This window comes from Oncorhynchus clarkii, chromosome 20 (genome assembly GCF_045791955.1).
Source record: "Oncorhynchus clarkii lewisi isolate Uvic-CL-2024 chromosome 20, UVic_Ocla_1.0, whole genome shotgun sequence".
NCBI classification, from domain to species: Eukaryota; Metazoa; Chordata; class Actinopteri; order Salmoniformes; family Salmonidae; genus Oncorhynchus; species Oncorhynchus clarkii.
In genome coordinates, this window is record NC_092166.1 from 34556056 (window position 1) to 34677830 (window position 121775).

At 42.4% G+C, this 121775-nt stretch overlaps 3 protein-coding genes across 9 annotated transcripts; 1 reads left to right on the forward strand and 2 right to left on the reverse strand.

The window, feature by feature from the left end:
• The first annotated feature begins 11374 nt into the window (after positions 1-11374).
• On the forward strand, positions 11375-25135 carry LOC139376286 (serine/threonine-protein kinase tousled-like 1-B). 4 transcript variants are annotated; one of them, XM_071118652.1, is made up of 22 exons: positions 11375-11483; positions 12972-13093; positions 13242-13310; positions 13627-13665; positions 13771-13846; positions 15246-15289; positions 15515-15616; positions 15706-15792; positions 16041-16133; positions 16222-16332; positions 16411-16547; positions 18900-19091; positions 19797-19863; positions 19960-20057; positions 20304-20385; positions 20476-20567; positions 20690-20779; positions 20956-21125; positions 21204-21339; positions 21422-21533; positions 21650-21757; positions 23013-25135. In XM_071118652.1, the coding sequence occupies exons 2-22, from the start codon at positions 12977-12979 to the stop codon at positions 23157-23159; spliced, it is 2169 nt and encodes a 722-aa protein (XP_070974753.1). In that variant the 5' UTR covers positions 11375-11483; positions 12972-12976; the 3' UTR covers positions 23160-25135. The 4 variants fall into 4 exon arrangements, with proteins under 4 accessions (XP_070974753.1, XP_070974751.1, XP_070974754.1 ...); XM_071118650.1 differs by having other exon boundaries at positions 11407-11788; XM_071118653.1 differs by lacking the exon at positions 13627-13665 and having other exon boundaries at positions 11413-11483.
• A 10602-nt stretch (positions 25136-35737) lies between these two features.
• On the reverse strand, positions 35738-41799 carry LOC139376288 (Golgi reassembly-stacking protein 2-like). Its single transcript, XM_071118659.1, has 10 exons — positions 41624-41799; positions 40772-40852; positions 40089-40292; positions 39918-40004; positions 39649-39779; positions 39430-39565; positions 38862-38985; positions 38386-38484; positions 38179-38274; positions 35738-38009 (listed from the first exon to the last, which is right to left on the reverse strand). The coding sequence occupies exons 1-10, from the start codon at positions 41684-41686 to the stop codon at positions 37735-37737; spliced, it is 1296 nt and encodes a 431-aa protein (XP_070974760.1). The 5' UTR covers positions 41687-41799; the 3' UTR covers positions 35738-37734.
• A 7015-nt stretch (positions 41800-48814) lies between these two features.
• LOC139376287 (glutamate decarboxylase 1-like) lies at positions 48815-73199 on the reverse strand. 4 transcript variants are annotated; one of them, XM_071118657.1, is made up of 17 exons: positions 73126-73199; positions 71141-71285; positions 69233-69286; positions 62982-63134; positions 62531-62773; positions 60135-60225; positions 53193-53305; positions 52748-52863; positions 52542-52621; positions 52394-52448; positions 52065-52181; positions 51920-51984; positions 51678-51756; positions 51436-51585; positions 51160-51267; positions 50914-51006; positions 48815-50821 (listed from the first exon to the last, which is right to left on the reverse strand). In XM_071118657.1, exons 2-17 carry the CDS (start codon positions 71214-71216, stop codon positions 50648-50650), a joined length of 1767 nt encoding a protein of 588 aa, XP_070974758.1. In that variant the 5' UTR covers positions 71217-71285; positions 73126-73199; the 3' UTR covers positions 48815-50647. The 4 variants fall into 4 exon arrangements, with proteins under 4 accessions (XP_070974758.1, XP_070974757.1, XP_070974756.1 ...); XM_071118656.1 differs by lacking the exon at positions 73126-73199 and adding an exon at positions 72822-72984; XM_071118655.1 differs by lacking the exon at positions 73126-73199 and adding an exon at positions 72560-72751.
• Between the last annotated feature and the right edge of the window lie 48576 nt (positions 73200-121775).

Sequence of the window (121775 nt, forward strand, 5' to 3'; positions counted from 1 at the left end):
GTGCACAGTGTAACCCAGGTTAGAATGTAGTGGAAATTCTAATCAAGAAAGGGAGATGAGACTTTCAATTTCTTCAAACAATCATACTTTAATATCGATTAATTATTGCAATAATGGAGCTGGTCAACGACCACCCGTAGATTGTCATTGAGAGCCCAACAATACAGAAAAAGCAAGGTGGTTATATAGAAATCCCAAAACTGCTTAGTCATGGTTGGTTCCACCCCTCCCCGGCAGATCAGGGCATCATAAGCTACTTTGTTTTCTTCTTGTGGCTATATGCATTGGGTGTGTGAGGTCATACCGCACAAACAAGTGATAACGTCAGTTCCGTTACTCCTATCTCTACCAAGCTTGCCTCTATTCTCTTCATATCTCCACACAGCTGTGCCCGTGGAAGATAGTAAAAGAAAAGGATGGCCTGAAGAACTGTGGTCACTCAGAGGCTCTGTCTTATGTCGTGTGACCAAGTTACTCGGAAGCAAAGATGATTGGAAACAATACAGGTCTATTCTGTTCCTCAAGTTTATCTCTATCCCATGTACTTGACTACACGCCTAGACCAGCTGCTTTCTCAGAAGCACAACATTGGTAGAATTGAAATGTCTTACTATTGTTAAGCATATAATTGTTAACTATTAATATGAAACAAATCTGGTAAATTTGCCATTTTGCTTCCGGGTGTAAGAGTACCTACCAGAACCCAGTAGACATATTAATGACAGAGAACACAGAGTGAGCAGGTGATGAGGAAAAAATGGTTGGAGTTAGTGTTGTGGTAATTTCCTGTATTACTAAACATTGAGAGAGCAAACCACACAGAAGTCAGAGTTATATTATAAAGTCCATCTTTAATTATATGAGCTTCACCATAGCCCTTTTTGACTCTCAGATCAATTCAGTGTCTATAAATGAATTCTCTGAGAGTGTTTACAAAATGGCAACAGATCTTTTATAGCAAAGATCCACCCCCTAGTCGACATGACAAACCACAGATAATAGGAACTTCACAAAGTGCCTTTTACTTGAAAGAGGAGTACCCCATAGCCAGATAGCATTAGCTACAATTTATCGTTCAGTTTGGTCTCCTAAACGAAGTTCTTATCTCGTTCTTGGTACAACATAGTACCAAAACATTACCTCATCCAATGGCATATATCAATTGTCAATTCTAGATACTCCCATCTCAAATACACCCTCTCCTGGACAAGATCAGAAAAGACAGTGAGCCTCTTAGGTCTTATACTAAATCAAGATAAGGGCAACCTCAGAGGGGACATACAATAGTTACAGACACATTCCCATAAGAAGACAAGCCTCCATTCTGTCCTCCTCCCCTTCTGATATTATTCATAGCATCACATGGTTTAACAGATACATTGACATATGAAGACAAGCCTGACCTCTCCCCCCTCTGGGCCCCTAGTGACTGAGCCCTAGCAGAGAAGGGATAACTGCAAACTGCCAACAGTATTGTCCAAAAGAAAACATTCTAATGACATATCTCACATCAGCATTATTATGTAAATAAAACATCTTATTTATCAATGTTACCTAACTAATTCTGATTCTGCTACCACAGTTAGTCACCAGTGGAGTGAGCTTGGAGATGGCTTCATTTGCATTCCTGTAGTCCACTGTCACCTGCCAGTCACAATTTGATTTCCTTGCGGGCCATACTTGACTGTTAGAGGCAGAGTGTGTCTTTTCAACAATACCCATTTCACATAGATCTCTAATCACTACTTTAGTAGCGGCCATAGCTTTCTTGCTGATGGAAAATTGTGTTGTGCAAGGTGGAGCAACACCTGCGCACTGGTTCCATGTCCAAAGTTCCACACTTATTGTTCTTTGTAGTGTAAATAGGATGGTTCTGAACTGTAGAGCCCTGCGGTTGTCTTAATTTGCCACGTCACCTTTCCTTCAGAGATGTTCAGTGAAGTCAAGTTGCATTATAACATCAAGGCCTAAAATAGGTTGTTCAAAGAAGCCTATCCACACCCCTGCATCAATCTTCATTGGACTAATAGAAATTGATAATGGTTTGGTCTGTTTCATATCCGCCCACACTCCTGTTGCTCATCTTCTTGCCTGTGTACTGAGGACATAGGTTTTGCATAAGATATGGGAAATACAGTGACTTTAGCACCCGCATCTACTAAAAAAATCTACTGCAAAGTTGTTAACTCATGTTCACATATATTCCATCAGATTTCATATGTACACCAGTTGAGATGGGCTGTAAAGAGGGAGTCTTTTAGTTCATCTCCACGGCATCCACATCCAGCAAACTCTGCTGCTGAGCCAGAGAGTGCTTCTTAGATTTCTGCATCAGCATTGTGTCGTTGGGCCTGTTGTCCTGTTTACTTTTTCCCTTAGACGGCCTCTGCTTCTTCTGGCCACTTCTCATTAGGACATTTTACCCGACATTCTCGTTGCCAGCGTCCAGAAATCCCTCAATAAAGACACACTCCAGGTTTCTCTTCTGCTGAATGAGTAATGTTGGTTTCCCTCGGAACCTGCATAGCTCTGACAGCCGGTTTATTATGTTGATGTCTCTGTCCAGTCGTGACAGCCTGTCGATGTCACCGTAGTTTTGACTCTCCCAATCAGTAGTGGAAACAAAAGTTTTACGCAAATCATTGTGTATGGATTGCATCAACCGATGTGTGAGCGCCCCATTTTTGGAGGAGTTGACGAAAACATGGAAGATGAAAATGCACTCAAGTACACCATGTTCACGGTTGTTCAAAAGAAATGCTAAAAAATGTAACCCATCATAAGGATGTAGATTGTAGAGGTTTTTGTTATCGCTTTAAATGGTCCCACGTCCTCTTACCCACATCTCATGGACGCTTCGTAGTCTTTGACCATTTATCCAACTCTTTTGGAGATTCTGATTTATGTGTAATTACTTTCACTGGGGGTTTATCTTTACTTCCTTTTAAATGGCCTGTGTTCTGGTCAGCCTAAGACATCGTTCGTCACCGCTGTCAGAATCGGTTGACTCAAAGCCAGGAAGTGCTGACCAGATGTTTGAAACCCGAGCTGCCTTGTGCAACTCGGCATGAGGGTAGATTGAGGGAACAGAGAGCCCACAGGTGGGGGCCAAGTCTGCCTTATCCACCCTTGCATCCTGCAATTGTTCAATTTAGCCTTTTAATGTTTTTATCTGTTCACCAAGAGCCCTCAAACTATCTTTATGCAATGTCCTATGATTATCTTGAAGGAATTTTTTTGTTTTCTCACTTTGGCTAAATAAGGTTAAAGACCATTGGGTCTGTCGGTGAGTCGGACATTCTCTGTATTTTTCTCCAAGCTTTTTGTATATCAGATTCCATCTTCTGTCCTTGTCAACAATGACAGAATATTTATTTATCTCCTGCCTACGCTCCTCTACTTTGAAATGGTTCTTCATATCACTAGACAGTGAATTTAATATATTTCTCATGTTCACATGCGGAGCACCTGTCCCGTCCATTTCAAGAGTGTTTTCCTCACTTGAAAATGCCATTACATTAACTTAAAGTTGTATAATATTTATATACCTATTTAACCATACACCCTATTTTTAACCCCTTGAGGACTAACCTATCTATAGATCACAAATTCTTTCTGCAGGGCCTGGTCACCCCTAAAACTTGTGTTTACTTAAAAAGCTTGTACAAGCCTTACATAACCTTCACGTGTAAAAATTGCTACTCAACTAGCAACTTCTGTTTCACACCCGTAATCAATTATGGCTTATTTTAACTGAGGGCTTTAACAGAGAACCCCTATATGTCCCAGACACGTAACTCATTGCATGCACTTAAATTAACCTGATTTAGTTATTTGAAATGATATAGGTCTAGACTCACCCAGCAATGTGTTAGCAGTTGATGTTATTCTTCAATAGCACAGACCCCAAAGCAAATTAGGGAGGGAAAAATATATGGTTGACCAATTAAAATTATTTGCAGTAAAATTGGGCTAAATGCCAAGTATCCCATTCCAGGCTCAATGTATAGACAATTTGGACGAATGAGAATTTGCCACATGTAGCTATGAGTCCTGGACTGGAACCTCTACCCAGATTCTAAATAGGTTTTGAACTGAAAAACTAGTTCCATTGATCTTTAGTTCTCTGTGTTGTGTATTTATCTTTAAATATTCTTACTAAAGGTTGGGGATAGGTTCTCGATGTCTAGGGCCCGACGAAAGAAAAATAAAATAATTGTCTCTGTGGCGATATCCAGATCCGCACAGCTCCCTCTCCTGGAACGAGCCCAGTCTGAGACTCTGCTTGGCGACGTCACCGATGGCCCTGCCTCCGGTGTTAAACGAGAGGAATACAGACAGCAGGAAAACCTGCCAACAATAGTGGCTTTCAGTGGCGTGGCAAAACAGCCCAGAGAGCGAGAGAAAGAGTAATGTAAGGGGAACACAGGAAGAATCACGTCCCTTACTTGGCGGTGCTAAAGCTCCTGGATGTGTGTTGTACCAATGCCTCTCTCGGTCCTCTGCTTTCAGATCACCACTCAACTCCACAGTCCCAATTCCTTGTTAGCACAGCCACCCACTTCCTCACTCAAATTCACCAGTAAGACTTCTGGTCCCGCGCAATCACCCAAAATAGACCAGACATGAACACCCACGGAGAGACATTCTCCCCTCAACGCCCAGGCCCAAACACCAGGCTTTTAAAAATTACAGCCAATCCCCAGCTACCTGTCTGATTAGCCAACTCGCTGTAGGTGCGTCTGATCACACCAGCCCCGCCACCCACTTATCCATCTCGTGACATCAACATTCTACAAGGAAAGAGCATTAACCAGATTACCCCAGATACCAGACTTAGATGAGTGATAACTCTGTTCTAGAATGTTGTCATTGATGAGAATTAATGTAAAAATCTATTGAATTGACTTTTAGACATCCAGCCTGTATTGTAGTTTCATGACCAAAGGCACAGTATGTATTTATTCGGAGTGGTACATGCATTCACACAGTCTTGATTTATAGGATCCTTCCCACTATATGATTTATACTGTATATCAAGTGATAAAATCCCAAGTGATCATTAGACGTTCATGGAAAAACTGCACTTGTACTCATTTGAAAGTACAGTTTATTAAATATTCTACGGCTGTTATGTCATCAATCAAATCAAACTGTATTTATATAGCACGTTTCTTACAACAAATGTATTTGAAGGTGTTCAAAGTCATGCATTGAAAGGCATGTGGCACTTAACATCCTTCCTGTAGCCTATTTTGTAGTTTCATAATATCGGCCGCAAGGATGTGAAATGCGAGTGGAGGAAGCCACCTGTGCCCAACCAAGTGCAGTAATGAATAATGTAAATCATGCAAATATGACTTGTCTGTGTAAGCAGTATATAAGAGAACTAACGGGACTGCCCCGGAGGAGCTCCCAACTGACGTTTACTATGGTGCATTAAGTTTGTTGGAACCTCTCCAGCTTGCTGATAATAAAGAATTATTCATTTTAATATTGACTTCAGGTGTCCCTGGTGGTAATTTCTAATACAATTTTTATTTCAGGGAGGGTCTTACCAACTCTTTGAAAACCATCCTTACTGGCACCATCCAGTGTGATGACCTCTGACAAACTCCTATTGGTCATTCTGTCAGTGCCTGTTTTCAGGGGAGTCAAAGGTCCAAAAATATTCCACATACTGTAGGTCGTACAAGTTTTGCTCAAAAGCAGCCAACTAAATAAATGTAGTTAACTTCATCATGGGCACAGTGGGATTTTTTTATATCTGATGTTCAAATGATTTCTCTACCCCTTTGTCTTACTTGCTAAAAGCCCCAGTCATCCCTACCTGGACCTGACATTGTTGAAAAACAAGTGAACAATGAATAAAGATCATACGCAAACAATAGGTTATGTTACGTTCAAGTTTTGGTCAAAGCAGCCAACTTAAGTAATCTAGTTAACGTAAGTTCAATCAAAAAGGCTGGTCTGAGTGCATCTCCTCACAGTTTCATTCAGTTGTACAACACAATTTACATTGCATTTTTATCATGGGCACAGTGAGAATTTATATCTGTTCTGTTTAAGTTATGAGAGAGAGAGAGAGAGGTACATTACTTCCAGCAGTAGGGTGGCGTTGGACATGCACGGCTTCTTGTGGGGTGAGCCTGATGTTCCGCATGTCACGCCTTAGGTCTAAAACATGGGGAAAGGGGACAAAGCCAGAAATGACCAGGACAGTCTAGGGTACAATTTGCATGAAGAGGTGAAGTATTGTGACGAGTTATATGACTGTACTTCTGATTCTAATTCTCTAAAGGAAAGCCTCAGCTGTGAGGTCACTGAGAAAGACCAACAATGATATGGGGGATCATCTGAAAGGGACTGACATGCAGGGATGGAACATAAGGATTTTGGGCACTTGCCAGCAGATCACAATTTCTACTAGCCTGGGTAACATTCAAGTTCTAAATCTTTGGCGTGCAATGTTTGTAAAGGCAAAATTTCACTGCTGTCAGGCTAGTTTGGCACATTGTCTACTAGCTCTATCTAAAAAGTACTAGCCTCTGGTTAGCTTAATTTCCAACCCCGCTGACATGTATAACTGACTTCACAGGTCATTTGTTTAGTCATGTACAACAGATGCACTTGTGTAACAAAACCGTTTGTGTTTTGTATGGGAAAACATTGAGCCCACAAGTCCTTTATTAGCTAGCTAGCTAGCTAGCTAGTTAATATTAGCTCACCGTTCGTGTAGTCAAACTTTTCCATGTGGTGACATGCTATCTAATTTTAGCCCACTAGGGCAGGGATATTTATCTAACGTTTAGTTAGCTAGATAAGTTAGCTCATCGTTAGTGTATTCAACCTTTTCCCCAGACCCCACTGTTGGTGACATGCTAACTAGTCCACCAGGGCATGGATATTTAACGTTAGATAGTTAGCACTAATCACTAACGTGAGTCACATTCACGTCTGACTACATCAAATCAAATCAAAGTTTATTTGTCACGTGCGCCGAATACAACAGGTGTATATATACAAAAGCCTATATACAGACACCTTACAGTGAAATGCTAACTTACAAGCTCTAACCAATGGTGTGAAAAAAAGTGTGTGTGTAAAGAAACAAAACCACAGTAAAAATACATTTGAAAAAGGAGTAGCATGGTTATATACAGACACCTGTTAGTCAGGCTTATTGAGGTAGTATGTACATGTAGGTATTGTTAAAGTGACTATGCATATAAGATAAACAGAGTAGCAGCAGCGTAAAAGAGGGGTTGGGGGTGGCACACAATGCAAATAGTCCGGGTAACCATTTGGTTACCTGTTCAGGAGTCTTATGGCTTGGGGGTAAAAACTGTTGAGAAGCCTTTTTGTCCTAGACTTGGCACTCTGGTACCGCTTGCCATGCGGTAGTAGAGAGAACAGTCTATGACTGGGGTGGTTTCTTGGGCACAGGAACTATGGTGGTCTGCTTGAAACATGTAGGTATTACAGACTCGTGCAGGGAGAGGTTGAAATGTCAGTGAAGACACTTGCCAGTTGAGTACACATCCTGGTAATCCGTCTGGCCCTGCGGCCTTGTGAATGTTGACCTGTTTAAAGGTCTTGCTCATATCGGCTTTGGAGAGCGTGATCACACAGTCGTGTGGAACAGCTGGTGCTCTCATGTATGATTCAGTGTTGCTTGCCTCGAAGCGAGCATAAAAGGCATTTAGCTCGTCTGGTAAGTTCACGTCACTGGGCAGCTTGCGGCTGAGTTTCCCTTTGTAGTCCGCCCTGTAGCACTCACTTCTGTCATCATGAAGTGCTTTGAGAGACTAGTCAAGGATCATATCACCTCCACCCCCACCTGATACCCTAGACCCACTCCAATTTGCTTACCACCCCAATAGGTCCGCAGATAACGCAATCGCCATTACGCTGCCCAATCCCATCTGGACAAGAGGAATACCTATGTAAGAACGCTGTTCATTGACTACAGCTCAGCATTTAACACCACAGTACCCTCCAAACTCGTCATTAAGCTCGAGACCCTGGGTCCTGGACTTTCTGACGGGCCGCCCCCAGGTGGTGAGGATAGAAAACAACATAATCCACACCGCTGATCCTCAACACTGGGGCCCCAAAAGGGTGCATTCTCAACCCTCTCCCGTACTCCCTGTTCACCCATGACTGTGTGGCTCGCCTCCAACTCAATCATCATGTTTGCAGACACTACAGTGGTAGGCTTGATTACCAACAACAATGAGACTGCCTACAGGGAGGAGGTGAGGGCCCTCGGAGTGTGGTGTCAGGAAAATAACTTCTCACTCAACGTCAACAAAACAAAGGAGATGATCGTGGACTTCAGGAAACAGCAGAGGGAGCATCCCCCCATCCACATTGACGGGAGAGTAGTGGAGAAGGTGAAAAGTTTTAAGTTCCTCTGCGTACACATCATGGACAAACTGAAATGGTCCACCCACACAGACAGCGTGGTGAAGGCGCAGCAGCACCTCTTTAACCTCAGGAGGCTGAAGAAATTTGGCTTGTCACCTACAACACTCACAAACTTTTACAGATGCACAATCGAGAGCATCCTGTCAGGCTGTATCACCGCCTGGTACGGCAACTGCTCTGGCCCACAACTGCAAGGCTCTCCAGAGGGTAGTGCGGTCTGCACAATGCATCACCGGGGGCAAACTACCTGCCCTCCAGGACACCTACAGCACCCGATGTCACAGGAAGGCCAAAAAGATCATCAGGGACAACAACCACCTGAGCCACTGCCTTTTCACCCCGTTATCATCCAGAAGGCGAGGTCAGTACAGGTGCATCAAAGCAGGGACCGAGAGACTGAAAAACAGCTTCTATCTCAAGGCCATCAGACTGTTAAACAGCCATCACTAACATATATAGTGGCTGCTGCAAACATACAGACTCAAATCTCTTGCCACTTTAATAAATTAATGAATGGATTTAATAAAGGTATCACTAGTCACTTTAAATTACGCCACTTTAATAATGTCTACATATCCTACATTACTCATCTCATATGTATATACTGTATTCTATACCATCTACTGCATCTTGACTATGCCGCCCTGCCATCGCTCATCCATATATTTATACAGTGCCTTACGAAAGTATTCGGCCCTCTTGAACTTTGCGACCTTTTGCCACATTTCAGGCTTCAAACATAAAGATATAAAACTGTATTTTTTTGTGAAGAATCAACAAGTGGGACACAATCATGAAGTGGAACGACATTTATTGGATATTTCAAACTTTTTTAACAAATCAAAAACTGAAAAATTGTGCGTGCAAAATTATTCAGCCCCTTTACTTTCAGTGCAGCAAACTCTCTCCAGAAGTTCAGTGAGGATCTCTGAATGATCCAATGTTGACCTAAATGACTAATGATGATAAATACAATCCACCTGTGTGTAATCAAGTCTCCGTATAAATGCACCTGCACTGTGATAGTCAGAGGTCCGTTAAAAGCGCAGAGCACATCATGAAGAACAAGGAACACACCAGGCAGGTCCGAGATACTGTTGTGAAGAAGTTTAAAGCCGGATTTGAATACAAAAAGATTTCCCAAGCTTTAAACATCCCAAGGAGCACTGTGCAAGCGATAATATTGAAATGGAAGGAGTTTCAGACCACTGCAAATCTACCAAGACCTGGCCGTCCCTCTAAACGTTCAGCCCATACAAGGAGAAGACTGATCAGAGATGCAGCCAAGAGGCCCATGATCACTCTGGATGAACTGCAGAGATCTACAGCTGAGGTGGGAGACTCTGTCCATAGGACAACAATCAGTCGTATATTGCATAAATCTGGCCTTTATGAAAGAGTGGCAAGAAGAAAGCCATTTCTTAAAGATATCCATAAAAAGTGTTGTTTAAAGTTTGCCACAAGCCACCTGGGAGACACACCAAACATGTGGAAGAAGGTGCTCTGGTCAGATTAAACCAAAATTGAACTTTTTGGCAACAATGCAAAACGTTATGTTTGGTGTAAAAGCAACACAGCTGAACACACCATCCCCACTGTCAAACATGGTGGTGGCAGCATCATGGTTTGGGCCTGCTTTTCTTCAGCAGGGACAGGGAAGATGGTTAAAATTGATGGGAAGATGGATGGAGCCAAATACAGGACCATTCTGGAAGAAAACCTGATGGAGTCTGCAAAAGACCTGAGACTGGGACGGAGATTTGTCTTCCAACAAGACAATGATCCAAAACATAAAGCAAAATCTACAATGGAATGGTTCAAAAATAAACATATCCAGGTGTTAGAATGGCCAAGTCAAAGTCCAGACCTGAATCCAATCGAATCTGTGGAAAGAACTGAAAACTGCTGTTCACAAATGCTCTCCATCCAACCTCACTGAGCTCGAGCTGTTTTGCAAGGAGGAATGGGAAAAAATTTCAGTCTCTCGATGTGCAAAACTGATAGAGACATACCCCAAGCGACTTACAGCTGTAATCGCAGCTGATTTGAATAGTTTATATGCACTGCCACATCCGACGAGCGTCAGAGCCAGTGTAGTAGGATTCGATCTTAGTCCTGTATTGACGCTTTGCCTGTTTGATGGTTCATCTAAGGGCATAGCGGGATTTCTTATAAGTGTCCCACTCCTTGAAAGTGGCAGCTCTAGCCTTTAGCTCGGTGCGGATGTTGCCTGTATTCCATGGCTTCTGGTTGGGATATGTACGTACAGTCACTTTGGAGATAACGTTGTCGATACACTTATTGATATGGGTGGTATACTTCTCAATGCCATTGGATAAATCCCGGAACATATTCTAGTCTGTGCTAGCAAAACAAGGTAAGAAAAAAAAGTGATAAAGTATTTTGTCTTTACAACTGATATTCAACACAACAACATTACATTTATGTATTGTTTTGGAATGAATATAATGTGCAGCACTAAATGCATATGTATTTAACACAGTGCCCCTCCAAAATGACATTTGGTTAGTAGAGACCCTACTGAGCATTTCCCACCCCACATTAGCTGAGACAGGTAGAAAAGCTATCTCTACAAGCCAATATGTATCCCACGTACAGTCTATTACAGTGTATTGCATTGGGGGCTATGGAGGAGTCGGTATCAAAAGCCAGCAGACCCTACTGAGTATTTTCCACCAGGTAGAAAAGTTGCTCTCTACAGCTCAATATTCTCAACATACCAGTGTCAACATTGTATTTTTTCATTATTGGTAAACACATTTTTAAACCATATTTTAAAAAAGAAATTCATAGATGACTCGTATTTTCTTGTTATCACAATAGAAACGCCCATTGATTAAAATGATATATCTTTTGAATGATTTATCCACATTCCCACAATGTGAAATGCGGGGTTTTATTTTGAAGACTTCCTCATTACCATACGAAAGTGACGTCATTGTCTGTGCTGCTGGCAGAATACTCGTGGGTACTAGTGACTGTTGAAGCCCTGTTCGGGAACTGATGCTGACAGCCGCGCGATCGATGCAAAGGTTACATTTTATCCTAGCATGTTACTACCCTGCTGAAAAATATGTTTACAAAATGTGCAACATTAGATTGACTGCTGTGGCTATGTAGCAGGTGGCTGCTGGTGTATGCAAGTTTGGGTTTTCGGATTTACACGGACGCCCGTGTGCCTGCTTGATCTCTAGCTTGTAAAGTGGCTTAATGAGTGTCCAAAGTAACAGTGGAAGTGGTGGTGGAAGTTTGGAGGCGACGCCATCTTGGTCGCAGCAGCTATCCTCGTCCCCAACGATTTCTCAACAACACATAACGGCGACCGCCAAGAAGGAAGGTAATTCATCAACAATGGCATTCATCGAAGTCTGTTCGATGGGAAATGCGCACTGTTTCCACTTATATCGCCCCAATTCGACGGATTTATGGATGTCAATTGATGGCCGAACAGTTACAGTCAGTACAGTAGCTAGCCAGCGTCAGCTACTAGCTAGCTTCAATAGGTGTCAGCGCTCAGTTACAGTAGAGCAATGGAGAGCATTAGCAATGGAATATTCAGACAGGAGCAGACCGGTTGAGTGGAAAATAAGTAGGAACAGGCTAGACCATAACGTTAGATGACCAAGGAGTTGTCATTTATGTAACTACTTATAGTAGCTAGGTTAGCAATGTTGCAGAGACTAGTCATCACTTGTAGCGAAACAGCTGTGGGTAGTTGAATGCCTTTGGCCTTCTGTCAAACAGCAGGGCTACTACAAGTCTAAACGAATCCAGTGAGTTATGATGCATTCAAACGACTTCTAATAATCAACTAGGAACAACACTTTCCGTTGTCAAAGTTTCTATTCTGATCACTTCAACATCTGAACAAGAACAGACTGTTGTCGGCATCAGAACTAAAGCCCGTGACTCTGTCATCCCGAGAACGGAAGTTTGTCACACAAAGGCTACTTAGCGTGTCACATTTCTTAGTGTTGCTAACTATTCCAATTTGGGATGGAAATAACCATGTAGCTAATTATGCTTTGGACCGGGATCAAGATCAGGCCTGGATGTGGTATTCCCGTGGCCATATTTACAGTGCTTGTCAATGTTTTATTACTGCTGTCTGGTTTCTCTTTACTTGAACCTCATAAGGCTGGGGTTGTGTGTCAGACATTCCATGTTTTGGTGATTGATGGGGACAAAGTTCACACCCGCAGCTCAGCTGTTGAATCAGAAACTCTTGCTTGTCCAGTAGTGGTCTTACAGCCTAACATTCAGTTTTGACACCTGATACATGCATGCGAAAGCTTGGTGCTGTCCATAAGGTGTTCACTAAATACATATTATAGAGCATGCAGATACACAGACTAAGTAACTGTGTTGTTGATGTGGGAGTGGTGAAATGCACTGCACTCACACAGTTTGCACTTATCCAATGTGCTCTTATCAGAAGTGGGCGGTAGTGTGATGTATCTGATGCAGTTTGCTGTATCCTTACATAGCCATATATAGCTTTATCTTATGTTGTTGTGTAGGCCCCATGGAGGAGCTGCACAGCCTGGACCCTCGCAGGCAGGAGCTTCTGGAGGCCAGGTTCATGGGCGGGGTCAGCGGCAACACAGTAGGGAGCACCGGCAGCACCAGCGGGGGGGCTAAGGTGAAACGCACAACGCAAAACTATCTCAATCATCAATAGACATGCATGGTTTTACTCATACCAGACACACTTAAACGTTTTTGAAAGGCACACACAAAAAGAACACAGCACACTATAACAACTGTGCTTGATTTCTCTGTATATCTAGGGTCTGGCCAACGAGTGCTCCAACAACAGCTATGGCAGTTTGGGCTCCTCCAGTGACAAGGAGTCAGAGGTGAGAGACACACGCTATGCAGAGGCGCTGGCAGTGAGGGAGGCCGCTGTCCTAGTTTCAATGATTAGATGTCACACCATATTACGGACATAGGTGGCTAATTTTCTGGTTTAAGAAAATACACCATTTTGTTTGTGTGGGGACAGAGGGCAGGCATTTTATCTATGTATCCATTTTTATTTTTGGAACAATGGACCGTTAATCAGGAGAATTAGATTATCTTTGTTTGTACTTGCATGACCCGCCTCAATCTCTCGCTTTCCTCCCTTTCTCACCCCCTCCTGACTCTCTTTCTATGGTATCTTTCTCTCCCTAGAACTCTGATATGAAGAGAGGGAGTTCTCCTGCATACTCTGTACGTACTCTTCCTACTGTTCTGTCCCTACCCCCACAGAAACGCACTCTTTCTTATTGGACACGCAAGTGTCAGAAAAGTGATTTAGTGTTTGTTTATTATCAGACCCCTGAGAAGAAGCCCTCTGAGTCGTCCAGAGGAAGGAAAAGGAAAGCTGACACCCATTCTGAGAGCAGCCAAGGTATGACGCATACCCAACATAATAACACTCATGAACTGGAGAGGAAGGATCTGGTCAGGTTTTGAAAGGATTTTTGATTCTGCTTGATTTCACTCCCTCGTATCCTCCCTATTCCCCCCCCCCCCCCCCGTGTTCTTAATGTCACGGGTTATCACTCTCTGTTCAAGAAGGTGACAGTGCCGTTATTTCATTTTGTTGTGAGGTCCCTGATGGGAATGTGACAAATGTATAATATTTTTTCTTCGTGTTTAAATGACCATGTTTTTATCGTTTTTCCGTTAAAAGGTTTATAATATTTATAAAATGCCACCTGAATTCACAATGCCGCTGCCAGCAACGGTTTGGGTCTCACAGTGCGTTCCCCTTCAGATGGTTAAGCACCTTTACTACCATTACTGTATCTGAATTCCACCTCAAAGTTCCTTCATACTGGACACAGACATAAAAATGGTATCCACGAGTTCATCTGACTCTGGGGAAGTAGATAAATTGCCTTTGCCAAAATCCCGAAGTAACCCTTCTCAAACTATTGCCATGCAGAGCTTTGGTGCTACCGCTTGCCTTTCTCTGCCATTTTTCCAACTGTTAACGATGACGTGGTGGTGGAGAGTCGACTCCAAAGCAATTGATTCCTCGACTTTCATGTCGACTCCCGGTGCCAACTCCTATTTCTGAGTGTCAAGAGTCGATTTCAATTGGAAGATTCAGTAATTTTGGAACGGAGGGGACTGATTAGTTGCCGTACTTCCGAGAACACAAACACTCATCTTTATTACCGAGCTAGTGGGGGACAGAAAGAGTGAGGCGGGGGACAGTATAGGCAGGTCGGCCAGCAGACCGCCAGAACCGTGCACTAGGCCCATCTATCGGCAATCGAAAGCTGTATCCTGCAATATTTTTGGAATGTCTCGCAACTTCAGTAAAGCACGGCCTATCATCAATGAATAGGCTAGGATATTGAGCGAGATGCAACACTTCGCTCTCACACGGTCACAAACAGTATCTGCGCATGTGCCCGTGTTCGCTTCACGCTGTTCACAGCATGGTAGACAGGGCACCAAACAATACGGTGGAGAAGTTGAGCATCGCGCTTCATCGCTCTTAGTTTTTGAGGAAATTGATCCACTATGCTGTTTACTTTCTGCATCTACTTCATATTGCTGAGTCTACCTTTTAAATGACACAACTTTCCCCAGACCTTTATGGCCTATCTTCTTGTTCGGTTATAACACGGAAAATAACATGTTGTAATAACTGCCCTGTCATTTTAATTTTGTGGGGGGCGGGGAAAACATTTGTTTTGGTTTTCACACCCCTAGTCCCTGAGTTGTTCTAACCTCTATCTGCTATGCTGTGTTATGCATTGCTAACCCAGGCTATCGGCTCTCCTCTCCTACAGGGAAGACTTCCACACGGGGGCCCAAGATCAGTGACTACTTTGATGTGAGTGTCCTATAATGTAATTGTTTCAGTCTCCTTGTTCAAATGTAACTCTGAGTTCTCCATGGCGGTGATAACCTGATTGGGTTGGGGGGGTTTAATGATTGATTAAGCAGATTGTGATTGACTGACAGTCTGAATTTCCCTTGTTGAGGCACTCTGCTATTGCTGGGCTATATGTAGATGATGTCACTTCCCTTTCCTCACCCTGCTATTTCCTGTGTGTAGTTCCATGGGGGGAATGGCTCCAGTCCAGTGAGGGCTCTACCACAGGTCCTCCGCTCACCACAGAACTCACACCACGGAGCTCACTCTGCACCAGGCTCTATCGTATGTATACACCCACGCTGTAGAAGAATTGTAGGCTTCGGCGTTCTATCACATTGTTTAGAACAATGTTGTATGTGTGTTGTCTATAGATCCGACAGAACAGTTCCTCTCCCACCGGTCTGTGTTTTGGCGATCCCCTAATGAACTACAAAGCTTGCGCCAGCAAGTGTGTGCAGGTAAGAAAGGGAAAGGGGGTATACCTAGTCAGTTGTACAACTGAATGCATTCAACTGAAATGTGTCTTCGGTATTTAACCCAATACCTCTGAATCAGAGAGGTGGGAGGGGGGGGGGCTGCCACCATAATCAACATCCATGTCTTCCTCGACCAGGGAACAAGACTCTTTCTTTCCTCATACTCTTCTCACATCTACTTCTCTTGCTCCTCACATGTCAAACACCTTCCTCTTACTTTCTCTACCCAGACGGAGTTGACAGGTCTGAAGCTTGCTGCTCTGGAGAGCAACAAGAGTCTGGACCTGGAGAAGAAGGAGGGACGCATCGATGACCTGCTCAGGGTGAGTTTACGTGCTAGTTAGGGTACTACAGGGGATACTTATAGGTTGTGTATTGATCATCTATTGTCGCTGACCGTTTTTCTTGTAGGCTAACTGTGACCTGAGGCGACAGATTGATGAACAGCAGAAACTACTGGAGAAATACAAGGAGAGACTGAACAAATGCATCACTATGAGCAAGAAGCTGCTCATCGAGAAGGTACACAGTTAGTTTGTGTTTGCTCTTGTTTCTGACGTGTCGGGATGAACTTGCATGTTAACCCGTGTGTTTTTGTAGAGCACCCAGGAGAAACAGTCGTGCAGAGAGAAGAGCATGCAGGACCGTCTGAGGCTGGGTCACTTCACCACTGTAAGACATGGAGCCTCCTACACTGAACAGTGGACCGACGGATACGCATTCCAGAACCTTGTCAAGTGAGAACACGCACACTTCACGAAGCAACATATAACATTAGGGGTGCACATTTAGGTGAATTTTGCTGCCGTCTATCCAACCCTCTTTTAACCGGTTAACAGGCGGTTAAATTTGTTCCAAATAGTATGAGGTGACCAACAAAAAATGCTTTGTGTGCATACAAGGAACAGACATTTTTAATTTACAGCTTCATTGAAACATGCAACAGTAGCAAGCCAATCGACTCCCATTCAAACGGCTATGTCATTGAACATACAACTGCTGTAATGAAGCAGCCAATGTAAAACACTTCAGACATTCGCCAAAATGCAATTATCATGAAAACACTGTTCTAAACAGTGCACCTTATGCGAGCGGTTCCAAATCTGGCAGCGATGAACATCTGTTCTTGGCTCCGTACTGTGACCAATACAGTCGCATTTGAGACCGTTTGACTTGGCAGTGTGACAAGTGTTTTATTGGTTGTAAAGGTCGTAAAAAAATATATATTTTGGGAAAATGTTCTCTCCGCCAATAAGAGGGGTGTGAACAGTTTTGGAATCGCATGTGTTGCAAGGTGGGAGTTTGTTACTACGTCGATAAATGACCATATCCACTTCGACCTTTGCCACCTAGGTGACTGGACCTGTGTGACTGGGACCTTCACAAATAGTCCGATGAGTACCGATGGTGTAGTAGAATTGTATGAAATGTGTAAGGCCAAGGAACGTATCTGAGGTAGCCTTGGCCAATTCTACGCCACTACACACTCAGCCATGCATTGAACTGTATTTTCTTGCGAACAGTCATTGAGTTATATTATTTGCGTAAATGATGACAATCAATCTACTCGTCACGTTAGGAATAGTAGGCCATCTTAAATAAACCTACACATGCGATGATGCATGGAATGCAAAAAAAATGTCATTAGCTTCCCCATACTTGAAACGCGCCGCCTATGGCTACAGAAACGCTGCTAGTCGAGCACAACAGTCTGGCTGGTGCGCACCTAAATGAAAGGGTAAATGCACAAAAATGGTCCCCTGATTAAGCGAGCAGTGTGTCAAGAAGCAGTTTGGCTTGGCAGGGTCGTGTTTCGGAGGACGCATGGCTCTCGACCTTCCTCTCCCGAGTCCGTAAGGGAGTTGCAGCGATGGGAGAAGACTTAACTACCAATTGGATATGACGAAATTGAGTGGGGGGGGGGAGAACTGGGAGAAATAACTGTTCTCCCCACTTTGTTTTTGCCGTGGTATCGTTTCACTATGAAGTATATATTTTTTTCTAATTCTACCCTCTAGAGCAGGTGTGTTCATCACTTACCCTACGACAGGGATCATCAACAGGATTCAGCTGCGGGACAATTGTTTTATTTATTGAGCAAATGGTCGGGGGACTGAAAACAAAAGTACAGAAAATTTGTAGACTGCAAGAAGCCCCAAAAGATTTAATATTTAACTAAAACATTTCAGACACACATCACTCTATGCGTGGGAATACTTTGGAACAGATTTCTGAAATTAAAATCACTTGGAGATTTACTGGTGTTTTTACGGTCTTTAATTTATTATTTTCCTCAACTTTGGGGGCCAAATAAAATCACTTGCTCGTTGGGAGCCTGTTGGATTGCTGTTCTACCTGATTAATTAATTGCACCCACCTGGTGTCCCAGGTCTAAGTCAGTCTGTGATTAGAGTGGAACGATGAAAACAAGCAGTGGAACTGGCTTCGAGGTCCAGAGTTGAGTTTGGGGGATCAATAAATACATTTTGCACTTTTATTTGAAGTATCTTTTCTTTGCTGTTAGAGTAAATCTATCCAAATCAATTTAAGAACACGGCATGCTAATTTAAAAGATGGCTAGTCATTATTAGCCTGGTTCTGTATGGAATGCAGGCAGGCACCTTATGGGCCAGGCTATGATCAATTATACATATTTTTTTAGAAACAAATTGGTGCGACCAAATCGACTGGAAAAAGTTAGCACCAGTGTCACCATTGGAAAAGGTTAGTGTAGAACACTGTCTGTTTAGAAACTTTGAAAGAGGGAATCTCGGGTTAGGATTGTGCATTTGGCTTTGACAGCGAAACAATGTTGATATGCAAACAAATAGAACAGTGGAGGAATGCTGTTTTCAATGTCTTTTATCAAATAATTGTATGGTGTGTACGTGTGATAAGATACATATTTAATTACGTTATTTCAAATGTATTTTCAGCGGCTAACCAATTAACGGTAAAAATTCCCCAAAATATTTGTGGGGGGGGGGGGGGGTGGTGCTCTCCAGAGCATAATGAAACGATCCACGCTTTTATATGTGGATTGACCTTATTACCTTCTAAAAAGCTTAATAACCCTCTTCTCCGTATAGGCAGCAGGAGGGTATCAACCAACAGAGAGAGGAGATAGAGCGTCAGAGGAAGCTGCTGGCCAAGAGGAAGCCCCCCAATCCCTCCTCCCCCTCCCTCTCCCTAGCAACCACCTCTGAACCCAAACAACGCAAGACCAAGGTCGTCAACGGCAATGACCCCGACCCCTTCCTCAAACCCTCCCTGCCACAGATGTAAGTGTACACACACTAGTACATACATGTGTATGGACAGATGCATACACACCAGTGGTGTTATGTACTTAGGTAAAAATACTTAAGTACTACTTAAGTCAGGTTTTTTTTTGGTATCTGTACTTCACTTTCCTATTTTATATTTTTGACAACTTTTACCCCACTACATTCCTAAAGAAAATAATGTACTTTCTACTCCATACATTTTCCCTGACACCCAAAAGTACTAGTTACATTTTGAATGCTTAGCAGGACAGGAAAATGGTTCCATTCACACACTTCTCAAGAGAACATCCCTGGTCATCCCTACTGCCTCTGATCTGGCGGACTCACTAAACGCGTTTCATTTGTAAATGTCAGTGTTGGGGCATGCCCCTGGCTATCTAACTTTTTATTTTTAAAGAAAGATTGTGCCGTCTGGTTTGCTTAATATAAGGAATTTGAAATTATTTATACTTTTAATACTTAAGTATATTTTAGCAATTGCATTTACTTTTGATACTTAAGTATATTTAAAACCAAATACTTTTAGACTTTTACTCAAGTAGGATTTCACTGGGTGACTTCTACTTGAGTCATTTTCTATTTCTAAGGTACCTTTTATACTTTTACTCAAGTATGACAATTGGCTACTTTTTCCACCACTGATACACACTCACACTGTTGCGATGTTGGTGCAGTGACTTTAAATCAACCATTTGTTAGGTTGACTCTGGCTGAGTATCACGAGCAGGAGGAGATCTTCAAGCTTCGCCTGGGACACCTGAAGAAGGTCCGAGTCAATATGAACACAAACACGTTTATAAAAAAAAAACACTATGGTCCGAATCCCAAAATGAATACGATTGACTGAGTGACTGTCTCTCAGGAGGAGGCTGAGATCCAGGCAGAGCTGGAACGGTTAGAGCGGGTGAGGAACCTCCACATCAGAGAGCTGAAGAGGATCAACAACGAGGACAGCTCATCGTAAGTACAGGACAGGAAGAGATACAATCGTATAGGAACACTTAACCGCTCCACTGTGCCCCGGTGCAAAATCCACCCTGGGACCTACATACCCGTGGGCCAGTAGCTATAGTGTTGCTAACTGGCCAGTTCATAGACCACTTTCTAGGCATTTGTAAGATGACGTTCTTGTAGAGGTCATTTGGCTAAATAAACCCTATATGTTGTAGGAAGGAAATGGTTCAGCTTGTGCTGTATGTCTGTCAGGTTTAAAGACCACCCCACTCTGAACGAGAGGTACCTGCTGCTGTATCTGCTGGGCAGAGGAGGCTTCAGTGAGGTCTATAAGGTATGGATTGACTACTAGTATGTGCTTGGGAATGATTATTAACAGATTCTAGATCCATACGGTACCTGTGCTTCTGATGTCTCTCTTCAGGCCTTTGACCTGTTTGAGCAGCGCTACGCAGCCGTTAAAATCCACCAGCTCAACAAGAACTGGAGAGAGGAGAAGAAGGAGAACTACCACAAGTATGTCCCATCTGCTCTGACGAGGCACTGTTATGAGACGCAGGATTCACAACCCACATTGTACCATTTTGGTAAACATTTATTTGACCAGACTTAGAAACACACATTGTTTCCTGTCCCAGACATGCCTGTAGAGAGTATCGGATACACAAACAGCTGGACCATCCCAGAATAGTCAAACTCTACGACTACTTCTCCCTGGATACAGACACGTAAGTTTCTTTTTACCCCAAAACTAGTTCAGTTCTTTCACATCAGTGCAGATAAAGGAGAGGAGATGTGGAGTGGAAGGAATTTTTGTCCATTGAGATGCCTTTTTAGTTTATTGTTAATGGAGTCTTGTCTTCTTTTTCTCTCTTTCTTTCTCTCCTCTTTCTTTCCCCCCCAGGTTCTGTACGGTTTTAGAGTTCTGTGAGGGGAACGACCTGGACTTCTATCTGAAACAGAACAAGCTGATGTCCGAGAAGGAGGCGCGGTCCATCGTCATGCAGATAGTCAACGCCCTGCGATACCTCAACGAGATCAAACCCCCCATCATACACTATGACCTCAAACCAGGTACACACACACACACAGACTCATGTTTGTGTATGTAACACAGACACACGCTCAACTCACGCACTGCCGTTTGTGCAGGTAACATCTTGCTGGTGGATGGGACCGCGTGTGGCGAGATAAAGATCACAGACTTTGGGCTGTCTAAGATCATGGATGATGACAACTATGGAGTGGACGGCATGGACCTCACCTCACAGGGAGCTGGCACATACTGGTGAGACTCATCACACAAACCGTTATATTAAGTGTTTTCTTGGGTATATTGCCTTCCATGTTTTCCCATTCCTCTTGTCCAGGTACCTTCCCCCAGAGTGTTTTGTGGTGGGCAAGGAGCCTCCTAAGATCTCTAACAAGGTGGACGTCTGGTCGGTCGGGGTCATCTTCTTCCAGTGCCTCTATGGACGGAAGGTAAGCCCACTCATTATAGCCCCTTTTGAAGTGACACTTCTGAAGGTGCGAACATCTGACCCTATTAGACTATGGTGTGTTTTTTGTCTAACATTGGTTTGTGTGTGTTCCTGCAGCCGTTTGGCCACAACCAGTCTCAGCAGGATATTCTTCAGGAGAACACCATCCTCAAAGCCACTGAGGTTCAGTTCCCTGCCAAGCCCCAGGCCAGCACAGAGGCCAAGGTGAGACTAGGGCTGTTGCGGTGACCGTATTACCGCCACACCGGCGGTCACGAGTCATGAATGCAGTCAAACTCCACGTGACCGTTTTAGTCACGGTAATTAGGCTTCTCCAAAGCTCTGATGCTGCTGATGGTCATTAGTAGCCTCCCAAACTGGCTAACTGCCTGGTACTCGGCACTCTGTTGTCCCTCTAATCACTCTGATATCAATACAAATGTAAGCAGCGTGTGAGTTTCAAGTTTGGGGAAGATCATTTTCACCATAAAAATTAACCTTAATAATAAAAGCATTACATGCATAATCGCATTTGCGTTCACTTTTGATGTTTTCCGCTAATGGAACATTTGCGCTTATAGCCTTCTACCATGTGCGCATTGCTGCACTTATAATGTGAAGAAATATTCTAATAGTTTATCAACATTTGAAGCTAAACGTTCTGATCTGTTGCGTCAGCCACATTGCATTAAAAAAAAAATTGATGCTAGTGGTTGTACTGTCCCAGTCAGTTTGGAATATTTATTTCTCGTACCGAATAGAATACGTCGACTTTTGTACTATGGGGGAAAACATATAAACATATAGCCCAACGTTTGTAGAACAACTAAAGTTACATTAACCGCCCAACACAGAATAACCGCATGTGTGCACTCAAGGCGTTTAGAGAAAATATCCTTTCTATTTTATTCAGCTGTTTTCAATTGCGTTCTTCATTCTGTAAAATAATGCCACGGAATTCTAAGCGAATCTTGACTGCTAAATGAGCTAGTGTATCCCACAGCCATAGCCAGATCAGGGCCTAACATGGGGACAACTGTTCTTCTGTAATAGACTACATTTTCTTCATCGTGCTTCTTTTGACCTGTCTAAAATAAATACTGGATTTATTGTGAAGGTGTAGGCTATATTACATAGATTTATTAGACTTTTTAAAATGGTTTGTAGTCTGTGGAAGCCAGGAGATGCTAAATTTGTTTTATGTTAATTAACGGTCAATTACCGTGAGACTGACCAGTTATGTGCTTGACAATCACCGGCTGATGAAATTTCGTGACCGCCACAGCCCTAGGTGAGACAGGCTAGCAAGCCAAGGAGAATAATACTCAGTGTTCCTCTGAATTGTACACATATTGGTTGACTTTGAAATGTACAATCGTCAGGACATGTCAATGTGACTAGTACAGACAAAGCTTGATAAGCAGATCCTAATTCTATAAACTAACATCCCTCTCTCTCTCTCCCTCTGTGTGTGTGTCAGGCGTTTATCCGACGCTGTCTGGCCTACCGTAAGGAGGATCGATTTGACGTTCACCAGCTGGGCACTGACACGTACCTTCTCCCTCACATGAGACGCTCCAACTCCTCTGGCTCTCTTCAGCCCGCCTCCTCAATCTCCTCCTACTGACGGGCTGATGAACATGACTGACAGGCCCGCTGGCCAATCCTGGAGCAGAATTGATCCGAATATGGGAAATGGAGTGGCATTGGGTATTCTAAATCGCCCGACCACTGTGAAAGGATCAGGAACGTGAATTTGTTTGGCTGAATAGAATGAAATGGATTGCACGTTGTGAGACATGGAAAGAGATAGGAAGGGGGGGGGGGGGTGGAAGTGGATACACTTTCCACGTTGCCAAGTAGCTTTGCAGAAACGTTACTGTGTTGTGAACCTAGTTTTGAGTGAGAGATGGGGAGAGAGGTGAGAAAGTTCTACCCATTGTGCATGCCATTGGACAGGCTGTGCCTGTTGCCCTGAATAGAGTGGGGCTAGACCACATCCCTTGCTTGTGCTGGACTGGGCTTTTATTGGTAGAGCTGTTGTTAATTGGAATCCCCTCCAGCAACATTTTTAAACAGCCTCTCTGCAAGGGACAGAATCCCATTCCCAAATAGACCCCTAGTCTCTTCTATAGAAGGTAGAGGTACATTTGGGATGTGGCTTAAGTCGCCAAAGCAGATCAGTTGGTTTCACTGACCCACGTTAAACCCTACCATTGGACTAAGTTGCACTCGAGATGATTTGGTTTCATGGCCATAGCTTCTTGAAATTGTCCTGGACTTAACTAAGCTTCAGTCTCAGACTGTTGGCCAGAAGTATGCCTTCTATGTTCATCAAGTCACATTTTTAGATCTTGAATCAATAATTAAACCTACTCCTGGATGAATATAATCTGGCTGTGTGAAAGAGGTTGGTTTTGGCGTGTTCCGATCCTCCATGGATCCATCCCTCAAGGCGCTGAGTGTTAGGCTTGTTCAGGCATGGAAGTCTTGTTTTGTCAGAACAAAATGTAACCATATGAGGATCAACTGTATCGTAAAGATTGATGTTTCCATACAGGAATCATCTGGGGAAACTCAATGTACATTTCATGTGTAGGAGTGACATATCTGCAGTCTCTGTACAGAGGGTCAACACACAGGATTTACTGAACTCTCACCAGTGCCCGTTTGCACCTGTTGTTTTCACAAAGAAATAAAAGACAAATGCCTAGAAACATGAAATTATTGAACCTCATTTTTTTGTAATATTATCGTTCTCGTATTCTTTGTTTTACCTTCTGTTCACCCTTAATGTTTTATATTATCTGTGGGAAATAACAGGTGCAAACTTTGAGCACATGCAATGGTCTAGTACGTTCGACCGTTGGTTTCCTCACGTCTCCTTGTTTGTGCTCCGAAAAGGCTTTTTTTTTTGCTGCTATGTAGATGTCGCTTGTAGTTAAAATCTGTATGATCTGCCTCAGGTACAGATAGTGCAGACCTGCGTGAAGAGGAACACTCTAGGGCCCCTGAAGTGGATAGCCTACTCTTCAGGGGTCCTACGAAGTGCTTCTGTATGCCAGGTGAACCAATAACTTTGAACTGTTTTACGACCGCAATGTTTATAGTCTGGAAACCATGTGTCATAAATGTAAAGTTGTATGAAACTGTTCATTTGTGAAGGAAAAGCCCAGGTTGATCAGGCTCTGTTCTGTTCAGTAACACTTTGCTTGAACCTCAGTCATAAGGCCTGCGTAACACTGTCATAACACTGACATATGAGGTGTCATAATGAGTTATTGCAGCTGGTTTTAGTCTATGGTATGGCACAGTCATATTGGTCATCTACCGAATGTAAAGTGCTTTAAGTAGAGTGTTACCTAGTATTCTTTATATTGGAAGACTGTGAGAAGCTTTCAACGGACAACACGTATGCTACAAAAGGGGTTTATATTGAACATCATGGCAGACTAACAGAGGAGCCCCGCAGATCAACGCCATGTACTGTAAACTGGTTTTATCACTGTCTAATACACACAGCACAGATACATGTCAAAATTGAAGGGAGGCAATGTCAGGTCCTGTCATTCATATGCAATAAAGATTGCCTTACAAGTCCAACCAAGGCCACCTTTGGTTTGTGCATATATCTCTCACTCAACACACACGTTTATGTATAACTAGTGCCAGGAGTTCTTCCGGACCCAAGGTCAGATAGTTATACCCGAGGAGAGAATGGCAGACAGATGCCATTTGTCAAAAGGCTGAGAGACTGAAAAGGGCTTCACCATGTTGCATACGACCCTCTATCCCACTGCTGGCTTGCTTCTGAAGGTAAGCAGGGTTGTTCCCTGGATGGGAGACCAGGTGCTGCTGGAAGTGGTGTTGGGAGGGCCAGTAGGAGGCACCCTTTCCTCTGCTCTAAAAACAAATATTCCAATGCCCCAGGGCAGTGATTGGGAACATTGCCCTGTGTAGGGTGCCGTCTTTCGGATGGGATGTTAAACCGGTGTCCTGACTAAATTCCCAATCTGGCCCCCATACCATCACGGTCATCCCCAGCTTACAATTGGCTCATTCATCCCCCCTCCTCTCCCCTGTAACTATTCCCCGGGGTATTACTGTAAATTATGTGTTCTCAGTCAACTTACCTCGTAAAATAAAGATACCCTCGTCAAATCTAAATCAAAGTTTGTCACGTGCCGGATACAACAGGTGTTGACTTTTTATTTATTTGACCTTTATTTTATCAGGGAAGACATTGAGATCTAGGTCTCTTTCAAGTGTGTCCTGCACAATACAACACAAATATACACTTTGTACACAAAATATACATATGTATACTTCGTGCATTCGGAAAGTATTCAGACCTTTTCTAAATTTTGTTAGGTTCCAACCTTATTCAACAACAAAAAATTCCCTCATCAATCTACACACAATACCCCATAATGACAAAGCAAAAAAGTTTTTTTAGAAATTGTAGCTAATTTATTAAAAATAAAGAACTGAAGTATCACATTTACATAAATATTCAGACCCTTTACTCAGTACTTTTGTTGAAACACCTTTGGCAGCGATCACAGCCTTGTCTTCTTGGGTATGATGCTACAAGCTTGGCACACCTGTATTTGGGGAGTTTCTCCCATTCTCTTCAGATCCTCTCAAGCTCTGTCAAGTTGGATGGGGAACAACACTGAACCGCTATTTTCAGGTTCCTCCAGAGATGTTCGATTGGGTTCAAGTCCGGGCTCTGGCTGTGCCGCTCAAGGACATTCCGAGACTTGTCCCAAAGCCACTTCGGCGTTGTCTTGGCTGTGTGCTCAGGGTCGTTGTCCTATTGGAAGGTTTGCCCCAGTCAGTTTTTGAGCACTCTGAAGCAGGTTTTCATCGAGGATCTCTACTTTGTTCCGTTCATCTTTCCCTCGATCCTGACTAGTCTCCCAGTACATGCCCCTGAAAAACATTCTCACAGCATGATGCTGCCACCACCATGCTTCACCATAGGGATGGTGCCAGGTTTCCTCCAGACGTGATGCTTGACATTCAGGCCAAAGAGTTCAATCTTGGTTCCATCAGACCAGAGAATCTTGTTTCTCATGGTCTGAGAGTCTTTAGGTGCCTTTTGGCAAACGCCAAGCGGGCTGTCATGTGACTTTTACTGAGTAGTGGCTTCCGTCTGGCCATTCTACCATAAAAACCTGATTGATGTAGCGCTGCAGAGATGGTTGTCCTTCTGGAAGGTTCTCCCATCTCCACAGAGGAACTCTAGAGCTCTGTCAGAGTGACCATCCCGATTGCTTAGTTTGGCCGGGCGGCCAGCTTTAGGAAGAGTCTTGGTGGTTCCAAACTTATTTAATTTAAGAATGATGAAGGCTACTGTGTTCTTGGGGACCTTCAATGCTAGAGGACATTTTTTTGGTACCCTTCCCCAGATCTGTGCCTCGACACAATCCTGTCTCGGAGCTCTACGGATTTTTCGTTCGACCTCATGGTTTGGTTTTAGCTCTGACATGCAGTGTCAACTGTGGGACCTTGTATAGACAGGTGTGTGCCTTTTCCAAATCATGTCCAGGTGGACTGCAATCAAGTTGTCGAAACGTCTCAAGAATGATCAATGGAAACAAGATGCAGCTAAGCTCAATTTTGAGTATCATGCCAAAGGGTCTGAATACTTATGTAAATAAGGTATTTCTGTTTTTATCTGTAATAAATGTGAGTTATTTTTATTTGACTGTTTTTGCTTTGTCATTATGGGATATTGTGTGTAGATTGCTGAGGATTTGTATTTTATTAAATCCATTTTAGAATTAGGCTGTAATGTAACAAAATGTGGGAGAAGTCAATGGGTTTGAATACTTTCGAACACACTGTATGTATACACATTAAATACAGAAACACAGTCATGAGAAGCACAAGTAAAGCATCAGAAATCACCCCCCGTCCCACCCTCCATAAACAAGTCCCCAATCAATACTTTACCATGAAATGCTTGCTTAAGAACCCTTCCCAATGATGCAGAGTTAAAAGGATTGTTCACCCAAATTACAAAATGACACATGGACTGCTTACAGGGAAAGGAAATCAATGTCCAACGTATGACAGCAATGCATGCTTTAGTTTAGTTTCCCTGGCAGTGGCTGGCACTGTTTCCAAATGCAAAAAATGTTCCATGTTCAAATCGTCTGTATGTGACTTTGGTGAGCTACAAAAAAAATGTGGATTCTTTCGGAATGCTTATATCGTTACCATGACTTGATAAGGATAAAACATTAGCATTTGGAAACAATGCCAGGGAAACTAAACCAAAGCATGGATTGCTGTCATACCGTGTCCATAGACTTCTTCCAGCAGGGGTGTCAAACTCATTCCAAGGAGGGCTAAGTGTCTGTGGGTTTTTTGTTTTTCCTTTCAATTAAGACAACCAGGCGAGGAGACTTCCTTACTAATCAGTGACCTTAATTCATCAATCAACTGCAAGGGAGGAGCGAAAACCTGCAAACACTTGGCCCTCCGTGGAATGACTTTGACGTGGCTTACAGGGTAAGGAAACCAATATGTAATTTGGGAGAACTATCCCTTTAAGAATAAGACAAATGTAATAGAAACATGAGGAATAAAATACACAAGAATGAAGCTACATACAGGGAGTACCAGGACCAAATCACTTCAGGGGTAAAAGGTATTTAAGGTACAGTGCCTTCAGAAGGTATCGTATTCACATGCCTTGACTTTTTCCACATTTTGTTGTGATACAAAGTGTGATCATTTTTTGTTGTCAATGATCTACACAAAATACACTGTAATGTAAATGTTTATTTAATTAATGGAAAATAAAACTAATACTCTATATATACAAAAGTATGGGAACACCCTTTCAAATGAGTGGATTTGGCTATTTCAGCCACACCCGTGGCTGACGGGTGTATAAAACCGAGCACACTGCCATGCAATCTCCAAAGACAAACATTGGCAGTAGAATGGCCTTACTGAAGAGCTCAGTGACTTTCAATGTGGCACTATCCTAGGATGCCACCTTTCCAAAAGTCAGTTCATCAAATTTCTGCCCTGCTAGAGCTGCCCTGTCATTGTGAAGTGGAAATGTCAAAGAGCAACAACGGCTCATCTGCGAAGTGGTAGGCCATACAAGTTCACAGAATGGAACTGCAGAGTGCTGAAGCTTGTAGGACGTAAAACTTGTCTGTCCTCGGTTGCAACACTCACTACCGAGTTCCAAATTGCCACCGGTAACAACTTCAGCACAATAACTGTTTGTTGGGAGCTATATGAAATGGGTTTCCATGGCAGAGCAGCCACACACAAGCCTAAGATCACCATGCACAATGTCAAATGTCAGAGTGGTGTAAAACTAGCCACCATTGGACTCAGGAGCAGTGGAAACGCGTATTTTTGGAGTGGCAGTCCGACGGACGAATCTCGGTTTTCCGGATGCCAGGAGAATGCTACCTGCCCCATTTTTTGGTAACCCTTCCCCAGATCTGTGACTCTAATCAATTCTGTTTCGGAGCTCTACGGACAATTCCTTCAAAACTCATGGCTTGCTTTTTGCTCTGGCATGCACTGACAGGTGTGTGCCTATCCAAATCATGTCCAACCAATTAAATTTACCACAGGTGAACTCCAATCAAGTTGTAGAAGCATCTCAAAGATGATCAATGGATGATCAATGGAAACAGGATGCAGCTGAGCTCCTTTTCGAGCCTCATATCAAAGGGTCTAAATTAATCGATTTTAGAATAAGGTTGTAACGTAACAAAACAGTCAAGGGGTCTGAATACTTTACGAATGCACTGTACTCCTGAGAAGCTGACCTGTTGCACCTTCTATAACCACTGCTATTATTATTTGACCACGCTGGTTTGAACATGTTGACGAACGATCTGGCCTCAATGGCCATGTACTATTGTAATCTCCACCTGGCGCAGTCAGAAGAGGACTGGCCACCCTCTAGGTTTCTTCTTAGGTTCCCGCCACTGTGCTTCTTCATCTGTATTACTTGCTCTTTGGGGTTTTAGGCTGGGTTTCTGTATAAGCACTTTGTGACAAATGCTGATGTAAAATACAGTTGACTGATTGAGTAAGACATAAATACATTGAGTTTGCTGACTAAATATTTGAAACAGTCCTTTAATTGAGTCTCCAATATGGGATAAATGCCATTATTACGTGTGTGTATTTTCAAAATGGTAGGCTACATATTTGAAACAGCATGTTAAACTTTCATTGAGTCTCCAATATGGGATATATATTATAGAATATGAGATGAAACTAACCCAGTAATTACTTGCATTGGCAACTGTTTGAATGATCTTTTAACTTAAAGTCATATCCATTTAAATATTATACATGATCATATTTGACAATAGGTTCTAATCATTATAAAAATCCAACCACGACTTTATTTTAACATAATATGATTTTAATCAGATCTGTGCCTTTATAAAGTGCTGAGATGTTTCTTTGCTGCAAGACTGCATTTCTGCCCTATTTCATGACATCCATATGCATTCCTGGTTATGTGGAATCTCAATCATTGAAGAGGTTCTAACCGAACCACCGCCTGGGAGGCATGTGCTTCCCCCGTATGATGCGTGTTGCTAGCGAACCGACACAAACCAAGTGTGAATAAAGTCAATACAATTAGCTTTTTTCCCGAAGCTACTGGGTATAAACATATCACATAATCAGAACACAGTTCACTGGCGACAGTATATTTGTTTTAGAAGAGGTTCAGAGATCAGAGCTTCTCTCCATATGGCGAATAGAACAGCCTGCGAGGCAACAACCGTGTCCTCCTCGAGAACCCCTGCCGAACTGCCCTCTTTGTCCAAGAAGATGGCTAAAATAATATAGTAGAAGAAATAACTTTACTACATGTATTCACTTGTGGCAGTTGTTACAACAAATGTGTAGGCCAACACTACAGGTGAGGTGTTTAACAATCAAATCAAATCAATACTAATGTGGGTTACTTAACCAGTTGGACATGGTTTAGTGGTTTATTCAACGAAAAGCATAACCTCCACAGCAGTAGCCTAGATTAAATTAGGTCAAGCATTTAACGTAGCTTTAAAAAAATATTTTTTAAATGTAATCCTTATTTTACCAGGTAAGTCAACAGGACACATCCTAAAATTACAGCAACTACCTGGGGAATAGTTACAGGGGAGATGAATGAGCCAATTTCAAACTGGGGATGTTAAGGTGACCAGATTGGGAATTTAGCCAGGACACCAGGGTTAACACCCCTACTCTTACAATAAGTGTCATGGGATCTTTAGTGACCACAGAGAATCAGTACACCCATTTAACATCCCATCTGAAAGACAGCACCCTACACAGGGCAATATCCCCAATCACTGCCCTGGGATATTATTGGGTGCCTCCTACTGGCCCTCCAACACCACCTCCAGCAGCATCTGGTCACCCATCCAGGGCCCAACCCTGCTTACCTTCAGAAACAAGCCAGCAGTGGGATGCAGGGTGGTATGCTGCTGGGTAGCTGATGTTTTTGTGGTGTTGGAGGTGTAACAGTGAGCTGTCAAATCTGATGTTTTTGTGGTGTTGGAGGTGTAACAGTGAGATGTCAAATCTGACGTTTTTGTGGTGTTGGAGGTGTAACAGTGAGATGTCAAATCTGATGTTTTTGTGGTGTTGGTGTAACAGTGAGATGTCAAATCTGATGTTTTTGTGGTGTTGGAGGTGTAACAGTGAGATGTCAAATCTGATGCTTTTGTGGTGTTGGAGGTGTAACAGTGAGATGTCAAATCTGATGTTTTTGTGGTGTTGGAGGTGTAACAGTGAGATGTCAAATCTGACGTTTTTGTGGTGTTGGAGGTGTAACAGTGAGATGTCAAATCTGACGTTTTTGTGGTGTTGGAGGTGTAACAATGAGATGTCAAATCTGACGTTTTTGTGGTGTTGGAGGTGTAACAGTGAGATGTCAAATCTGACGTTTTTGTGGTGTTGGAGGTGTAACAATGAGCTGTCAAATCTGATGTCTTTGTGGTGTTGGAGGTGTAACAGTGAGATGTCAAATCTGATGTTTTTGTGGTGTTGGAGGTGTACCAGTGAGATGTCAAATCTGACGTTTTTGTGGTGTTGGAGGTGTAACAGTGAGATGTCAAATCTGATGTTTTTGTGGTGTTGGAGGTGTAACAGTGAGATGTCAAATCTGATGTTTTTGTGGTAGGGCCCAGGGGTCTCAAACCCTGTTCCTGGAGAGCTACTATCCTGCTCCAACCCCAGTTTTAACTAACCTGGTTCAGTTTATCAACCAGCTAATTAGGATAGGTTATTAGAATCATGTGTGCTAGACTAGAGTTGGAGGGAAAACCTACAGGATGATAGCTCATTGGGAACAGGATTTGAGAGCCCAGGTTTAGGCTGTATAGAAATAATGATGTGCAAATTCATTGGCGACGTGTCATTCAGGGTAGGTGGGCAGCCACACCTGTTTTGAGTCCCACCTGTTTAGCCCACATTTTGTTTTTGTTTTTTGGGGGGCCTGTTTTGCATGTTATTTTGGCATTAGTGACATATCAGTTTGCAAACTATGTAAAACAAATATAGAATTATAAAGCTGCATACAAATGTGGTCTCTTTTTTGCTTTCTTGAGTAAGGCAGCTCCAAAATGCAGGTGTTTCAGCCTAGCTTAGTGCTTTCTGTGGTGTTGGGGCAGCCAGCTGAAAATACAGAGCGTAGGGGTTGGTAATGTTCTCTAGTTGCTCTGTGATTGGCTCAGAGTTCTGTCACTCATGGGGACACTACATCACTGCAAAATCTATGGGTAGAGCTCGAACATTCAAGCCCCTTGGGTGCTGCCATCGACTTACATTATAAGTGCCCGTTCAAGAAGGCTCAAGGTCATTGGCCACAGATAAAATGACATCAGATCACATTATATTTACCGTAGCTTTGATTGTAATGATCATGTCAACATTATACTTTCAAAATCGTAGCTAGCAAGCTAGACAAGTACTCGTCATCATGAATCAAGTCGTCAATCTATTGGTAAATCCTTTTCAATCCTTGTCATATGAAGATAAGTTATAGATAAAACGTGTCTGTGCTCATCGGCCTTTGGACATAAACATGACACAACAAGTTGGAAATCTCAAATTCAACAATGAGTGCGGAGGTGCGACTGCAGCCTCTGGTTCCATCCTAGGCTGTGTCACAGCCGGCCGTGACCTGAAGACCCATGGGTCAGCGCACAATTGGCCCAGCGTCGTCCGGGATAGGGTGGGGGGGGGGTTTGGCCGGCCGGGATTTCCTTGTCTTGTCATGCTCTAGTTACTCCTTGTGGTGAGCCGGGTGCCTGTAAGCTGACTTCAGTTGTCAGTTAGACTGTGTTTCCTCTGACACATTGGTGCGTCAGGCTTCCGGGTTAAGCGAGCAGCGTGTCAAAAAGCAGTGTGGCTTGGTTCTCGACCTTTGCCGAGTCCATAGGGGAGTTGCAGTGATGAGACAAGATCGTAACTTCTGGCCCATACACGTCACATGTGAATGTTTATCCTGTTTTTTTTTAACACCTTTCTCCCGAATTTCGTGATATCCAATTGGTAAAGTGCTTTCAATCCAGCATGACTTCTGCTGCATTCAAAACAACTGGGAACTCTGAACTAGGAAATCTCAGACTTCAGTGAGTTCAAGACAAATCGTAACTCTGGAAAAAAAACTAGTTCAGACGGGGAAATTTTGAACGGTCATCCAACTCGGGTCTCTTTCTAGAGCCCACAAGAAGGACCGCCACGCCACCTTCCTGTTCAAGTGAGCAGAGTACAACAAGATGGGTCCAAAAATGTATTGTATGGTTCTGCATAAATTATGTAATATGCAAGGGAGATATGTATACTGTAGCCAAGAAAGTAATACTAAGTGTATGTTGTGTAGTAAGCTGTTAGTAGCCCATGTGCCTCACCCAAATAATTCGGTCCCTTTCCCCCCTCATAATTTAGCCTACTGTTCTGAGTTGGTGGTGCACATGTAGCCTATAGCCTGTTTTAGAGTAATGTAATCATCAAATATTGTAAGAGCTTTCATTGTCTACTTTTACGCCCCCTTTATTTATTGGTGTACAGGGAGAACACTGTGAGAACAGCTCAAACTTTAAAAGGAAGGAAATGAGTCTGAATTAACTGTTTCCCTGCCAGACAAGGCTCTGCTGATAGCCAGGTGTAGCATGGTGCTGAAAAGAAAGCTTCGCTGTTGGGAGCGCTTTCTGCAGGCCATGACAGTTTGTGGGCACCGTTTGTCACTGTTATAGTTCAATGAATGTATTGTTTAGTATTGTGTTGTGTAGTGGCTTTGCTGGCATGCAAAGCCACTACACAACCAGATCCGGGTGAAGGCTGCATTGGATTTCTCTTCATGCAACTCCGTGCATCCAATGGAAATGTTCGCTTTAGGGCAATAATGCCTGGACCTGCTTGTGGACTTGAGAGCTAACGGAGTTCCACCTCTGGCACAATCAAAACATCTGCAATGCGGATGTCGGCTAAAGCGTATCTGATTGAATCGGCCCCTGGGTGTGAGTCCCACACCCATCCAATGAGGTATACCATCACAGCTGAGTGAGTTCCAAGTCAGTGTCTTCATACCTGTCTGGGTCGCATGCGAGTCAAGGTTCGAATCCAAGGACTTGAGCCCAGTTTCACAAAAGTATCTTAAGGCTAAGTTTAAGGTTCTAACTTCTAACAATGAACGTATCCTTACGATGCCTTTGGGAAAACCGGCCCTCGCTCGGTGTCTGCTCTGGCGACCACTTATCTACCAACAACAGCTGTCTATTGATGTTATTTTACTACTCTACCATAAGCCATGTTGTCTTGTCTTGACCTAAATCCACTTGCTGTGCATAACGTCCAATGGAACACAGACAGGGGAGTACACTCGGTTCATGCGTCAATATCTTGCAATAATACAGATAAAGTTGTGGTTTCTTCATGAGTTGTTAGGCTATACTTATTCAAATGCAATGGCTCTTGTCTAGTTGTTCTTGTGTAGCTACACCGAACAAAAAATATAAACGCAACATGCAACAATTTTAAAGATTTTACTGAGTTACAGTTCATATAAAGAAATCAGTCAATTGAAATAAATTCATTAATCTATGAATTTCACATGACTGGGAATACAGATATGCATCTGTTGGTCACAGATACCTTTTAAAAAAGGTAGGGGCATGGATCAGCAAACCAGTCAGTATCTGGTATGACCACCATTTGCCTCATGCAGCGCAACATCTCCTTCACATAGTGTTGATCAGGCTGTTGATTGTGGAATGTTGTCCCGCTCCTCTTCAATGGCTGTGCAAAGTTGCTGGATATTGATAGGAACTGGAACACTGTTGTACACGTCAATCCGGAGCATCGCAAACATGCTCAACATGCTTTGCGACATGGGGCCGTGCATTATCATGCTGAAACATGAAGTGATGGCGGTGGATGAATGGCACGACAATGGGCCTCAGGATCTCGTCACTGTATATCTGTGCATTCAAATTGCCATTGATAAAAAATAATTGTGTTTGTTGTCCATAGCTTATGCTTGCCCATACCATAATCCCACATCTACCATGGGGCACTGTGTTTCATAACATTGAGACCAGCAAAATGCTCGCACGCACGACGCCAAACAAGCTGTCTGCAAACTGTCTGGTACAGTTCAAAACGGGATTCATCAATGAAGAGCACACTTCTCCAGAGTGGCAGTGGCCATCAAAAGGGAGCATTTGCCCACTGAAGTCCGTTACGACGCCGAACTGCAGTCAGGTCAAGACCTTGAATGAGCATCCCTGAGATGGTTTCTGACCGTTTGTGCAGAAATTCTTCAGTTGTGCAATTCTTCGGTTGTGAGGCCAGTTGAACGTACTGACAAAATCTCTAAAACGACGTTGGAAGCAGCTTATGGTAGAGAACATTCAATTCTCGGGCAACAGCTCTGGTGGACGTTCCTGCAGTCTGCATGCCAATTGCACTCTCCCACAAAACGTAAGACATCTATGGCATTGTGTTGTGACAAAACTGCACATTTTAGTAGCCTTTTGTCCCCAGCACAAGGTGCACCTGTGTAATGATCATGCTTTTTATTGAGCATCTTGATATGCCACACCTGTCAGGTGGATTGATTATCTTGGCAAAGACAAAATGCTCACAAACAGGGATATAAATCCTTTTGTACACAAAATTTGAGAAATAAGCTTTTTTTCATCTATGGAACATTACTGGGTTGTTTTATTTCAGCTCATGAAACATGCAACCAACACTTTACATGTTGCGTTCATATTTTTCTTTAGGGTACATTTTAAGCAGACAATGGAACATGCAAGGCCACAAACTTAACAAGTAGGCTATTCTATAAAATGTTCAACATTTTTAAAGTCAACAAAAGTGCATGTTTTTTAAAACAATATAAAAAACACACAAATAAAATGTGTAAAATTCCATTGGCTTTATTGCTGGAGTGTGTATGCACAGGACGTTAACATAAAGTTGGTACACAGTGCCCTCATTTGGTTGAACAGCCCCACTGCGCCTTCCATTTCCAACCATCTGGCCATGCCAGAGGACAGTACCAAATACTTTATAAACTGGGTGGTTTGAGCCCTGAATGCTGATTGGATGAAAGCCGTGGTATATCAGACCATATACCATGGGTATGACAAAACATTATGTTGGTAATCAGTTCATAACAGCAATAAGGCAACTTGGGGATTTGTGGTATAAGGCCAATATACCAGGGCTAAGGGCTGTATCCAGGCACTCCGCGTTGCATCGTACTTAAGAACAGCCCTTAGCCGTGGTATATTGTCAAAATATACCACACTCCCTCATGCCTAATTGCTTGAATAACTAACCCAATATAGACCACAGCCTGTCATTTCCAATGGGAGCAAATTAATCATAGTGGGCAGAGCCAAGCAAGAGCTAGCAAGATCCTATTGGCGTGTTCTAGCATGTTTTTGCATATTACCATTAAGGAACGTCTACTCTGAAGTGTGTGTGTGCAATAACTCAATTCGTCCTTGCACTCCTGAACAACTCCTATTTTTAAAAACTTTTGCAAAGGGTAGTTAGTTCACTCTGTTTGTAACATATTCAAGTTTTGGGAACAGAACTGTAGTGAGATCAAATGTTTAAAAATCGCTGAGAAAATGTGCATAATGTCAGCCAGAATCCATCTCGGGCCATCTTCTCCCACTGCTGGACACTGGGCTTCCTCTCATCACCATATTTGGAGGTGAGAGGAAATGCCAACTGGATGCTTCCGATTTATACATACCGTGAAACATTTGGCTCATTGTTCTATCCCGGATGGTACTACAGCGCGTAACAGATATTATTTTAACCAGATACCCTACCCCAGCCACAAATGGTTCATGTTCATAGTTCTGACGATATCTCAATTTTGGTCACGTCTGGTATAGACATCTAGTGATTAGCACCCTCAAGGGTTTAGAGTTTTGTTTAAACTAACAATGCATAGAAATGTATTACATAGGTACAAGCATGCATGCATACCTGATGATTTCAACACACAAATGTGGCATAAAATAATGCAGATTTCATTCTTTAAAGCAGCAATCAGCAGTTGAAACAAACCATACTCCCTGCCCCGGTTTCGGTAAAAAGGACTGAACATTCATGATATCAAAATTAAAGTTAGTTTTAGGCATGTTTTGTGTTTGTTTACATCTACTTTGTTTACCAACATTGGCGTAAAACAAGCTTATATTTTGGGGTAGAATGGGACGCAAGAATTAATTGGTACACATAATTAATTTATAAGAACTGCAGATTTCCCTTTTAACAGAAACAATCTAAGCAATTTAACAGAAATGAATATATGAAGGAATATCTAACTAAGACATTTCTGGGTTTACTAAAGGGTTGGGAGGTTGTAAAAAAAAAAGCTGATGTACAGAAGAGAATTCAAATTTTGTATGAAACTGAGGCCGGGTGGGACAGACAGGCTGGTAGGGCTACTCTGCTTCTAGCCACTGCCACTCCTTCATCCCATCTGTCCATCATTCATTCCTCTGCTCCACGTTTCCAACTGACTGCCTTCTGAGTGCGCCAGCCTCACTGCTGGAAATATGCTTCTCTCCCTCCTGGCTAAATAAATAGAGGGCGAAAGAGAGAGAGAAGGAGACAGAGAAACTGGTAGGTTTGGTTCTGGGTCTGAGACTCTTCCTGTGTTACGACGACGTTGTCTCCGTGGAAGCCTGTGATTCCGTGGGGGCGGTTTCCGAGGCGACAGCTGACTCGGTGGCAATAGAGGGAACTGTGGCATCAGGGAGGGTCTGCTTCTCTGGGGCGACTGTTGGAAGGGTGAGGGAAGAGAGGTCGACCGGGGGAAAAGATGTTACCCCTGGGGGCAGGAGTGGTAGCTGGGACAGCATGGCGGGCATGGGGGGGAGGGGGGCGAGACCGGGCAGGTTCAGAGGAGGGAGGGGGGCGAGTGGAGGGAAACCTGCAATGGGGCGGGGAGAAGAGAGAGATATGTTAGTGAACACAGGAACATGTACACTAATACATAATGTTAACATTGGGTTACCGCACCCAGGGGTTAACAATAGCTGCTAACATTAGCTGCTGGTAGTACAAACCCGCTGTCCCAGGTGGCGGTAGCCCATTAATACCTGCTAACGACACAGCGCTGAGCTCTGGTAGTGCGCCGAGGTTGAGGTTGGTGAGGTTTGGAAGTAGGGAGAAGTTTCCCGGGAGAGGCATCAGACCTACAATAGTACACAAATAAACATATATATTTAGTCAGTGTCGAAAAGTGCATGATTTGATCGTTTCAATTTGATCATAAAACAAAATTCTGAGGAGAAACGTGTGCTGACCTGGTAGCGTGGTGGCGGGGTTGAAGGTCGTGGAGGCAGGGTTTAGGGGGCTCAGGGAAGGGCTGATAGAGGTGGGCAGCAGGGGAACAGTGGGGAGACCTGGGAGAGAAAGACGAGCCGTCAGCAGGGTTGGGGTCAATTCCATTTCAATTCCAGTGAATTCCAAACACTGAAACTCCAATTCTCTTCAATGCTTTCAATTAGGAAAGTAGGATTGGGTTTACTTTCTGAATTTAAATGGAATTGACCTCAACCCTAGCCATCAGAACAAAAATGCATTGGAGAGAGAGGATATTTTTTGACCATCCATAGCATTGACTGAGATCATTGATTTCCAATGGGAGTTTGATAGGAACAGGGAGGCCATCTGGAGCAAAGTGAAAAATTATAAGTTTAACCCTGGTGTCACATTCCATTTCATAACACTTTACCATATTATGTTGCGAGACAGCGAAAGAGTAAGAGAGATGAGGTACCTGTCTGAAACTCGCTTGGGATAGTGGGCGGGGCTGAGCTGATTGACAGGCCGGACAGCGAATCCTCGAGCCCCGTGGGGACAGAAGGCATGGCAGGCGGAGGGGTTACAGCTGATAGCTGAACCTGAGCGGGGGAGAGAAATAAGACAAGAAAAAAAAAAAGAGATGAGAGGGGGGAAGGGAGGAATAGAGAAATATGAGAGAGGGGCGGTTGATGAACAGGTAAGGTCAAGTGCATTTAAACAAGTAATTACTCATTTGAATGAACATCTTTCCTCTCTGACGTGCCTGTCTGCATTGGGAGGGACATTCTGACATAATGAGCCTCTCATAGCCTTCCCTGATGAGGGGGTGGAGGGGAAGCATGCAAATAAGTAAAGGACACTTCAAATCGATGGGATACTATTATGAGGCTGAGACTAAAGCTAGTGTGGGTACTGTAGACTTGGTCTGGTCATTTCAGCCCTCTAGTTCCAAAAAAAAAGCATAAAGTGACTGATTTTCTACTGACTGTCCAGGCAGTTCTAGTTGTTCTGATTCTTGGGTCAAGTTCTGGGTTGATACTAACCTGAGTAAATCCATCCTTGAGCGGGCTGATGGGCTCACCACTGGGAATAGGACCTGGAAAACAGATCTTCTTCCCCTCTTCAAATGGTCGGGTGGGAATTCTGTGCAGGTATCCGTATCCTATCCCACATCCCAGACTGGAACAAGAGAACAGTAGATGATGTCACTTGTCAGACTGAGGTGTGTGTGTGTGTGTGTGTGTGTACTGTATGTTTGTTACCTGCCCTCCCCTCCCCAGGCGCTGTTCGGGGTGATGACCACCTCTCTGCAGTTGTCTGTGTCTGTGTTATAGACATACAGCTTCAGCCCCTTCCCTTCATGGGTCTCTATCAGAGAAAACAAGTCCTCCGACTGAGAGAGAGAGAGGTGGAAGGGAGGAAGAGGTAAACTTCAATGAATTATATACAAATGCTTATTGGCTAGTTTGTGAAGCTCACAGTCTTAACTCCTAGAGTAGAACGCATGGTGTAGTTTTGTCACTATACGCACCTCGTTCATAACGGTGTCGGCTCCTATGATGTAATCAGTGTGGGGCCGCAAGCCAGCCAGGGCTGCTGGAGAGTTAGGCTCCACCTCCTGAGAAAGAGAGCGATACCAAGAATTACACCTGCCTGGTATGACATAAATTGGGCACACCTTTTTTGGCTACTGGCTACTCACCAGCACATGCCAGATGTTCTCATTGGCTCCCTCGAAGCTGCAGAAGCGTATGGAGACTCCCAGCAGGCCCTGGCCACCCCAGAGGTTGCTAGGGATGACGGTGGACTCCCTGAGCTCCAGAGTCTTAGAGGAGTAGACCAGCATCCTGACCGGCTTCTCCACACTGGCCTTCAATAGGTCCTTCAGGGTGTCATTGTCCTTGTTCTGAAACAGAGACAGGATAAATTATAGAATTAGAATGAGTAGAACGGACATCCATTAGAGCCAGGATGGACAATTGGCGGCACTCTCCTTTTGTAGGCCCGCGGACCAATTAAAACTTACTGTTGAGAGCTAGAATAATACAATACACAAGATGCAACTTAGAAATGTGGTTGTGCATCAGCACATTGGTAAATTAATCTACCGGGGTGGGGCCAATCGATCATAATTTTTTTAATATGATAATAACTGAAGACATTTACATCCACCCTATGGCAAAATGTGGTGTTATGGATGTGGGTACAGACCCACCTCATGATGAGTTCTGTTTTGTTTTTTTGAAGCACACAACCCAATCGAAGTTTCCCCATCCCTGCATTTGAGCTATATATTATACACCAGCATCCTCACCATCAGTGGGGGTTTGTGCCTACAGTTAGTGTGTGTTGAACATGCTTATTCAACAGCATGTCTACGCATACCAGTCTTTCATTGTTGATGGAGACGATGAAGTCAAAGAAAGGCTCCAGTCCTGCCCGGTGTCCCGGAGAGTTCTCCTGAACCTTGGGAGAAGACAGAGACATCATGACTTGTAACAACTGTATTTTGAGATTGAAAGGGAGCAGCTGGAGCAAGGCTTGAACAAGGAGCAGTTACCGGGTATTCACACTACTGCCTGTGCCATGAGGTCCAGTCTTCTCAGCAGAGGTTATAGGGAGCTTCACATCACCTTTGAACATTTAGCAGTAGCTTTAGAATTAAACAGGTATTTATTACGAGCTTCACCTGTAATACCCGAAGGTTGTCTATCTCAAGACCAAATAGATGCTTGTCACATCAACATATTGATGTGAACGTCTGAACATGGAGGTCTATCTATACATGCAGGTGTTTAGACAAATGTGTAGAAAGAGTCATGATACTGTGATGCTGAGGATTCTGTCAGCAACGTGGCTGCCCCTATAAAAGCTATTTTTTGACAACTAGCTAGCGTTGAGCTGGCTAGTTCATTCAAACCCCATTCGTGTCTGTCTGGTTGTTTTTACAGCTAACCTTGTTTGCTAAACAATATATGCAACCAATAAAAAAAATACCTTTCAAATGTTTGACTTGCACAATTCCAAAATGCCCCTGTAGCAAATGCTGGGGAAAATAGCGTTGACACTGCTTATTAGTATTTGCTACATGTAGGCCAGAATGTGATCCCCGGCCTCTATTTGACCGTGAGGCAACAATTGCAGTAGGTCCTGCAGAGGGACCACTACTGCGGATTCTTGCTAGCGAGCTAACATTCTTTGCAGACAAAAAAAAAACTTTAAAAAACACATAGCTACCCGAAGAACATGGTAGCCTTCGGATCCTCCTCCCGGTATCTCGACACTCTGCAATCCCCCCATGACACCCCTAGTATATATTGTATTTAGTATTTATTGTGAGATATTTTCCTGCTTCGGTAATATTGCTACACGTCACCCACTCTGCCAGCTGAGCGCTTGTGTTGTTACGTGGCAGACCACCAGGAAACAAGGCTGATGGGAGTTTTCCCTAGCCACAGATCTGGAATCAGTTTATCCACCCCAAATTCGAACTTGTTCACTAGTGGGGGGAAAATGCAAAACTGACATAAGATCAGAGTGTTGGGGCAAGTGTATGCTAGTGACGTGCGCAGGTGTAGTTCTTCAGGTGCTGCTTTTTAATTGTGATATATGATATTGGTATAAATATACTGATATTATTATATTGATATATTACATTATATTGATATGAATCATAGAAAATAACAAGTATATATGCTGTGAAATGTTGATTGATTGATAGTGAATTGATAGATTGATAGTGAATCTAAACTGTCACCGATAAAATACACTACAACAGTGTAATATTATAAACCTTTAATCATAAAACAAAGTTATTTTATATATTTTCATGGTTCTACAACTAGACTATGCTACCAGTGTAATCATTCACTTAGTCACTTTCTGGTGTGTTAACATGTAATTGTTGGAAAGACTCTCACAGTCGTTCCACCTTAAAAAGCACAAGAAAGAAGATTTCGACACCTACCATCTTAGATTGTTCTGAAATCAATTCTGTAGTTATCTGTAGTAACATTTGATTCGCATTCCTAAAACATTACTTTGTTGAAATCTAATGTTATATGTGAGAAATTAAGCTAATTAATTGCACCCAAATTGGTATTTTTATTTTATAGGATTCAGATAATATTGAATAAATATAGAACCCAACATGAGGAATCCCCCAAAAATATCAAAAGCTACCCTCGGACTCCCCACCCCAACAATCAGTATACCATATTAGTTCTCTATGTCGGACAAGAAGTATGAAGCTGCGGTTTGGAGTATTGCTTCTTCACACTATGTAATGTATTCCCTGTGAATCTGGTGATGTTTTTCCCCCCAGTTCAGAGAAATTAGTCATTGAAGTCACTTGCATTATTTACCATGAATCAGTGCAAGATGACACTGTTCCTGATATAGTGTCACTCTCTTTTATCCATTGTCCTGGTATTTTCTGTTTATTAAATGGTAAAGTATTGGTAATGGTATTGGGTTTGGGTTGGTTGGGTTTAATGGTAACTGTCACTAATCACACTATATATAGAGCTGTTTTCAAAAAATATTGTTGAAAAACACAAGTCTGCAATGCAAAGGTTTATAATTGTATTATTTTATTAGGGTTGTCACCACATTTGAATCCCTAGCCCATCTCTCCATCAAATGTTTTCATATGAGAATTGTACCATAGGGATAGTCCTCTCAGAGAGCTGACACTTTTTGGACTATTCAAGGAGAGTTGGGTTGAAGCAGTTGGTTGCTAAGAGAAGTACAAACTCCATTTCTTTTTAAATGGAGTACTGGGTCAAATTGTGAGGATCTATTGGTTTCCTACACAATGTTGCAAAGGAAATGTTGTAATCTATACTGAACAAAAATATAAACACCAAATATAAAGTGTTGGTCCCAAGTTTCATGAGCTGAAAAAAAATATCCTAAACATTTTTATGAGCACAAAAATCTTATTTTTCTCAGATATTGTGCACAAATTTGTTTACATCTCTATTAGTGAGCATTTATCCTTTGCCTAGATAATCCATCCACCTGACAGGTATGGCATATCAAGAAGCTGATTAAACAGCATGACCATTACACAGGTGCACCTTGTGCTGGGGACAATAAAAAGGTCACTCTAAAATGTGCAGTTTTATCACACAACACAATGCCACAGATGTCTCAAGTTTAGAGGGAGCAATTAGCATGCCGACTGCAGGAATGTCCACCAGAGCTGTTGCCAGATAATTTAATGTTAATTTCTCTACTATAAGCCACCTCCAATGTTGTTTGAGAGAATTTGGCAGTACGTCCAACCCACAGGGGTTGGTGGCACCTTAATTGGGGAGGACAGGTTTGTGGTAATGGCTGGAGTGGAATAGGTGGAATGGTATGAAATACATCAAACACATGGTTTCCACAAGTTTGGTGCCATTCCATTAACTCTGTTCCAGCCATTATTATGAGCCGTTCTCCCCTCAGCAGCCCCCACTGGACCAACAGGCCTCCACGTGTTGGCAGTACGTCCAACCACAGACCACGTGTATGGCGTCCGTGATGAGATCCTGAGGCCCATTGTCGTGCCATTCATCCACCGCCATCACCTCATGTTTCAGTATGATAATTCATGGCCCCATGTCGCAAGGATCTGTACACAATTCCTGAAAGCTGAAAATGTCCCAGTTCCTCCATGGCCTGCATACTCACCAGACATGTAACCCATTGAGCACGTCTGGAATGTTCTGGATCGACATGCACAACAGCGGATTCCAGTTCCCATCAATATCCAACAACTTCGCACAGCCATTGAAGAGGAGTGGGACAACATTCCACAGGCCACAATCAACAGCCTGATCAACTCTATGGGAAGGAAATATGTCTACATTAGGCAAATGGTGGTCACACCAGATACTGACTGATTTTCTGACCCACACCCCTTTTTATTAAGGTATCTGTGACCAGTATATTCATATCTGTATTCCCAGTCATGTGAAATCCATAGATTAGGGCATAATTTATTTATTTGATTTGACTGATTTCCTTATATGAACTGTAACTCAGTAGTCTTTGAAATTGTTGCATGTTGCGTTTATATTTTTTGTTCAGTATATTTAACATACACAAGAGACCAGCTAAATGGATAAAAGAGTGTGACAGTATAGCAGGAAAAGCGGCATCTAGAGGTTAAAACCAGGTACTTTCACATTAATTTATGGTAAGTTATGCAAGCGACTTCAATGATTTCTCTGAAGTATGAAGAAGTAATACTCCAAACAAACCGCATATTCAAAAATAGAGAACTGATATTGTATACTGGTTGTTGGGGTGAGATTGGTGTGGTGTGGTGTGGTGTGTGTGTGTGTGTGTGTGTGTGGGGGGGGGGGGGGGGGGGGGACTTGAAAGAATGTCAGTCTCTCGATGTGCAAAACTGATAGAGACATTCCCCAAGCGACTTACAGCTGTAATCACAGCAAAAGGTGGCGCTACAAAGTATTAACTTAAGGGGGCTGAATAATTTTGCACGCCCAATTTTTCAGTTTTTGATTTGTTAAAAAAGTTTGAAATATCCAATAAATGTCGTTCCACTTCATGATTGTGTCCCACTTGTTGTTGATTCTTCACAAAAAAATACAGTTTTATATCTTTATGTTTGAAGCCTGAAATGTGGCAAAAGGTCGCAAAGTTCAAGGGGGCCGAATACTTTCGCAAGGCACTGTAATTCAACAAAATAATGTTTCAGGAATGTTTCTAACTACACAAACGATTTCGGAACAATCTGAGATGGTGGGTGTCATGGCTTGCTGAAATGACCTGGAAGGTGTGCGTGAATGTGTTAAGTGTTATTATCGGAGTCAGAGAATGACAGCTTACCACAGGAGGTTGGTGGCACCTTAATTGTGGAGGACGGGCTCGTGGTAATGGCTGTAGCAGAATCTGTGGAATGGTATCAAATACATCAAACACATGGTTTCCATGTGTTTGATGCCATTCCATTCTCTCCATTCCGGCCATTGCTATGAGCCATTTACCCCTAAGCAGCCTCTGCTGCAGCTTATATACCCATTTCAGACAGAAGTATGTTACCTGTCAAAATTGTAACTTTCAAACAGCCTATTATTTACCACTTTCTTGCAGGCAGGTACCCTTCCTGTTTGGCCCTGTCCGGAGGTATCATCGGACGAAGCCTCAGTGTCTCCCGACCCCTCCTGTCTCAGCCTCCAGTATTTATGCTGCAATAGTTTATGTGTCATGGGGCTAGGGTCAGTCTGTTATATCTGTAGTATTTCTCCTGTCTTATCTGGTGTCCTGTGTGAATTTAAGTATGCTCTCTCTAATTCTCTCTCTCTCTTTCTTTCTTTTTCTCGGAGGACCTGAGCCCTAGGGCCATGCCTCAGGACTACCTGGCCTGATGACTCCTTGCTGTCCCCAGTCCACCTGGTCGTGCTGCTGCTCCAGTTTCAACTGTTCTGCTGCGGCTATGGAACCCTGACCTGTTCACCGGATGTGCTACCTTGTCCCAGACCTGCTGTTTTCAACTCTCTAGAGACAACAAGAGCGGTAGAGATACTCTGAATGATCGGCTATAAAAAGCCAACTGACATTTACTCCTGAGGTGCTGACCTGTTGCACCCTCTACAACCACTGTGACTATTATTATTTGACTCTGCTGGTCATCTATGAACATTTGAACATCTTGGCCATGTTCTGTTATAATCTCCATCCGGCAAAGCCAGAAGAGGACTGGCCACCCCTCATAGCCTGGTTCCTCTCTAGGTTTCTTCCTAGGTTCCGGCCTTTCTAGGGAGTTTTTCCCAGCCACCGTGATTCTACACCTGCATTTCTTGCTGTTTGAGGTTTTAGGCTGGGTTTCTGTACAGCACTTTGTGACATCAGCTGATGTAAGAAGGGCTTTATAAATACATTTGATTGATATACCCTTTTCATACATATCAGAGGGTAACTGGCAAATTGGGAAGGGTGGGGGTGTTGTTAAACCACATAAATATACCACATCCATGTTCTCCTTTTGGTAGGTAATTTTATTATTAAACATGCAATGAACTACATGGAGGGTAAAGTACACTGTGCATTCAGTACCACGGACAGAACTCTTGTTATGCATTGACCCATTTTGCATCAACCTTTTTGGCTCATCAAATACGCTGCTGCTACTGTCTATTATCTATCCTGTTGCCTAGTCACTTTATTCTAAGTTATACAGTGTATTCTGAAAGTATTCAGACCCCTTGACTTTTCCCACGTTATGTTACGTTACAACCTTGTTCTAAAATGGATTCAATCGTTTTGTTCCCCCTCATCAATCTACACACAATACCCCATAATGGAACACAAGCAAAACATTTTTAGAAATGTATTCAGACCCTTTTTTTGTATTTCACCCCCTTTTTCGAACTTGTCTCATCGCTGCAACTCCCCAACAGGCTTGGGAAAGGCGACCCTCCAAACCGCGCTTCTTAACACCCACCCACACCAATGTGTTGGAGGAAACACAGTTCAACTGATGATCAAAGTCAGCCTGCAATTGCCCGGCCCGCCACAAGAGCACAATGAGCCAAGTAAAGCCCCCCAAGCCAAACCCTCCCCTAATCCAGACAATTGTGCACCGCCCTGTGGGACTCCTGATCACTGCCGGTTGTGACACAGCCTGGGGTCTGTAGTGACGCCTCAAGCACTGCAATGCAGTGGCTTAGACCGCTGCGCCACTCAGGAGACTGTATTCAGACCCTTTACTCTACATCTGCACCGTTTATTCGAAAAAGCACCTTTGGCAGCGATTACAGCCTCAAGTCTTCTTGGGTACGACGCTACAAGCTTGGCACACCTGTATTCGGGGAGTTTCTCCCGTTCTTCTCTGCAGATCCTCTCAAGCTCTGTCAGGTTGGATGGGGAGTGTCGCTGCACAGCTATTTTCAGATCTCTCTAGAGATGTAGCCAAGTTATCATTACTCATTGTGTATTTATTATAACTGTTATTATTACGTGTTATTACTTTTATATTATTTCACTGTTAGTCTACACCTGTTGTTTACGAAGCATGTGACTAACACAATTTGATTTGGCAGGTACATTCATTAACACTTCCATTGTTTAACACCTCCTTCATTTGAACTGCAAACCGCACCCATGGTGGTAAATAAGGGGCTCTTTGAAAGGGGGTCATATAAACATTGCCGTATATATATTTTTTTACAGGTAACATACCCATTTCAGACAGAAAATGTGCTATCTGTCTGCTCTCTCTCTCTCTGTATCTCTGTCTCCGTCTCTCTCTCTCTCTCTCTCTCTCTCTACTGTATGGCTGCCTCCTCCATATTCATGAGTTATTATTGTTATTGCAGGCTTGGAACACCTGCTTCCAAATTACTGCTGTAATGACCAATTACAGTCCCGACTATATTAACACTTTCTACTGTGTGTGAGCTGCTGATAGGCTTTTTGGTTACCCTCAACCTAGGACATTCAATGGAATTCCAAATCAACAATTGAAAAGTGGAATTGATTGTCAATGACAATGTTTCTGTTCTTGAATAGGAATCTCAATTCACTCGACATCTATATCTTCATTACTCTGAGGTAGACATGTCAGAACTACACAGGGTTCCTTATTTGGCAATCGGCACACTTGATTACCTCTGATTGACGCACGGTCTAGAGCCACCACCAGGGGGAGTCATACCGCATCACGCCACTCAGATGGGTGGCTGACAGCCATAGGGAGTGGAGAGGAATAAAGGTGGAGGAGAGTAGGCTGATTAAAAGGAGAGGAGAGGAAGAGAGGTGAGGAGGTTGAGAGAAGATGGGGAGCTGTCAACAGCTCATCAGGCAGCGGTAGACAGCTGGGGCCAACCAAATAATTTCCCTGGGTGATTAGGTGTGTGTGTGATAGCATAAGGGCAATTGGGGTGATTACCACTGAGATTTTGGAGCTGGAGAGAACACTGTGGGTAGGACATTGAGGAGGGAAGTTTCCTTCAGAGGTACAGAGAGAAAGAGAAGTGACAAGGATGAGAGGAGAGAGAACTGGCTTCTGACTGTAAAGGAGAAACATGGTGTTGTCTTCTTTCTTCTAGATGAAGTTCATTTTGCAATGTGCTGTCATGCGTCACTCTGGATTGAGGTGTGAGTCTATTTTGTGTGTGTATGTGTGTATTTATCAACATGTACAGCGGGGGTTTCAAACTTATTCCATGGAGGTCCTAGCTTCTGCTGTTTTTTTCCCTTTCAATTAAGACCTAGACAACCAGACGAGGGGAGTTCCTTACTCATCAGTGACCTTAATTCATCAATCAGGTACAAGGCAGGAGCGAAAACCCGTGGAATGGTGCAAATGTCTACACACTCCTATGAGAGAGGTACTGTCTTCACACTCCTATCCAACAGGTACTGTCTTCACACTCCTATCCTACCAGAAACAGTTGAAACAATAAGACCCACTCTGTTTCTTAATATACTTTATTGTAGCTGCACATTGCATGATTGTGAGTTAAAGTGCCTACGGTACCTTCCTAAAGACAGTTCTCCCACTACGGCTTCATACACATTAAGATTGGTCACATGGTTTAGGTCACTGTGCAGTTTACTTAGCTGGTCCCTACATACCATCAATAAATTAATTATATTTCTATAATCACATCATTCTTAAAATACTGGAATACACATCCATTTAAAATGGAAGAAATAAAGAAGGATATTACTGTGCAAAGACACTAACTGAAACTCTTAGATTTTCCAATGAGTTCCCAAAACACTGAGGGTATGTATGTAACATAATACAATAATACATACATAAGCAAGTATATTACATTTTTCTAATAATATTTCTGTCAGACAGGAACAATCCTCTTTCTCTCATCCGTCTTTGAAGAGTACATTCCCCTCTCGATAGCCTTGTGCTTCTTGCTAGACGAAGGACTGACAAGTTAACGCCAGAGTTGACACCAAAAAGCCGGTAAGGCTGCTTCTCAAATGACGGTACCATATATATATATATGGCTCTTGGCAAATGAATAGATGTATAATCTCCTTATAATCTTATAATAATTAAGTATCATACAGTCAATCGGATCACTGCACAACATTCAGTCAGAGCGACACAATCACAGATACACACTATGCCGATTGCACTGGGGATCAGGGCAATTAAGTAACATATTTTAGGATATCTTACATGTGATTTAGTGTATTTCTGCTATCTAAAGGGCTGTGGATTGCTGTATGTTCCCGATTCACTTTCTTTGGCTCACATATTCACTATAATATATTAATATATCATTGACTAATAGCATTATTCATCAAAACATACAGATTACATAGAGGCTATAGAATATACAACAAAATATACATTTACAAATGGAGGAAAATACTTGACTTTTGAAACACTGGTAATGTCATAAATAATTCATATTTTAACTTTATATATATTTATAGTTATCATATTAGTATTTAAACATCTTCAAAAATGACATACTGTTTGCTTGTTCCACACAGGCCAGGAGCCAGTGTTTTACACTCTGCAAGGAGAATTTGCCTTTAGACACAGATCTAGGTTCAGCTTACCCTCCCCAATACCTAAAATTAATAATATTAACCATTAGGGAGAAAAACATATTACTGACACTTGATCAGTAACTAGGGGCATTTTCAGCCAATAGTCAACACTAAGGTCATAGTTCAAAGGTCAATACAGCATTAGGTTACAGCATGGGGTACATACACTGTTACACACACACACCTCCACGAAACACACACTGGAGGTCAAGGTTTAACGCTAGGAGAAAGGGTTGGTGCATCTGTCTCTAGAATTATATATATGCTGAGTGCAAGTGACGCATCGTGTATATCATAATATTCATATATCATAGTATATTGTATTCTATGTGTGCTCTCAGGCATTTCTTTGTTTTCACACACACACGCATACACACACACACCAATGTAGAGGGTTTCCCTGTGTTACCTTACCTTACATCATTTAATATACCTAATCTACTGTGCAACACAGACACATAACTGCTTTACGGACTTGAACACACACACAACAGAGTACTCTACTACAAACACACACATACAAATATTAGTCAAACTTTAGTATTGGAGTGTGTACCCATCATGCCATAAAAGCTGTGGTTTACACATCCTACCTTCAGAGAGAATTGTTTAGGACAAATCAAGAACAGCTCCAAAATTCTCTCAGAGCCCGATTAGTGTGGTCACAGGTAAAATATTGAAAACTGCAGTTCCGGCCTCCGGCTACTGTGTTGGTGCTATCTACAGGTCACGCCCCAGCCTCTCGATCTCGTCAATAAGGAAGTCGATGTCTGACTGGAGGGCTGCAGGGTTGGAGATGACCATGCGGAAGAAGTTGACCTTCTGGCCCTGAGGCTGGTAGCCCACCATGGTCGTACCAGACTCCATCATCATTGCTTTGATATTGGGCGCCACCTGGAGGATGGGAGGGGAATATAACATATTTTAGAATACTGGAATAACGTGTCTGGAACATTTGAAAAGATAGAAGACGGTACAACAATTACCTTGTGAAGTTTCTCTCGATACTCTTTGCTGTTGTGTTCCATGCCTCTCAGGCTGGGTGGAATGTACCAGAAACATACATTGGTGTGCTGGGGCTACGGAGAGAAGACACACATTTAGAATATTTTGACCTTAATTAAGGATTTGTTTTATTACTATAATTTTTTCAGCACCCCTACTTCCTGCGGCTGTGGAAGGAAGGGGGGGATGACTGAGGGATGAAAGGAAAAACTAGGACAGTTGCTTACCACTCCATCGAACACCATCTCGTATCCCTCTCTGTTTCTGATCTTGTCGTAGAGGTACTGAGACAGGTCCAGACACTTGTCAATGTGCTGCTCAAATCCTATGGTGCCCTGCGGAAAAAAATATAAATATTACAATGATTAATAAGAGCTGAAAATACAGAGGTGCTGGCTGGGGACAGCAGGGCATTCCTATAAGTGTTGAAACCCCATTGGGGTCTATATGTAATTAGAAGCCTGGATATGACCAAATACTAGATTCATGTAACATTGACTCACCTTGGCCTTCCACATGAGCCAGAACTTAAAGATGTCAACGTGGCGCCCACACTGGATGGCTTTGTCTCCCGTGTCATAGCTGACATCATACTGTTTATCAGGCTGGAACAGGTACCCTGCGCACATCGAGTTACAGCCCGCCAGAATACCCTACAGAGAGAAAGAACAGGGTTATATAGAGAGCGAGAGTGTCTCTCTGTGTGTGTGTGTATGTGTGTGTGCGCGTGTGTGTTTGTCCTCACCTTCTCTCTGACCAGGATGGCGGAGCACTGTAAAGGCACTCCCATCATCTTGTGAGGATTCCACGTGACAGAGTTAGCCCTAAAAGAGGAACAGCAGTCGTTACCGTGTTTGTAGTGTGAATTAAGGTGTGTGTGTGTGTGTGTGTGTGTGTGTGTGTGTGTGTGTGTGTGTGTGTGTGTGTGTGTGTGTGTGTGTGTGTGTGTGTGTGTGTGTGTGTGTTTGTGTGTGTGTGTGTCAGTACCTCTCAACACCGCTGAACTTATGGCGATGCTTCCTGGACATCAGGAGACCACCTCCCCATGCACCCTGGAGAAAGAACACACGCACCAATAGAACAATAGGAAAAAACTATATTGTCCCCAAACACACAAACACACTGTACTCACGTCTACGTGCAACCACATGTTGTATTTCTCGCAGATGTCAGCAATCTCATTGATGGGGTCAAATGCTCCGTAAACAGTGGAACCAGCTGTAGCGTTCACAAACAGTGGATGATAACCCTGGAGGAACACAATGTCACAGGAGTCACAAAGTGACATAACCCTTCATGTAAGAAACAGAGAGAGAAAGAGAGAGAGAGAGAGAGAGAGAGAGAGAGACGGACATACAGACAGAGACAAAAAGAGATAGAGAGACAGAGGAAATGACAGAGAGAGAGACAGACAGGGAGAGATAGATATACAGAGACAGAGGGAAGGAGAGAGAGAATCACCTTCTGCTTGACATCGAGGATCTTAGCTTCTAGATCAGCAGGAATAACTCTCCCCCTGAGAAAGAACAGGAACAGAGAACCAGCTGATCTATCTTAATGTATATCTACAGTGGGTCAGGTGCGACCTTTGTGTGTAGCTGTAGCGTACCTCTCATCTGTGCTCAGCAGGACCACGTTCTCTGAGCCAAAGCCCAGAGCTGCCCCTGCCTTCTTGATAGAGTAGTGGCTCTGTGGGATTTCAGGAAAATACAGGAACTTAAACAATTTAAAACGGACACTATTGAGGATTTCTTCAGAGTGTGTTTTTGCTTGTGAGTGTGCATGTGTGTGTGCGTGTGTGTGCGTGTGACATACATGTTCTGATGTGAAAAGCACCAGACGGGGAGCGGCAGACATGCCCTTGGTCTTGACCTCAGGGAAGTACTTGTAGCGAGCGATCATCACACTGTACATGTTAGAGATGGCACCCCCTGTGGACAGAGAGAGAATGACCGGTCAGAACAGGACCATGGACAGCAGCTAGTCCAATTCAGGCAGACATGACCACCTGATTTTGGCACAATCCAATGATACATTTCCACATGACAGGACAATAAAAGGTATCCAGTCCTGTTGTACATGATCACTTCTATATTCTATACAGTATTGGACATGTAGTAACACACATAAGGTACTCACATACTGTATGCCTGCACACACACACACACACACACACACACACACACACACACACACACACACACACACACACACACACACACACACACACACACACACACACACTCCATATTCTACATACCTGGTGAGAATATTCCGTCCCCCTCTCCTGAGGGCCAGCCAATAATCTCTCTCATCTTCTTCAGCGTCAGCTGCTCCATCAGGACAAACACTGGAGCGATCTCATAGGTGAACCTGGCGGTCAATATAATAATACATGAATCAATCAATTCATACAACTATCGATTCACTCAAAACAATATTTATTGCAACATTTCACTTAAAATATTTAGGTCACATAGACCTTTGACCCTTTTCCTACGTTCCAGCTAAGACTACTTCCGGTGAACAAAAGTTAAACATATTCAAGGATGTTATTTTTGCACGGCTAAACTGAGCTGAGGACCCAGAGCTACTGCTAGAACTGCAAGACAACCCTATGGACTTAAAGTTCCATTAAATTAGCCACACACACACATTTACGCACACAAGCAAATTTTGCTGACAGAGTTGAACTAATTAAAATTCGCCTGATATGAGACAGGGAGCAGACATTCATATTCAAATCCTTTTAAAGTATCAGTCAGCGTTTAATTAAAGCACACAAAGCTCTGATGGTTATCTGTCAATTCTGTCAATCACAACAGAGGCTTTTGATGCGACTGGCTGAAGGGTGTGTGTGTGTGTGTGTGTGTGTGTGTGTGTGTGTGTGTGTGTGTGTGTGTGTGTGTGTGTGTGTGTGTGTGTGTGTGTGGGAGGGGGGGGGGGCTTGTGTTGGGGAGAGATAAGAAGGCTTTAGCCCCAAATCTATTTCCTGCTTCAGAGTGGAGGAAGAGAAAAAGAGAATGAATGAGAGAGTGAAGGAGAGAGAAGGGGAGCACAGGTGTGGAACCAATGGAATGGAGAGAAACGGGAAGACAAGATGCAGATGTAGAGACAGAGACAGAGGGAGAGAGGAGACGAGGCTTTTGTTTCAATCTCTATTGAATATTGAGATCAGGGTTTGGCTCATTTCATAATTGAATTGAGAATGCCTCATAAATTCCAATTCAATTCTTGAATTTGAATTACATTTGAATTGAAGTAGTAAACAGGATTCAGAATCACAATTCAAATTTGAATCAATGGAAAAAATAATTGAATTCAGTGAAACTCAATGAAATTAAAATGCCTCTTCTATTCCACATTAGGTGTAGTCTATACAAATATACATCTTGTACATAAAACATCCAACAGGTCGTTATATACATGCATATAGAATATTGTTGAAAAAAATTGAAATGAATCTTGAAATGGATGGTCAAGGAAGACAAAACTTGTATGCGAATCAGTGGAGGCTGCTGAGGGGAGGACGGCTCATAATAATGTCTGGAACGGAGCTAATGGAATGGCATCAAACACATGGAAACCATGTATTGGATGTATTTGATACCATTCCACCAATTCCGCTCCAGCGATAATCACAAGTCTGCCCTCCCCAATTAAGGTGCCACCAACCTCCTGTGATAACGAATACACTAAGTTATTATATTTAATTCATCACTTACATTTTTCAATATGGGGAAAATACAACATTTCCCAGAATGCATTCGTTTAACCCTCAAGTTGACCCTGAAGCCTTCAAAAAGAAGAAAACAAATGAAATGGTTGGTGGAAAAAGAATAGTCTATTCTAACCACTAAGGTTAAAAGGTATATGAGCATTGTTTCCAGAGGAAAGTGATATATTCTTTGGTATCTGGAAGTGTGACCTTTAAGATTCAATGAAACTCTCATGTTCTATGACTGAGTGGAATTGATTTGAAATGCACTGAATTGAATTATACTTCCTGTTATTCAAATTCGAATTCTACATCCTGTCGAAATTCTAATTTCAATGAGTTTAATGGGAGTCAATTCAAACATTCTAAATTGAGCCCCACCCTGGCTGAGATGTTGTGATTTGATCATTTCAGAAAGAGAGGGCAACATCTCTGGTTGACTGAAATGATCTATGACATTTGTAAGCGACTCTGGGTTGGGTTGTGTGAATTTTGTGGCCCTAAGGCTATGTACTTCTGATGCCTGACCTCCCCACATCCTTCCCCTTCCTTCCCCGCCTCCCTCACTCCTCCACCTATGGAGCATTTCCAATTACAATTTACCCCAGAATTCTACCCAAAAGGCTCAGACTTTTCTGTTTCCACTTACGAGTGCCGGCACACGTGTTTCACTCTGCCATAGCTCTGGCAGACTAAATTGGAGCCAAGGCAAGGCCCGGGGTATATTTCAGCTAGCATTTACATAACAATGGCTAACTGTGAACTTTGACACCTTCTCACAAAAGCAAAAGTCTCGAATGATGCAAAGGCTGTTGATTCTGCTCGTCACAAGTCTTTAGTGTCACACTCCTGATGGAAACACGATAACATTAGCTGCACACTAGTTTTGGGGGTAAATCTCATTGGGAAAGCACCACTACTGTGTAACAAGGCCAGATACACAACACACACACAACCCCCCTTCTACCCTTCCCAGACCTCCCCTCATCATCTGGGGACAGGGGAGCCGCACTGACAGACACACAAATACACACAGAAGAGGGGAGGAAGAGAGAGGGGAAGGGGAATAAGACATGACCACGAGGGGAATGGGAGACATTTGTGGCAAAGAGGATAGTAGGGGGAAGATAGCTTTTTTTAAAAGAAAACCTTTATTTTACTAGGCAAGCCAGTTAAGAACAAATTCTTATTTACAATGACGGCCTAGGAACAATAGGTTAACTGCCTTGTTCAGGGGCAGAACGACAGATTTTTACCCTGTCAGCTCAGGGATGCAATCTAGCAACCTTTCAGTTACTGGCCCAACGCTCTAACCACTAGGCTACCTGCCGCCCCAAGAAGAAGGAGGAAGGAGGGTGAGAAAAGTAAAGGGAGAGGAAATTAGAAGGAGAGCGAGAGAACAGAGAGGGAGAGAGAGAGAGAGAGAGAGAGAGAGAGATAAATCTAGGCAGCAGCCCTATAATTAATGTGCATTTATTCTGGCTGTAACAGCCATCCTGGGGAGAGTTTGATTAGAACATTAGGTACCAGTCAATACGCCAGCACAGATTATGACTGATGGGCCCTAATTACACACCAGACAGACAGACAGACAGACAGGCAGACAGACAGACAGGCAGACAGACAGACAGACAGGCAGACAGGCAGACAGACAGACAGACAGGCAGACAGACACACACACGGCCGGATTAAGAAATCATAGGACCCGGGGCTTTTACATTTTTTTTTTATGATTGGCAAATCTGACTGACAAACTGAGATCAATCTGGTCTTCAATTCAAACAACGAATAGCCCAGGGCAATGAAGCGACACACAGATTGTACAATATTAGCAGGCAATATATATAAATACATATACAGTACCAGTCAAACGTTTGGACAAACCTTATCATTCAAGGGATTTTCTTTATTTTCACTATTTTCTTCATTGTATAATAATAGTGAAGACATCAAAACTATGAAATAACACATATGGAATCATGTAGTAACCAAAAAAGTGTTGAATTCTTGAATTCTAAATAAATCACAACAGCGTCACCAGCAAGCACCCCACACCATCACACCTCCTCCTCCATGCTTCACAGTGCAAACCACATATGCGGAGATCATCCGTTCACCTACTCTGCGTCTCACAAAGACACGATAGTTGGACCAAAAATCTCCAATATGGACTCATCAGACCAAAGGACAGATATCCACCGGTCTGATGTCCATTGCTCGTGTTTCTTGGCCAAGCAAGTCTCTTCTTATTATTGCTGTCCTTTAGTAGGGGTTTCTTTTCAGCAATTCAACCATGAAGGGCTTATTCACGCAGTCTCATATGCACAGTTGATGTCGAGATGTGTCTGTTACTTGAACACTGTGAAGCATTTGGGCTGCAATCTGAGGGGCAATTAACTCAAATGAACTTTTCCTCTGCAGCAGAGGTAACTCTGGGTCTTCCTTTCCTGTGGCGGTCCTCATGAGAGCCAGTCTCATTACAGCGCTGGATGGTTTTGCGACTGCACTTGAAGAAACTTTCAAAGTTCTTGAAATTTGACTGACCTTCGTGTCTTAAAGTAATGATGGACTGTGGTTTCTCTTTGCTTATTTGAGCTGATTACCAAATAGGGCTATCTTCTGTATACCACCCCTACCTTGTCACAACACAACTGATTGGCTCAAACGCATTAAGAAGGAAAGACGTTCCACAAATTAACTTTTAACAAGGCACACCTGTTAATTTAAATGAATTCTAGGTGACTACCCCATGAAGCTGGTTGAGAGAATGCCAGGCTACTTTGAAGAATCTCAAATTTCTTGTTTTTGGTTACTAAAATAATCCATATGTGTTATTTCATAGTTGTGATGTCTTCACTATTACTCTACAGTGTAGGACATACTAAAATAAAGTAAAATCCTGGAATGAGTAGGTGTGTACAAACTTTTGACTGGTAGTGTGTGTGTGTTTTGACTGGTAGTGTGTGTGTGTGTGTGTGTGTGTGTGTGTGTGTGTGTGTGTGTGTGTGTGTGTGTATATATATATATATATATATATATATATATATATATATACTAAAGGGTTCAATGACTCAGAAAATCACAAACTAAATGTTGTAACCATGTTACAAAATGTCACTGTTAGAACATCATATTTGCCTTACAAGCAGAGCATAATCTTATATAAAGAAGACAGAATATTTTGACAAATCTGCCGATTTCAGCTGAGCACAAAGGATAATACTTTTTCCTCATCTCGGGTAATAATATCTATAATGGCGATCATTATCACAATCACAGCCAATCATTGGTCTTTTCAGGGTGAAAATTACCCTTCAGTCACCTGCCTGTCCTATGGGACAGCCCCTAAATGCCCTCATATTATCCCCAACCCAGACCTCCTAAGTGACTCTGAGCACCATTGTGTCAGTTGTGTGCATGTGTGTGTGAGTGTGTGTGTCTGTGTGTGCAAGTGCAAAGGAAAAGCAGTCTTTATCTACAGGGACAATAGAGCCAGAATGAGTCCTCCACAGGGAGCCAGGGCAGTCAGTCGCTGAGTGTGACAGGGTTTTCAGTGCCGCCGGGCGGCCATTGTGTGTGGGGCCCAGCTGGGCTATCTGCTAAGACCAGCTCACAATGAGCCTGCAGTCAATGGGGCGTTAACACTATCTCCTGAATCTGGGCCAGGCTGAACTGGTGTGTGTATATGTGTGTGTGTGTGTGTGTGTGTGTGTGTGTGTGTGTGTGTGTGTGTGTGTGTGTGTGTGTGTGTGTGTGTGTGTGTGTGTAGTGTGCAGTGTGCAGTGTGTGTGTCACAATTTAGTGTCCCTGCTCTCCGAGTCTCTCTCTCTCTCGGCATGGTTCCAAGTTTCCAACCGAGAGATGAGATGGAGTTTTCCAAGCAGGGTGATTGCCTAAGCTAATGTTTAAGAAAGAAGTGAAGCATCTCTTCTTTCCAATCTTGTTCTGTTACTATCAAACTCTGATCTTGAATTGTTCTTGTTTTATTACCATTAATGAACATGTCTGGTCTCTCAAAATCCTGTGGGGGGGGGGGGGGGGGGGGGGGATATATGGCCAATATACCACGGCTAAGGGCTGTTCTTAGTCACGACTGCCCCTGAACTTGGCAGTTAACCCACTGTTCCTAGGCTGTCATTGAAAATAAAAATGTGTTCTTAACTGACTTGCCTAGTTAAATAAAGGTAAAATAAAATAAATCTCGATATTTACCATGGCTGTCAGACAATCAGCATTCAGGGCTCAAACCACCCAGTTCATAATTAAGCAATAAGGCCTGAGGAGGTGTGGTATATGGCCAATATACCACGGCTAAGGGCCGTTCTTATGCATGATGCAACGCGCAGTGCCTGGACACAACCCTTAGCCGTGGTATATCTGCCATTTATCACAAACCCCCGAGCAGCCTTATTGCTATTATAAACTGGCTACCAACTTAATTAGAGCAGTAAAAATAAACGTTTCGTCATACCTGTGGTATACAGTCTGATATACCACGGCTGTCAGCCAATCAGCATTCAGGGCTCGAACCACCCAGTTTATAATCATGTATTGTCTGTGATCTCTCTTCTATGTGTACGTCTCTCTTGCAGCTCTGGCATTGCCCTGCTTGCTCTCTCTTGTAATGCTGTAGCCATTTCTCTTTGTTATTTATTTGGTCTTTCATGGTCCTGTGTTGTTTAGCTCTGCAGGGCTAATGCCCTCTGTCAGAGTGGGCCACCAACTAAATCTGAGTTCTGATCAATGTTCAATAACCAGCCCGTGGGGCGTGTGTGTGTGTGTGTGTGTGTGTGTGTGTGTGTGTGTGTGTGTGTGTGTGTGTGTGTGTGTGTGTGTGTGTGTGTGTGTGTGTGTGTGTGTGTGTGTGTGTGTGTGTGTGTGTGTGTGTGTGTTATCTGAGATGTACAGTATTCAGGCCTACTGTTCGATACACAGTTAGTACAGTGCCACCATCATTGGGTTTACTTGATAGCTACCTACACAAATAGCTAGCTAGAACAAAGTGTTAATAAGATAAATTAATTAAAAAAGATTAAAAGCAATACAAATAAGTTCTCCAGTAGGCATCTAAAAAAAAAAAATCTAAAAAGCCTGACAATTTACTGCATCACCTTAAAAGGTGAGAGATTCAGTTTGGGGTTGGCCAGTATATGGGTTTTCATCAAAACCAAAATTGTACACAACGGTCTTAATTTTAAACACCTCTGACCTGACCAATCAGAGGCCTTGGCCTTCGTTTAACCCCAGAGGTTAAAGATTTCCGATTCCGATTCTGTAACTGAGCAGGTCTGAGGGGAACCACACTTCCTGAAAAATAATGATTTTATTATATTTTTTGCTACATGGCGGAAATCCTTTAAATGTCAATCACAACCCACTGGGGCTTTCCAGTAAACATTGGCAAGCCAGCACTGTAATGTCCACATCACATGCACACACACAGACACACATACACACACACAAAAACAGCAGTGTATGTCTCACATGTTTGTGTTGGCTGTAGAGGTGAGCCACTCCCCAGCCAGCCCAATGATGTCCAGCCCAGTAGAGAGTTGGTTGAAGAACCGCGGATGACCTGGGACACAAAGAGAGAGAGATGAGAGATCCGATCTCAAAGGGACTTCCTGGATTAAATAAAGGTTCCTAAATAAACAAAAGAAAATAGTGGAATATTTGCCACCGTGTTTTCTTCACCCTGGGGGGCTGAAACAGTGTGTGTGTTCTTTCCAGCTATTAAAACGAACCACTTTAAGTTAAAACGAAAAAAAACCCAAACACATTCACTCTTCTCTGTATTGCTATTGTGACCCGAGCCGCAGTGAAACGTTTGCCTTGGAGGTGCAGAGAAACTATACTGGGGACACAAAGCACGTATCCACTGATAACAAGGTTACATGACAACCACGTTGTCTGAGTTCACATAAAGATGCTCACAAAGCTTGAAGTTTAAGTTTGAAAGATATTCAACAAACAACAATCATCATCACTGGGCTACCACTGTTGTATTAACAGTTGAAGTCGGAAGTTTACATAAGCCAGACTACGGTTTGCAACTGCATATGGGGACAAAGATTGTACTTTTTGGAGAAATGTCCTCTGGTCTGATGAAACAAAAATAGAACTGTTTGGTCATAATGACCATCATTATCTTTGGAGGAAAAAGGGGGAGGCTTGCAAGCCAAAGAACACCATCCCAACCGTGAAACACGGGGATGGCAGCATCATGTTGTGGGGGTGATTTGCTGAAGAAGGGACTGGTGCACTTAAAATAGATGGCATCATGAGGAAAGGAAAATTCTGTGGATATATTGAAGCAACATCTCAAGACATCAGTCAGGAAGTTAAAGCTTGGTCTCAATGACCCCAAGCATACTTCCAAAGTTGTGGCAAAATGGCTTAAGAACAACAAAGTCAAGGTATTGGAGTGGCCATTACAAAGCCCTGACCTCAATCCTATAGAAAATGTGTGGGCAGAACTGAAAAAGCGTGTGCGAGCAAGGAGGCCTACAAACCTGACTCAGTTACACCAGCTCTGTCAAGAGGAATGGGCCAAAATTCACCCAACTTATTGTGGAAAGCTTGTGGAAGGCTACCTGAAATGTTTGACCCAAGTTAAACAATTTGAAGGCAATGCTACCAAATACTAATTGAGTGTACGTAAACTTCTGACCCACTGGGAATGTGATGGAAGAAATAAAAGCTGAAATAAATAATTCTCTCTACAATTATTCTGACATTTCACATTCTTAAAATACAGTGGTGATCCTAACTGACCTAAGATAGGGAATTTTTACTAGGACCAAATGTCAGAATTGTGAAAAACTGAGTTTAAATGTATTTGGCTAAGGTGTATGTAAACTTCCAACTTCAACTGTATGTCATGTAGCCCCCTAGACGGACTGACTGAATGACATATTGGAGATATGAAAGGCGAAGCGGATTTGCTCCCACTCTGTTGGCATAGTGCAGCACCGTGGACAGAGAGTCCGTGGAATGAAGGCATGGGAATCAACTGAGGTAGGCTAATTAACACAGACCATTTTTTTCTTAGCTATCATCACTTTGTGTGTGTAAATGATAAATGAATTAAGCTAAAGGTCTGTAGGAAGGAAAACCCAAGGGACAGCTTGACTGTTGTTGTTCCTAACGGCTTGTAAAAAGCACATGCGGGCTTGCATCCCTGCCGGCGGTACTTGGTTTAATAAGAAGAGAGACGGAGAAGAGGTTGTCAACGGAATTACCAGGGGAATAATAACCCGTCATTGTGATTGGTTGTAGCCTATCGAGGGAACAGCTTATGGTTTTGTGTAGAATTCCATTTTGCTCATGTGATGTGAACACGAGCAGATGACCATGACAAAGATAAAAAAACATATTGTAGCCCAATGCACTAATTACTGTGAAAAACATGACATGCAATATGTTCAATATAACAGTGCATTATTAAACACTTCCAGATAGCCTATACAATATAAAAAATATTATAGGCCATAGTCCTACTATATAGGTTGGTTTAGTTTCATATAACCTAACCATTTAAGCTTACAGCAATCTTGTTTGTTTTGGATTGGAATGTAGCTTAAAAGAGCAGAATTTACCGTCTTTTGTTTCTAATCTAATTTCCAATTAACGAAGGAGAGAAACAACAGCCTATCTTAATTAGCTTTATAAGTTAAGGCTTTTTCCAATGAAAAGCTTTTAGTCTGCCTGGCTGGGTGAGAGATAACTGCTTTTATAAGAAATAAAAAAGAATAAAAAAAGTTATACACACAAAAACTGTCCCAAAAGCATGAAAAGCAAACATCTGGTCTAAAACTTGTAACATCTTTCACGTAATTATGTTGTGGCTAGTTTAGTGGTCTATGTTGTACAGTACGTACCTGTTCGCACGCCGTACTTGAGCGTGTCCCTGCAGTCCACAAGGATCTGCTCAAGGGACTCTGGCTGGTCAGAGAGCTCGAGGTTGAAGCCCTCCATGCCCTCGAGCAGCTGATGCGGATGGTGGAAGTCCAGAACCTTGGTGGAACGGTCAAACGACTTCCTGACGTAGTTGGTGAGGATGTCCACAAGTTCCAATAAGAACTGCATAGTGGCCTCTTCTCCATTTTTGGCGGGGAGTAAATCTAGAAGAATTAGGGGGAAAGCATTTACAAAATGAAAACAAATGTATGTAGAGACTGGATTCCCTCATAGATAAGGGGGCCTGTAACGGCTATAACAAACTAGCAACATTGTAGGTCTAGACCAGCGTTCACTACATGTCTAGAAAGTGAAAGATTAAAAAAAGAGTAGGCCTATATTGAATGTCTGGCAAGAATAAACTTCGCTTACCTCTCGCAAACATGTTGGAGAAATCGGTCTCAGTGCGGCAGAAGCGCGCATCCCGGTCGCTGTTGACACAGGAGAACAGGTTCTTCTGGCGTTCTGAGAGCGAGCCTGCGAGCCGGCCTTCCTCCCCTAGACTGTTATTCTTCTGCAGGAACCCTATGGTGTTGCGCGGAGCAGCATGAGTGGGGGAACACGCTTGGTTACCACTGCCCAACATCGCTAGATAAATAACTTGATAATGACTTTTATTCAAAGACCTGAGTTTTATCTATCCTTGTTATCAGTTACAAATGCAACACGGGTCTTTGTGGTGTCCTCTCTCAGACAATGCTTATATACCCGGGTGGTAATCCCCATACAGCAGGAGGGTTATGGATCAATGTATGGATGAGGGTTGCCTGTGTGTGTCTGTGTATGTGAGTGTGTGTGTGTGTGCTTGCATGGGTGCCCTGCCAGACTCTGCACAGTGACATCAACCCATAAACCCAGCCATGCTATAAAAAGTTTTTTTTGGACAGTAGTTACACCAAACAGAAACAGGTTATTTTGGACAGTAGTTACACCTAATGGAACCAGGTTTTGTTGGACAATTGTTACACCTAATGGAAGCAGGTCATTTTGGATAGTCGGTACACCTAATAGAAACGGGTTCTTATGGATGGTATTTACACCTAATGGAAACAGGTTATTTTTGACAGTAGTTACACCTAATGGAAACAGGTTTTGTTGGACAATTGTTACACCTAATGGAAGCATGTCGTTTTGGATAGTGGGTACACCTAATGGAAACAGGTTCTTATGGACAGTATTTACACCTAATGGAAACAGGTTATTTTTGACAATTGTCAAACCTAATGGAAGCAGGCTATTTTGGACAGTAGGTACACCTAATGGAAGCAGGTTGTTTTGGACAGTATTTACTCCAAATGGAAAAAGATTACTTTGGACATTTGTCAAACTGAATGGAAACAGGTTATGTTGGACTATTGTCAAACCTAATGGAAACAGGTTATTTTGAAAAGTAGATACACTTAATGGAAACATGTTATTTTGGACAGTAGGTACACCTAATGGAAACTGGATATTTTTGACAGTAGTCACACCTAATGGAAGCAGGTTGTTTTGGACAGTTGTTACACTTAATGGAAGCAGGCTATTTTGGACTGTAGTCACACCTAATGGAAACATGTTATTGTGGACAGTAGGCATACCTAATGGAAACAGGTTATTTCTTGACTATTGTCAAACCTAATTGAAACAGGTTATTTGGGACAGGAGTCACGCCTAATGGAATCAGGATATTTTGGACGGTAGTTACACCTAATGGAAACAGGTTATTTTGAACAGTAGATACACCTAATGGAAACAGTTTTTTTGTACAATTGTTACACCTAATGGAAGCATGTTATTTTGGACAGTAGTCACACCTAATGTAAGCAGGTTGTTTTGTACAGTAGTTACACCTAATGGAAACACATTATTTTGGACAGTAGGTACACGTAATGGAAGCTGATTATTTTGGACAGTATTCACACCTAATGGAAGCAGGTTGTTTTGGACAGTAGTTACAGCTAATGGAAACAGGTTATTTTGGACAGTAGTCAAACCTAATGGAAGCAGGTTGTTTTGGACAGTAGTTACACCTAATGGAAACACATTATTTTGGACAGTAGTTACACGTAATGGAAGCTGATTATTTTGGACAGTATTCACACCTAATGGAAGCAGGTTGTTTTGGACAGTAGTTACAGCTAATGGAAACAGGTTATTTTGGACAGTAGTCAAACCTAATGGAAGCAGGTTGTTTTGGACAGTAGTTACACCTAATGGAAACACATTATTTTGGACAGTAGTTACACGTAATGGAAGCTGATTATTTTGGACAGTATTCACACCTAATGGAAGCAGGTTGTTTTGGACAGTAGTTACAGCTAATGGAAGCAGGTTGCTTTGGACAGTAGTCACACCTAATGGAAACAGGTTATTTTGGACAGTAGTTACACCTAATGGAAACAGGTTATTTTGGGTAGTAGTTACACCTAATGGAAGCAGATTATTTTGGCCACCAATCACCCCTAATGGAAGCAGTTTTTTTGGATAGTAGTTACACCTAATGGAAGCAGGCTATTTTGGACAGTAGTTGCACCTAATGGAAACAGGTTATTTTGAACAGTAGATACACCTAATGGAAACAGTTTTTTTGTACAATTGTTACACCTAATGGAAGCATGTTATTTTGGACAGTAGTCACACCTAATGGAAGCAGGTTGTTTTGTACAGTAGTTACACCTAATGGAAGTAGGCTATTTTGGACAGTAGGTACACCTAATGGAAACAGGTTCTTATGGACAGTATTTACACTTAATGGAAACAGGTTATTTTGGGCAGTTGTCAAACCTAATGGAAACAGGTTATTTTGGACAGTAGTCACACCTAATGGAAGCAGGTTATTTTTGACAATTGTTACACCCATTGGAAGCAGGTTATTTGGGACAGTAGTTACACCTAATGGAAACAGGTTATTTTGGATAGTAGTTACACCTAATGGAAACAGGTTATTTTGGACAGTAGTCAAACCTAATGGAAGCAGGTTGTTTTGGACAGTAGTTACACCTAATGGAAACACATTCTTTTGGACAGTAGTTACACGTAATGGAAGCTGATTATTTTGGACAGTATTCACACCTAATGGAAGCAGGTTGTTTTGGACAGTAGTTACAGCTAATGGAAGCAGGTTGCTTTGGACAGTAGTCACACCTAATGGAAACAGGTTATTTTGGACAGTAGTCACACCTAATGGAAACAGGTTATTTTGGACAGTAGTTACACCTAATGGAAACAGGTTATTTTGGGTAGTAGTTACACCTAATGGAAGCAGATTATTTTGGCCACCAATCACCCCTAATGGAAGCAGTTTTTTTGGATAGTAGTTACACCTAATGGAAGCAGGCTATTTTGGACAGTAGTTGCACCTAATGGAAACAGGTTATTTTGGACAATTGTTACACCTAATGGAAACAGGTTATTTAGGACAGTAGTTACACCTAACAAAAACATGTTATTTTGGATGGTAGGTACACCTAATGGAAGCAGACTATTTTGGACAGTAGTTACACCTAATGGAAACACATTCTTCTGGACAGTAGTCACACCTAATTAAACATATTCGTCTGGACAGTAGTTACACCTAATGGAAACAGGTTATTTTGGACAATTGTCAAACATAATGGAAACAGGTTATTTTGGACAGTAGTCACACCTAATGGAAGCAGGTTGTTTTAGACAGTAGTTACATCTATTGGAAGCAGGCTATTTTGGACAGTAGTTACACCTAATGGAAACAGGTTATTTTGGACAATTGTCAAACCTAATGGAAACAGGTTATTTTGGACAGTATTTACACCTAACGGAAACAGGTTATTTTGGACAGTAGTCACACCTCGTGGAAGCAGGTTGTTTTGGACAGTAGTTACACCTCATGGAAACAGGTTATTTCAGACAGTAGTTACACCTATTGGAAATCTGTTATTTCAGACAGTAGTTACACCAAATAGAAACACATTCTTTTGGACAGTAGTTACACCTAATGGAAACACATTCTTTCGGACGTAGTTACACCTAATGGAAACACATTATGAATCAATTGTGTCAGCTCTAGCTCTTTTTTTGGTTGCATTTGTCATAACTACTAAATGAAATAAAAAACGCCAATACATTACAACGTTTTATTTCCAAATAACAATGGTACAGTGAAGAGGTCAGTAGGGAGCTTTGTGCTCCCATCCGCTCCTTACTCAACCATGAAGTTCTTTGCCAGTTCCTGAGCCTGCAGCCTGTCAATTGAACTAACCTACAGACCCGTTTAACTACAATGACATAATCAGTTACGGTTACATAAACCTTTTAGTTTTAACATGTGGAGTCGTGAAGTCGCTCTCGATTAAAAGCGTCTGCCAAATTACCTAAATGTAAATGTAAAAGCATGCTGACGATTCATCTAATGAGCTCTGCCCCCTAAAAAGACAAACTCTTTGACCAAGCAACATTTCCTCAGTTAATTTCTACATGAATGAATCTGGTGCAAATCAAGTTCCACCGAGTTAAATCAGTAAATTCTACAAGAAACAATTATATTCCGCCATAAAACATGAATTGTTCGTGTAATGTTAACAAAATATGATAGAGCAAATCTTAAAGGCAGCCAAAAATGTTTGTGTAGAGGAGACAATATGGAAGGGAAAGGGGATACCTAGTTATTTGAACAACTGAATTGATTCTACCAAAATGTGTCTCCGCATTTAAGCCAACCCATTCGAATCAGACTGGGGTTAATGACGGATGCGATACATTTAACGGGCTCTGGATAGGCTAGTTTATGTTTTACTAAAGTCCGTGTGTATTAATAGCCCATTGATTTTAGAGAAAAACCTATTGCAGACTACCATCAGAAAATGTCATTATGGAAGGATTTAAACATCTATTTTCACGTCATACAGTTTTAAGTAAATTATTCTATCAACATCGGATGTTAAAAGGTTTTGCATTATCGAACAGACAAGACTCTCAATATCTAACAGACAAGGCTCTCTGAAACCTTCAGAGATCCTTTCATTTAAATGTACTCACCTAATCTTGAATGGCAGATTGGAACTGATTATTTTACAAGACCAGCAGCCTCGACAACTGCTGGTTGGTTCTCGTTAATCTTCCCTCTCATCCACAGGACCCGTATCTTTACTGAAAGGAGCTGACGACTATAACGGCCTGTAAATCCAACACTGACATAGGCCAACATATAACAACTCGGCACAATTTTATGATGGCTGTTGTCACAAAGGGATTTTTCAGTTTTCTCCTTCCCACAAAAAAAAAAAAAAAAATGATTTCAACCCCGAGCACAAAACGATTCCTTATCAGCCCAAAGGGGATATTATAGAAACGAGGGTAAATTATTGGGCCTGGTGCATAATGAACAGAAATGTGAAAATTACTCATAAGGCCTAAGCAATGTCCTCTATAAAATGAATCAGTTAGTTTATTGAATAAACATGTTTCCTCGTATATTGCAGTAAATAATTTCGTTATTAATGTTATTTGCAGGGTTATAAGGGAGGTTAAATTGTGTTGATTTTATCCGGCAGGGGGCGTCCTCATTACGGGGCAGGTTACCTAATTATGTGGGCCCTCGGTACGAATTATAGTTCTGCATCGTAACTCTCGAGCTAAAACCCATTTATTCTTAGGCTAATGACATCCTTTTCTTTGTTTTTTGATTGAACCAATGGTAGGACAATGCATACTTTTGCAATTAAATGTTAACTTGACATTATCAAAACCCTGCCACCAAAACATGTTGGAAAGAAATCAATGAAAGTAGGAAGGATTTCTTAAAGAAAATATATTTTTCTCAATGTGTGATGACGTCAAACCAATCCTAGACGTAATCGAAAAAAGATTGAATATACAGGGTCCAGGAAAAAAAGGTAATCTAAGATTCCTGTTGGAAAAATACTGGATTCAATCGTTTCACCTTGTTTTAGCTGGATTGGCTAACATAACAGAGGCTTTATGGAACCTCCCAGATTTTACCAAACCCACGCCCTCCCACGTCATCTCATCGACGTCATCACATCTCATTTTATAAGGTATATAAAAAAATACGTTTTGCATAAAGATACCCAAATCCATACCACCTCCAAACGGAAAGGCGAGGAAATTAATGTTTAGAAAAATAATAAGGCGTTGATAATAAAATACAAAACTGGAATTAGAACATGTATTATTTAGTATATAGCCCTAGTTTATGCATACACCATGTTAGCAGCTAATTCTGCATTAAAAACCTATTGGACAGCTCTATCTCGACAAATATTCAATGTTTAGGCATTTTCTACATTTCTGAGGCGGATTGTTACTTGCTGTAGTGTAGGCCTGTATCCTATCCTTTGCCAACTGCAGAGATATGGATAGGAAGGGACATGGGGTGCCTCGCGGGGTCGGGGCGGGAACCCCGGCGCGCCGTGCTTGGCCTAAAGCTAATTGCCAACTGACCTTTAGGAGATGAGAATGTGGAGTGACAGTCAGCGACGGCCTTGCCCTAATATTAGCATATTATAGCATCATTATGCTGGGTATGGAGATGGGCCTATGAGGCTTCATATGCCTACAAAGTCAAATGACAACGTTTCTCGTAGGCTATTGCAGTGAATCAAATTAGATTGCCGTTGTTGATGGTTCATGGGTCTAAAACTTACCACAGATCTTCATCCCCAGTTTCCGCGTGCATCCTTGCATCCACGCGTCATAGTCTAAAACAGAATGTTTGGGGAGAACGTTTGAAAATTCGATTCTGGAATAATGAATAGTGTGATTTGGGTGACAGTGGATTCGTTTTTATAAATCGTATGGTGGCAGTGTATGGCACAACGGAGTGAAGAAGCATGAAGCAGACTCACATGCAGAAGAAGCAGCAGCATCCTCTAGAGCTCACGCCACCCCTTCTCAAACCCCATTGGGGGGAAACAAAGCAGCGCTGACCTTAGATCAGTGCGATTATTAACCTATTCCTGAACATTCAAATTGTTCCGAATCCACACAGTCCAAACCAAATGGGCCATTAGAGGCCCACACTGGCACGCACCCGGCAAAGGGGACGTTTTAAATAAACACCCGTGAAATTAGCTCGCGAAGGAGAGCAGAAATTAATTGGGTGAAACACTATTTTGATTGGCGCGAGATGGTGATGTCTGGCTGGCCGTTTGGACACACACGCACACACACACACACACGCGCACACACCAGGCAGTATAGGGAGAACTACTGCAGCATAGGGGAAACAACCTATAGGCTACGTATTTTGATATTGCATGAACATACAGATGGAAAATGGCATCATAGCCACACAAAAAACACAAGCACACAGAGTCAAGCAATGGGACGGCAACAAGGCACATCTCTATGTATATGAGCCTTATGGTGGTGTTATTTGTCTAGGATTTAAGACCCGGATAGAACGTCTCGAGGTGTCCCTCAGAGCACAAGGTAAGCGCTGCCCGAGACACACTCGCACACAGGAACCACCGGCCGCCTCAGGTATGTATGCGAGACAGAGCGTGGCAGCGAGATAATGGCAACAATCAACAGTAGCAGCAGAGAGACAGGCAGAGTATAAACAACATCACAGGCTTTTTGAAACGATTATGCATTCTGTAAAACCTGTCAAACACATTCTTCCTCTGTCAAATTGCCTATCAAATGAAGTCAATTTTCCATATTATGCCAATGGTTTTAATGGCTGAAATTTCAGGCTGATTAACAAGGCCTATGCTTCCATTTTTCTCAAACAAAAATGACTTGGCCTAGGTCTAAAGAGAAGCGGGTTTGGGGATTTTTCTTAACTAAAATGTAACTGTCAGTGGGTAGACTAAAAGGCTAATTTCAGTAATAACTACTAAATGCCCTCTTCTTTCAGTGTTCGATGGTAAAATTATCGAAGCGGGTCTCTATTACATTGACATCCCTCCTCCGCGTACACTTCGCCAATGTCATTGAAAACGAAAGCAAGCCGTAATCACGAGCAACGGAGTGCCTGCAATTACCAGCCATTTCCCTGCGTAATTGCGCTGGTAACAGCTCTCAGTGATGCAGGACCACACATTGGATAGATTAAGAGGGGATAAATGATTTAAATTATTTAAAAAAATGTATCACGAATTTGAATGCTAAAATTCAGAATATATCTTTTGCCAATAAATAGTAGCATAGGCCTACATTTAGTGTTTAGGTTATTAGGCCTATTTTAAAATCGAGAATATTTTAAACATTATTTGATAGGCCAAATAAAAAAAAGGCATAACCTAAGGAAATTCGATAGGCTTATTCCAAATAATTGTGATTTCTATTCCAAAAATAATTCCTTCCCGATGCCCTGCGCTGAAGACATAACGACGCTCTATGAGGCAATTACAGGAGGTCCGTTTCTCAGTGCGCGCCGCTGATCCGTTAGACAGCGGCAGGCAGTTGTGATAGCTCTGTTTTTAACCGGAATGATTAACGACGTCGCCCACACGGTAAATAGCCAGAGTGAGACTCGTTTTTATCAGGCAGAGAGGGAGTGAGGTAGGGAGAGGGAGAGAGAAGAATGAGAAGAAAGAGAGACCTACTTGTGGATGAAGGTCGTAAATTGGCGGAGTTGGGGTCCTGGTCCCCGCCAGCGGCTGTCGGTTCAGACGTGGCCATCAATCCTCCGTTATTCCCGTGCGCTCCGGGACTCTTATCAGATTATCAACGAAAATAACCAATCGGTTGCTGAAAACAAATGGCCCAGTGTTAAGATAGATGGCTAATATTAAACAAAGAAATAACCGCATTCATGTTTGAAAGTTTGTCTATTTACATAGCCTAAAATAGGCAACATTAGCTGAATTTGACCAATGAAATTGAGCTTTAATTAACCGTGCAGTGACCATATACGAAGAGGATGATGCATCATTTGTTGTATTATCTGCCTCTTTGACGGGAATAATTTATTTTTTATGGCTCGCATTTGCCGATCGAAGGGAGATAAATCAGTGGTGATCGGTTTGAGAAGATTTGTCTCACGCCACACACGTAGGCCTACCCAGGCGCGTGGGTCCGTCTGTCAAATGCAGAAATGCATTCGGACGTTAACATCGCGGGCATTCAATACTGGACCCAAATAAAGTCGGCAAATCTGACAGAAATTTAAGGCTACGCTATTCTAACCTTAGCCTATAAACACGAACGAAAAAAAACTGTCCCTAGTGAAGTTTTTATGGGTCGTTAAAGCGAAATCATCCCCATCTCAGAGCCATCAGTCTTGGGCGCTCGAGCTAAGCGATGAGCACCAGACCGTTCAGTCTACTTAATTAGATCAAAGAGCACGAAAACAAAGGATTTTCGTGCCTTCAATAATAAAGCAAATAAACAGGCCTATGTCTAATCCACAAACAAATCATCCTTAACAAACCTATTCATAATGAGGAATATGCTAAACGAAAAACCCTACCACAATGATGTGCAATGGAATTATTTGACACATTTTGTCCATAATTATTGGTTTAGTAAGAAAAATATATAATTGATTGGGCAGCCTACTGAAATCCGTTGGAAAATGGATAGCAATATCGATTTTTAATTATGATGATCTTTGAATAACCACGGCGAAGCCAGCATCAGTCAATGTCATTGTTAATAAGGAATAGTTAGGCTAATGATGGAATCGTGCTACTCATATAGACTATAAATAACAATAGCCTACCATTGCTCAAAACATGTTAATTGTTTCTTAATTACAAACTTTTGAACGAGAGAGATATGGAAATCTGAACATTCAAGCGACAGGTCTTTTGCAAAAATATTTATGCTTTTCTAAACCAATCTCATCCTTTTTTCGACTCCAATAAGAATGAGCATCGCAACAATGTAGCAGTTGTTGAGCGCTGTGCAGCATTCAAAAACAAAAACTCACGGTTATATTATGGGAAAATAAATCAATACTACAATATAGGCTGTTCGGAAACGTGAGAGCGCTCGCGCTATGAGACTATAGGCTACCTTACCGTCTGCGGGTGCACAGGTTGTCGTGTCCAAAAACTATCACCAAAGAACCGAATTACAGTTCTCTATCCACCCAACGTTCTGAGACGCAAGACAGTCCAAAGCCAACGACACCGGAATACCAATGGAGTACGAAAAATTCAATCCAGCAGCGTGCGAATGACCTTTTTTCCCTCAAGAATGTGTCATTTTTTTATTATTTATGAGCGCCTGAATCGCCTATTTATCCACTTTAACGCACGCACACGTGAGTCATAGCATTACCTCCCTCTGGCACGAAATTAAGCTTCTTCACGACCACTGACGTGTCGCCTTTTCTGTGAGTGGGATACTTTATTTCAGCAGGTTTGATTGTCATGAGAAATGCATAGCTCCATTACGATCCCCAATCACGAAGTGTCACTCTTAGGAAGTTTGATTGCAATCAAGTCCTCAATAGCCTACTTACTAACCTAGGTGATGTTCAACACGACCAAAAATAACAACGGAGGTTTTATTTGCGTCACTGGCACCTGTCAATCAAAAGAAACATGTGACAAAATTGTGTTGGCCAACACTAGTAGCCTACCAGATATGGACTTTGGATGGACTCCGTTTTGCTCAGAAGGCTAGGCATATCGATGAAATGTTATCACAGAGAAATGGACAAGTGCTAGCCTATTCATTTTCTTCTGTGCTGTTGTCCAGATTTAGTTTTGTGGATTGCGACGCTAGACTGATATGACGACTCTAGACACGAGGGGGCGCCTCGACTGCGTTCACAGATCTCTGTGGTCAGGCAGCGTTGATGGAATTTATTTCCAAAATGGTGAAAACCATGTAATCTCTTGCCTATGCTGTGCTGAACAACATATTGTTTGGAACATGTCCAAATACATATCCTATACCCCCTAGCCTATAGGCTGAATAGTAAAACAAGAAAAAGATTAGCATGGTATACACACCTGAGGAAGTTTAGGGAATTGACCTGTCAACCCCATTATCCCAAGCAGCAGGGCTCCAATGGGAAGTGTTCTCTCCACAGTCCACTCCACTGCCTAATGCCCCTGCTTTCACTCTCTCTTTCCTCTTTCACCGCACCCCTTCTTTTTGGATGTTCTCTTCCTTTCCACTTGTTCTCTCTTCACCCTGTCAGAACAGACCTTTATAGACATTGCATTCGGAAAGTATTGAGACACCATTCCCTTTTTCCTCATTTTGTTACGTTACAGCCTTGTTCTAAAATGGATTGAATTGCACTACCGTTCAAAAGTTTGGGGTCACTTAGAAATGTCCTTGTTTTTTAAAGAAAAGCTCATTTTTTTGGTCCATTAAAATAACATCAAATTGATCAGAAATACAGTGTAGACATTGTTCATGTTATATATTTTAAATAAAAATAGGTTTTATTTCACCTTTATTTAACCAGGTAGGCCAGTTGACAAGTTCTCATTTACAACTGCAACCTGGCCAAGATAAAGCAAAGCAGTGCGACACAAACAACAACACAGAGTTACACATGGAATAAACAAGCATACCACCAATAATGCAATAGAAAAGTCTATATATAGTGTGTGCAAATGAGGTAGGATAAGGGAGGTAAGACAATAAATAGTAATAAATAGTGACAAAATAATTGCAATATATATGACTATACAATATATCTACATAGGCGTACAGAGGCCCATTATCAGCTACCATCATTCCTATGTTCCAATAGCACGTTGTGTTAGCTAATCCAAATTTATCATTTTAAAAGGCTAATTGATCATTAGAAAACACTTTTGCAATTATGTTAGCAGAGCTGAAAACTGTTGTCCTGATTAATGAAGCAATACAACTGGCCTTCTTTAGACTAGTTGAGTATCTGGAGCATTAGCATTTGTGGGTTCAATTACAGGCTGAAAATGGCCAGAAACACAAAACATTCTTCTGAAACTCATCAGTCTATTCTTGTTCTGAGAAATGAAGGCTATTCCATGTGAGAAATTGCCAAGAAACTGAAGATCTCATACAATGCTGTGTACTATTCCAGCGCAAACTGTCTCTAACCAGAATAGAAAGAGGAGTGGGAGGCCCCGGTGCACAGCGGAACAAGAGGACAAGTACATTAGAGTGTCTAGTTTGAAAAACAGAATAAGTCCTGAACTGGCAGCTTCATTAAATAGTACCCGAAAAACACCCGTCTCAACATCAACAGTGAAGAGGCGACTCCGGGATGCTGCCCTTCTAGGCAGAGTCCCCCTGTCCAGTGTCCGTGTTCTTTTGTCCATCTTAATCTTTTCTTTTTATTGGCCAGTCTGAGGTATGGCTTTTTCTCTTTGCAACTCTGCTTAGAAGGCTCTGTTTCACAAGTTTGAACCGCACAGTACAGTACTGCACAGTTCAGTACAATAGAGCACAGTACAGTAGAGTATAGTACAGTACAGCAGTATTTAATTTAGTAGAGTACAGTACAGTATAGTTTAATTCAGTAGAGTACAGTACAGTTCAGTACAATAGAGAGTACATTAGAGTAAAGGAGGGTACAATACAGTATATTATACTGTACTATACTGTGCTGTACTATATTTGTCTTTACCTTTGTTTACCATGCTCTCCTGTGATCTACTGTACAGTGCTGTCCAACCGGACCAATTCGGAACCAATCATCGTTGTCTATGTTTGGGCCAAATCAAGGTCGGTCTGGACTGGACCGAATTTGAACCAATTATAGACATCTATGTGTAACAGTATAACTTTAGACCGTCCCCTCGCCCATACCCGGGCGCGAACCAGGGACCCTCTGCACACATCAACAACAGTCACCCTCGAAGCATCGTTACCCATCGCTCCACAAAGAGCAAGGGGAACCACTACTTCAAGGTCTCAGAGCAAGAGACGTCACCGATTGAAACGCTATTTAGCACGCACCGCTAACTAAGCTAGCCGTTTCACACCCGTTACATATGTTTGGGCTGAATATATGCAGGTCCGGGCCGGACGTCTGTGGACGTTGAAATCAAGGCCAATTGATGCACAATGTCTGGTAATATTTATTTATGTTTGGACCCCAGGAAGAGTAGCTTCTGTCTTGGCAACAGCTAATGGGGATCCTCATAAAATACTAAATACTAAATCTGAAACAAACATAGACATCTATGTTTGGGCCAAATCAAGGCCGGTCCAGACCAAATCTGAACCAAACATAGACGTCTATGTTGGTCCGCACCGCACCAAAATCAAGGCTGGTCTGGACCAAAAAAAGACAGCAGGGTCAGAAGACGTCAGGACCAAAGAAAAGACCCAAAATACATTGCTGCCGGTCCATACTGCGTGGGATGTGATTGTTTTAATGATTCCGGTTCTACTTGCAGAAATCTAAAGAACAAGTTTCGACTTTGTACAGGAGTAGTTACTGCGAAATTAACCTTTTTGTGTTGAAGAAGCCGGAAAGACACAGATATTAGGACAGTGAACTTTATTGTGTTATTTACAGTGCCTTCAGAAAGTAGTCATACTCCTTGACTTATTTCACATTATGTTGTGTTACAGCCTGAATTCAACATTTATGAAATTTATCGTCGTCTTGGTAAACAACTACAGTGAATATTTTGTCTTGTCTTTGAGGTTATTGTCCTGCTGAAAGGTTAATTTGTCTCCCAGTGTCTGTTGGAAAGCAGACTGAAACAGGTTTTCCTCTAGGTTTTTGCCTGTGCTTAGCTCTATTCCATTTCCGTGTATCCCTAAAAACTCCCTAGTCCTTGCTGATGACAAGCATACTCATAACATGATGCAGCCACCACCATGCTTGAAAATATGAAGAGTGGTACTTAGTGATATGTTGTGTTGGATTTGCCCCAAACATAACGGTTTGTATTCAGAACATAAAGTTAATTTCTTCGCCACAATTTTTACAGTTTTAATTTAGTGCCTTATTGCAAACAGGATGCATGTTTTTGAATATTTTCATACATGTACAGGCTTCCTTTCCACTCTGTCATTTAAGTTAGTATTGTGGAGTAACTACAATGTGGTTGATCCACTGTAACTGTTTTAAAGTCACCATTGGCCTCATAGTGAAATCCTTGAGCGTTTTCCTTCCTCTCCGGCAACTGAGTTAGGAATGACAGCTGTTTCTTTGTAGTGACTGGGCGTATTGATACAACATCCAAAGTGCTCAATGGGATATTCAATGTCTGCCTTTTTTATTTTTACCCATCAACCAATAGATGCCCTTCTTTGCGAGGCATTTCAGAACCTCCCTGGCCTTTGTGGTTTAATCTGTTTTTGAAATGCACTTCTCCATTGACCTTACATTGTATGTGTGGGATACAGAGATTATGTAGTCATTTAAAAATCACGTTAAACGCTATTATTGCACACAGAGTGAGTCCATGCAACTTATTATGTGACCTTTTTAAGCACTTTTTTAAATGTTTTATCCCTGAACTGATTTAAGCTTGCCATAACAAAGGGGTTTAATACTTATTGACTAAAGACATTTCAGATTTTAATTTGTAATTCATTTGTAATAATGTCTAAAAACATAACTCCAGTTTGACATTGGGGTATTATGGGGTATTGTGTGTAGACCGGTGACACAAAATCAATAATACATTTTAAATTCAGGCTGTAACACAACAAAATGTGGAAAAAGTCAAGGGGTGTGAATACTTTCTGATGGCACTGCACATGAAGATTAAACAGATACAAAAATGTGTGCGCTGTGACTGCCTCACCAAGACAATATAAGAATGTGAAATAAAAAAACATGAACTACATTTATGTTTTTATATATTCATATAAAAGGGAAAGTAACTACCTGGTGTTTTGACTGTCTGTCAGACTATGGGGTAAGGTGAGAGGGTGAACATGGTTTATGTCTCCCCAGCTTCTTTTCCTCTTCTTAATTTGATGATGAGGAGAGGGAAGAAGAGCTGTCTGAGCTCTGTACAGAGTCTTCCTCACTCCCAGAATCCTCTGAGTCATCTTCATCACTGGAGTCTGAACCATCATCACCATCATCAGTTTCCTCATCTCTGCTTTTCTCCTTTTCCTCTGAGGAAACATTATATAGGAACAAAACAAAGTCAAGGGTATGTTTGAGAGTATCCACTACACACCTAATTTAACTAATCAATTACTCATTACCACTTTGATAAGCTATATTAGGTGTGTCAGTGCTGGGCTTGAACAAAAACTTGCATACATTGTACTCTTCAGAACCAGGTGAGGTGTGACCACTTGAATCCAACCTCCAACCATTGTCACACAGCCAAGTCTTCTTCCGCAATAACCTTTGTGTGTGTGTGTGTTGGACTGAGCCACTTGCCTCTCTGCAGGTTCTCCTGGATGAGAGGAATGAACTGTCTGGTCTCTGGATTCTCTGGGTCATAGATCAGAACTGGAACAACAAAGCACAGATACATTAATCGTCCACAGGTTGGCTAATTAATAAATATATTGATTGATTGGTTGATTTACACAATGAGAGAGACTTAAACAAAAGGCACAAAAATAATCAAACAATGTATGACAGAACTTATTTGACAAACAAGCTTACTCATCTGACACCGTTTCTTTGCCAGCACAAAGTCTTTCTCTATCACAGACTTGAGGAACATAAGTCACAGTGCATCCAGGTAGACCCCCCCCCCCCCCCCCCCCCCCCCCCCCGCACTCATTTTTTAAAACCAGAAATCGTGATTCCTCGATTAATCAGGGAAAATTACATCTCTGGCTGATTCATTTCCAATCAGCGCAATGTGGGACTTGGTCTGAACTGAACTGCAAAGGTAATTACATTTTTTCAGCAGTCATGCAAAAACATATTAAAAACATTGGTGGAAAACAGATTGTTCAGATGTTCCAATCTATCTATAGCCAAGGCTAAGCTCTACTACTGTTCCTGTCATACTCCCATCACCTGTTACAGCTGAAACCAACTGTTGGGGTTTCTAAATGTCCTTCATTGTCAGGTCATGGCTGAGGATAACAGGCGATCCAGCGAAATCAACACTAATGTTATTCTCACCTCCTGCACAGAGCACTTCCAATCTCACAGGTGGAGAGTCCTGAGTGAGAGAATAACACATTACATATGCAGTCTGATAAATGATAAATGCAATAGCTTAGGATTGTTTGTGTGTGTTTTCTTAGTGTTGATTACCTACCTTCACAGGATGTGATACTGCTTGTGTAGGAAGGTTCCTTCTGAAAAACAAAAACACATTTAAGCATCACATGGGAATTCAACACCATGCCGGATGTTGAATGATGTAGTTAGAACTGGTCTTGTGGTGAAGCCTTACATGGGTGTGGCAATAATATGTTTGCTTCCACTGTTTCTAGAACAAAAAGGTACAAAATAAGTTAAGGGAGTCATCAGTCTGAAACCAACTCATAAATACAGGTCAGGGTAGAATGGAAAGCACAGTAGTGGTTGTTTGTTTCACCCTGCATATCAGATCTTTACACATGGAGTAGGCTAATTACATAAGGTACCTTGAAGAGTGTGTGTCTCAGAAAGTACAGGAGCCACCTGTACCATCAAATGCAGGCTAAATATATGCCCTTAATATATCACAAATGCATGTTTAAACAAAATAAATAGATGAACATCTAGCTAGCTAGTTTTATTTCATTATTTGTTCACAGACACATTTTCTTCTGAAATTAAATCATGTTCCCAACAAGTCTTGCTTCAACATGTCTTTGACAGAGCAAAAATAAACACGTTTTACCTGCTTCTGTGCAACATCAGTTAGACTAACAGCTAGCAACACAAGCTAACAATCGTAATTATAATGCTAGGCCTAGTTGATTCATCTTAGGGCTACAATCACTCATTTGAAAACGTGCATGTAATTTCAGGGATACAATATGGCAAGCACTGTATTTGACACATTGACACACCATGCGCGCAACCATTAAAGTTAATGTTCGTTAGCTCACGTTAGGTAGCTAGCTAGCTAATGCTAATGGTAGCTGAATAGCTTTTGCTGGCTCATGTAGCCAATAATCGATGACTGCCAATTCTCGATGACTACCAAACCGAGCAGTCCGACAAAGTTATACAACCGATAGGCTATTTCAATATGAAATAATCTTATGCTCTCATTGATTTTTTTTTGCAACATTAGCTAGCTCACTGTGTTGCTTTCAAATTTAGGGGTTCATGAAACATGAGGTGAGCAAACAGTCTCATTCCCATGACAACGGATCAACTCTCTCCCCTCACCTGCCTTGGTGACACATAATTAGGAATTATAATACTAATCATTTAATAGGATCTCTTTGCTTGGTGATATGCTACCAGAGTTGTTCTTCTATCTTGGTGCTGCTATGTTTTTTGTCAACTTTGATGGTCTCGTAACCAAACCAAACAAAGCCTAGGATCAGAGGTGTAGGCAGAAATTGCTGTGTGGCTGGGCATAAACCTCATAGACTGTACCTAAAGCTCTTCTATCGACAAGCAAAATAAAGAGGCTAAACTCTACTGTTGTGGCTGGAGAAATGTAATCACTCTCAGATTAATAGACAGAGCTATAGATGCAAGGACTGACCATCCATGATAACGAAATTGTTTTAACCATGTTATGAGGCTATACAGTGTTTGTTTACATTTACAAACATTGGAGAAAAACAAGTTTACATTTTGGGTTCTCGTGGAGTGTAACAGTTGAACTAAGTTTATGGGGCATTTATAAGTAATATTCTTCAAGAATCAATGGATATATATATATATATATATATATACACACTACCGTTAAAAAGTTTTGGGTCACTTAGAAATGTCCTTGTTTTTGAAAGAAAAGCACATTTTTTCCCCAATTAAAATAACATCAAATTGATCAGAAATACAGTCATGGCTAAAAGTTTTGAGAATGACACAAATATTAATTTTCACAAAGTCTGCTGCCTCAGTTTGTAGGATGGCAATTTGCATATACTCCAGAATGTTATGGAGAGTGATCAGATGAATTGCAATTAATTGCAAAGTCCTTCTTTGCCATGCAAATGAACTGAATCCCCCAAAAACATTTCCACTGCATTTCAGCCCTGCCACAAAAGGACCAGCTGACATCATTTCAGTGATTCTCTCGTTAACACTAGTGTGAGTGTTGACGAGGACAAGGCTGGGGATCACTCTGTCATGCTGACTGAGTTTGAATAACAGACTGGAAGCTTCAAAAGGAGGGTGGTGCTTGGAATCATTGTTCTTCCTCTGTCAACCATGGTTACCTGCAAGGAAACACGTGCCGTCATCATTGCTTTGCACAAAAAGGGCTTCACAGGCAAGGATATTGCTGCCATTAAGATTGCACCTAAATCAACCATTTATCAGATCATCAAGAAATTCAAGGAGAGCGGTTCAATTGTTGTGAAGAAGGCTTCAGGGTGCCCAAGAAAGTCCAGAAAGCGCCAGGACCGTCTCCTAAAGTTGATTCAGCTGCGGGATTGGGGCACCACCAGTACAGAGCTTGCTCATGAATGGCAGCAGGCAGGTGTGACTGCATCTGCACGCACAGTGAGGCAAAGACTTTTGGAGGATGGCCTGGTGTCAAGAAGGGCAGCAAAGAAGCCACTTCTCTCCAGGAAAAACATCAGGGACAGACTGATATTCTGCAAAAGGTACAGGGATTGGACTGCTGAGGACTGGGGTAAAGTAATTTTCTCTGATGAATCCCCCTTTCCGATTGTTTGGGGCATCTGTAAAAAAAGTTTGTCCGGAGAAGACAAGGGGAGCTCTACCATCAGTCCTGTGTCATGCCAACAGTAAAGCATCCTGAGACCATTCATGTGTGGGGTTGCTTGTCAGCCAAGGGAGTGGTCTCACTCACACTTTTTCCTAAGAACACAGTCATGAATAAAGAATGGTACCAACACATCCTCCGAGAGCAACTTCTCCTAACCATCCAGGAACAGTTTGGTGATGAACAATTGCTTTTCCAGCATGATGGAGCACCTTGCCATAAGGCAAAAGTGATAACTAAGTGGCTCCGGGAACAAAACATCGATATTTTGGGTTCATGGCCAGGAAACTCCTTAATCATTAAGAGGCTGGTAGACAAACAAAACCCCACAAATTCTGACAAACTCCAAGCATTGATTATGCAAGAATGGGCATCAGTCAGGATGTGGCCCAGAAGTTTATTGACAGCATGCCAGGGCGGATTGCAGTGGTCTTGAAAAAGAAGGGTCAACACTGCAAATATTGACTCTTTGCATCAACTTAATGTAATTGTCAATAAAAGCCTTTGACACTTATGAAATGCTTGTAATTATACTTCAGTATTCCATAGTAACATCTGACAAAAATATCTAAAGACCCTGAAGCAGCAAACTGTGAAAATGCATATTTGTGTCATTCTCAAAACTTTTGGCCACGACTGTAGAACTCATGAGACATGGGAATAAATGCATAACTCTTGTTGTGAATGTGACTATGAGGAGTCAGAGAACAGAGTGGAGTGCGGAGCTGTCCGGTGCTGAAATCTTTGATCTGACTTTTGTGACACATCCCGTGCCGGCCAAGCCACATTATTTGCCCGTGATGCTGAAAAATATAGGCCTTTGCTACTGTTACACACTCGCACTTTTCAAACCCATATTGCCAAATATTTCACGTGATTAGTGTTTGTGTAGGCTACTTGTGCATGATTTCTCTATTGTACTACATCATTGATATGGCATATACCTTCCCTATACTACTTTGATACACATCAGTGCGGATTAAGAAGTGAGTATACTCAATGCACACTGAAAAAAAGTGGGTAAACGGCATATACCTGCATATGACCTCCACAGCCAGGAAAGGATGCATGCGTAAATTCGCTGCGGAAGCCAGAAAAAAAGCCATATCACAACATACACTACATGGCCAAAAGTATGTGGACCTCACTTCAAATTAGAGGATTCAGCTTTTTTCAACCACACTCGTTGCTGACAGATGTATAAAATCGAGCACACAGACATGCAATCTCCATAGACAAACATTGGCAGTAGCACGGCCTTACTCAAGAGCTGGGCAAGGATGGACGGTTGGGACAAGCTTGGCTTGAGTGGAGAAGGGTGGGCAAGGATGGGAGGTTGGGACAAGCTTGGCTTGAGTGGAGGAGGGTGGGCAAGGATGGGAGGTTGGGACAAGCTTGGCTTGGGTGGAGAAGGGCGGGCAAGGATGCGAGGTTGGGACAAGCTTGGCTTGGGTGGAGAAGGGCGGGCAAGGATGCGAGGTTGGGACAAGCTTGGCTTGAGTGGAGGAGGGTGGGCAAGGATGGGAGGTTGGGACAAGCTTGGCTTGAGTAGAGGAGGGTGGGCAAGGATGGGAGGTTGGGAGAAGCTTGGCTTGGGTGGAGAAGGGTGGGCAAGGATGCGAGGTTGGGACAAGCTTGGCTTGGGTGAAGAAGGGTGGGCAAGGATGCGAGGTTGGGACAAGTTTGGCTTGGGTGGCTTGGGTGGGCAAGGATGCGAGGTTGGGACAAGCTTGGCTTGGGTGGCTTGGGTGGGCAAGGATGCAAGGTTGGGACAAGTTTGGCTTGGGTGGTGTAAACGGGAGAGGAAAACTGGGAGGGGGAGAGTCAGTCACGCTCTGCTGTACAACAGACAGTTTACTTTGAGTTGAGTCGGATCTCTATCCATCTCTGTCTCTCTCCCTCTTCTCTTCCCCATGCGGTGGATATCAAGTGATCTGGAGCGATGCTTGCAATAGTCTTACACTTTGATTTTCTATTAGTTTACAATTGTACACTTGGCGAAAAGGGAATCGGAGTAATATCAAAAAAGGAACATCACATTCTCTCGCCCTTGGCTCGCAGGCCTGCTCCTGCCCATGTCAAACACATACTGTAGGCGCACTAGCCTCTGCCTCTCTCTCACACACACACACACACACACACACACACACACACACACACACACACACACACACACACACACACACACACACACACACACACACACACACACACACACACACACACACACACACACACACACGTTGTAGGCTATCCAGTACATCCAGTACAGTATTATCCAGTACAAAGACATGCACTCTGTTCACAAAGATTACCGAATCTTGTCTGATGCTTAGGATACTTATCACATTAGGAATGACAGTTTTTCTTTGCCTGCAAATGCTTTATTTGCAGGTGATTTTTTATATTTGTTTGGCACAAAAAAAGCTAAGTTTGGTAAAAATAAGTTATGTGGCTCATGGTCATGCTTAAGCAAACAAACCATGAAGGTAAATAAGTGGCTACAATTTACACTTCTTTAGTTATTTAAAACTAAAAGCTAAAGTCTAGGTATCTTATTTTAAATAAATAAAATATTGAAAGAAAATGGCATTGCGCATCTCACTATTAACATCCTCACTATGATGAGGTTTTTATGTAAGGTCCTTCTTTTCATAGTTGTGCCATATCATGTCCAAATCTTCCTAAGGTATCAACAACAATTACTGTATAACTAGATGATTTGGACATGATTTTGAAAATGCTAATTTAGGTACCATTGACTTACACACTCACCTTAAATTTGACTGCTTTATCAAAAACTGATTAAATATCTCGATCAACTCGTTTATCTTTAGGCTCCCCTAATTGTATGTATATAAAAATGTTTGTACATGTAACTTAACCCTTGTGTGGTGTTCGGGTCTGTGGGACCCATTTTCAATGTTTACTAAAATAAAAATGATACAATGAATAATTATTTCAACCTGAGACTCATTGGCCTTGCCTCATTTTCTGTGAAGAACAGGTAAAAGAACACCTTTATCAGTGAGAGCATACTGTGCACCCCCTTACAGATTTATATTACATATGCGGTGTTCAGGTCCACTGGACCCGAGGGTAATAAAAGTGTGGGAAAGTGTGTGTGAAGTTGAAAACAAGTAAAAATGAAACAAAAAGGTTTGCTGTGTGCCTTCACTCTATCTTCCTCCTTCCTGAACCTGCTGTTTCAATGGACATGCACCAAGAACCTGTCCTTCTCACCCCCTGTCTGCCTGTCTCCCACTTTTCTCGCACTCTTTACCCTTTGTAGTGTGTGAAACTACACAATGTCTTGCGCGAACCTGCACAATGTTATTACAATACATTATTTCGAAAACATTACTTCAATACATTGTAAAAAAATGCAGTATTTTCCCACACTACTCCAGCCAGTTGCAAATTGAGGGAGGGACACAAGAAAAAAATAGCATTGCATGTGTGGCTCCTCACCACAATCAATCAGTATAGCAAAAATAATCTCTGCTCAAAGAGCCTTAAAAATAATTTTAAGAAGCAAGCGTGGAAGGAGCATCTTCCACTTTGGAAGATGAATCATTTTCTGAATTTTCTATGTCTCTGTCAATTCGGAGTCTGACAGTGAGCTAGAAGAAGAGGACGAGATTGACCCTGAGCCAGCCCCAGGACCAGCCCGTTAGCAGCCAGCCCCAGGACCAGCCAGCCAGCAACCAGCTCATCAGCAGCCTGTAGTAGGAGAAATATGGATGTCAAAAAATTGTAACATTTAATGGTCTTTCTTGCCCAAGGAATGAGCCACCCCACATGGCTGCCAATGTGATAAGGATGTAACCAGGGCCGATGCGGATGGTGGTTACTCATGTTCAGAACATAAATTCTTCTTTTGAACTGTTCATCCCAGACACCATCCAGAAAATCATTCTGGACTGCACTCATTTGGAGGGAAGGATTGTTTTTGGAGAGAGATGGAAGGAGATGGACCAAACTAATTTACATGCATACTTTGGGGTTCTTATCCTTGCTGGTGTTTTCAGATTGAATGGGGAATACACAGAATCCCTGTAGGATGCAGAAACTGGCAGATAACTTTTCTGTGCAACAATATCTCTGGAAAACTTCCCCATTATTTCCAGGATTATCCGCTTCGATAACCGAGACACCAGACCAGCTCGGCGGCAGAGAGACAAGCTGCCTGCAATCAGGTCAGTGGGACAAGTGGGTGTTTTACAAACCGGGCCCAACGCTACTGTTGATGAGTAGTTTATGCCATTTAGGTGCCGCTGCCCCTTCAGGCAGTACATATCATCTAAACCCGCAAAATATGGAATCAAGATCTGGGCTGCCTGTGATGCTGCTTCATCATATGCGTGGAACTTGCAAGTGTATATGGGGAAGCCAGATGGAGAAGCCCCTGAGAAGAACCAATGGATGCGGGTTGTCCTGGACATGACACAGGGACTCAGTGGGCACAACATTACATGCAATAACTTTTTTTTACTTTGCACAAGCTTGGACAGGAGCTCCTCAAGAGGAAGCTGACGATGGTAGGAGCAGTATGAAAAAACAAGCCAGAGCTTCCACCTCAGCTGTTGAATACACGGAATACAATTCCTCTAAGTTTGTGTTCATGGCCCTAGTGTCTTACGTGTCAAAGAAAGGCAAAAATGTGGTACTCATGAGTACGCTGCATAGGGATGTGAGAATCTGTGGCCAGGAACATCAAAATCCAGAAATCATAATGGATTACAATGCCACAAAAGGAGGGGTGAACAATTTAGACAAGATGGTGACTGGCTACCGCTGCAAAATAAGAACCCTACGCTGGCCACTGATATCCTTCAACACCATGGACATCTCGGCGTACAAAGCGTTTGTCATCTGTATGGCGTTGAACCCAGATTGAAACAGAGGGAAGTGTCGTGGAAATTCTAATCAAGCAAGGGAGAAGAAACTTAATTTCTTGAAACAATCATACTTTAATATGGATTTATTATTGCAATAATGGAGCTGATCAACGACCAGCCGTAGGTGATCATTGAGAGCCCGAATAATACAGAAACGCAAGGGGTTTATAAAGAAAAGCAAAAACTGCTTAGTCATGGTTGGTTCCACCCCTCCCCGGCAGATCAGGGCATCATAAGCTACCTTGTTTTCTTCTTGTGGCTACAGTGCCTTGCGAAAGTATTCGGCCCCCTTGAACTTTGCGACCTTTTGCCACATTTCAGGCTTCAAACATAAAGATATAAAACTGTATTTTTTGGTGAAGAATCAACAACAAGTGGGACACAATCATGAAGTGGAACGACATTTATTGGATATTTCAAACTTTTTTAACAAATCAAAAACGGAAAAATTGGGCGTGCAAAATTATTCAGCCCCTTTACTTTCAGTGCAGCAAACTCTCTCCAGAAGTTCAGTGAGGATCTCTGAATGATCCAATGTTGACCTAAATGACTAATGATGATAAATACAATCCACCTGTGTGTAATCAAGTCTCCGTATAAATGCACCTGCACTGTGATAGTCTCAGAGGTCCGTCAAAAGCGCAGAGAGCATCATGAAGAACAAGGAACACACCAGGCAGGTCCGAGATACTGTTGTGAAGAAGTTTAAAGCCGGATTTGGATACAAAAAGATTTCCCAAGCTTTAAACATCCCAAGGAGCACTGTGCAAGCGATAATATTGAAATGGAAGAAGTATCAGACCACTGCAAATCTACCAAGACCTGGCCGTCCCTCTAAACTTTCAGCTCATACAAGGAGAAGACTGATCAGAGATGCAGCCAAGAGGCCCATGATCACTCTGGATGAACTGCAGAGATCTACAGCTGAGGTGGGAGACTCTGTCCATAGGACAACAATCAGTCGTATATTGCACAAATCTGGCCTTTATGGAAGAGTGGCAAGAAGAAAGCCATTTCTTAAAGATATCCATAAAAAGTGTTGTTTAAAGTTTGCCACAAGCCACCTGGGAGACACACCAAACATGTGGAAGAAGGTGCTCTGGTCAGATGAAACCAAAATTGAACTTTTTGGCAACAATGCAAAACGTTATGTTTGGCGTAAAAGCAACACAGCTCATCACCCTGAACACACCATACCCACTGTCAAACATGGTGGTGGCAGCATCATGGTTTGGGCCTGCTTTTCTTCAGCAGGGACAGGGAAGATGGTTAAAATTGATGGGAAGATTGATGGAGCCAAATACAGGACTATTCTGGAAGAAAACCTGATGGAGTCTGCAAAAGACCTGAGACTGGGACGGAGATTTGTCTTCCAACAAGACAATGATCCAAAACATAAAGCAAAATCTACAATGGAATGGTTCAAAAACAAACATATCCAGGTGTTAGAATGGCCAAGTCAAAGTCCAGACCTGAATCCAATCGAGAATCTGTGGAAAGAACTGAAAACTGCTGTTCACAAATGCTCTCCATCCAACCTCACTGAGCTCGAGCTGTTTTGCAAGGAGGAATGGGAAAAAATGTCAGTCTCTTGATGTGCAAAACTGATAGAGACATACCCCAAGCGACTTACAGCTGTAATCGCAGCAAAAGGTGGCGCTACAAAGTATTAACTTAAGGGGGCTGAATAATTTTGCACGCCCAATTTTTCAGTTTTTGATTTGTTAAAAAAGTTTGAAATATCCAATAAATGTCGTTCCACTTCATGATTGTGTCCCACTTGTTGTTGATTCTTCACAAAAAAATACAGTTTTATATCTTTATGTTTGAAGCCTGAAATGTGGCAAAAGGTCGCAAAGTTCAAGGGGGCCGAATACTTTCGCAAGGCACTGTACCTAATAGATGACCATTGGCTCATGATACCTTATAAAAGCCAAACCACTTAGAGTGCAAATTAGTGCCTGGCTGTCATACATGTTCCCCTCTATCCCAAGGATTAATTACTATTACATACAGTGCCTTCAGAAAGTATTCAGACCACTTTACTTTTTCCACATTTTGTTACATTACAGCTTTATTCTAAAATGGATTAAATAAAATAAAAATCCTCAGGAATCTACACACAATATCCCACAATGACAAAGCGAAAACAGGTTTTTAGAATTTTAGGCAAATTTAAAATAAATAACAGAAATACCTTACTTACATAAGTATTCAAACCCTTTGCTATTAGACTCGAAATTGAGCTCAGGTGCATCCTGTTTCCATTGATCATCCTTGAGATGTTTCTACAACTTCATTGGAGTCCACCTGTGGTACATTCAATTGATTGGACATAATTTCAAAAGGCACACACCTGTCTCCATAAGGCCCCACAGTTGACAGTGCACGTCAGAGCAAAAACTAAGCCATGAGGTCGAAGGAATTGTCCGTAGACCTCCGAGACAGGATTGTGTCGAGGCACAGATCTGGGGAAGGGTACGTAACAATTTCTGCAGCATTGAAAGTTCTCAAAAACACAGTGCCCTGCATAATTCTTATATGGAAGAAGTTTGGAACCAACAAGACTGAGAGAAGGGCCTTGGTCAGGGAGGTGACCAAGAACCTGATGGTCACTCTGACAGAGCTCTAGAGTTCCTTTGTGGAGACGTGAGAACCTTCCAGAAGGACCACCATCTCTGCAGCACTACACCAATCAGGCCTTTATGGTAGAGTGGCCAGAAGGAAGCCACTCCTCAGTAAAAGGCACAAGATTCTTTGGTCTGATGAAACCAAGATTGAACTATCTCTCCTGAATGCCAAGCATTACGTCTGGAGCAAACCTGGCACCAACTCTACGGTGAAGCATGGTGGTGGCAGCATCATGCTGTGGGGATGCTTTTTAGCGGTAGGGACTGGGAGACTAGTCAGGATCGAGGCAAAGATGAACTGAGCAGTGTACAGATATATATTTAATGAAAACCTGCTCCAGAGAACTCAGGATCTCAAACTGGGGCTAAGGTTCACCTTCCAACAGGACAACGACCTTAAGCACACAGCCAAGACAACGCAGAAGTGGCTTCGGGACAAGCCTCTGAATGTGCTTGAGTGGCCCAGCCAGAGCCCGAACTTGAACCCGATCTAACATCTCTGGAGAGACCTAAAAATAGCTGTGCTGCAACGCTCCCCATCCAACCTGACAGAGACTGTAATCGATGCCAAAGATGCGTCGGCAAAGCACTAAGTAAAGGGTCTGAATGTGATATTTCAATTGTTTATAAATTTGCAAAAATGTCTTAAAACCTGTTTTTCTTTGTCATTGTGTGGTATTGTGCGTAGATTGATGAGGACATTTAAACAAAAATCTAGTTTAGAATAAGGCTGTAAGGTAACAAAATGTGGAAAAAGTCCAAGGGTCTGAATACTTCCCAAAGGCACTGTATATAATATTGAGCCAAAATATCAGTGTGTCTCTCTGTTTTTTTCCTACTTCCACTGCACTTGACTCTGAGGAGGCAGCAGGTGAGTTGTCTGTGCTACTAATCCTAGTAAGTATTACTGTACTCCTAATATTCAACAAATAACGTGAGTTTTCCCATCTGTAAAAAGCAACACAGATGAATAACAGTGCACACAGGAAAATAAAGCTTCTGATGTAATCAAAGCAAAAAAAAGCCTACATGAAAGTGAGAGAGAGAGTAAAAACTATTATTTCTAGTTGAGGTTAGTTTCAAGTGAAGTGTCCTGGCTTCGCATCAGTTCAAAAGATTGACGATTGTCATATGTGTTCCCCCCTACCCTAATTGAGTGTTAATTGGCCTACTATTTCATGCGATATACAGCCAAAATATTAACTGGCAGCTGTAGACCACATCTTTTTCAGTTCTCTCCCGACCTCGATTGCAGCAGCAGCTGATCTGTCTGTGTCAAGCCTAGCATAATTCGTCACAGACACAGTCACAGCATTCAGACCAGCAGAACCAGCTGAACTTTGACAAATTTAGCAGCGTAGTCCTCAAGAGGTGTTTTTTTGGGGTCTCTCTGTAGCGGGGTGCGTAATTGGCGGCAGAGAAGTCAGGCGCAGGAGAGCAGAACTGGGTAATAACCGGAGATTTATTAAGAAAAACCAAAGGCATCCAGAACAACAAGATAAAATAACCCGCCGTGTGCTCACGGGGAACGTGCACAAGCACTACAATAAACAATCCTACACAAAGACATGGGGGGAACAGAGGGTTAAATACACAACACGTAAATGAGGGAATTGAAACCAGGTGTGTGGAACAAACAAGACAAAACAAATGGAAAATGAAAAGTGGATCGACGATGGCTAGAAGACCGGCCGAGCGCCGAGCGCCACCCGAACAAAGAGAGGACCCGACTTCGGCGGAAGTCGTGACACTCTCTTACTTCTTCGGCACAACCTGTCAGTTTTTTACAATCCAAGATTTTGGCCAGTGGAGGCTCCTCAGTGAATTTCTTACGTATCTTTTGCTCAATCTCCCCCTCTCTTCACGTTTCTCTCTTTACTCACCCTCTTGCGAACCCTCAACCAATTTGATTGCCATGATGATCGTCTCAGCCTCATATTTCTGAACAGCCGAAATAAAAACCTTGCGTCTATTTGAAGGAACATTCCAAAAATAAATATATTTTGTAGGCTAGTTTAGGATGTAGTCTAAAACCTTCTGTCTGTAATAGGTATAATTATGCTACCATATCATAGCCTGAGTTGTTGAGCACCCCATGATTTCATAGTCAGTACATGATTGAAATTCGCTAGAGCAGCTGTTCCAACTCTGGGCAGCCGAAGCGTGTAGCCAGTACAGCCTGTCTGCTGCTTAGCCAATGTTTGAAAAAAGATGACGATGAAAAAATGAAATGTAAAAGGTCAGAGAAAAGTTGGATCCACAGCCAAAACACGGTAAGAGACTTGGGGTGGATTAAAAGTAGATGGAAAAACTGGTATTAAAGGGTTTAAAAGTTGGTTTGTTTAAAGGCCCAGTGCAGTCCAAAATGAGATTTTCCTGTGTTATTATATACACTCAGTGCTAGCTTATCTAGTACTGGGTCAGACCCCTCTTTGCCTCCAGAACAGCCTGAATTTTTCAGGGCATGGAAACGTTGCTCAATTGGTCTCAAGGGACCTAACATGTGCCAGGAAAACACTCTCCACACCATTACACCACCACCACCAGCCTGTACCGTTGATACCAGGCAGGATGGGGCCATGTAGTCATGTTGCTCACACCAAATCTTGACTCTGCCATCAGCATGACGCAACAGGAACAAGGACTTGTTTTTCCACTCCTTAATTCTCCAGAGTTGGTGATTGCTTGCCCACTGCAGCCTCTTCTTCTTGTTTTTAGCTGATAGGAGTGGAACCCGGTGTGGTCGTCTACTGCAATAAGCCCATCCGTGGCAAGGACCGACGAGTTGTGCATTCCACGATGTCGTTCCGCAGACCACTGTTAGCTTGCTTGATTCTTATCATTCTCCTTCAACCTCTCATCAACGAGCTGTTTTTGCCCACTGGACTGCCGCCAACTGGATGTTGTTTGTTTGTCGCTCCATTCTCAATAAACTCTGGACACTTTCGTGCTTGAAAAGCACCAGAGACTTCTGAGATACTGGAACCGGCGGAACCTGGCACCCAATGATTATACCACACTCAAAGTTGCTTAGGTCACTTGTTTTGCCTGTTCTAACGTTCAATCAAAAAGTAACTGAATGCCTCGATGCCTGCCTGCCTGCTTTAAATAGCAAGCCGCGGCCAGATGACTACCTGTCTGTGGGAGCGAACCATTTTAGTGAATGGGGTGGTGCACCTAATAAACTGGCCACTGAGTGGATATTTCCAGACTATGAGGTTGGAATAATACTGTGAAATTTTGAAGGTGAGGATAATGCCCTTCAAGTGTAAGACCTGTGTGAAAAGGCCTCTTGAAAATTCTTTCTGTTTTGGTAGGATGGAGTTTTGGTGTTCACGCCCACTGTGCACACACTGGTTGAATCACAAACGCGTAATATACATTGAATTGGAGTCTATGCCCAGTGGGTGGTGACATCTCTAGGTGGTAAATTAATTAATAGACCAGTAAGAAAGAGAGTTCCAAACCTCAATGCAAATCACATCTAGTTTTCAGTTTTGCCCTCCCCACTCAGACCACTCCCAGATAGTCCTAGCAAAATTATTGCTTGAAAATTGCTCTTTGCTAAGACGCAATTTTTGTTTCTTTTTAACCACTTTAATTTCAAACAATCACAGTAAGTTACTTAATTGTTACCCAGCAATTATTTGATAAACGTCCTCACTCTCCAGATATTTTCAAATCGATTTCCTCACATGAGCAGATGTTTCAGCTCCTCCTGTAGGTGAGTGAGGTTGTTGGTTCCTCTGAGAGGCTGGGAGCTGTGAATGTTTGATGTTCTGGGTTGGTTTGTGGTGGTGGTGGTGAGGGCTATGTAGGTGGGGCAGCTCCTTGAGGCTGAGGAAGGCCCTCCTCTACAATTAGCACATTTGGCGTCTTTGTCTTTTATGGTGATGGCTCTCCCCAAATCACAGACACCTCAACTGGTTTTTTCACTGGGTGGAGATGTGGTTAAACTTTAAAACATTGCTGGACTGCGGGAGGTGAGTTTGCCTTTTCCACTCTGTGGAAGCCTTCGTGGAGAAGTTTGATGGAGTGTCCTGCTTTGGAAAGGTGGATTCTTATGAAAGTGGTGGGGAGTTGTGTTTGACTGCTGATAATCCTGTTTTTCTTTTCCCAGCTCTGTGCTGATGTCTTCAACTGGGATTGAGGTGACGAGCTCTTTGATGATGACTTCTTTCGTCAGCCTCTCCTGTGGGTGTCCATCCCTCCTCTGCTGGGCTAGACGGCATGATAATTGTGACCCAGCGAAAGTGTCCTCAGGCCTGGGAGTGAGGTGCCTGTTCAGTGATGGGATGTCTTTTGTAAATACAAGGATCCCTCCTCCTCAGATGAATCAGTTTTGACAATAAAATATTAGGTTTGCATTGCATGATCTCTTGTGTTATTTTGCTGTCGTTGTTAAAGGTATTTTGGTGAAAGTTATCAATTACGACAGGGGTGATGGAATGGAGGGATTGACCAGGTTTACATTTTGGTGGGTGTGGACCAGAGTCGGGGTTGGGTTTAATTTCATCATATCTTCTTCTGTTACTGGTTACCACACCTGCAAAGGTTATTTCTGGTCTGGGGCAAAGCCAGGTAGGCCTAGAAAAACATTGAGCCACTCCCTGGGCAAAACCATTGCCTCAACAAGCAGGGGTGCACATAAACCTCATTTATAAGCTGAAGACTTTAAAGTAGAAGCTTCATAACATCACATAATATTTACAGGACTTTCTCAATAAAATTATTCTACATCTTGAATATGAGAAATGTCATTAAATGAAACAGCTAGCACTAGGAAATGGGGAGTAAGACTTAATAGCTACAGTCTAGCCTACACATGTTTAACACCAGTGGTGTATTAGTTAGTGTATTAATTAGTCTGATTCCGTTGAAAAAATGTTTTGCCTGTTGCAAAACGTTTTGTAACGGAAACGGTTTACTCCAAACGGAAAACGTTTTGTAACGGAAACGGTTTACTCCAAATGGAAAACGTTTTGTAACGGAAACGGTTTACTACAAATGGAAAACGTTTTGTAACGGAAACGGTTTACTCCAAATGGAAAACGTTTTGTAACGGAAACGGTTTACTCCAAATGGAAAACGTTTTGTAACGGAAACGGTTTACTCCAAATGGAAAACGTTTTGTAACGGAAACGGTTTACTACAAATGGAAAACGTTTTGTAACGGAAACGGTTTACTCCAAATGGAAAACGTTTTGTAACGGAAACGGTTTACTCCAAATGGAAAACGTTTTGTAACGGAAACGGTTTACTACAAATGGAAAACGTTTTGTAACGGAAACGGTTTACTCCAAACGGAAAACGTTTTGTAACGAAAACGGTTTACTCCAAATGGAAAACGTTTCCATTGGACAAATTCAGGTGGGTCCCTCACCTTTTTGTTCCGTTTGCTCTGTTTGCTTCCACGTTGGTTCCTAAAGTAAAAGGTAAATGATTTCTGTTGCAAATAACGTTTGGCAACAATTGAAACGTTTTGCAACGGAATCCGCTTAATTGCTACACCCTAGTATAAATACAGTGGCATGTTTTAATGTCTGCTAGCCAGCAGCCTAGGCCTACCAGCAGTTTGAACATTCAGTTTACTTTCCTGTGGACATTTTGTCTCACATTTCCAACGGGATGAGGACAACCGGCAGAGTACGTTCAAATAACTATTTATTCAAAATTCTACAATACAAGTCACCTTCGCAGAAATTGCTGGCTTGGTATTAGGTCAGGAAGCGTGCAATGTCTTCAAGAGGAGAGTGGGGCTCGATCTTGGGAGCGAGTGTGATGTTCACAGGTACGCCTGTCGCCATCATCACACCTCATGGGCAACAGAACTCATACCTTCAAATTAACTCAACTGACCCTTACCGGAAAATATGTGCACATGCACCAGCCCAGGGCAGTGGAGTTTATCTGTAGGGTAGCTTAATCTATGGCATATAGTAGCCTACAGATAAATGCCACTTTCAAATTGGAGAAGGTAAACACATTTGAGTGACAGGTCAGGTAATTTACCAACCACAGATGCAGAACTCAAATCATTCTGCATAAAATAAAATAGTGGAATTTCAATATTATGTGCCTTTAGATTTACATTAAAAAAATAGTCTTCTCGTCACTCTGTTTGACTGAGAGGTAAAGCCCCAGGTGAGTCATGTGAAGCGCTGTCAGTTTGCAGCAGGTTCAGCTCAAGACAGGGTTGAGGAGCTAGACAGAGGCACATTAGATGATTTATGTGTGTCTCCACAGCCTTTCAAAGATCAGCTGCACATACACACACACACACACACGCACTTTGGTCCTTAATGAGGCAGCTGATACTAAATGCTCCCTTGGGGATACCACCACTTACTGCCATGCTCCTTAACCGTCTGTGTGTGTGTGTGTGTGTTCTGTGTCAATACGTGTGCAAAGGGTAGGAAAGGATAATATCAGTCTTGTTGCAAAGAAACAAAAGATGCATTGTCAAGCTAACAGTAAGCATGAGAGAGGCAGGTCCACAGAAAGGGATGACCCCTAGCTTTTAGGATAATTTCACATGAATACTGGAGCCTGAAAGGCATGGTATAGGTTCATTTAACCATTCTCCTATTTGTTTAAAATGCTATTTGTACTGCTACAGTGGTAAATATGAAAGAATAACCTTATTCCAAATGAAACGAACACCCGTCTGTCTCATTGTTAAAACCATTTTTCTCCCCATGTGGCTGCACTTTTCATTGAGGGACAGTCCTATATTTCAACCCCTTTTCAGGTGTCCCGGTTTCTCTTTCTACAAAAAAGGTCCCTTTGTCAGCAAGATGCAATCAGTTAATTCAGGCTACAAGAGTGTAGACCTAATGGCAATCGCTGAATGTCACGACACTTGATGTTTTGTAACATACCTCTTTCCATTTATCAAATGGCTGGGACGGATGCTGGAACTATTTTTGGAGCGCGCAGGTAGACTCGTTTTTGAAGTGATTTGTTTGACAATCAGATGAAAGCATCATGACTGTTAATGTTCGTGCCACAGTAGAAGGTAATCAAATGTTTTAACGTTAAATTACATGTCTTTATACCGCTAGGCTCATAAACACATTTAATAGGAGGTGCTGTGGGAAGAAAAAACCCTCCCCCTGAATGTCACGGTATAATTCACGCTCTGTCTAGTGTGAGAGACAGATGGACAGAGCGCATGTTTGAATCAACAAACACATGCGTCACAGTGAGCACACACACACTCACACCTACCTGCTACTGCAAGTTGAGGGGGAAATATATATTCAGACAGATGACATGATAAGAGAATAATTTCATGCTTCTGTGATTTCCCCTGCAGCCTACTCGCAGGCTGTGTGTGTGTGTGTGTGTGTGTGTGTGTGTGTGTGTATATGTGTGCGCGTGCGTGTGTGTAGTCCTCTCACAAGACTTATATGCTAGGGGCTAGAAACTTTTTTCGATATAGAATGCAAATGCACCAAAAACTGTTGTGAGCAGGTATAAAATCTCAGTACCAACACTAGCTGTCAAAGCTGTTATTGAGACATCACAATGCTCAATAGTGATGGCACTCACCCACATAAAAAAAATGCTATGCTAACACGTTTGAAGGTAAGACGCAGGTGCAGACAATGTCGAAGTAACAAAAGTTTATTAAATCGAACACGGGCAGGCAGGCTCAGGGTCAGGGCAGGCAGAGGTCAGTAATCCAGAGTTGTGAGGCAAATGTATGGGACAGTAGGCAGGCTCAGGGTCAGGGCAGGCAGAAATGTCAAAACCCGGGAAAATGAGAAAACAGGCACTATAGACCGGACAGGAGCAAGGGGGAAAACACTGGTAGGTATGAATGAACAAAACAAACTGGCAACAGACAAACAGAGAACACAGGTATAAATACACAGGGGATAGTGGGGAAGATAGGCGACACCTGGAAGAGGGTGGAGACAGTCACAAAGACAGGTGAAACAGATCTGGGTGTGACAATACTGTAAATCACGTGTCAAACTCATTCCGCGGAGGGCTGAGTGAGTGCGGATTTTCGCTCCTCCCTTGTGCTTTGGTGAAATAAGGTCACTAATTAGTAAGAAACTCCCCTCAACTGGTTGTCTAGGTCTCAATTGAAACCCTTGAAATTGCACCCTATATCAGCTAGATGCAGGCAAGAGCATGCAAGGCGGTATTGAATGTCTCACTGTCTGTCCATGTGTCACTGTTTGTCACCTCAAATTGTGATCACCTAAGTTGTAAACTTTAATGTATAGGCTAGGTTGTAGCAACCTCATTATGGGTATACAGAAAATTAGAGTATCATGTAGTAGCCTAAACCTATCGCTGTTACAATGAACTGGGTGAATAGAATATGAATGACAGTCATCCAATATGCTGTAATAGAAATAAGGCCATGCTCATGAAGAAAATGAATCGTCCTCCCTCATCTTAAAACCTCTTTTCAGGATCGGTGGGTCCCCCGTGGGACGGTTGCCCTAATGTAGGCTAATGCGATTAGCATGAGGTTGTACGTAACAAGAACATTTCCCAGGACATAGACACATCTGATATTGGCACAAAGCTTACATTCTTGTTAATCTAACTGCGCTGTCCAATTTTCAGTAGCTATTACAGTGAAAGCGCAGTTATGAACTTGAAAATGTATTAATAAACCAATTGGGCATTTTTGGGCAGTGCAGTTTAACAAAAATGTAAGCTTTCTGCCAACATCAGGTATGTCTATGTCCTGGGAAATGTTTAATTGCATTAGCATACGTTAGCACAACTGTCCCGTGGACGGGACACCGATCCCGAAGAAGTTTTAAGAGGGGACACTGACCGCCACTGGTGTGTAGTATCCAGTGCGTATACAGTGTAGTATATAGTGCGTGAGGTTTCCCAGGCAGAGAGTTCCTGTATATTTTGTAAATATTTAATCACTTGTACATGTTTTTTGTAAGAATCTTTTTACTTTCTTTTTGGTTTTGAATAGCCAAATGTGTATAGATCTGGTCTGGTTTAATTCCAGTGAATTAATGGCAAATCAGCTTTCTAAAGATAGCTAGCTAGTGATGCTATCAAGCTAGCTAGCGAGTGTATTTTGATTTGAATACATCAGCCTTATTTTTTTTTTGTTTCTACAGTCTCCTGAACTAAATGAGGAGGACTACAATGCATGGCGAGCTGACATCGGTCTGGAGGTATCCTCCGAAGTTCTGAGCAGGCTTTCATCATAATGCTGAGTGAGTGAACAGCTCAAAAACTAAATTTATCTCATTCTACAAGACCAGAGTCCACGGCTACGGAGAAGTCGCAGTCAGATGGCGGGGACGCCGATGGAGAGGCTCATCTCCCCCTGTATTGGCTCGTCTCTCCCTGTTGGCCTCCCTCTGCTCAAGCCCTATTGACTATAGCTCCATCTGTTGGAGGCTTGAAACATTCAAATCTTTCAACTTGGAGTCCAGACCTACTCTTATCATTAAAGTATCTGTTTTATTTGATTCTTGGTTGTCTCCCTTTTTCATGCGCTTTGAAATTATTTTTGTAATGCAAAGTGCCATAAAAGTTGAATAATAATAATAATTACTATAGTATTCTACAGTATACTACAGTTTACCACAGAACTCTATAGTAAGTACTATAGTATTCCATAGTAAACTGTATTTAAAATATATATATATATATATATATATATGGTTGTTCTGACATTGTGATGAATACTGAAATCCAGAATCTGAACATTACAATGCAACAATTGGGACATTGTGACATCATTGTGGAACTTGTGTCCTGGCTACTGAAGGGTTGTTATGACATCATAATGCACAGATTCATGAAATCAAGCATCATCATAGCAAAGGTTATTTTTTGGTAATGTCACAATGCATGCAACATGGAGCTGCTCAAATATGCAAATCATATCTGTTCCATACACTGACTAATCGTGTGTGTGTGTGTGTTTCTGGTGTATGGCTCGCTTCATGCTTCAAAGCTCTTGGAAAGCAGCAGCTAATTAAAAATGCAAATTGCACACAGAGCTGATCTGAAAGAAATGATAATTACTCCATTATGGCACCAAAGTGTGTTTGTGTGTGTATAAGGTTGTGGGTGTGTTGCTAATGTCACCAGTCCTCAGAGGGTGAAATGGATGTCAGAAAGACATTCAGAATTCTGACGTTCGGCACCACAGGGCAAAAGCCAGGGGCCTCAAACGTAAATGTATCAAAGATGTTTGTGGACAAAAATACTCTAATGCCCGACGTCCAGCAGATGCATATTATTTTTATTTTACCAGATGTCTAGCCCACATTTTCCTTACATGATGCACATGTGCCTCACTTTTCAACTAGTCTGTGTGTGTACTTCCGTTTGTACCACAGCAGGGTAAAGTAATGCACGAGTTGAAAATATTGAACCACGCGGTAGACAGAACACACTGCAGCCTAGTGTGGCATCCCCGACAACTCCGGAACACAAAGAGTTTAATACATCTGGTGGACATGAGGCCTTGACCTTGCGTGTGCCAGTTTCCCTCAAAGGTTGGTATTTCTCCATTTTGAATTTCACGGGAAAGTGTGCCTATCTCCATGCACAGCTCAGACCATGTCTAAGCACAACTTCTAGTGGTTGAAGAATTACAAGCAAATTCTGTTATTCTGGGGGAAATGGAGGTGTGTGACGCACAGCAATTATAATCACGGTAAGCTAATAAAAACATGAAAACAGACGCATCTGCCGTTGGTAAGGAATTTGGATCGTTTAGCAGCATGCACGTAGCCTAATATGTTTCTTTGACTTGACTGGTTTATTCCTGCTACACAACAAATAATAGCCTACCATTTGTCCATCACTCATTCAATAGCCAAGCACGCTGGCAAGTAAATAAACCAGTAGCCTACACAGTACAGGTAGCCTACAGTATTGCTGTGAGATAGGAGCGTGACATACTGTAGCCTATATAATCTCAGAGGCTATACCAAGACAGGAGATCGAAACACAATCATATTTCATATTTAGAAGTGTGGGCTGAAGAATTGACTTTTAAATAGTTCAAATAGACAACCGATTATACAGATTTGGTAGGCCAGTGTTGGCAGTCGATTTAAGCGGCATGCATTTTTAGTTTGAAACATCCTGCCCACAACCCACAAATGTGATCAAATGTACTATTGGGCTTTCTTTTAGAAACTGACATGGCCCAGTTCCAACATTTCCAAATGATACAGCAAATGAGGGCATTTTTGTTACCGTAAAAGGTGGATGGAAGGTGTTTTCCAGGCGGGTGTGTAGCACTCGTTCACCAGCGCACTAATAGTATGGCGCTACAATCTCCACTTATGCCAGAATTTAGTAATACATTTATGCACCTTTGATAAATGAGGCCCAGTCCTGGACGATAGTGGTATCCTGAACTCCATTTCCCTTATTTGTTCCTGCCCATTATAAGAAGCAGAGTAATTTCACATCGAGATTCACATTATTTATTTTGCCATAAAGGGAACAGGAAACAGCCAGGTTCCTTCCAATGTAATTGCCTCTCCAATTATCATATTAATGGGCCTCTGATGGTGTCTCTCTCTGTCTGGCAATTGGACTCAGACTATGATAGCAAATCACAAGCGCAGGCACATACTGTGGGGAACAGTCTACAGCAATCGCACATGAAGAAACCCTAATGGCCCTACAGGGCCGAAGCTAGCCGCCTTATTGGAAAATGTCTACCAAACATTGAAAACAGAGAGCTACTCACCTTGGTGGGACCTTTTATATGTTGAACAACACTATTTATCAACATGTCTAAATATTAAAATCGTATTTGCCACATGCTTTGTAAACAACAGGTGTAGACTAACAGTGAAATGCTTACTTACAGGTCCTTTTCCTACAATGCAGAAAATTGTGACACAAGGAATACACAGTGAATAATGAATAACAATAATGCGTAAAAAATAAAATGGCTATATACAGGGAGTACCAGTACCGAGTCGATCTGCAGGGGTACGAGGTAGTAGTAGTAGTAGTGTGTGTGTGTGTGTGTGCGTGTGTGTGTGTGTGTGGCGTCAGTATGAATGTGTGCGCATGTTATGTGTGTGTGGGTTATGTGGTTTATGTGCAGGTAGTCCGGGTAACCATTTGATAAGCTCTGTAGCAGTCTTGTTTACCAGTCTTAGGGCGTAGAAGCTGTTCAGGGTCCCGCTTGCAGTGCAGTAACAGAGAGAACAGTCTATGGCTTGGCCAGTGGTGGTCGATTCCATTTAAGAGTTGGAGGATAACATTTTTTATGGACATGGCCTTATTTCACCCAAAACCCTGACAAACTTTTACAGATGCACAATCTAGAGCATCCTGTCGGGCTGTATCACAGCATGGTACAGCAACTGCACCGCCCTCAACCGCAAGGCTCTCCAGAGGGTGGTGCGGTCTGCACAACGCATCACCGGGGGCAAACTACCTGCCCTCCATGACACCTACAGCACCCGATGACACAGGAAGGCCAAAAGATCATCAAGGACATCCACCACCCGAGACACTGCCTGTTCACATCGCTACCATCCAGAAGGCAAGGACAGTACAGGTGCATCAAAGCTGGGACCGAGAGACTGAAAAACAGCTTCTATCTCAAGGCCATCAGACTGCTAAACAGCAATCACTAACTCAGAGAGGCTGCATTGAGACCCAATCACTGGCTACGTTAATAAATGGATCACTAGTCACTTTATTCAATTCACTCTAAATAATTCCACTTTAATAGTGTTTACATATCTTACATTACTCATATCACACTGTATTTTATACCATCTATTGCACCTTGCCTATGCCGCTCGGCCATCGCTCATCCATATACGTACATGTACATATTCTCATTCACCCCTTTAGATTTGTGTGTTTTTGGTCGTTTTTGGGGAATTGTTTGATTACTTGTTAGATATTATTGCAGAACTGGAAGCACAAGCATTTCACTACACTCACATTAACATCTGCTAACCATGTGATTTGATTTGATTTTGTTTTGTTTACAGCATATTGGATGACTGTCATTCACATTCCATTAATCCAGTTCAATGTAACATTGATAGGTTTAGGTTACTACATGATGCTCGAATTTTCCCTGTACCCATCATTTACTACAACCTAGCCTATGAATGAAAGTATACAACATAGTTGCACAGGTTCGAGAGCATTTTGAGTAATCAAGGTGACAGACAGTGACACATTCAATACCGCCTTGCACACTCTTGCCTGCATCTAGCTGACCTAGAGTGTAATCATTAGTCCAACAGTTGCGAACAATAGTTTCTATTGGACAAATTCAAGCTTACCTTGACTTGCAAGTGTTCCAGTGTTGGATAGCCATAGCCAGCTAGCTAACATCGCATCCCTGGTGTTTGAGTAGGCTGAACTAGCTAGCTTCATTCAATGGTAGCAGGCTAAGTAAGGGAAAGTGAAAGTGAAAAAATATATTACAAAATATAGCTCTCTCTCCTCCTCCTCCTTCTTCTTCATCTTCTTAATTTGGGAAAAAATGTGTTTGTTCAAAACAGTTCTACTATTGTCTTCCTCTATCTTTCAGTAAACTAGTCACCACATTTTATGCAATGCAGTGTTAGCTAGCTGTAGCCTATGCTTTCAGTACTAGATTCATTCTCATTTCCTTTGATTGGGTCGACAATATGTCAGTTCATGCTGCAAGAGCTCTGATAGGTTGGAGGATGTCCCCTGGAAGTTGTCATAATTACTGTGTAAGTCTATGGAAGGGGGTGAGAACCATAAGCCTCTTAGGTTTTGTATTGAAGACAATGTACGCAGAGGAGGAAGGAAGCTAGCTGTCCTCCGGCTTCACCATGGTGCAATTTATTTTCTCCCTCTGACACAGCTTGATCCTGAATGGCAGGGAGCTCAGATCTAGTGACGTACTGGGCCATACTCAGCACTCTCTGTAGCGCCTTGTAGCGACGGGTGCCTTGCAGCTTCTGTACCAAACGGTAATGCAGCCAGTCAAGATGCTCTCAACGTTACAGCGGTTGAACTTTTTGAGGATCTGAGGGACCATGACAAATCTTTTCAGCCTGATGAGGGGGAAGAGGTGCTGTCGTACCCTCTTCACAACTGTGGGGGTGTGTACCTTGTTAATTCCTTAGTGATGTAGACACAGAGGAACATTAAGCTCAGGACCCGCTCCACTACAGCCCCATTGATGTGGATAGGGGCGTGCTCACCCCTCCGTTGCCTGTAGTCCGTGATCAGCTCCTTCGCCTTGCTGACATTGAGGGAGTGGTTGTTGTCTTGGCACCATACTGCCAGGTCTCGGACCTCCTCCCTATAGGCTTCATCGATGTCTGTGATCATGATGATGGTGTTTTAGTCGTGCACGGTCACACAGTTGTGGGTAAAAAGGGAATACAGGAGGTATGTGTCTGTGTGTCTGTGTGTGTGTGTGTGTGTATGAGAGAGAGAAACAGAGAGAGAGAGAGAGACAGTTGCACATATGCCAGGCCGTGAGCAGAGCAACAGGCCCAAACCCCACTAATACACCACCCCAAGCCACATCCTGAGGTACGTATCAGATGCTCAACATGCTCTGCTCGCACCTACTGTAATGTTCCAGTCCTATACCCCTTGAAAACAACACTAGACACTATGGAACACAAAACTTTCACTATCTCATCCTGCCTTTGGTCTTGTTGGATTCTGGGGTAAACTTTGAACATTGTTATACTCAGAAGTATAGGAACATTATTAACATAAGAGACATGAGTGGTGCCATAATTAAGCTTGGGGGGGGGGGGGGGGGGGGTGAGTGCAGGGAAAACAATTGCATGTGACAGTACTGATAAGGGGAGAAACCGTTGAAGGCTCATATCACCTGCTTAGCAAGAATGATGATATGTTAAGAGATGAGGAGACTCCACCCAAAGTGGGGTATGAATACCACCACGTGGGAAGCCATTTCTTTGTCTGAATTACAGCTGTAACGACCCTTTGGGACGAATTAAAACTTGGTTAAGCTTCTCTAGTGTCTGTGAGTTATTTACTCTGAAAAATTAGAACCTAACAGTCTAAAGAGCAGGAACTGAGACTGCTTCAAAGAATTTGTAAATTCAGACATTGTCATCCTACAAGAAACATGGTATAGAGGAGACGGACCCACTGGTTGCCCTCTAGGCTACAGAGAGTTAGTAGTAGTATGATAATTTGGTATAGAGCAGACCTAACCCAATCTATTAAATTAGTCTAAACAGGAACATTTTACATCTGGCTAGAAATGTAAAAGGAAATGATCTCAACAAAGACAAATTTCCTCATGTGCAATACCTATATCCCCCCAATAAATCAAATCAAATCACATTTTATTTGTCACATACACATGGTTAGCAGATGCTAATGCGAGTGTAGCGAAATGCTTGTGCTTCTAGTTCCGACCATGCAGTAATGTCTAACAAGTAATCTAACAATTGCACAACAACTACCTTATACACACAAGTGTAAAGGAATTAAATAATACATAAATAAACTAAACACTGCATAGTGTCCTGAGACCGCGAAGCGAGGCGGACATCTTTGTCGGCGCCGGATTATAAAATCCACATACTTTAACGATGACAGCTTCTCCATCCTAGAGGGGGAGATCAACCATTTCCAGGCCCAGGGACATGTACTAGTCTGTGGTGACCTAAATGCCAGAACTGGACAAGAACCTGACACTCTCAGCACACAGCAAACAAACACCTACCTGGAGGTGACAGTATTCCCTCCCAAATATGCCCCCCTCGACACAACTATTAAAACATTTTTTTTACCTTTATTACCTCTAGGCAAGTCAGTAAAGAACAAATTCTTATTTTCAATGACGGCCTAGGAACAGTGGGTTAACTGCCTTGTTCAGGGGAAGAACAACGCATTTTTACCTTGTCAGCTCAGGGTTTCGATCTTGCAACCTTTTGGTTACTAGTCCAACACTTTAACCACTAGGCTACCTGCCACCCCTAACTATGACAAAACAACCAACAAAAATGGGTTACAACTCCTGCAGCTCTGTCGCACACTGTGTCTGTTCAATGGTAGTCTTCGAGGAAACTCCTACGGTAGGTACACCTACAGCTCATCCTTTGGTAGTAGTACTGTTGATGACTTTATCACTGACCTCAACCCAGAGTCTTTCAGAGCGTTCAGTCAGCCCACTAACACCCCTATCAGGTCACAGCAAAATCACAGTCTACTTGAACAGAGCAATACCCAATCATGAGGCATGAAAGCCAAAGAAACTGCACATTATTAAGAAATGCTATAGATGGAAGGAAAGTAGTTTAGAAATCTACCAAAAAACAATTAGGCAACAACAAATTCAATCCCTTTTAGACAACTTCCTGGACAAAACATTTCACCGTAATTGTGAAGGTGTAAACTTGGCAGTAGAAAGCCTACACAGTATGTTTAACCTTTCAGCTTCCCTATCAAATCTACAAATGTCAAGCAGACAACATAAGACATTTAAAAACAATGACAAATGGTTTGATGAAGAATGCAAAAACCTAAGAAAGAAATTGAGAAACCTATCCAACCCAAAAAATAGAGACCCAGTATGATGCCTTCAGTATGGTCAATCACTAAAACTATAAAGAAATACCCTACGGAAAAAGAAGGAACAGCAGGTCAGAAATCTGCTCAATGTAATTGAAGAATCCATAGAATCGAACCACTTCTGGGAAAATTGGAACACGCTAAACAAACAAGAGCACGAAGAGTTATCTATCCAAAACAGAGATCTATGGATAAGCCACGTTTCCAATCCTTTTGGCTCTAAAACAAAGAAAAACAGCAAAAACATATACAAGATCAGTTACAAATCTTACAATCAGCTTTTAAAGACTACCAGAACCCGCTGGATTCTCCAATTACATTGAATAAACCAAAGGACAAAATGCAAACCCTCCAACCCCAAAAAGGCCTGCGGTGTTGATGGGTTCCTAAATGAAATAAAATATTCAGACCACAAATTTCAATTGGCTATACTTAAATTCATTAACATCATCCTCTGGCATCTTCCCCAATCCACAAAAGTGGAGACAAATTTTACCCCAATAACTACCATGGGATATGTGTCAATAGCAACCTTTGGAAAATTCAATGCATTATCATTAAAACTTCTTAGGGCTAGGTCCATTTTTTTCTCCACTTCCTGCCTGACTGACTTGCCCAAAGTAAACTGCCTGTTGCTCAGGCCCAGAAGCCAGGATATGCATTTAATTGGTATCATTGGATAGAAAACACCTTGACGTTTGTAGAAATGTTAACATAACTTATGAGACTATAACACAATTTATATGGTAGGAGACAATCCAAAGAATAACCAACCTGAACTTTTTTTTTTTACGATCCCATGCTCTTATAATGGAAAGCTATATATGCAATTCCAGCTCCCAGATTGCAATTCCGATGGCTTCCACTAGATGTCTTTGTTCAAGGTTTGTTCAAGGTTTCAGGCTTGTTTCTTCCAAAACGAGGAAGAATTTAGAGTTTTAGTACAGGGAGTCACAGTTGGAAATCACTCTGTCGGCGCGCCACGAAGATTGAACATACTTCTTTCAAAAATATGAAATATTTTAGTTTAATTACATTTTAGGGTACCTGAGGATGGAACAGAAACGTAGTTTGACTTGTTTTAACAAAGTTTAGCGAAGGCTTTTTTGGATTCCTTTGTCTGCATGTTGAACGAGTGGATTACTGAAATCGATGGCGCCAACTAAACAGACTTTCAGGGATATAAAGAAACATTTTATCTAACAAAATGACCATGCATGTTGTAGCTGGGACCGTTTGGATTGCAAACAGAGGAAGATTTTCAAAAGGTAAGTGATTATTTAATTGCTATTTGGGATTTTATGAAGCCTGTGCTGGTTGAAAAATATGTTGATGTGGGACTCTGTCCTCAAACAATCGCATGGTATGCTTTCGCTGTAAAGCCTATTGTAAATCGGGCAATGCAGTTAGATTAACGAGAATCTAAGCTTTTAACCGATATAAGATGTATGTTCATAAATGTTTAATATTACAATGATTTATTTTAATTGCGCGCCCTCCAATTTCACAGGATGTTGTCGTCAGGTGTCTCTCTGACGGGACGCCTAGACCTACAGCACACTTGTACATTTCCTCAGTGAAAAAAATCTAGTGAGCAAATCTCAAATTGGCTTTTAACCAAATTACCATACGAGGGACCACGTATTCACCCTGCACACCCTAATTGACAAACAAACAAGGCAAAGTCTTCTCATGCTTTGATTTAAAAAAAGCTTTTGACTCAATTTGGCATGAGAGCCTGCTATACAAATTGATGGAAAGCGGTGTTGGGGGATACACATACAACATTATAAAACCCATGTACACAAACAAGAAGTGTGCAGTTAAAATTGGCAAAAACACACACACATTTCTTTACACAGGGTTGTGGGTTGAGACAGGGATGCAGCTCTTTAACATACAGTGCATTCGGTAAGTATTCAGACCCCTTGACTTTTTCCACATTTTGTTACATTACAGCCTCATTCTAAAATGGATTAGGGAGGTGACCATGAACCCGAGCTCCAGAGTTCCTCTGTGGAGATGGGAGCAACTTCCAGAAGGACACAATCTCTGCAGCACTAAACCAATCAGGCCTTTATGGTAGAGTGGCCAGACGGAAGCCACTCCTCAGTAAAAGGCACATGATAGCCCACTTGGAGTTAGCCAAAAGTCAACTAAAGGACTCAGACCATGAGAAATAAGATTCTCTGGTCTGATGAAACCAAGATTGAACTCTTTGGCCTGAATGCCAAGTGTCATGTCTGGAAACATGGCATCATCCCTAAGGTGAAGTATGGTGGTGGCAGCATCATGCTGTGGGGATGTTTTCGGTGGCAGGGAATGGGAGACCAGTCAGGATCGAGGGAAAGATAAACAGAGCAAAGTACAGATAAATCCTTGATGAAAACCTGCTCCAGAGAGCTCAAGACCTCAGACTGGGGGCGAAGGTTCACCTTCCAACAGGACAACGACCCTAAGCACACAGCCATGATAACGCAGGAGTGGCTTCGGGCCAAGTCTCTGAATGTCCCTGAGTGGCTCAGCCACCGCTTGAAAGACCCGATTGAAAATCTCTGGAGAGACCTGAAAATAGCTGTGCAGCGACGCTCCCCATTCAACCTGACAGAGCTTGAGAGGATCTGCACAGAATAATGGGAGAAACTCCCCAAATAAAGGTGTGCCAAGCTTGTAGCTTCATACACAAGAAGACTCATGGCTGTAATCACTTCCAAAGGTGTTTCAACAAAGGACTGAGTAAAGGGTCTCAATACTTATGTACATGTGATATTTCCGTTTTTTATTTTTAATAAATGTGCAAAAATAAAACAATTATGGGATATTGGTGAGGGCAAAATACTATTTGATGAATTTTAGAATAAGGCTGTAATGTAACAACATGTGGAAAAAGTCAAGGGGTCTGAATACTTTCCGAATGCACTGCATATATCAACGAATTGGTGAGGGCACTAGAACAGTCTGCAGCCTTACCCTACTGGAATCAGAAGTCAAATGTCTACTGTTTTCTGATGATTTGGTGCTTCTGTCCCCAACCAGGGAGGGCCTACAGCAGCACCTAGATCTTCTGCACAGATTCTGTCAGGCCTGGGCCCTGACAGTCAATCTCAGTAAGACAAAAATAATGCTGTTCCAGAAAAGGTCCAGTTGCCAGGACCACAAATACAAATTCCATCAGTACACCATTGCCCTAGAGCACACAAAAAACTATACCTACCTCGGCCTAAACGTCAGCACCACAGGTAACTTCCACAAAGCTATGAACAATCTGAGAGACAAGGCAAGAAGGGCCTTCTTTGCCATTAAAAGGAAAATAAAATTCAACATCCCAATTAGGATCTGGCTAAAAATACTTGAATCATTTATAGAACTCATTGCCCTTTATGGTTGTGAGGTCCAGGGTCCGCTCAAAAACTAAGAATTCACAAAATGGAATAAACTCCAAATTTTATTTTTTGCATTCAGAATTCTGCAAAAGCATCCTCTGTGTACAACGTAAAACACCAAATAATGCATGCAGAGCAGAATTAGGCCGATACACGCTAATGATCAAAATCCAGAAAAGAGCCTTTAAATTCTACAACCATCTAAAAGGAAGTGATTCCCATAACAAAGCCATCACCTATAGAGAGATTAACCTAGAGAAGAGTCCCCCCTAAGCAAGCTGATCTTGGGTTCTCTGTTCACGAACACAAACAGACCCCACAGAGCCCCAGGACAGCAACAGCAACATAATTAGGCCCAACTAAATCATGAGAAAACAAGATAGTTAGTTACCTGACACATTAGAATGAATTTACCAAAGAACAGAGCAAACTGGAATGTTATTTGGCACTAAACAGAGATTACACAGTAACAGAATACCTGACTACTGTGACTGACCCGAAATGAAGGAAAGCTTTGACTATGTACAGTCTCCGTGAGCATGGCCTTGCTATTGAGAGAGGCCACTGTAGACAGACCTGGCTCTGAAGAGAAAACAGGCTATGGGCACACTGCCCACATAATTAGGTGGAAACTGAGCTGCGCTTCCTAATCTCCTGCCAAATCTATGACCGTATTAGGGACACATTTTTCCCTCAGATTACACAGACCCAAAGAATTCCAAAACAAATCCAATTTTGATAAACTCCCATATCTACTGGATGAAATTCCAGAGTTCCATCACAGCAGCAAGATTTGTGACCTGTTGCCACAAGAAAAGGGCAACCAGTGAAGAACAAACACCACTGTAAATACAACACCTATTTATGTTTATTTATTTTCCCTTTTGTACTTCAACTATTTACACTGCATATAGCCTATTCCTTTGAAACTTGTGAGTGTAAAGTTTTGTGTAAACTTTTGGTTATTTCACTTTTGTTTATTATCTATTTCACTTGCTTTGGCAACGTTAACATATGTTTCCCATGCCAATAAAGCCCTTCGAATTGAATTGAATTGAGAGATGAGGGGCTAGACTGGTTGACCCTCATAATGGCTTTCCCACATCTGTGAGCCATGAGGGAGCACAGAGGCATCAGTTAGAGGCCTGTTTGGTCTATTAAATGAGCAGTCTTGTTTCTGTCCTTGAGCCAAGGGCTGTTACTGATAATCTGAATCCCATTACTGATCCTTTGCATATAAAAACAGTTGTTACAGTGAATGAAATATGCCTCAAGGTGTATTACACCCCTCTGTAGCACCTAGCGGGCGGGTACCGAGCAGTTTCCGTACCAAATGGGGATGCAGCCAGTCAAGATGCTCTCAATGTCGCAGCTGTAGAACTTTTTGAGGATTTGAGGGACCATGCCAAATCACTTCAGCCTCCTGCGGGGGAAGAGGCGCTGTCGTGCCTTCAATGTTGCAGCTGTAGAGAACAGAAGGTGTGTGTGTGTGTGTGTGTGTGTGTGTGTGTGTGTGTGTGTGTGTGTGTGTGTGTGTGTGTGTGTGTGTGTGTGTGTGTGTGTGTGTGTGTGTGTGTGTGTGTGGATGAGCAAGAGAAAGGAGGGGTCAGACTGGTTGACACTTGGCTTTCCGACGTCTGTGAGCCCTGAGGGAGGTAGCCACAGGCACCGTCTGAAACCGACACCACAAACAGAATCTGAGGTTGTGTGTGTGTATGCGTGGGTGCGCATGTGTGTTTGTTGGGTTGGCGAGAAACTCAGAGGCATCAGTTAGAGGCCTGTTTGGTCTATTAAATGAGCAGTCCTGCTTCTGTCCTTGTAACATGAGCCAAGGGCTGTATTTGCTAATCTGAATCACATTACTGATCCTTTGCATATAAACAGAAAGCTGTTACAGTGAATGACTTCTGCCTCAAGGTGTGTGTGTGTGTGTTTGTGTGTGTGCGTGTGCGTTTGTAACTTCCGTTACGATGGACACTGAGTAGATTCAAGCTGATAAAGAGATCTGTCCAATTTATTGTGAGATTAATATAACTGAGACAGGAAAGTGATGTGTGATTTGTGTTGTTTTGACACACTCTTGTGATGACCCTCCCTCTCTGTCTGCCGAATTCTTTCTTTTTGCTCTTGTTTTCCTTGATAGGATGTCGGTGGGCGGAGCTGGGAGGGTCGTCAGCGACATTGGACACACCTGGGCCCGAGTGTGTCCCAGGATAAATACACCTCTTCCCCATTCATTGAGGAGACTCTCTCCATGCAGACACACTGTTGGATTTTGATTGTGGCATTTTTGTGGCCGTTTTATTTGTTTGTTTTGGCACCTTTCAACACCCATCATTATCACATTTATGCAAGCAACCACTCACTTACACCACTGATTACTGACTACACACACCATTATCACATCTATGCAGACAACCACTCACTTACACCACTGATTACTGACTACACACACCATTATCACATCTATGCAGGCAACCACTCACTTACACCACTGATTACTGACTACACACACCATTATCACATCTATGCAGGCAACCACTCACTTACACCACTGATTACTGACTACACCCCCCATTATCACATTTATGCACGCAACCACTCACTTACACTACTGATTACTGACTACACACACCATTATCACATCTATGCAGGCAACCACTCACTTACACCACTGATTACTGACTACACACACCATTATCACATCTATGCAGGCAACCACTCACTTACACCACTGATTACTGACAACACACACCATTATCACATCTATGCAGGCAACCACTCACTTACACCACTGATTACTGACTACACACACCATTATCACATCTATGCAGGCAACCACTCACTTACACCACTGATTACTGACTACACACACCATTATCACATCTATGCAGGCAACCACTCACTTACACCACTGATTACTGACTACACACACCATTGTTAATTTTATTTAGTTTACTTCAGTTAATAAATATATTTTGTTATTCCTTATCTCCACGTTGTCTCCCTTTTTGTTACGAACTTCGAGCCGGTTCGTGACACTCTACACGCTTGTATTTGAGACAGGGGCTGGTTTCGGAGCTTCAGACTGGTTGCCACACTGTAGAGTGTAAAGGGACTTTATCCATTCCTGTCAGAGATAGTAAATATGTGTGTCCCAGCTTCATCAGTGGTTCTTCTATACACCTCTCTGCCATACATCTGTCTATCAATGCATGGATTCATTCGTTCATATTTTCCCTTGACTTTCCATCAATCTCTACATTGCTTCTCAATTCCTTTCTTTGTCTCTTAATTCTCTCCCTCAATCCATCTGTCTCACTCTCTCATCACTCTCTCCATTGCCTTTCTGTCGTTCCATTTTTCATCTCTCTCTCTCTCTCTCTTATGCATCTGTTTCTCTTCTTCACTGCTCTACTCATTCTCGTTTCCTCTCTCAATCACTTTCTCTAAGAATGCACACATACACCCATTTACATAAATTTTCCTCTGAAATGTCGGAATATGTGTATGGACTAAATGGGGCAGGTAAATGAACTTTACTGATGGATACAAGCTTTTCAAGCTTGTATCATGATCTGTGAAAGATTTAACAAAGTCGCTAACTTGTAACGTGACATTTGAATACATTCAGTAAGATTTGCAAGTGTCATTCATTTTCAGAATTATTACAAATCCATTTGCGAGTATGAATATTCTGCTGTGAATAAAAAAAAAAAAACACTTGCAGATTTTGAACATGCACCCACTGAGTTCTGAGACAATACAGCCACATTACCATAACACTGTTTATTTAATTGCCTCAGATATGAGGTTTACATCTAATTGTATAAGATGAATGAGTGAGGACAGCTCTGTGGAGCTGTCAGTACCTTCCAGAAGGACAACCATCTCTGCAGCATTCCACCAATCAGGCCTTTATGGTACAGTGGCTAGCCTACTTGGAGATTGCCAAAGGGCAACTCAGGACTCTCAGACCACGAGAAACAAGATTCTCTAGTCTGATGAAACCAAGATTGAATGCCAAGCTTCATGTCTGGAGGAAACCTGGCACCATCCCTACAGTGAAGCATGGTGTTTTTTTTCAGTGGCAGGAACTGGGAGACTAGTCAGGATCGATGCAAAGATGAACGGAGCACTGAGGACCTCTGGGGTGAAGGTTCACCTTCCAACAGCACAACAACCCTAAGCAAACAGCCAAGACAATGCAGGAGTGGCTTTGGGACAAGTCTCTGAATGTCCATAAGTGGCCCAGCCAGAGCCCAGACTTGAACCTGATCGAACATCTCTGGAGAGACCTGAAAATAGCTGTGCAGCGACGCTCCCCATCCAACCTAACAGAGTTTGAAAGGATCTACAGAGAAGAATGGTAGAAACTACTCAAATACAGGTATGCCAAGCTTGTGCGTCATACCCAAGAAGACTCGCGGCTGTAATAGCTGCCAAAGGTGCTTCAACAAAGTACTGAGTAAAGGGTTTGAATACTTATGTAAATGTGACATTTCTGTGTTTTTCCCCCAATAAATGTGCAAACATTTCTAAAACCTGTTTTGCTTTGTCATTATGGGGTATTGGGTGTAGATTGATAAGGGGAAAATGGTTTACTCAATTTTAGAATAAGGCTGTAACGTAACAAAATGTAGAAAAGGTGAAGGGGTCTGAATACTTTCCGAATTTTATATAGCTAATAGTCCACTTATATGCCGAGTGGCAAAGCCCTATGCACCACAAACCTGTCTACTCCTGGAGTAACTCCCTGTCAGAGAGACTGATTAGAGGGTTTTGCTGGAGTCCCTGGGCCAATGGGAGGTCAGGGGTGAGGGCATAGGGGTCAGAGAGAGTGAGAGCGAAGTTACAGACATGAAGATACAACTTGAACCACAGAAAAAGGCTACTTTCAAACCAAAATGCATGAAGCACAAGTCCGACACAACTGTTTTACTTGTTTAATTGGTTGGATAGTCTCTGCAACTTTTCTGACGGACAGCACAGCACAACACAAGCCTAGCCCCACCCCCAACACACTCCTCCTATTGAAACCCATTGAGTTGCTGTCCGTCAGCAACCCATTGAGTTGTAATCAACAATGTAAATGTTAACTCTCTTGCTCTCTCTCTTTCAATAACTCTATCCATCTCTCTGAAGGTGCTAGAGACATAATATTTTAAGGACCTCCTAGAGCTTTCAGACCAACTACCTGCAATCTCTCCAGAGCACAGAGAAGTAAGCTCCGCTGGTAATATACTTTATGCACTATGTAAAACTTCTTTCATTATGGTTCTGTCTGTGTGATGACATATAGCATATTATCCAGGGCGTAATACCTCTAGGGTCCTTTGGTGGTCTGGCAGCATGCTGCTTTCTAGTGATTTTTCAGCTATCAATAAACAGGCAGTGGAATTAAGTAGTTTGACAAGTGCTCAAATGTCAGTAACAAGTCTTTAAAATATAGCTTAAAATATATATACATGTTTTATTTTAGAGAAACCTAGTTAACATTAGCTACACTGCAGTGATTAAAGTGGGACTTAGCTAGCTAGCTAGCTTACCCCCAGCAGTTGCAATGTAGCTATCTAGCTAGCTAATGGCATTTATAAACTTCATCAATCAGATGGTTATCTAACTAGCAAACATATTCATTTCCCCCTTGCATCTAAAGCTGCCTGATAAAGCTAGCCATTTGATAGTAAAGCTAGGATGAATGTCAGAGGCCAGCTACAGTAGCTAACACAATAACGGCTGTCAATGCAATGGCTGAAATGTAGCATTATATTTCCCATGATAAGCAAACTACTGTCATGCCATTTCACACAACAACACAAAAAAAAATCGATAAACGCAGATAAAAAAAAGATGATTACTTTCAAGTAGATCGTTTTCTTTTAATTTCCCTCTTCTTCCCTTCTTCGTCTTCTTCGTCTTCTTCTTCCTCTTCTATGATATTATGACAGTCCGCAAACAATCGTTTAAGTGCATGCCGCCACCTACTGTGCTGGAATGTACGATCAATTATAGTCTGCTCAATTCTGTACTACTATTTCTGCTTTCCACAACCCGAGTCGTATCGATAACCTTACCAATAAAAGCTACGAAGTCAACTATTAAAGTGTCCTTTCACACCTTTCACAGGCCTCGAAACCATGCCAGGACCATCAGAAGCACCAGCCCTGACAGTAGGTCCACTCACTACAGGTACATCCATGGAAGAACAAACAGTCCACACTGTAGTTCTACCAATCTGTTTTACAGCCTCTGCATACGATACATCATGACTGATTCTACTATATATCTCTGAGCCTCTCTAGCCTCTCTATGTACCTGGCATCCACCAGATTCTGCATTATGTTCTCCCCCACAATTACAGCACTTAACCTTCACATTGCTTCCACATTCACTGTAATCATGTTCCCCTCCACACTTGGCACATCTTTTCTTTCCTTTACACTGAGCAGCTACATGTCCCATTCTTTGGCATTTAAAACGCCGCAGTGCACATGGGACAAATTCACTCTGTACTTTTCCCGGCAAAACCTTCTCAAACCTCAGTATCACTGATAAGCTTTCATTTCTTTGACCCTCTTTCCTACTGATCAACTTTTGGCCTCAATCCCTCTGCCTCCCGACACATTTTCTTTCATATCATATATGGACATAGATATTGGGACCCCAGTGATGACTCCCTTCAACCTAGCATAAGCACCAGGCTTTTATTCTTCTTCCCATTACGCTTTTCCATTTGCAGAATCTTCTCTTGCTGAGCCTGCCTACCACACAATATTGACGATCTACCATTTCCAATCAACCGAGCTAATTTCACTCCACCGACCTCTTTCTCTACGGCATATGTTATTCTGATAGGGCTCCTGAGTGGCACAGTGGTCTAAGTCACAGCATCTCAGTGCTAGAGGCATCACTACAGACCCTGGTTCAATTCCAGGCTGTATCACAACCGGCTGTGATTGGGAGTCCCACAGGGCGGCCCAGTGTCATCCGGGTTAGGGTTTGGTTGTGGTAGGCCGTCATTGGAAATAAGAATTTGTTCTCAACTGACTTGACAAGTTAAATAAAGGTTAAATAAAAAAAAGTGAGGCCCTTTGGTCTCCAACACATCGCTGCTCTTACTTCCTACCTTGGCCATCGTTATGCTTTCTTTACTAGACGCTCCACTGCTTTCTGTGTCATGATCACTCTTCTTCCTATGTCTTTCCACTACCGACCATTCCGGTTATTGACCCTCATCCTTCCGCTCCATACCATCAGAATTTACAGCCATTTTGTTTGCATTCCACAGCTGTTGCTTATCCAGCTTTTTCTCCATTTCCTCCATTTTATCCTCACTACTCGCTGCCATTTCCCATCCCCCGAACAACACTCTTCATCAATCAAGGAACTTCATGTGAACAATGTACACAACTCGACCTCGGCGTCCCACCTCATCTTCTCTTGCTAATGTGGGAAGCTACTTCCTAAGATTTGATTGATTGAACAATCCAGCCAATGGTTAGGTGGTTGTGCTTTTGGCAGAGGGAACTGATTGGTCAGGATTGAAAGGTCCTGCCCCCAGAGCGCAAATCACATTTTCACTTGCAAATATCTTTCCACAAACTTACAAAACCGTTTACAAGCTTACAAATCTCTTAGGAAAGTGACAACTGTGACAGAACTCAGAGCACGCGCAGATTCAAAATGCATCTATCCATGAGAGTATTTTAATAGCTTTCATATATTATAGAATAACTTTAGCTGGAGATGGTTACTGAAGGTCTGGTGAGCGGGACACTCCATACATCTAACCCCTCTATTGAACAGAGACCACACACTCACGCAGACAGGCAGGCAGGCAGGCAGGCAGGCAGGCAGGCAGGCAGGCACACACACACATACATACTTCCATCTTGGCCTATTGCTTGATAAAACCAGTAGATTGTCTCATAGTCTGTGACCTTTGAATTGAAATCAGAACAAAATCATGGGTTAGATGGGGCCTGTGTGTTTGTGTGTGTATATATGTATGTGTCACACATTCTCTCGGGCCCAGAAGGGACTACAGAACCCAAGGTATCTCTCTATCCCTTTTCTCATCCATCCCCCTTACTCTATCACTCACCATAGTCACCGCTGGGAAGAGAGAGAAGGCACCAGCGGACAGATGGCAGATGGTAGGAAAAACATCATCATTCCATCATTCTCCTCGCCTCCACTCCTCACTAAGATGGATGAGTTGTTCCTTCCTTTTCCTCCTCCAGTCTTTCCTAAACGAGAGACTACACATTCCCAGTGATTGTGCAGATGGTAGGATGTCTAAGGGATGAGAAGGCAGCTAGACAACCCCAGCTGCTTCTGTGCGTTTGCAGACTGTAGCTGATCCATGCTGATGAGAACGCTGTTGTACTACTCTGAGGTCATATAACTTTAGCATCAATGGCAGTTGCCTTGGGGAAAAGGGGGAGAAGTTTACGTGCACATGTGTGTTGTGTGTGTGTAAGTGTCATGCGAGCGGAACAGGTGAACCCAAGAACAGGCTCAGACGATGAGACTGGGATGAGGTAACCAAGGTATTCATTGAGTGCAGGCCAGAGGAAGCTCGGGCGGGTTGCTAGAAACCAGGTGCGGAGGCTGAGGCTGGAGCTAAGGCTGGAGCGAGAGGTATGGGGACAGGGTAAGCAGGTCCGGAGGGGAATCCAAGGGAGCGTAGAGTGGGGACAGAGTAGCAGGACTGACGAGAAGTCGGACTGGAGACAGGGACCAGAGTCAGAGCAGGCAGAATGGGCAGAGATTACAATCTGGCAGTGTGGAAGTGGCAGGACTGAGTATTTGTAGAGGTCTTGATTACGGAACAGGTTGTAGCTGGTGGGGATCTGCTCTGACTCCAGCACACCTGTCTCCACACACACACACACACACACACACACACACACACACACACACACACACACACACACACACACAGGGAGAGAGGGAGAGAGCACTGGGGGAGTGTCGGCAGGTCAAGGAGACACCGGATGAGCACTAGAGGCCATGGCAGGAGCAGATATGACAGTAAGTGTGTGTATCCTTGGTAAAAAGGGCTGAGCGATTCCGGAGAACAGGTCTGAAAGATGAGGCCAATTGAGTGATAGGTTGATTGGCCATATAATATAGCCTCAGGAAAATTTACAGTTTTCATCTAGCCTCAGTCAGTGTTGTAAACGCTCCCATGGGATAAAGCAGCAAGTCACAACACTAAGAGGAGTCCATGCCGCTGCCAATATGCATATAATGCATTTATAAAGTACAGTGAGCAGTTCTGAAGGCTTATAGCAAGTCTTAATGTTCTCTAGGGTCATATAAGTGACTATGAATTCATTCACTGGGGCATTGGATGCATTATAAAGAAGTGGTCCATACAAAAGTGTTACTGAGAGATTTAGTGACCCCAGCACTACTGTTATGGTGGTGTGATTCATAGAGCATAACACAGGCTGTCATAAAGAAAATACTGTTCCAGCTAAATTAAGACTTCATATGGATCTTTGAAATATGGAAGCCTTTATGTCATAAATCAAATACCGTCTAATATCTCTGAGTAAAACTGTCACCTCCGTCTCTCCCTCCTCTCTCACTTTCTTCTGTCTTCCTTTTCATCTCTCTCTCTTTCTTCTCAGTCTGTATTTGTCACTCCCTGATCTGTTTCACCTGTCTTGTGCTTGTCTCCACCCCCCTCCAGGTGTCACCCATTTTCTCCATTATCCCATGTGCATTTATACTTGTGTTTTATGTTTGTCTGTTGCCAGGTCGTCTTGTCACGTCAAGCCTACCAGCGTGTTTTTTTCCCCTACTCCTGGTCGCGTTAGTCCCTGTTTTCTAGTTCTTCCGGTTTTGACCATTCTGCCTGCACTGACCCTGAGCCTGCCTGCCATTCTGTACCTTTCTGACTCTGCCCTGGATTACTGACCTCTGCCTGCCCTGACCCCGAGCCTTTCTGCCGTTCTGTACCTTACTGATTCTGCCCTGGATTACAGACCTCTGCCTGCCCTTGACCTGTCTTTGGTCTGCCCCCTGTTTGGTCAATAAAAATCTGTGATTCAAACTGTCTGCATCTAGGTCTTATCCTGAGTCGTGATGCGTGATCCTGAGTCGTGATCTATCGCTCTCTTTCTTCTCAGTCTCTCTTTCTATCGCTCTTTTTCTTCAGTCTCTTTCATCTCTCTTTCTCTTTTCTCAGTCTCTTTCTACCTCTCTCTCTTCTCAGTCTCTATTTATACATATTTTATTTCTCTCTCTGTCTCTTGCCATCTTGTAATCTCTCTCTCTCTCTCTCTCTATCTCTCTCTCTCTCTCTCTCTGCTTCTCCAACCTACTGCCATTGCCACACGGGCACAGGCACAACCACAGTGGCCGTAAGTCTTCTACCATAATAACCTGTGTGTGTACCCGTGTCTGTCTGCATTTAGCTGTGTGTGTGTGTGTTCCGCGTGTGGCCATCTGTCTACTCCCACAATAACCCATGTGAGTGGTGATAAGAGCTGAGACATTACGGAACGTGTGTTCAGATCACACATACACGCTTCCCATAATATTTCACATGAGAAAGAAAGGAGGGCATACATCACTCCGACAGAGGGAAAAATAGAGAGAGTCATTTCCTCGCTTATCTCTACCCACAGTCACTGTCAGAGGTTTATAAAACATGGCCTTAATGTTCCTTTCCTTCTCTATCGTTCTCCCTCGCTCTCTTTCGCTTTCCCTTTCTACTTCTCTCTATCCACCCTCTCTCTGTGGTCTGAAAAGATGCTTGAGGGTTTGTCTCTCTCTGAGGCAGTTTCAATAAAAGAAAAACGTCATTACAGCATTTGTAGAGTTTTTAGAGTTGGAGGGAAAAATTAAAATGATTTCCACATGCAATATCAGCCTGGGAAGGGAGAGAGAGAGAGAGAGAGAGAGAGAGAGAGAACACAGGGGATAAGAGAACACAGGGAGGGGAGTTGGCAGCGAGAAATGGGAAATAGACATACACACTGAGAAAAGGAGAGCAAGCAAGAGAGCCAATTGTTCTTGTCACAGCACTCATCTCTACTCTCCTCCACTGCAGTACCTAGGAGAAGAGATGCTTAATTTCTGATCTATTTATACTCAGCATGTACAGTACCAGTCAAAAGTTTGGACACACCTACTCATTCAAGGGATTTTCTTTATTTTTTACTTGTGAAGACATCAAAACTATGAAATAACACATACGAAATCATGTAGTAACCAAATAAAAAAATAATTTTATATTTTTTGATTCCTCAAAGTAGCCACCCTTTGCCTTGATAACAGCTTTGCACACTCTTGGCATTCTCTCAACCAGCTTCATGAATTCATGAATTAATGAATGCATTTCAATTAACAGGTGTGCCTTGTTAAAGTTCATTTGTGCAATTGCTTTCCTGCTTAATGCATTTGATCCCTATTTGGCAAAAGACCAAGTCCATACTATGGCAAGAACAGCTCAAATAAGCAAAGAGAAATGCCAGTCCATCATTACTTTAACTCATGAAGTGCAGTCAATGCGGAATATTTCAAGTGCAGTCGCAAAAACCATCAAGCGCTATGATGAAACTGGCTCTCATGAGGACCGCCACAGGAAAAGAAGACCCAGAGTTACCTCTGCTGCAGAGGACCAGTTCTTTAGAGTTAACTGCACCTCTGATTGCAGCCCAAATAAAAGCTTCACAGAGTTCAAGTAACAGACACATCTCAACATCAACTGTTCAGAGGAGACTGCGTGAATCAGGCCTTCATGGTCGAATTGCTGCAAAGAAACCACTACTAAAGGACACCAATAAGAAGAAGAGACTTGCTTGGGCCAAGAAACGCGAGCAATGGACATCAGACCGGTGGAAATCTGTCCTTTGGTCTGGTTTGTCCAAATGTGATATTTTTCATTACAACCGCTGTGTCTTTGTGAGGGGCAGAGTAGGTGAACAGATTATCTCCGCATGTGTGGTACCCACCGTGAAGCATGGAGGAGGTGTGACGATGTGGTTGGCGCTTTACTGGTGACACTGTCAGTGATTGATTTAGAATTCAAGGCATTCTTAACCAGCATGGCTACCACAGCATTCTGCAGCGATACGCCATCCCATCTGCTTAGTGGGACTATCATTTGTTTTACTAGACAATGACCCAACACACCTCCAGGCTGTGTAAAGGCTATTTGACCAAGAAGGAGAGTGATGGAGTGCTGCATCAGATGACCTGGCCTCCACAATCACCCGACCTCAACCCAATTGAGATGGTTTGGGATGAGGTGGACCGCAGAGTGAAGGAAAAGCAGTCAACAAGTGCTCCGCATATGTGGGAACTCCTTCAAGACTGTTGGAAAGGCATTCCAGGTGAAGCTGGTGGTGAAGCTGAGAATGCCAAGAGTGTGCAATGCTGTCATCAAGGTGGCTACTTTGAGGAATCTAAAATCTAAAATATATTTTGATTTGTTTAACACTTTTTTGGTTCGTACATGATTTCATATTTGTTATTTCATAGTTTTGATGTCTTCAAAAATAGTAAAATAAAAAAAAATCCTTGAATGAGTAGGTGTTTCCAAACTTTTGACTGGTACTGTATGTGTGTGTGTGGGTTAGTTTGTTAATAGCTTAATAATGTCCCCTGATAAACAACCAGCTCTAAACTCCCTGGGTATTACATTCAATAAGGGACAGGACTTCCTAATGAAGACAGATGCGAAGCACACACACACACACACACACACACACACACACACACACACACACACACACACACACACACACACACACACACACACACCACTTGTTTACATAATTTATGGGATTAGTCTGTGATTGCTTAAACTGGTCTAAAATAGCAACAAGATCTCACAGTTTTATGTAATTTCTTGACATCCTTGTACAAATGTATATTTATGACTAGTAAACTGACTTCATCTCCCGATGTCCTGTATTTAGGCACACAGCTCCTGCATGAGCTCCAGACAATTTAGGCACAAAGAAAATACTCAACGGTTAAGTTAAGCAAACATAAACAATTCTAGGGTTAAGTTCAG

What these genes read in the sequence shown, in the direction of transcription:
- LOC139376286 (XM_071118650.1), top strand. Translation starts at nt 11,662, where the DNA reads ATGAGTGTCCAAAGTAACAGTGGAAGTGGTGGTGGAAGTTTGGAGGCG. An exon ending in ACTCTGCACCAGGCTCTATC is followed by an intron (nt 15,617 to 15,705) that starts GTATGTATACAC and finishes TGTTGTCTATAG; the next exon opens with ATCCGACAGAACAGTTCCTC. An exon ending in ACACTATGACCTCAAACCAG is followed by an intron (nt 21,126 to 21,203) that starts GTACACACACAC and finishes CCGTTTGTGCAG; the next exon opens with GTAACATCTTGCTGGTGGAT.
- LOC139376288 (XM_071118659.1), bottom strand. Translation starts at nt 41,686, where the DNA reads ATGGGGGGATTGCAGAGTGTCGAGATACCGGGAGGAGGATCCGAAGGC. An exon ending in CCATCAACAATGAAAGACTG is followed by an intron (nt 40,293 to 40,771) that starts GTATGCGTAGAC and finishes TCTCTGTTTCAG; the next exon opens with AACAAGGACAATGACACCCT. An exon ending in CAGCGCTGTGTCGTTAGCAG is followed by an intron (nt 38,010 to 38,178) that starts GTATTAATGGGC and finishes GCCCCATTGCAG; the next exon opens with GTTTCCCTCCACTCGCCCCC.
- LOC139376287 (XM_071118657.1), bottom strand. Translation starts at nt 71,216, where the DNA reads ATGGCCACGTCTGAACCGACAGCCGCTGGCGGGGACCAGGACCCCAAC. An exon ending in TGCTTTTCACATCAGAACAT is followed by an intron (nt 52,622 to 52,747) that starts GTATGTCACACG and finishes GAAATCCCACAG; the next exon opens with AGCCACTACTCTATCAAGAA. An exon ending in AAGTTCAGCGGTGTTGAGAG is followed by an intron (nt 51,757 to 51,919) that starts GTACTGACACAC and finishes TTCCTCTTTTAG; the next exon opens with GGCTAACTCTGTCACGTGGA.